Here is a 141,055-nt window from a genome sequence, read left to right as displayed (position 1 = left end):
AAGAAATTAAACCTAACTGATCTCAAAGTAATTCATGTATACTTTTATGATTTTCAACAACATACTCCATTTATAATTGGCAATTAATACTATTGTACCTTATGTTTCTCAACATTTATGGGCTTTACACATTTTGAGCCACTTTTAACCCTTTTTTCTTTTCTTTTCTTTTTTTCCCATTGTGTAGCTAAAACAATAAATAATATTAGTTCATAGAATCGTATGTACTTGTCAGGTAGGACAAACTCTGAGAAAAACAATTATGCATGTTAAGCTTTTAAATCCAACCACTTCATCTAGTTAATTAGTCGTCACTAGGTTAAAATTAATATTGAAAAATCGGTCGTTGTTATTAGACCAATACTTGCTTCGAAAAAAATAACCAAGATATGAACATAAGACCATTACAAATTAGATGGAAAGGAAATGAATTTTGAAGTTAGATTTTTGTTTCACATGCAACCGACCGATCACATACTTGATCATCCAATATTAATGAACCCACCTTCATAGTCTAACTCTTCTATATCGAAGACTTTTCATGAGAGAAGCACATATGGGCTTGTTATTCTAGCCTTGCATGTAGGAAATTGCAGAAATACTAATTGAGCATATATATAATGTTAGTTATTAATTGTCGCTTGTTTTTACAACTTAGGCTTTATCATATATATTGAAAACTCAAATCAATATATTCCAATATGATCTTTTGCTCATAAATAGAGAACTAGAGGACTCAGACTTGTACTTGAAACTCCATATATGTAGACCATTCAAATCGTCCATGCTGATAAAAATCTCTTCCTTGGACTCTAGGACGGGGAGGTGAGCCTCTGCTATTTTTTGAAATTAAGTTGTGCTATGATATATGTATATATAATATGTATCATTCTTTTTTTTTTAAAGTAAGATTATAGCATCTGATATAAGGTTAATGGTACTTATAGATTACATTAAGTGAGCCTTTAGTTGTTTGTTACCAAATGCACTAGTTCAAAATCTACTCAGACATTAAGGCTAGTTTGGGGTACAAGACAAAATACAAAAGTCTCATCTCATCTCATCATTACACAATTTTCAAATCTCCATACAAAATATAATAAATAATTCAATTTTTTTAAATCCCAAAACAATAATAATATTAAAACATAATATTTTAAACTTTCAAACAAAATACAAAATTCTCATCTTACCCCTAAACATGTCCTCATTACTAGCTAAGTGCTAATAAATTCCAATCATTAAGAAGTAAAAAACACAAACATTTGGGAGTATCATTCTCTTCAAGAAGCCTACATCACTATTCTTAAAATCTTTTTCAAATAAGATTCTCAACCTCCTAGGATCAATTTCCTAAAGTATAATATCATTTCTTTTGGTAAATTGGATGAAATAAGAAACAAAATTATTTATCCATGCTCGAATGTAGTAAGACCAACAACTAACAGCATACATATTAAAATTGAAGTGGTTGTTTAACCATGTTAATATATAATATTGTATTATAAATACTAATATTGGACTGAATGTGAGTGAATTGATTGTCTTCGGTATCTATTTTCCAGCAATATAAGTTTAGGTTTACATTTTGGTTCAAGTTCTAGAACTGTAAGAGAGAAAGACAAAATTAGTTTGGAGATACCACTTTACTACTGTAGCATTCCATCAAAGTTATGAATTTCTGGCAAGGCTAATGGTTTTGACAGACGATTTTACAATTGTCTAGACTATAAGAGGAACAATGTGAATTTATTAAATTGATTAATCTTGAAATGGAAGAAAACACTTGCTGTAAGATGACATTAGAGTTAGCTCAATGAGGGACCAACATGATATATGTTGAACGTATAATGATTAAACAAGCCAAATTTAAAGTTATTGATAAAAAGTATAAAGAAACCATGAAAATATTATTATTGTCATGGTTCTATTTTATTGTGATTTGTGCTAGAATTATTATATATCCAAGAACAATAAAGTATGTTGGCTAGTGCTAAGATATGTTTATTAGATTATTTGTATTTATCTTTTACATATCAAACCAAAACTCTTGTAATGTTGTAACGTTTAGGGCATATTTTGGACGGTTGCCTATTAATGTAATGACCATGTTTTGGAACATATTTTAGACAGCTATTTATGTTTCCTTGGTGCATGTTTTCTTCACACAAATAGAGTAGATTCGAAAGACACTCTATTTGATGGAAAGAAAAAAATATACATTCTTACTTGAATAATTAAAATTCAAATATAAAATTTGTTATAAGTACACAATTCAGAATTACAAGCCAAACATAGAAGCTCATCAAAAAAATCCAAAATTAAGAATTATATAAAACCACAAAATCCAGAATTACACAATCAATTACATCATTTACATCATTGTTTGCATCAATTACATTTAGAATTCATAATTACATAAAGCCAGAATTCAAAATGCATCCAAAATTCATAATTTCATAAACTCAGTCGTACACTATCACTTATATTCATACTTGCAATCCATAAGTAGACTTCACAAAACTTCATAAGATTATATCAGTTATCTACGAAGACCATTTACTATGCTATTTACTGTAACATAAAAATAAAATCAATTAAATTCGTGAGCAATCAAATATTTTAAAAATCTGGATTAAAATTATCATATACAACATGAAATTTTTTTAAACACTAACAATATATTTATACTAAGGATCTAGGATTTGAGATATATTATCAGTTGTATTTTTGAGATCCCTACATAAAATACAATAAACCACAAAAGGTTAAGTTCTTACATTAAAATCAATAAAACACAAATAATGTATAAGTTATTATATCTCACTGAAGGACAATTATTCTTAGCATGTCTCTCATTCTTGCAAATGCTTCAACGTATTTTTTTGCTACTTGAGTCTCTTTCGAGTCTTTTGCTCTCAAAGATTTTGATCGTCATTTTGTTGGCCTCATATAAAACTTGTACCGTTTGTGAAAAATTTGATACAATTTTACTTTTCAATATATAGGAATCATTGGTTAACATATCTTCACCTTTTTTTTTTTTTGAATATCTTTCATTGAAAGTAACTTTTTGTGGATCTTGTCTAAGGCAAGTGTGAGTGGTTGAGTCTTTGTATTGATTGTGGCCCAAGTTTTGCAATGTCATAAAATTGCATTATCAACTTGCTTTTTCTCATCATAAGATCATTTTGTATCATTACAAGCTCTTCAGAATTTGGTATGTCGAGACTAGCTCGACTCTTAATATTGACTGCTCATCTCTCTAGATTATAATATTGTGGCAATATATCTAATTTTGATTTCTTATCTAGGACACAAGATATACCTACAAAGAATTATCATAAACTTAAACATATGGCATATATATGTTGGTTTCTCTTCTTCACTCTCCAAGGTCACATAATAAATAAGGGTTTATTTGCCTTAAAGTGCCACTCCATATGTCTTACTTTCACCATCTTTTTGTATTTGGCTTATTTGTAGTGTTGGCTATTGAAAAGTTCATCTTATAAAATCATGAAAGATTTTCTTGTATAGATTGAGGCATCGTCTTCTTCAATTTTGTGACACATTTTCAATATTTTCCTTGTAGATTTTGTTTGCATGTCCTTTTCTTTTTCTTTAAGATAACATGCATTTAAGGCTTCTGCATATTGATGCACAAAGTCAATAATCATAGTGTTTGACATACTGGAACAAAATGTAATTCGTAAATAAGCCAGAACCCACTTATCCCATTAGATGTAAAGATTTTACAACTAAGTATTATCTACTAGCCCATGTCTCATCAATATTGCATTACATTCCTATTCGAACTCATCGACCGTTATTGTCTCATATACACAATGACGAAAATCTTGTTGAATGTCCAGAAAGTTGTTATATTTTTGGGCCAAATGTTCTGAAGTTTTTTGTCGAATGTACTACAAGCACAACCTATGAGTCATATTTGAGAGTACATCTGCAATGCCTTGGTCATTGCATTGTCATAATCGGAAATTATAGTTGAAGGGTCATGCCAAAACATTGCCTATTTTCATATTCTCAATAATCATTTATACGATTTGGTTGTTTCATTGACTAACAAGGAACAACCAAATATTATGATTTGGTGATGATAGTTAACTCCATGAAATGACACAAAGAGCATCTTATTAATATTTTTCAAATACATGGCATTATCTCCAAATTATTTGTATACAACTCTTGATCTTGCATTTGCCGAAAAATAACTTCACATACACTCATTCTCATCAATTTACATGGAGTACACTAACTCAATTTCTTTACATTGTTAATCAAGAAAGTAGGCATACAACATTTGTACATCTCCATTTTTAAATAATTTTCTTCTTTTATTTCCCAAATAATTAATTTTCCACATCCTTACAATACAACTAACATTAAAGTCACCCCCTAATTCTTTACTCAACATCGACAATATTTTCATTGTTGGTAGACCGGAGTCATTCAAAGTGAGAATAAGTTTTTTTGGACACGTGTCACTCCTCCTTGTCCACGGAGCAAACTAGTAATTCTTGGTGTTAGTAGCTCATGGTTATGTTCAGGCGCAAATTTGTATATTGTTCACTTTTTACCATCCTTTTTTAGTGCCATCGTTGTTTTACATCCAATCTTTATCTCAGCAGGTTTAGGAATTGTTTGTTCTTTTTGTTTGTAACTTTCACATCGAAATCATTCTCTTAAGCAAACATATTCTACTCCAATTAATTTTCTCTCATCTTTTAACAATCGAGTATGGTTGGTCCGAATTGTAAAACTTTTTCGTCTTTCATAGGCCTTGTAAAATGCCTGTGTATATTCTACATCATCAAACTTCATAGAAGCAAATGGCTCCTAATGACCACTAGAAGAGGAAATCTCATTCACTCTATCTTTCACATTTACATCACATTATTCTTTCACAATTTTAGCCTCAAGACTCGCATATTCAACTTTTGGATAGTTTCTGTGCATCATTATTTCAACTTCATCACTATCCAAACTCGAAATACGATCCTTCAATACAAAATATTTGAGAATATTACTAATTAGCAAGATATCACGCGATACAAATATTTGTTTGTGATCAATTTGTATACAAATCATGTTTTGATATAATATCAAATTACCAGTGAAACATTGGAACTTGTTTTATTATTTTCATCTTCTACTTTATGATTTTGTAGGATATAGGAAGGTGCCATTGTATTACAATAAATTCGGCAAGTGGAAAAAACAAATTATTTCTAGAAAAATATATAAATTTTAATGCTTGAAAGTAAAAATAGAGAGTAGTAAGTGTATTTCAGAACTTGTAAATATTTGATAATATTCTATTATCTGCAGTATAGCATCGACTTCCCAAACCAAACAACCTAGATGGCTATCAACAGGAATTTGTGTTCATATTTTTCACAAATCAACAGTCAACCATATTATGATTTTGCAGAATATAGGAAGGTAGCAGTTGTATAACACTAAATCCGACAAGTATTAGGAAAGATAAGAAAAAATAAATTATTTTTAGACTGGAACTTGGTCAACGATGGCGATACATAAGGGAGGATGATGGTGGGTGGGCAATGATACATAGGAACTTGGTCTGGTCGCGATAGTCTGGTAGTGGCGGTTTGGTAGCAATGGTCTGTTAATGGCTGGTGGCAAGAAGATCTCATTGGCTACCAGATGAGAGAAATGAAAGATAATTCGTTCTTCTGGTTTTTTGTTTCTAGATATGAATTCTCTGTGATGATCCCTATATCTTTAAGTCATATACTGCTAATGTGCTCTTTCTAATGGGGGTGTTAGACCCCATTTCACACCACATTCATCTTAAAGCGAAACCGATTCACAAATCCTTTTATCTTTATAACTTTTGTATACAAATCATTAGAATAAGTACCAACTGTTACTTTTCTAGTATTATTGCAAATCGTTCAATTTTTTCTCTCAACATATTTTAACTAATTATTTGATTAATAAGTGATCTATTTCTCTTTTTATTAAACTGTTTAGATGAAATTATAATTGATTTTCCTGTAATTAGTTGTCATAACTAATATCAATATTCATTCCAGTTATATCAACTAGAAATAAATCAACATATAATTTTATAAAATTCTGTCTTGCAATATTCTTGTCAACAACTAATGTCATATCATCAAATATCTAAATCTTTATATTCTTATATTGCATGTAATTTGATAATGTTTGTCAAGACAAAGAGAAATGCGTAATTATTTATTGTGCCCAACAATTAACTGTAAAATATTTTAATGGAAAGTAAGATAACATGTATATTGAATATTAGTATTTTTCATATCATTATTTCCTTCTCACATATTTATTTTGTATTTGTAATATTTTCAAATTATTATTCCATCCAAACCCACCTTGTTGTTTAAAGGTTTATATATATATAAATATATATATATGTATATATATTATTCTAAGTTGATTTTATTATTTGATGATTTTTCAAACCATGAAATCCTAAACAAGAATTGCATGAGGGATAGGAATTTGGGAATTTCAATTTAGGTATTTTTATTTGAGGAAGAAGGGATTTGACAAGAATTCAATTAATGGCCGAGTAGTCATAGAAGTTCAAGAAAGACATGTATGTGCCACATGATGTACAATTGGTTACATTTGGGCGACATGTCTTGTTTCTGCCAAACTACATATGTAAGTTGTAAAATAAATATTCTATAAAAAAATTATTTCCAATAGAGAGTTTCAAATCAAAGTAGGGCATAGGATAAGGCATGTATTATCAAAATTTCCTATTTATTATATACAACATAGAAATATGATATTTTTGTATTCTAATTATCTTAAATTATTTTCATTCACCTTTTGCTTCCACAGTATCTGTCTAACAACAATGTTTCCATTTTGCAATGAGACAAAATGTTGCTCTTTCTTTCTTTTCTTTTTGAAAGAAAACATTCATCACATTAATCAACAATGGAAACAGTTCGATCATGTACAATAGAATACAGAATTTCAGTAGGCCTTATTCAATCCAAACAATTTCCTCATTCCTCTGTAAGCCAACTTGGCTAGAATGGGAGCCACTTGATTTGCTTGCGTGGAAACATACTAGAGCTTCCTTTGCGCAGACTATCCAAAAACAACCTTTAGGTCTTCCACCTTTTGGCCATACCATGAGCAATTCTCTGCTGGATTCTGAATATCAGTAACCAAAATCAAGGAATCCCTTTCAAACACTACCTTGTTAAACCCTAGCTCAACACACAAATCAATAGCCCTTTCTAGAGCCATAGCTTCTCCATGTAAAGGAGAGGAAATAAAGTCTCTAGACCAAGCTGTTGCTACTAATAACTCCTCATTGTGATCTCTGAAAACACATCCCCCTCTCATCCTCTTACAGCTGTCATGAAAGGCTGCATCCCAATTAGCTTTTATCCAATCTTGTTCAGGTCTGCACCATTTAACCACTCTTCTACTAACAGTTTGGCGTTCACTTTGCCTTAGAGTTGAAGCTTGAGCTGCTTGGAAATCCTCCAATTAGAATCTTGCACCCTGCCACAGTTTCATAGGATTAACAAATACATCTTCAAACACCCACCTCTTTCCTCTCAGCCATAACTTCCTAAAAACACAAGTTGTAAGTTCAAGTTCAGAAATAGTTAAACTGTCAGACAACTGCTTCCAAGTAAAAACAAAATCAGTCTCAATAGTTTTAGATTTCTGCAGAAAACTTTCTGAATCAGCCCAGACATCCATCGTAGCCCCACTAGACCACAAGACATGGTTGCTTATCACAGCTTGCTGGTTACAAATAGGGCAAGCTTCAATCTCAATAACCTTCCTTCTATAAAGATTGCTTCTAGTAGGAAAAAGCCACATTAACTGCCCTCCACATAAAAACTTTAACTGAATTTGGAATCTTCAAAGCCCATACCTTCTTCCAAAGCTTAGAAAAATGTTGTTGATCAGAACACCCCCCATTAAAATTTGTTTTTTTTGGCACTACAAATTATAGGCTGATTTAACAGAAAACAACTCATTGTTGGTAGGACCCCAGTACAGCTTATCCTTAGAACCCCTTCTACTCAGTCAAACTTTTAATCACTTCAGCTTCTTCCACCAAAAAAAACCTCATCAATTAGAGAGACATTCCAAGAATCTCCAGGTATAAGCAATTTGTCAAATGTATCCTCCCAATGTAAACAATAATTAGGAGACTAAACCAAATGATTATTAGGGATTGGCAGCCACTTATCCAACCAAATTCTTATTTTTTGACCATTTCCCACTCTTTAACGTATACCATCCTTTACTAACCCAACAACATCGTTAATACTTCTCCAAATCAAAGAAGAGGTAGTACCAGTTTTTGCACTTAGAATATCCCCACTTCTATAATATTTATCTTTCATTATTCTAGCCACTAAAGAAGAAGGCTTTGTCAAAAGTCTCCAATATTGCTTTGCTAACAAAACTTAATTAAAGCTGACCATATCTCGAAACCCCATACCCCCATAATCTTTAGATAAACTGACCTTATTCCACTGTTTCCATTGAATCTTGTTCTGGTTTGTCATGTGACCCCACCAAAATCTGGCTATCAATTGAGAAATTTGTGAACACAACTTCAAAGGTAACTTGAATTGTAACGCCCCAAACCCGATCGGCCTGGAGAATTACTACTTGTCACTTAAGAACATGTTTCCCAACACAACTAAAATAAAACTCCAAAACTTTATTAGCAAAACTCAATCTCATGTACTCTAAATAACCACATTGAAAACTCTACAAAATCATTACTGCAGCAAAATAAACTAAGGAGTCCAAAATCTCCTGGTAGTCATAACAAACCAAACTAATACTTTCATAAGTCTTACTAAACCCAAGCCCAAGATATAATTAAATCTAAAAGACATTAAAACTAAAGGACAACAGAATTCCTTCTTCTAACATTCTCTCCTCAGCTTAATCATGTTCACCAATCTAATCCAGGTCCTTAGTTGGACTCTCCACATTATCTGAAAAATATTATGAAGATAGGAGGTAAGTTATCAACAACTCAGTAAGCAGAGGACATATGCTAGCGTGCAAACATGGGCATTTACAAAGTATAGCATGCAAAACAAAATATTTTCCAGAGTTATCATGCAGAACAGAACATATTTTTAAAAGTAACAGAGCGATGATTTTAAGATAAGTAAAACCCGTAATACTTTGGTATAACATAAACTAAGTATCATCATCAGATCAAAACAGAGCATCACACAGAGCAGAGACCATGTTTCACCCCCGTGGTAGGGTTGTGCTAACCCCGGTGGCCAAACCAAGCAGAGACAGAGGTGAAATCTTTCATTAATTCTTCTCGGAGCCCCGAGTGTGCACACAAGAAAGACCACAATAAAACCATTTTGTTTCCAAAGTGGGTGCACTCAGAGACAGAGAAGTTGGTACCAACCCAAACAGAGCAAAGCATAACAGAGCAGAGCAGAGCAATGCAGAGACAAAGTTAGATACAAATACCAGTACACCATGCCAAAGGTTTTCAGATGTTATATCAAAATAATATAAAGTACCAAAACAGAATCAGACAGTTTACACACACTAACAACAAAAGCCAGAACATTTTTCAAAATAAATGCACAATTTTTCATATTCTCAATATCGCTCCCTTTTTCAGATTTCAGAAACCACATGGATAAAATTTAGCTCATGTCTACACAATGCATGTTAGAACATATTTTTCCTTTTTCATAAAGATTTGATGAATAATGCAGATAAGCGACCGAGGTTGGTCTTTGTTTTTCCCAAGTTCCCATTACATCACAAAATATGCAAGTTTTCATAAAGTCAACCTCAGTCTTATTAATTTGTATAAAACCTAGCATAAGAACCTCGCTTACCTGGACAACTTAGTTTTTTAGAATTTTCCTAAAAAATGTCGAGTCGAATATAAATTGTCACCTATAAAAAATAATCACATAATTTTTGAAGTTTTCAATCAAACACGGATTTAGATATTTAAGCCTAAACTTCTAAAATAACATATTTTAATTTCTCAAAACTTAAAACTCTCATAATCCCAAAATATATCATCACTTCCTAAAAATCACTAATATCCACCATGACCAACGTCAAATTCAAAACACCAATATTTAAACCCGAAACAGCAACAAATTTCATAGCATAAACCAATCACACAAACAACTTCATCATCCAATCCAACCGACCCCCTTACTCCTCGGACTCAGTTCGGCACAACCAACCAATTCACAGTAAATATGAATTAGCGCAGAAATACATTTAAATCTAAAAAATTCTTTGGGAAAATACTTACAATGCTATAATATAATTTTTGAAAGATCACGGAAGTGCTAGAAGCGGCAACACATAAACAAAACAGTGCCAAATGCACTGTAGCCGTGGGTCTCAAAAACTCACTTTTGAATGGGTGTAAACGAAGACTCGAGAATGATAGGGTAGGGCTTAAGGATGTCGGTGAAGCTAATGGTGGTGGTGGTTGGCCGTGGGTGGCGACGTAGAGGACGGTCGAAGGCTAAAATATCCAAAACGGAAATATTGATGGTGGGGCTTCACCAGTGACAGATCGGAGGTGGGGTTGGATCCATTGGGTTGCTAGGAGGTCGAGGATGATGTGTTGAGAAGATGGTGGCCGGAGGTGGCGCAAGGAGTATCACGGCTTGGTGTGGTGCGTGGGGGCTATTGGCGACGAGTTAGGGGCTAAAATCACATGGGGGTGATCGCCGGTCGAAGAGGAGGTGAGAGTGAGGGGCGGTGTAGGTCACCGCCGGCACACGGCGGTGGGCTGGGGGACGACGCACAGACGGAGAGAAGAGAGAGGGAGAGACGTGCGCGCGGGAGAACCAAGGAGAAGGAAAGAAAGAGAAAAGAAAGAGAAAAAAAAAAAGAAAAGAAGAAAAGAAAAAAAGAGGAAAGAGAAAATGGAGAGAAAGAAATGAGGTACAATCTCCACATCTTGGGTCACAAAAATGATCCAACGGAAACGATTTCAAAACAACAAGTAAAATAAAATAATTCAAACGTAATGATTAAAATGAAAATAAATAATTAAACCCAACAATAAGTTAATTAAATATGAAAAATAATTTAAATGTATTACAATAATCAATTATAAGAAAGCATTTCAAAATAATTTTCACAAAATTAAAATCATAAAAATAAACCCACTAAAAATCCAACCAATTTTAAAACAAGTGAATAAATTTTTAAATTAATAACAAATAATCGTTCAATTAAAAATACACTAAAATACGGGGTGTTACATGAATACACTCATAGCATATGTAGGTAATGGTTGCAAAACAGATTTTATTAGAACTTCCCTACCAGCCTGAGAAAGAAACTGATTTTGCCAATTATTGATTCGCTTCTTCACTCTATCCAAGATGCTACTAAAAGCTTTACATCTAAATCTACCCACCATTGAGGGCAACCCAAGATATTTTTCAACATCTCCACAAATTTGAGCTCCAACAGTTTGAGCTAAAACCTCCTGCACCTCTCTATTTGTGTTTGACTAAAAAACAATGAAGGTTTTTTCAAGTTTAATTTCTGACCAGAAGCCATTTCATAGGTATGAAAAAGACCTTCCAAAGCTTACCATTGATCCATCTCAGCCTTGCAAAAGATCAAGCAATCATCAACAAATAACAAGTGGTTAATACTTATGCCCCTCTTACTAAGCTCCACTCCTTTTAGGACCCCTCTTGCCTCAGCCTTCTGGAACAGGGAAGATAGGCCTTCTGCACATATAAAAAGAGATAAGGGGATAGAGGATCCCCTTGCCTCAAACCTCTAGAAGGGTGAATCAAATTGTTGCTCTGCCTATTTACTAAAATTGAATACTTAACAGAAGAAACACAGGCCATGATTCTGTCACCCACTTCATGTTGAAACCCATTCTTAATATAACAGCTTTTAAACAAGACCATTCCACCCTATCATATGACTTAGACATGTCCAATTTAATAGCCACACTTCCTTCTTTCTCCTTTAATCTGGTTCTCATAGTATGAATAGCCTCATAAGCAATCATAACGTTATCTGAAATTAAACGGCCCAGAATGAAGGCACTCTGATTGTAGGAAATAATCTCTGGTAAAATCTTTTTTAACCTGTTTCTAGTGTCTTAGCCATTAGTTTATAAATCACATTACATAAACTAATCGGTCTAAAATCACTAACAGTTTTAGGTCTGTCCACCTTAGGAATCAAAACCAACTTGGTCCTATTCATTTCGTCCTAAAAAAATACCAGAATTCAAAAGATCCAGAACCACATTCACAGCTCTATCACCAACTATACTCCAATAATCCTGGTAAAAACAAGGGCCAAAACCATCAGGGCCTAGAGATTTAAAAGGATCCATTTGAGATAAAGCCAACTCAACCTCCAATCTATCAAAAGGTACATCTAGTGTATGAGACATTTCACTAGTTATTTTACAACTCAGATCAGCTAACCCTTCCTCAATTAACACATCAATGGATTAGTTGAACAGAAAATACTAGCAAAATTATTCTCAAAAGCCTTTGAAATACTAACCTGGCATGTCCTTAAAATAACATTAGAATCCCTGACCTCCATAATTCGATTCCTTCTCTTTCTCTTAGTAGCACACAAGTGGAAAAATCTAGTGTTTCTGTCACCAACCTTATACCAATTTACTTTAGCCCTTTGTTTCCACCTCAAATTTTCCTTCTCTAAAAGCAAACCAACCTCTTTCTGTAAAGCTCTGATAGCATCCACATTATCTGCCCTTTCTCTGTCTTGTAATCTCTTCAAATGAGCACTTTTCACAGCTATCAATTTCTCGACTTCTGACCTCTTGGATCTGTTCCAGTTACCCAACTCTTCACTGCACTGCCTCAAAGAAACTTGTAATTTATCTTGATTAGAACCCCTCTCAGAACTACCCCTTTAAGCTTCTGCTTTAACTCGACCACAGTCCTCTTCTTTTGACCAACAAGCCTTAAACATAAAAGGTTTGAATTTCCTTCCCATACCCCCACCTTTTGAAACCAAAGAAACCAAAAGGGGAGCATGGTCAGAACATCTGGCCACCATTGTATCCACCAGTATTCTAACATCTTTTTCCTGCCATATCTTATTGATAAAAACCCTATCTAACCTTTCCGTAGTGAAAGTCCAATCTGAATGCCTATTACTCCAGGTAAAAGGATTTCCACGACACCCCACATCTATCAAGCTATTATGATCCACAGCCACTGAAAACCTTCTCATTTGTAATTCAGATCTATCTCTACCCCCCAACCTTCTCAGAAACGAATAAAATCTCATTAAAGTCTCCAAACAAACACCAGGGATAAGGACCAGGATTCAATCTATGTAACAAATCCCAAGATTGAACCCTTCTGCTAGTCTGAGGATCCCCATAGAAGTCAGTGAGCATAACCTTCTCCATCTTATCCAACCCATTAACCCATCCACTAATATGTCTTAATGAAAATTATGAACTGTAAACCCCAAGTTCTCTTGCCATAACATAGCAATACCTCCACTTCTACCCACTAGATCTATTGAAAAGCAACAATCAAAACCCAGCTTTCTCCTAATACGTTCCATTTTAGAGGCTACAAGCAGTGTCTTCATGAGAAATACTACCTTGGGAGACTTATCTTTCACCATTAGTGAAAGGTCATGAACTGTCCGAGGGTTCCCAAGCCCTCGGCAGTTCCAATTGAACAAAATCATAATTCTTGGTGTCCGTCGATAGCACCTCAATTGAATCACTTCGATCCTCAACCACAATTTTTTGTTTTTTCCCCAAAGAGATATAATCGTTTTTCATCCTGTAAGAACAATCCAGCTATTTTCTCACGAGAAAAGGATACAAGAGACTGACCTGGAGTACCTTACTTTCAGGCCTTCCTCTTCCATTTCTTACTACACGGTATATCAGCTTGCTGAGGCGAGGGAAGCCGAACACCATCACTTACTACTACAGCCCCTTCTTCTGCAACTCCCTTTTGATTCTTCTCTACTGGGGAAATTTGTTTCGAAGTTCTGGTAGCAGGGAGCTTTCCAATATCGAACACAATTATACGGCTACATTCAACATGTTGGGCTGGATATGGGCTTGAAACCACATGCACAGGCCCAATTAAATCCATAGTCCATTTCTCTGAACTCTCGCTTATCAACGTTTCCCGTGTATTGAGCTTAGGATCAACGACAGTTGTAACTGCCACCTTCTCGTTTACCTTGTTAACTTCTACATTCGGTAACTGATCAACAGCCTCTAGAGATTTCGCAACTATCACAACATTGTCAGTTATTCCTTGAGTTTCGGAATCCTCAACCCCCATTCCAAAACCGCTACTTTCCTCACCCCACCGATCCTTGGGTGCACCAAAGGAAGACTTCGTAGAGCCTTCATGTCTATTTGTCTCAAGCCCACCTCTTTGGCCTCCATAGAACCTAGCTCGTAACCGACTTCCGAATTGAGTTCCACCTTTCTCTTTACAGTTTCTGAGGAAATACACTGTTGTTTTCCATGAAACATATGGCCACATGAGAAACAAATACGAGGAAGCTTTTCCCATTGGATAGGAACCCACAACCCCTAAGAATTATATTGAATTGTTCTTCCCCGATAGACAGTTTTACATAAATCCACCTCAACAAGAACTCAAAGAAAAGGACCGCATCTAATGCCATCATCTGGAATATCTACCTTAAGCACTCTGCCAATCGACTTACCAATTTGTTCACCAATAGCATGAGTCATACAGCCCATTGGAAGCTTGAAAAGCTGAATCCAGAAACACTCAGATGTAAGATCTATAGCATGAGGTGGAGTGCTCAGATTGACTGGTTTGAGGACTAAAATTGAATTATCAAATAACCAAGGTCGACCAAAAAAGACCCTATCTCTATCCACCATAGTGACAAAGGTAATAGAAAACAAAATGTCTCCTATTAACCTAAAGCCTACATCTTTGTCAACCTTCCACACCTTTAACATCGTAGTTTGTAGTACCTCTAAACCGACCCGTCTGTCAACACACGCCTTCCCAATTAAACTCATTTTTTCGCAGTTATGTAGTACCCCAAAATCCACATGCTCAATATCAATTGTAGAACTCTCATCTTCATTGAGATCGATTTTATTCCAATCCTCCTGCAAGTCTTCCATCACATTACATTACCCCACCCAGAAGTGAGACAATCATTCTTACTCCAACGAATAAGAATACTAGAGAACCTTCTCCTCTATCGCAGCACACAAGAGAGAGAATACTAAAAAACGTTACCCTTTCTAAATATTTGTATTTGTCTTGATCTTAAATCAAGATTTGGTCTAAAAGAGACTTTTACACTCTCTAACAAAAAATTAGCACATCAACCTTTTCATTATGAATAAAATACTCTCAACAAAAGACAATCAAAGTTCTAGATTTAATTATGTTTTAAAAAATGATTATGATTGTTGGTTGTCGAAACTCGATAGTTGAAGGACATTGAATTTCAACCCCTTTCGGTTGTCGCTTGCCTTAATTTGGTGGATTTTTGAAAATTGTGATTATTTCAACACCTTTCTATGAGACATGCAAAACAATGTGTGAAATTAGCATTTGTTCTAAAAGTTTAAGCTAATAGGAAGATGTATATTTTTTTATTTAATTTATATCTTAATACTCTCTTTCACGTGTTAGCCAAATTTTCTCTAAATTAGTCGGCCTAACACGTAGAATATTTAATTAAATGGGGTGAAGTGTAGAGTTAAGGTTTGAATTCAGGATCTTTACTCTGAGACCATGGTCCAATTTCAAGTTTGTATCTTTTCTCATGTCATGTCCCTCTCAAATATAAATCTCTCTCATTAGATTCTTCCAAGCAAATAAGAAAATAAAAAGGTGGAAGAAAGTGAAAGAGCAATGAACAAGAAGATTAGAGAGAAAGGTAATTGAGAAATCTATGACAAAGATATGAAAAATATGGATTTGAAACAAAATGAGTCAAAAATACTATTTAAATATTGAAACCCATCAAGAGAAAAGATAGAAATATGAAGCATATGAGTCATAGGGAGGAAGCAAATGGAAGATAGGAGAGAGACTTTAACAAGGGGAAGGAAAGAGATGTCAGGATTCAGAGAGTAGTTGGGGCTAGAGGGGAGATGGTGATTAAGTTTGTGTTTTGTTGAGAGGGATGAGAAATACTTATAAAAAGTTACACAAATAATATTATTTAATATAAATTTTAACATAGTGACTGAAGGTGATTTAAAAAATATTTAAGTAGTTGTTGGACTTGAAACATCCTATTTAGAGTTTTTGCAATAATCCTATATAATCTACCTTATTTAGAAAAACGTATAATCATTACGTGGAAAGTTGTTGTTGGAGTGTGTAAAATCAACAAATGCTTCTGTTGGAGGGAAATCAATAAAAATGATACAGACACAGAAAAATAGAGCCAGCACGCACGAGTATAGTTCTAGATTGTTTGATTGTTTGCCTGTGGTATTGGACGAGGAATGATAAGTCCTAGTTGAGGGTTTTAAACTATGTCCATGTTTGAGATTGTGGTGAAAAATATTATTTTTAGCTTATAGCTTAACGTAATAAGCTCTATTATTAAAAAACTATTTACTGTTTGGAATCTATATGTCTAAACCACTTTTAAATATATTAAATTTGTTTCAAACAAAATAAAAAATATATTTTTTGAAGGAGAAATGACATAAAATGGCATATCCTTGATAGAAATCAAATATCAAATATTAACGAAAATAATCTAATAGGATTTTCAGTAATTATAATGAAAAAAAATCTCTTCAACAATACATAAGTGAAAGAGCAATAAAATTACGTTCGATATTCATAGCATTTTCACTGGATATCTCTGATTGTTGCATGTTCGAGTAATCTTATGCTTATTCATAGCACTCCAACCCACTGTAAATGGAAGATTATAACTCACTTTGCACAAATAGCAATACCACCGAATGCATGTACACTTGACACTCCACACAATTTGCAATACGACTGAATGGAAGATAAGGGTTTTTTTTTTTTTGCACACTTCACACAATTTGCAATACAACCGAATGGCAATACCACTAAATGAAAGATTATAAGTAACCCATAAGTAACTAACCCATAGATTTGGCTACTTGAAGGGAGGAGGAGATCACATTGTTGAAGACTTCTGAAGGGAGGAGTGCTCAACAAAAATTTGAAGGGAAGAGGATATGAGAAGTCAAAAATTTCTGGGATGGGCAAAGCCTATCATTATGTTAAAATTATAAGGGTATTTTTGTCCATCACATATTTATTTAAAATAGGGACCATGAAATGTATTTTTCTGTTTTCCTTAGATTTAAAAGTACTTTACCATAAAACTACCAAACGGGCAAATTTTATCACTTAAGTGCTTTAGACTTTGCTATATAGGGATGTCTTGAGTGATTATTAGGTTAGAAAGAAGCAAAAACATATATCTATTTATTTACTTAAGCAATATAAAACCAAAACGAAATATAAGAAAGATGATAATTTCATATAAAAACATTATAAGAAATAGAAAAATGAAATATAAGAAATATATGTCTGTTTCTCTGTTGGGGCTATCAGTGGATGATGACTTTATAGCATTGAAGATATTAATATGTTAAGGAAGAGCTTCAGTTAGACCGTTGATTTCAAAGTTGAAAACAATGAGAGAAAATTTGATAAACAAATGTGTAAAAGCAGCAGGTGTTTCTGTTGGAAGGAGATCAAAGAAAATGATACAGACACAGAAAAAAAGAACGTGCGCACACATGGAAGAGGAATGACAAGTCCTAAATAAGGGTTGCATGAGGATAGATAGGGATTTGGGGAGTATGATTTGGGGATTTTTATTTGAGGAGAAAGAGTCATTTAAAGAGCAAGAAAGACATACGTGTATTGATGTGTGTATTTGCTACATGATGTACAACTGGTACATTTATGCAACACATCATATTTCAGTTAAATAATGGATGAAAGTTGTAATAGAAATGTCTCACAAAAAATGTTTCCAATACAAAGTGTTAACTCAAAATAGGGCATAGCATGAGGGGCGTATGGTCAAAATTTTCAATGTATTATATACAATACAAAAATATAATATTTGTGTATTCCAAATTATCTTACATTATTTCCATTCACTTTTAGCTTTCATAATAACTTGTCTAACAACGATTCTTCCATCTTACAATGAGACACAATTTTGTCTTTACAAATATATATATATATATATATATATATATGTATATATATATTTATTTTTATCTTAAATCAAGATGTAGTGTAAGAGGAGTTTTTACACTCAAACAAAAAAATATCATATCAATCTTGTAACACCCCACTTAAAAACATTGTAAGTCTTGACCTTAGTAGTCATGACCCTAACTAAGTAAAAGTTGAGATACTTAAGAAAAATGAAATTTTTAGGGCTTGATTAGTTTAATAATATTATTTTGGAGAAATTTCAGTGCTTTATTAAATTTGAGAAAAGGTGGCATGAGGCCAATGATAGAATGACAAGTGGCATATGAGAGATTTGCCACCTTAATGGCTAAGTTATTTGGTTAAGTATTAGATGGATTTGAAGAGTGCCCAAAGAATGGTTTAAATAAGGGTCCTAGTTTAATAAGATGAGATGGGCTAAGGATAGACACTAAACTTTAAGTCCAACTTGATGGACATATGACTATTGGGCCTACCTTAGTAAGATTAAAGGCTATTGGCCCAATTTAAAAAGACCTATAGTTAGGATCCAACCTAGTGGACTATTGAAGCCAAGGAAAGGCCTAATAAATATGGACATGAAGCTCATGGATAAGTCCACTCCTAGGCCCACAACAAAGGCTTGTTCATATGGCCCAAAACTGAATACCCTTGTGTCTTCAAGGATTTTCTGCACTTAAATTACCCACCTCCACACACTACCACCTCTGTCCATTTCACCCTAAGAAAGTGCTTCAAAGAACCCCACTACAAGCTTGGCCAATTCCCTTTCTATGAACCTCAAAACCGATTGGCAAATGAGAAGGTGAAGTGAAACATGTTGACAGAAACCTATGCACATCCAAGACTTTTCCTTCATTTTCTACTCAAACCAAATCACTTGGCAACCAACCCACCTTTTTACCCACCTGAGAAAGCCACTTAATAGTGATAATTATGCCCTCAAATAAAACCAAGAAGTGGGACAAAAGAATAATCAAAACTGGACAGATTTGAAGGAACCAAAACCGTCGACCATGGCTTGCTTCCTTGTGAGTTTTTGTTTCAAAACTTTTGAACCAATGCAGCTCCTGCACCTATGGACATCTTCTAGCACTTGAACATGGTGTAATTATGAAGCTTAGGCCGCTATTCAACTAACATAGCTAAGGCACAATTGGAAAATGCACTCAAGACCCCCCATCGCCCACATTCACCACTCACAACCCTCAACCTTTAGCCATGCCGTGTATTCCTCAAACCTCAACCCTCGAGGGAGTCATATAAATATCTCCTTTCACCCCTCACTTCTTCACACAATTTCATCTAGCCTTTCTCTAGTATTCTTGAGAGCAAAACACACAAAGTGTGAGAGAAAGGCTGGATCTGAGTAGCTTGAGTGAGGTTCTTGAAGTGAGTTGAGTTTGAGAGCTCAAGGGTCACTATTTTTGTAAGTAATCTTGCATATCTCTTGTTGGGTGTTAGATTGAAATTTTAAGTTTTGAATTATGGTATGAGAATGAGGATTTTGATTGAGTTGCATAAGATTTTACTTGAAGAGATGCATTCCGTTCAGATTTGAAGTTGTGCTTGAATAAATTGTTTTGGGTTGAAATTTTAGCCATGACATGTCTTGAGGTAATCTTGCATATTTTGCTAATATCTTGAATGATTGATTGGTGGTTTAAATTTGAAGAAAATAGCATGACATGATAGGTTTATAAATCAATATCTTGTATTGATCATCAAGCATGTTTCGGTTTCCACTTTTTTGAAGTTTATTTTGTGAAATCTTGGCTTAAGTTTCCAAAGCATGATTGTCAAACATCTAAAAATTCTTCATTATCAAGATTAGAGTAAGAATATACAATTTATTTAGGTTTTAAACCTTACATTGACAAAGAGAAGCTAGAATTATCATGCATGCACACGGTCTGAAGGTTTTATGATGGTTTGGTGTTATTCAATGCATAAGTGTTGGGATAAACTCGTGTGACATGAATCTAAGTTTAAAAAAAAAATCCTAGATCCTATTTATGGTTTGCTATTTGATAAAATTTGATTACTCATGCATCATAAGAAGTTGTAGGCTTGAAATCACAAAAAGGCCCACATATTGCATGCCACGGGTTGGGTGAATTTGACATAGTATTTGATTGATTCTTGAAATTATAGGGTTATATACGGATTTAGAACATAGAAAATATGGACTGTGTGAGGTTTGGTGAAATTTGGAATTAAAATGTAAATAGTAAAAATTTAGGACCTTAGTAGCAATTTCGGGAGTTATAGGTGCAATTTTGTAAATATCATCGTTTGAACCCTTTTGATTATAAACATCTTCCTTAGTCTTACAATTCCTAACTTATAATAACTTTTATTACAGCTGCACCATTTTCCTAAGTACCTAAAAAGTTTGTAAGTTAGCTTCCAACTGACCCTTAGATAATTTATTTAAAATGATACAGAATTGAGTATTTGATTACTTGCTTACATGATATGTGAAATTCTCACAATTTTAGTATATTGCATCTATAAATTTCATTTTTCATGAAGCTTACTATATATGCACATGTCATGAAATGCAAAATTCATTTTTCAAGTATAGCATGAAAATAAATCTTGTCACGATCTCAAAAGTTGGAATGAAAAATGATCCTAGTGGAACTCCTATATCCACTCTAGAGTGAGTAAAAATGGAGTGGAAACACATGGGTTGATAAAGAACCGTCAATAGGTTTCGAATGAATTCTTTTAAAGAATGTCGGAGAGAAGTTGTATATGACACCTAATGCTGGTAAGTGCATACGCTATGATGATATAATATGATGATGTTATGTTATGATGAAATGTTAATGATACCAATGCATTGAGTTATGAGTCTGTAGACAACGTACTTTCAATATGAGTTGTATTACGTACACCGGCAGGTACTCACAATGTAAAATGGAGAGCTGTGATGATACCATATGTTATGTTCTGTTAATAAAGGCTTTAATTAATAAAGAAATGAAATGTTTTGAAAAGATAAAGTACGAAATGTTTTCTCTAAGAAACAGTGTATTAAAGCTTCTTTTTTTTTTTTTGTAAAATATTGAAGAATTTCAATGGGAGATAGATACGAATTTTTCTGTATATCTAGCATGCATACGATGTTTAAAATTTATCATTCATATCTTATCTCTATACAAGTTGGTTGTTTAACTTACTGAGATTTCAATAAATTTCACTGTGGTAGTCTCATTACCATTCTCTCGAAATGATAGAAGTTATTTTAGGACCAGCATACGACGAGCAAGATAAACCATTGGCTTCAGATGGTTGAGGATGAGTCTGATCCTAAGAAGATGCTGGATTTGATCTTAGTGTTTATAGTGATGGCTCTATACACCATAGAGCGGATGAGAGATTTGATCTGACTATGTAGTATCTGTATTAAGGAGATTCTATCTCCCATTTTATGTCTGAACTTATATATACACCTCTTAAATGAGGCAGTATCTATTTATGGTTAATTAATCATTTGTGATGTTTAGTTCATGCTGGCATAAATTTTCTTTAGTCACCCTTATTTCACTGCGATTATTGCATACTACTAGTTACATACTAGGATGCATTGAATATTAATTGTCATGAACGAGAATATATAACCATGTGTTGTATGTCCCGACGCTCCAATACTCCGTTACATCCCAAGCAATGACATGGGGGCGTCACAAATCTTTTCATTATGAATAAAATATTGTTAGCAACATACAATAAAAAAAATTAATTTAATTATGTTTTTAAAAATCATGATTATGGATGCTGGTTGCTGAAATCTGGCAGTTGAAGGACATCGGATTTCGGCCACTTTCAATTGTCGCTTACCTTCATTTGGTAGATTTTCGAAAATTATGATTGTAAGTGTAGAACACCATCTACATTTACAATTATCTTTTGTGTAGTAATTCAGTCGTTCTCATGTATAAGACTTCTACTACACTCATAAAAGTTATACACATTTTTACAGTTACACACAAGCTGATAGTTGATAGGTTGTTAGATAGATTCCTTAATGAGTGAAATGCAACAATAATACAGCACAAATATATTTATTTGAAAATGAACAAGTAATAATAATCATACTAGAAAAGAGAGTTTTAAGAGCTTTTGATGAATAAGTGTTGTAAATCTTATAATTGTTGTATACTTGAATATCTCAAATGAGTTATTTACAGATATGTGATATATCTTTTTGCATTTTTATAAGAACCTCTTCAAATTTAAAAAACTTCTTACTTTTTTAGCAAATATCAAAATGAACTTTATTCATTTCTAAAGTTTTAAATAAAAGTTGCTCATTTTTGGAAATGTCAAATATAACATTTTATTTTTCAAATTTTCAAACAAGAAATTTTCCTTTTTCCATATGTGAAAAAGATCATTATTCATTTTTCAAACTTTCAAACAAAGTTTCTCATTTTGCTAAATGTCTAAGATAACTTCATTCATTTTTCAAATTTTCAAGCAATTTTTTTAAAAAATGTCAAATAGTGCATCATTCACTTTTCAAAATTTCAAACAAAAGCTTCTCATTTGTACATATTGGTAAATGTAAAATAATGTCATTCATGTTTCGAATTTTCAAACAAAGGCTTTTCTTTTTTGAAAATGTCAAAAAGTGCAACACTCACTTTTTTAAATTTTAAACAAAAGCTTCTTCTTTTTACACATGTCAAAAATAACATTATTTATTTTTCAAATCTTAAAATATATCATTACATGTGAAATATGTAATTCGATTTTTCATCTTTTTTCAAAAAGAAAAATTGAGCCCTAAAACATTTTCAAATTAGTAAGAGGTGTAGAGGAAATATTCTTAAAGCTTCATTGGTTAACTTGTTCATTTCTTGCTCATGCTTGATTTGTTAATGTCTTTGATTTTCAACAATGTATCATTTGAACAACTTATGACTCATTTTTACTTGCTCATTTGTTATCATCTAAATGCATGAGTAGGTATGGAATTATTATAATACTTGAAATCTTGGAGTCAACAATATTCAAATGTAAGAATATCACAAACCTATTAATTTTTCAAGGAACAAAAAAAGTGAAAATTCCTCATGACATAAATTTTTTTTTTTTTTTTTTTTTTTTTTTTTTTCACATTGAATGAAACATGATATGGGAAAAGATATCATTTCTACAGGTGTAATCAGTCCGATTCGATCTGGTTTTAGATAAATTTTAGAACCGAACTAGTATATACCAGTTTTGAAAATTTTAAGAATCGATATAGATCGATTCATCATTGAAATCGAAACTTTCGGTTTGGTTCGGCATTCTGGTTTACCATTTACACATGACACTATATAAGTTTAATATTATAATTTTTTTAATACTAAACTTAATTGTTAGAATTTAGTATTTACTATTAACAACTACCAATTCATTAATATTCAATTATACTAGTATGGTATAAGTAGTGTCTAACTTATTAGTGAGATTAATAAACATAAATAATAAGATTAAAAAAGTATAATTAGACACTAATTATATAAGTATATTAATTTTATATTATAAGATTAATAGAGTTGAATAATAAGATTAGAATTTCATGTTATATTAATTAGAAATTTAGCATATAATATATATAATAATATAAAAATTATATATAATATAAAAAATTAAAAATATATATCAGTTTGGTTTGATTTAAACCGGTTTTCAAAATATGAATATCGGTATCCCACCAATTTAGGACCGATTTCAGTTTTTAAAAACTGGTACTGCACCGAACCGAACCCAACGGTGTGATCCTGTTCGGTTTTTTCTTGCGCCCCTAATCACTTCTCTACAAAGGAAAAGAAAAATACATCTCACCGAAAGAAAAATGAAAAAAAAAATCAAAGCAAGACTTCAGAGAATATTGGTTTGAAGTAGGGGTAAAAAAAAAACCAGTGAACCAGTAAACTGGACCGGACCAAACAAGTGGGTTCGGTCCAGTATCGGATTTGGTTCGGTCTGGTATCGATTTCATTTTTCTTAAAATCGATAAAAGTGGATCCGGTTTCGATTTTTCTTTTTCTAACACTGGCGGTTCATATATATATTTTTTAATTTTCTATATTGTATAAAATATTTTTTATATAATTTTTTATATAATATATATAATTATATATAAAATAATTTTGTATTATATGATAAATTACTAATTAGTATAATTTTAAATTTTAAAATCTTATATCACTATAGTCTAATGTATTAATAGTTATACTAATACTATATCACTATATATTATAATATATTATAATATATCACTATAGTCTATAATATAATTATAATATATATTATAATATACTACAATATATTATCACTATATTATTATATACTATAATATACTATATTATATATATTATATAATCTATCGAAAAAACAAGATAGAAACTGGTAAAACCAGAAATACCGGTTTAGGGATGTAACCGGTGCAGTATCGATTGTTCAAATCTCAAAACCGATATATACCAATTCGGTTTTAAAATATGTCTAAAATTGGACCGAACTGGACTGATTACACCCCTAGTTCGAAGAACCGAAGCATTGTATGTATGTTTTTAACCTAAAACAAGAAAAAGCGTGAGAAAGTGATAAGAGAACAAGTTAGATTTTATAGAAAAATTATAAATAATTATTTTATAAATAGACGTAACTTAATCTAAAATGTTAGGTTGTAAATATTTTTTTCCGTAAACTAAACCTATCATATTAAGTTATAAGTTCTTTATATATATATAAATATATATATATACTTATTTTTTTTAAAAACAAAAATTGGCGTCATAAAAGTTCATACACGTAATCAATATAGTAGGGAGGCCTTTTATGCTGCTTAGTTACACGTATGGGCTAACTTCAATGAGACCAAATTCAACGTCAATCTATTCTTAGTCCTAAAAAAAAATAATAGATGCGACTTTTAGGACTATGCAAAAATTTAAAAATCTGTCTCCGCTTCTAACTCGACAAGTCAGAGTCAAAGTTTTTCTTAATCTAAAAGTTAAAGTTGGAGTCAGAGTTGAAGGTAGAGTTGGACCGATTCTGACTCCACTCCGATCAGCCTCCTACTGTCCGACTCCGACTCCGACTCCGACTTCGATATTGTACATGTAAAAAATATATGTATTTTTCTATATATTAATTATCTATATTTTATATAAATAGAACTTATATGGTTAGTTAAATTCAGTAATATACTAATAAGTAGTATGAGTTAATTATTATAAAATAATATACTTATATTATAATATAAATAGACCAAATTGAATAATAATATTTTAGTATATGTAAACAATAAACATCATAGTATTATTACCATTTAATACTAATGTATAATAACACTAATATAATAACATGCAATACTAAGCCTAGTATATAATTAAGCTAGAAATAAGTTAGACACTATCACAATAAGTTAATAACATGTAATTAAACACTATAGTAAAAGTCTATATTATATAATATATAATATAGTATATTAGAAGCGAAAAATCGGACCAAACCGGACTGGAATCGGTAAACCGGAAGTACTGGTTTATGGGGATAATTGGTGCAGAATCAATTCAATGCAAAACCGGTGCATACCGGTTTGGTCCCAAATTTTGTCCAAAACCAAACCAAACAGGACAGGTTACACCCCTACTCTAGGCTATCAGAAAGAATTTCTCCAACTCACCCTTTATTCCTCTTACTTGCACTTGCTAAGCTAAGTTCACTAGTTCTGCTGCATCCCCATCATTTGGTAGATAATCAGACTCTTTTTTCCAACAATCTCGAATTAAAGGATAGAAATATAGAGCATGTGACACAGTCTCAGCACCCTTTTGGCAAAACTTGCAACTATCCTCCCCAATCACCTTTCTGAGCTTCAAATTCTCCATAATGGGCAACCCATTTCTGCAAGCCCTCCAAGCAAAGACTCTCACTCGATTGGGAATGCTCAATTTCCAAATCTTCTTCCCTAATACTTTCATAGTAGCTGAATCTGAACTCTCCCTTGCATTCCTGTTTTTCTTCATACTATAAAACAGGCAATAAGCACTCTTCACACTAAAGACACCATTCTTTTCATGCTCCCAAATTAGCTCATCATCTATATTGCATGGACCAATTGAAGTCTTGAGAACGTCAATAGCTGCACTAGGTGGAAGGACCATTCTCACTATATCCACATTCCACCATCATGTTTCTGCATCAATAAGATTAACCACCTTCTCATAGTCTTGAATTCTAGACAGATATGTGGCTAAGGGATAAGCCTATGCTCTGGTAACCAAAAATCAGCCCATATGATAATTGACTTCCCATTGGCAACTCTCCATCTGCACCCCTTCATCAGATCTTGCTTTGACTCCCAAATTCCCTTCCATGCATATGAAGGAGTATATCCCAATTTAGCCTCCCTAAAACTTGACATTGGAAAGTATCTGGCCTTATAGATTTTATGCAGCAAAGAAGATTCTTCCTATAATACTCTTTATCTATGCTTTGCAAGCAATGCCCTATTAAAAAGTTTGCAGGTCTTTATAACAAACACCCTCATTTGACTTTGCGTCACACATCTTCTCCCAACTCACCCACCTAATTTTATTCTCCTCTTTTGTTTTTGTTCCCACCAAAACTTGGACATCATATTTTCCAGCTCAGCACAAAAATTACTTGGAAGCTTAAAGCAACTCATTGTATAGGGGGAATAGAAAGTGCCACAGCTTTGATCAACACTTCCTTACCTCCTTGAGATAACAATATCTCTTTCCAACTTTGTAGCTTCTTCCATACCTTATGCTTCAGCTCAAAAAAGGTCTTATACTTTGCTCTCCCCACCATTGGAGGAAGCCGCAAGTATTTTTCATATTGTCGATGCCTTTGCACTCCCCAAAAGTTCATGATTTGCTGCTACTATCTAGCTGCCACATTCTTGCTAAAGACCATTGAGATCTCTAGCAAATGTTGAATCTTAATGTTTGACTGCATTGTGTCCTGCAAAATAAAAAATTGTCATATGCAAATAAAAGATGATTGATCTTTGGAGCCCCTTTGTAGATCCTTATCCCTTCCACCATCATATGTTGGTTAGCTTGTTGCAGTAATGTAACTAGGCTTTCAGTACACATTAGAAACGGGTAAGGGGATAGAGGATCCCCTTGCCTCAAGCCACGAGATGGTAAGATAGGACCCTTTGGTTCACCATTAATCAACACAGAAAAAGACAGTTTTCACACACTCCATAATAAGCTGCCTCCATTTGCAATTAAACATTTTCTCTATCACAGCATCCACAACAATCACTCCACCTATAGGTCTTACTCATGTCCAGTTTTAATGACATATACCCCTTCTTCCGGTAGCTCTTCTGTCTCAGGAAATGTACTAACTCATAAGCTACAAGCACATTATCTGTTATGAGTTGACTAGGGACAAATGCACTTTGAGACAATGAAATCACATCTGGTAAAATAGTTTTAAGTCTATTAGCACAACTTATAAACTACATTACATAGACTTATAGGCCTATAATCGGCCACTAACTCAGTCTTACTCTTCTTTGGTATCAGGGCGATGAAAGTATAGTTTATGGCTCAAGGTGGCGTACCACTATTGAGAACATTAAGAATAGCAGCAATAACATCCTTTCCTACCACACCCCAATACTTTTGAAAAAATAAATGAGTCATACCATCTGAGCCAGGTGCCTTAGTAATATTCATTTGGTTAAGAGCTTGTGTTACTTCCTCAGCCTTGAATTCTTGAGTGAGGCTTACATTCATATCATTTGTTATTCTTCCAGCCAAGTCATTCATAAAATCCAAGCTTGCAATTTGATTAGAGGCAGTAAAGAGACTCTTAAATAAATCTAAGATTACTCTATCTCTCCCTTCTTCCACCTGCCAAACCCTAGCAGCATCTTTAACTACCTTTATAAGATTTTTCTTCTTTCTTAGAGTAGCTTTACTATGGAAAGATTTTGTATTCTTATCATCCTCTTTTAACCAAAGGGCCTTTGACCTTTGTCTCCACTTAATCTCATATCTTTCCAACCATTTTTGCATATCATCTCTTGCTTTTCTAATTTCCTCAGAGCTAATCCCATTTACATCAGAGTTATGTAAACATTTCTGTCTGTTTCTTACCTTTTCAATATTTCTTTTAACATTGCCAAAACTGCTTTTATTCCATACCATCAGTTTTTCACCACTACTTTGGATATTCTTCATCACAGTCTCTATATTTAGAGGCCCTATAACACCCATCCAAGTTGTCTCTATCACTTTCTTACAAGCCTCAGATTCCACCCACATAGCCTTGAATCTGAATAGTTTTTGTCCTTTCATTCTGAATTGGTCATCAACCCTTTTTAAGTTGATAGCTAAGTGATTAGAATAAGCCATTGGGATATGTTCCACACACATCATAGGGAAGGCTCCACACCAAGTCAAATTAGCCAAAAACTTGTCAAGCCTCTCACTTATACAATGACCCTCTTGTCTTCCATTACTCCTTGTAAATCTTGGATCCTTGAACCCTAAATCAATTAACATACAATCGTGTAATATTGCTCTAAACTCAGCCATCTAACATTCTGCCCTTACTCTTCCAACTTTCTTCTCACTGTTACTCAAAATTTCATTAAAGTCCACAACTAATGACCAGGCCTTATCTTGAGGTACCATTATAGACCTAATTAATGCCCACCTAGTAGCTTCCGACTGTCCATATATACTTGTCTGAAACCAAGGCTCTTCCACCACATCACCTATCTTCACATATGCATGAATGTGAGACTTTGAGAAGTGAGCAATATCTAGTTGAACATGGCTCTTCCACAATAATGCTAAACCCCCTCCCCTCCCTTCATTGCTCACAAAAAAATAGCTAGTAAATCCTAAACCATACTTTATTATTTCCATTTTTTTAGTATGTAAACGAGTTTCTTGCAAAAATAAAATGTCAGGAGCTTCTTTATTAACTAAGTCACGAAGGATTCGAATTTCCTGTGAGTTCTCCAGCCCATGAGAATTCCAACTTAACACTATCATTGCTCCCGGTAGGGCTGGAACCCAGCCTCTGTCGATGCCATAATGTCACATAAGTTCCTACTTTCTTTCTCAATCCTTTTTCCACTCATCCCTTTATCACCCCCCTCATTCATTTTGCATTTCTTTGTATCTTTCTGAAATGCTAAGCCAACTTCATTTTCTGCAAGTGTCCTTTTTTTCCCAACATAATTTTTAGTCATACTCGAGTTGCACCCCAAAGCTCGAGCTCGAGACTTCCACCTTCTCCCTTTATTTCTCAATTGTTTCTGTTTGTGATCCTACTGGGCCTTAGGTGGACTTAAGGCCTTTACATGATCTGGGCTAGATGAAGTACAGGTAAAGCCTAGCCCATCACCCTCATGAACAACTATATCCACATCACTTGATAAGTCAACAGTGGTTTCCTTACTTATCACAAAGTTACCTGCCTTAGGATCTTTTGGTCCCTGCAAATCCTCTCCCCCCAAATTATCCAAATTCAAATTTTGTAAACTAGTTGGTAACTACCTTATCTAGTTCCTTCATCAGTGCTCGGTTTCTAACGTGATCTTCCTCCCCTTTATCCTCTCCTAAAGATGCGCCCTTTCCTTTTTTCAAACCAGTTTCCTTATCTGCATTCCTCATCGGTTCTGGCCCTTGCCTCTCACTGCTTTTCCCATCCTGCTGACTAAGATGATCATCCCCTTGACTGACCTGCTCCATTGGACTGAAGTTTCTCCCTTCCTTCACCACCCTTCGACGTATGACAGATTCTGCCCTTAACTAAGGGCCAAATTGTGCTGCTTCCAGACATTGTTGCCCATACAGAGGACAGTTCATCCCTAATGGACAATTCTCCCACACTTAAAACAACATCTAGGTAGTTTCTCATACTGGATAGGGATACAATATTTTGCACCATTAATGGCCACTGTTCTACCTCTAGCCCCTTGGTTTTTTCAAGTCCAGCAGAATTTTCATACGAAGAAAGTTACCCCACCCAACATCATCATCATCCACTTTAACCACTTCCACTTCTCCCAGAGACCTACCAATCCTCTCCCCACACTCTCTGTTCATCCCCCCACCAGAGGCAAATTTTGGCATTGAATCCAAAGAGATGCCATATCAAACTTCATTTTACTCGACTATATAAAACCATCGAAAGAGTTATTCACAAACATGTTATTGTCGAAGAACCAGGGCCTCCCATCGTCAATTCTTTTCTTGTCTGCATGAGTAGCAAACGTCATTGTAAACATGTTTGATCCCACTTCTTGAAACATTGTATGCTTGCTCAGTCTCCAAACTTTTGCCATAGTAGCTTCAACCACGTTCTTGTTGATAGCACGATCCGTCCATATCTTCCCAATCAAACACTTTTCACCCTTTTTTTGCACTTCTGCCGTGGCCTTTCCTGCAAGATCAATGACTACATCTTCCTCTTCCGTCAAATTAAGATGACCCCATGATGCTTCCAAACCTTCCATAGCTTTTGTAGATCAAACCAAAGACCAAACTCTACTAACCCGAGACTAGATCACCTTCCTTTCTCACCAGACTATTTCTACCATCCCTATTTTCTCTAGAGAGAAAAAGAGATGAGACTTTTTCAATGCTCCTATATTCCAATAATAAATTTGCAATAAGTCTAGTATATAATTAAATTAGACATAAGTTAGACACTATTATAATAACATGTAATTAAACAAAACACTATAGTATAAGTCTATAACATGAATAAGTTAGACACTAGTATAGTACAAGTATAACGAGTTAATAAAATGTAATACTATTGTATAATAACAGTAGTATAATAAATTATATTTAAACACTATAGTACAAGTCGATTAAAATAGTAATTGTTAATAATCAATACTAAAAATCAAATTGAGTGATATAAAAAATTATAAGAACTATAAATCGAATGATCAATACTAACAAACTATAGTATGATAACATATAATTAGATACCTATCAAAAAAATATATAATTAGATACTAGTGAATTAATATTTACTAATAATCAATACTAACAATTATAAAAATCATAAATAAAAAAAACTTAGGGAAAAATTAGGGCTAAAACAAAAATTAAGATTAAAATTAAATTTAGGGTTTAAAAAAAAGGGTTTAGTTTAGGGTTTAGAGAGAGAAAAAAAAAAAAAGAAGAAGAAGCAAAAACTTGGGTTTAGAAGCCCAAAAATGGAGCAACCCAGCCCAAAAGGTGCTACCAGCCCAAATTCAATCAAAACAGAGTTGTTTTGACCATTGTTTCTATGCTTCTCCTCCCAAGCAAAACGATGTCATTTTTATATGAAAAACGACGATTTTTTGACTATACTGACTACATTTCTACCCAACCCACCCCCAGCGCAACCTCACCCTCATTTTCATCTGACTCAAATTCTCCTAGAAGCCCTAGGTCCTAACTCAGCTTGTTGCTTCTCTCTATCTTCTCCTGTTGTGCATTATCGATCGACTCCCCCTCGTCGTTTGACTCACTCTCTCTCTCCCTCCCTCTCTCTCTCAAAGATCTACGAAAAATCAACACCTTCTGCCTCTAGATCTATGTCTCTCAAGTCTCGATCTATGTCAATTTTTTTGGGTTTAATTTTTTTCCTTTAATCTGAGTTTACATATGCATTTTGGTTTTATTTTTAGGGTGATTTCGGTGATTGGGTGGTTGTGATATGTTATTGGGTGGTTACTAGTTGTGATATGTGATTGGTTGGTTGTGATATGTGATTGGGTAATTGTGATCTGTGATTGGGTGGTTGTGGATCCGACTTTGCTCCGATTTTGACTCCGACTTGTCGGAGCAGAGTCTACGGTGGTCGGAGTCGGAGTCCGAACTCGGACTCCAACAAAGTATGAGTCGGAGTTGGAATTATGGCATACTAACTCCTATTGAATCGCTGCTTAACTGTAGCAACTTTCACCATTTTCATTTTTACTAAATATATTATTTTTATTTAAATATATTTTATTTGTGAAAATATATATAAGATATACTAACGCATACTTTATAGGTAAATAAATAATCGAATAACTATATATGTGTTTGAGTAATATTAAATACAATTTTAAAATGTGCAAATTCCATGTACTCACTTTGAAAAAAGGTAAGATTTATCATTAAAAAATTAATTTTTTTATATAAGTCCTATATTTATTCATTTTTTTTAAAGAGAATACGCAAGACTTGTATACTCTAGGACTGCAAATATAATCTCTCTATATGCTTTAGCCACCCTCAAATAAGCTTAAATGACATTTTTTTTTTCATGAGCTTAAAGAAAATTGAACCAACGTGAGTTTAATATTTGAACTGATGTTGAAACATCTCATAAGTATATAGAGATCAAATCGAGCTAATACGAATGAGGCTTGAGCATGCAAACTTGCAAAGCTTGAATAATTCAAATGTTTGCATCATAATAAGTTTCCTTGGATCATGTGTACAAAACTCCGAGGGAACAAAACCATATCATCCTTTATTTCTCACAACTTTTTAGCTATTTGCGACCTTTTTTTTTTTTTTTTTTTTTTTTAAGCAAGAAGACTATACAGCTCGTAATGTTATTAATAACTCTCAGCAAAGAAAAATAGTGATTAATATCATTTTGTGACAATTAAAGCTTGCTTCTTTTACCATAGATTGGCAAGAGATCAAAATTTACAAGTACAGTTCACTGGGAATGATTTGCACCAAATCACATTGACGCATGCTGGAAACAAAAAGATATCAGAGGTTTGATTTCATCAATATGTATGATTTTCTTATATTTCAGGTATGCATGTAAGAAGAGTTATTTTACACCATTGTGAAAGAGTATATGACAGAATTACTCAAAATATCACACAACTACAACAGTTTCTGACAGCAACAAACTCTAATATATAGGAAACTGATTGGCATATTTTGGGCACCACAGTCAGGTTTGGAATAGATGTACTATTGAAGAATTACCCCTACTGAGCAGCTCTTGATGGAGAAGTATAGGCTTTAGCCCCTTACCAGCAGAACTTGCAGACTTTTAACATGAAAAGGCCAAACCTGCCAGAACCAGCTCCAAAAATTGAGTTATTTCACATTGAACACCTTGAAGGTGCTTACCTCCTTTGAATATATGCAGCGCGTTCCACACGGGCAGAACTAAATATGGAATCCAATAAGCATCCAACTCTTCTTTTCAACAAGTTACCATTGAATGCAGTGATATACTTCAAGAAACGGTAAGATAAGAATTTCAGTTAGGTGAGCCATCTCCATTTTCTGGAAAGACAAATTGCAGGTCCTCATTATCTCTATAGACTTGAACAAGAGCAGCAGCTTTATAGACAAACATCCCAAGCATGGCTGGTACAAGCTGCCATCAACACATAACAACTAGATATGAAAACTCTTCTAATAAAGCTTTAAGTGCATTTTAATGATCATTCAGGTTATATGATGCCAGGAATAATCCAAGGGTTCACCTGGAAATCAAAGAAGTCATTGCCAAAATACCGATGAGACAGGAGCCACAATCCATATATTGCTGCTGGGATCACAAGCCTCGGAGATGAAAGAGCAATGCCACTACCCTTAAATGACTTCTCTATCGAATCCTGAAGGTCCTCACTTCTGATTCCAATTCTGAATTGGAGAATAAATGTTCGTTTAAGCAAAAAATGGAAAAAAATAATGTTCAACTACAGAAAAAGGAGAAGATAGAGAATGAATAGGTCAAGAAAGAAGTGTTTGGCTGTACTTCTTTGATTTCTTTCGCAGGAAAACTTGAGGAATAGTTTCTCTGGATAGATTGTCTGCATGTCGGTATAAGAGCTGAAGGTACAAGCAACTGCACTGAGAATGATGTCAGTTAAAATACAAGAATAAGCGTGGGCATGGCTCTAAAACATTGCTAACAAATCAGGAAGTTTTCCTTGTGCTCTTTTTCATAAAAAAATAAACAATGTGAAAAGAAATATTAATTGGACTCAGTTCCAGATGCCAATAAGTCCATAGGAAATCTACAACTGACTAAAAAAACTCAATTACTCAATGTCTGGGCAAAAATGTTTTAAGGAAAAGAATTCATGTCCATGTTTTAAGAGATGGCTAGGTTAAACATGTCACCCAAAAAGAATGACATTTCAATCAATCTTTGCTGGAACTTTCCCTATTTGAGTCAAATTCAAATTCTAGGGAGTCTTTATATATTTGGAAAATGTAATCAAGCCGTTTAATCAATTACACAATCTAAACATATAAAGCAAAAAAGTATCAACCTGAAAAGAGCTCCTGTCGCGTAGCTAATAGCTGCCTGTGAAGTGAAGAAGCAGGTCAGTACTCTTTATGCACAAAATTATACTATTTCCAGAAATATTTTTGAAAAAAAGGATGCTTTATTTAAATGCTTGCAGGATTAAAACTAAAGATTTAAAACAAGATGATTCGGGAATGTTGTGGTAAGATTCCATATATATTTTTTTATCAGTAAGATTTCAGAAATAGTATTTACATTCCAATCATATCAGTAAATAATGCATAACAGACATAGTAAAAAAAGCTGTAAAAAAATTGGAGTTTGGTGAGTGTAGTGTGCTGAACCTCCCACTCACTAAGAAAAAAAAAAGAACCTTTGAAAGTGAAATGTAGATGTTGTTTTTCTCAAAAATCAGAGCATGTGAATTGCTTGACTTTGAAAACTAGTTTTTCTTTTTTGTTTTATTTTCTTCCCCATGGAAATATTACCTGGACTGATAAGGCTATCATACAATACCCAGTGCACGCAGTTCCGATACCAACAGATAAAAACATCATCTCCCTCTTGATCTATAAGAGAAAACCAAAAAAAAAAAAAAAATCAGTAATGTCAGCAATATCTGGAGGATTGTGATTTTATAATGCAATGGGGCATACCCAGAAATATATAATAGGAACTAGAGTGGGCCTGGTTGCCATGTGGATACTTTGTAAAAGCAACTTCACATTTAAAAGAGAAAAAAAAAAAAAAAAACTCGTAGCAACAAGGCCTTCTCCCAGCAATTCGGAGAATGTTTTCGTTTTCACACAAAGTAATAAGAGGAACAACTTAAAGTGGAAGTGCAGCTGACAACTACTCGTTATTTTATTCTGAAACTCATGATGGAAAAGTGTAACAACAGTAGCTCCGAATAGAAATATCACCTGATGTGTTTCAGAGTAATCTTCACAGCTAAACTACAGGTATCTTTTTTTGTTCATACCATCATAATTTGACATTAGACATAGTGAACAGTGAACACACATTTGAAATACTGGTGGAATCCTAGTTGACTTCAGGAAACTACAATAAGTTGACACAGAATTCTGCAGTAGAATTTTAGTCCTACGTGTCCTGCAAAGAATTTTCCACAGATCCTGAGCAGGCAAGCTGACTTGGCAGTAGAAGGCCATTCAGTTCCATGGTTAGACATGAAGAAAAAGTCATATATAATTTTCAACAAGCTACAAACAAAAAGGAAAAAAAAAATTGAAAAGGTCCAGTTGCACAGACAGTGAAGGAAAAACTCTCACGTGAACATAGTAAATCTAATCTACACACTCGATAAACTAAACAGAAAAACTCAGAAATCATTGACTTTACCAAAGTAAACTGCTTTCAAAAGAAAAAACCTCAGATGCATATACAGCAAATGTGACCATAATACAATGCATTCAGCGATGAAAAGAAAGAAAACCAGAATCACTGGCTTTGCATAAAAAATCTAGGAACCTACTGAGTCCAAAAAAGTATCATACCGCTTCATATTCGAGAAGGTTCAGTATCCTCCTCCTTTCACTGTCATCCCTTGATGCCTGTAATTGCACATATAATTTAGTTACAACTAGAAAAAAAATTGTTCTATGAAGGAACTGCTTTATATCCCTTATAAAGCAATTTTTATGGTGAAAATTTTCTTTTCTTTTAGGGTTAGGGGACAGGGTGGCGGGGTTTTATGGTGAAATAAAGAATAGTCTCAAAATAATAAAAATAAACTAAAAGCATACCTTGGCAATGGCTTTCTTATTCTCTGGTACAGAGTTGTCACCAGATACCCATTCAAGGGTACTTGACAGTTTCAAAAACCCACCGTCATTGTCGGTTTCAATGACCTAAACGAAGGACATTAAAGAGCAAGTGAATTTACGTGGTCGCAAATATAATTACGAAATACAGCTCCAGCAAGATTTTGCAATTAGAGAGAGCAATTTTTCAGAAGAATACAAGGGCAAAGAACTACCAAAGTAGGTAAGCACATTAAAAGTTTCATTAAATCTAGTCACAATCATGAGATTTAATTGAGAAAAAAAAGAAGTGAAGATAATCCTGCTGAATAGCTGAAAGTTAGGCTTATCAAGTACCAGAAAATGCAATAAATATCTGCTTTTTTGGTAGTTCTTCCAAGTGCTTCCCCTGTTTGATGGGAAACCACCTTCCCTCTGTTGAAAGTTCAGTACATTGGCAACCAATTTTAGTCACAGGCTATTCTTACGAGGTTTATGTGTAATGCCTTAAGGTAAGGTCCAAGCCCAAGCCACATTTGGGCCATAGGCCACAAAAAGGACTAGTCAATGGTACAATTGAAGTCTCATTGGAGTCATTACAAAGAGCAAGAATTTCTCTCTCCCAAGCAATGTACACCACATACACTCATCAGTCAATATAGGTATCATAATCTCTCTCCCTTAAATTCTCGATGTCCTCGTTGGGTCATTCTATCAAAGTGGCACGGCTCAATTCCCATATTTCTTGTTGATATATGCTCTGATACCATTTGTAACACTCTAAGGGAAGGCTCAAACCACATCCGAGCCATACTTCAAAAAGTCTAATCAATTGTACAATTGGAGCCCCATTGAAAAAGCAAGAACTTCTCCCTCCCAAGCAACGTTGTTTCACACATACCACCTATATAATTAGTTAGTGTAGAGCATCACAATCTCTCTCCCCATAAATTTCCGATGTCCCTTGTTGGGCCAATCCATCACAGTTGGCACGATTTAAGTTCCACACTTTTGGTTGTGAAATAGGTTCTGATACCATTTGTAACGCCCCAAGAGAAAACCCAATCCACATTTGGGTCATACTATGAAAAGGCTAGTCAATGGTACAATTGAAACCCAATTAGAATCATTATAAAAAGCATGAACTTCTCCCTCCAAAGCAATGTGGAATCTCGTATACCACCTACACTTATTATTTAGAATGGAACATTACATTATGCTTCACACTAGATGCATTTGACCACTTTTACATTATGAACTCACTAATTAAAATCTTGCCTAAAACTAATCCAGAAAGAGGGTTCCGGAGAAAATGGATAAAGACATAAGGAAATCTAGGGACTGTACTTCACCTTTTCCCCTCTTTTTTTTTTTTAAAGGTTTGAGGGTTGGGAACTGCAGTTTTTTGTTTATTCACACAATCAACAACTTGCTTACCCAAGAAAAAAAACACATTGAGTCAATACATAATGCATTCTTTCAAGTTCAATTCACTGTACCCGCTCTGCCTGTCGAGGAGTGGCAGAAGGTTCAACAGCATCAGCATTAACAAATTGCGTGACCTCACTCTGCCAAAATATATCAGAAGCTTTTGATATAAAATCTCCACTTAATTTTCTCTCCTTAAGAAACATTTGCAAAACGTCCTCTTCTACTCCTCCACTGACTGAAAATCAAGAAAAAGAAGATCAGCTTGCAATAATTATAGCAGAGAAGTTGGCTAGGGTCTAAGAGGCAGCTAGGGACAACGATCACTGACGCAAGTGCAATTCAATAAAACTAAAATTAACACGATTAAGTATGACAAACATAAATAATTCCGACCATTTAGGCCTGGTTTGGATAGCAAAATCTTCTCATCTCATCTCATCTTATTTCAATATCCAAACACCACAAATACAAACACTGTTCAATTTCAAACCTTCAACTTTTTTATATAATTATTACTTAATCATTACAATTTTCTCAAATTTCCAAACAAAACACACAAAAAAATTTAACATTTTCAAATCTCAAAAAAGAAATAATATTAAAAAATTATATTATAACAATATTTTAACTTTATAATATTTTTATTCAACTTTTTCTCTCTCATTTCTCAAAATCTCATAAAACATTTTAATTCAAACCATTTTACTACTATTCACAAACTATTTTACTACTATTCACAAATCATCTTATCTCATCTCATTGCCCAAACGGCCAGCAAAGCTGCAACACGGGTCCCAGAACTCAAAGATAACCCAACAAATGCCTACGGGATCACTGAAAAACTCATGCATAAATCTTTAATGTAAGAAGAAAGAACTCCCGATCTCTTGTACACGTTTTATCCATAAAATATATTTTCTGCATAACAAACAAACTGTTCTTATCATTGTTTCATTTTATTTTATTTTTCCTTTTTTTTCGCATCAACCATCCTAAATATAAAAAATTTGTGAATTCCAAATGCCATTCAGAACCCAGAATTTGTGGGTGACCACTCTAATATTAAACTTCGTGGAATTCTCGTGTAAAATATAGGACTAATTATTAGTCCTACCCGCAATGATTAGAAAAAAAACCCCAAGAAAGTTAGATAATTTACTGCAAAGACAAAAGCTAAAGAAACAAAAACAAAAAATCTGCACGTCGTGGCTCCACTTGCTTGCAGAGAAAACGGAGCAAAGATAAAAGGAAGAAGACATTGAATTCTGTGTTCCTTTTCCCTAGGAATAATTTGAAACAAAAGGAAAAAAGCAGAAAGGGAATTCGGTAACCTGGACGGGGGCTTGTTCGTAGGACAGAGACTGTTGGAAGTCTGGAACGAGGAATTGGAGAAGTTCTTGAAAACGGGAAGTTGGAAGTGGTGGTGAAGCATCTGATCTGTGAAAGGGTATCCATTGTGCAAACCAGATTTTCCCCAACTCAAACGGGAAAATATCTTTCAGAAAAATATAGCAATGTAGTGTGAGAGTGTCTCAGTGTCTGACTGGTGATGTTCGGGACGAGCGAGTGGAAGGGCGTTATCCGTTGAGATTGGTCTTCTCCATCGAAATATAGAAAAGAGGCGAGCGTTCCATTGAAAAATAATCTAACAAAAATGAGGAAGGTTAGATACAAATTTTAAATAGATAAATTTTATATAAATTTTTTTTTTGTAAAATAATGAGTTTTATTAAAAAATAATAATTTTTTTTTACAATAAAAAATAATTTTTTATTACATATTTTTAAAATATGATCTATTTTTTTATAAAAAATTTTATAGAATTTATCTATTTAAAATTTATACAAATCATTTCTTAATAAGAATAAATTTTATAAATGTAGGTGAGTTATTAGGAAACGTAATTTTATAATTTAATATATTGTATAAAATTTGTAAAACTTTTTATTACAAATTTTTTAAATTTTTATATAAAATAGAATAAATAATTTAATTTTTTTAAATTTTAAAATAATAATAATATTAAAAATTAATATTCTAATAATATTTTATTCAACTCATCTAAAATCATCTCAACTCATTTTAACTCATCTCTGAATCCAAACGAGATCCAATATATATTGACAAGAAAAAAATTTTACAATATTTTGGAACAAACCAAATTCTTTATGCCCTCCAATTAAGAGTTGCCACATCAGCAAATAACATCAAAAGAGAAGAATAAAATAATAAACAATTTTTTCTACTCATATCATCTTATCTAATTTCATCATTATAATTTTTTTAAAATTTTCACATAAAATAAAATAAACAATTCAATTTTTTCAAATCTCAACACAATAATAATATTTTAACAATATTTTATTCAATTTTCATCTAAAATTATATCATCTTATCTCATTATTCAAACATCACCTAAGTCCCAGTTTGGATAGAGATGCTTCCATCTCATCCCAATATCTAACACTATAAACAGAAATATTTTTCAATTTCAATTCTTTAATTTTTTTATCTAATTATTATTTAATTATTATAATTATCACAAATTTTTAAATAAAATATAAAAAATAATTCAAATTTTTTAAATTTAAAAATAAAAATTATATTAAAAAATTATATTTTAATTTTATAATATTTTATTTAACTTTTTCTCTTTTATTTTTTTAATTACTATTTACAAATTATCTCAACTCATCTTATCCATCCTCGTTACGTAGACCTAAATATTTTTATCTCAATTTCTCTATGTATGGTTCAGTCGACCAAATCAACCCGAGTCCAAGGGAACAACGTCACTAGTTCTCTATTCCATCCAAAGTTGTCCTTCTGCAGTTAAACTCTGTTGTTGAACCAATACCGGTAATCTCATCGATTTCAAAGGTACTTTCTTCCAGCTTTGTAACTTTCTTTCTAGTTCTAGTTGGTTGCCAATAAATGGAGAAAAAACTGCCATAAAGCCATATTCTGGATTAAATTTTGATAAAAAAGAGTGCTGATTTTGAATGAATTTTTCTTACTTTACGAACTCTTAACTATTTACTATATTTGTGCTTCTCTTTTGAATGGGCTCCTCAAATAGAAAGGGGATGTTGTGAGGGGGCAATCCTCGGGCCGGGCTAAGGGAAGTAGGCCTGGCCTGCAAGGCGCGAAGAGTCCTAGGGCTCAAGAGCCAGGTTGAGCTAGGGGACCTAGAAGGGAAGCGGTCGGGCAACGCATGCTGACTAGAGGACAAAAGATAGGACTGTCTAATACCACTATTAGCCAACATTCAAGAACACCATTTGTCCCTGAACCCTGGCGTCCAGACAGGTTAAAGGAATGGGCGTACTTGACCAGAACCACGCTTCATTTAATGGGAGGAAACGAGCACGTCATGATAAGGAGTCACGTCACATTTAATGCATCACGGGGCTCGACACGACATAACGTGGCTCCTAAGGTGCAAGTGACAATCGTAATTAGATCTGATGAGTCGTTGCACATCAGGGAGTTGGCAGAAACACCCGAGCCCAGTACAAAGTGGCACACCCACCACCTTCGCCTCGGGGATCGCCCTGGCAAGGTATAAATATCCCCTCCCTCAGCCAAGGGAGGGGTTTAGACTTTTTCACACTTCAGCTCAATACTCTCTCTGATTGGATACTCTCTTCTTTCACTTGTTTTGTCACTCTATTCCAACAACTGACTTAGGCATTGAAGGTACCACGGTGCCCCAAGCCCCCACTCTCTATTCCATTAGGATCCAGACCGAGCCCAACAGCATGGAGTTGTCCAAGTTGTGAAACACAACATCAACAGTAGCACCGTCTGTGAGATCTCTTTCTTTCTTATAGTAGCATGTCCTTCGCATGCTGGCAACAACGCGCTCCCAAGTTTCACGTCATGAAGAAGAATAACCCGAAACAATGGAAGCAAAAGCCAACGAACAATGTGAAATGATACAGAAGTTGATGGAGGAGGTGACGGCTCTTCGCCAGGAGAATGCCTCCTTGCGAAGGACCAACATGGAGTGGGAGGGAGGCGAGCACAACCACCACTCTGAGTCTCATCGAGCCCCTGAGGTAATGGCAGTCGAAAAAGAGCTGTGCATGATGCACCTCGAGCTCGGTGAACTCGGGGATAAATATGCCGAGATGGCCAAACGGATGGGTACGATGTCTTGGTTGACCAGCTGCTTACCAGCACGGACCTGCCATATAGCACTAAGGTTATGGCAGTCCCTCTTCCCCCAAGATTCAAAGTTCTACAGATAGATGCGTACAAAGGGTCCAGAGATCCCTTAGAACATCGGAAACATTCAAAGTGCATATGAACCTGCAAGGGTTCTCGGGAGAAGTCGCGTGTAGGGCATTTCCTCTCACTTTGAGGGGGACGATGAGAGCATAGTTCGGGCCCCTACCGCCCAGTACCATCGACTGCTTCGCCGAGCTAGTTCGACTCTTCCTGACGCAGTTCATGGAAAGCAGGAAAACCCCCACTTCATTTCGGGAGAAGTCGCGCTACCTACCTCGTGACTGTGAAGCAGCAAGACGATGAAAGTTTGAAGTCATACCTCTTTTGGTTCAATAGAGAGCGCATGACAATAGATGACCAGGATGAAAAGATCACTCTAGCAGCTCTGTTAGGGGGGTCTAGCCCCATAATCCCTTTATGGCCGAGATTATGCAGAAAACCCCCACTTCATTGAGGGAGTTCATGGATTGGGCCGACAGTTTCATTTATGCCAAAGACACGCTTTGGGCGCTGACGGCTCCCCAAAAGACCGAGCTGGAACAAGCAGCAAGAGAACTGCCACCCAGAGCAGCAATGTGAACCGAGGAGGTAATAGGAAGAAGGCACGCGAGACCAAGCGTAAGGAAGAGCAGTTGGCTTGCGGCCAGGTCAGACTGCGCACACAATCTAGCATGGTCGTGGAGGGCGAAAGAAACCTGAGACCATAGGGAGAACAGAAATCGGGCCTGACCTGCCCTAAGTATTGCACCTACCACCACACTGACAACCACCGAACAAAAGATTGCTTTACCAGAAAATAAAAAATGGAAGAATTGGAAGCCCTGCTAGACCAACGGGGTGACGAGCGACCCGGCTGATGACCTGATGGTTGCGCACGGCAACGAAGAAGTGAAAGTCCAGCAAGGTGAAGGGCGGGAGGACTGCCCAAAGTAAGCCCGCACTGATTGTGGCTCTACTCTTGCTCTTCGAATCCGACAAGTCGGAGTTAGTGTCAGAAGCGTTTTTCCTAAGAAGTCGGAGTTGGAGTCGGAGGTGGAGTTGAATCAGCTCTGACTCCAACTCCTACACCAATATTGTATATATTTTATAAATATATATGTATTTTTAATTATATTAATCATATAAATTTGATATAACTATATCTTATATAGTTAGTTAAACTCAATATTATACTAGTATGAGCTAATTATTATAAAATAATAGTTTAGTATATGTAAACATCATATTGTTACAATATTAATAGTATACTACCATGTAACATTAATTTACTAATGTATAAATATAATAACATGTAATACTAATTACTAATGGATAGTTTACTATATGTAAACATAACACTGTTACAATACTACTAGTCTACTACCATGTAACACTAATTTACTAATGGATAATTATAATAATATGTAATAATACTAATGGATAAACACTAATATATAAATTTAATAACATGTAATACTAATGTATAATACCTAAAATATAACTACATGAAAAATTTTATATAACTATATCTTATATAGTTTGTTAAATTCAATAATATACTAGCATGCGCTAATTATTATAAAATAATATATTTATACTATAATATATACAGACTAAATTGACTAATAATAGTTTAATATATGTAAGCATCATACTCTTACAATATTACTAATTTACTACCATGTAACACTAAATTATTAATGTATAAATATAATAAAATGTAATGCTAATGTATAAACACTAAAATGCATAATAACATATAATACTAATGTATAAATTTATAATAATTAAAGTATAATAACAAGTAATAGTAATGTATAATAACTAAGTATAATAACATGTAATATTAATGTATAATAACTAAAGTATAATAACATATATAATAACCAATGGTCCAATATATAATAACATGTAATACTAATATATAATAACTAATGTATAATAACATTTATACTAATGTATAATCACTAGTATAACTACATTAAATATAGAATACTGAGTCTAGTATATAATAAGTTAGAAACTAATATAATAATGTGTAATACTTTAGTAATAGCCTATTAAATACTATAGGAATAACTTATAAGTTAGAAATTAGTATAAAATATTATATTGAGTTAATAACATGTAATTAGACACTAATTAAATAATAATTGTTAATAATATATATTAGATATATAAGGTAATAAATATTAATAATAGCTTAACGATAATAACAATAGGCGGTAAAACTAGCCAAATGCTTGAGAGCAATTATTACAGGCGGTATAATAATCTAAGATTAGATGCTTTCAAATTTCAAGTTTCTTATTTTATTTCATTAATTTCTGTTGTATGTCTTGTAATATAATTTTGCAATACTATAGTATAATAACATGTAATTAGACACTAGTTAAATAATAATTGTTAATAATAAATACTAACAATTAAAATTAAGTGATAAAAGAATTTTAAAAATTATAAATAAAAAACTTACGGTTAAAACATAGATTGTGATTGATTTAGGATTTAGATTAGGCCTTTAGAGTTTGAATTATGGTTTAGAGAGAGAGAGAGAGAGAGAGAGAGAAAAAAAAAACCCAACAGCCTAGCCTAAAAGGGCAAAAATGTTAAACCACTGAGCCCAGCCCATAATCCACGTAAAAGACATCGTTTTTAGATGGTAAAATGGCGTCTTTTTACATGGTGACTTAAAGCCACGAATCTTCTAACAAATCCCTTTCTCCCCCTTCCCTGAAGCCTTCTTCAATTCTAATTTTTAACCCTAGGCGCGCCTACCCCCCAACCCCTGCACGACGTCTCTCTCAAAATCCTACCAACGACTGCACGAGTCCACGACCTCTCTCTCAGAGTCCCACCACACAGTCTCTCTCTCTTTCTCTCTCTTTTGGTAAGCCCATATCTCTCTCTTCTCCCATCGTCTTCTATCTGTCCATCTCTCTCTTCTTTTGATTTTTGATTTTCTTATAAAATTTTATAGGGTCTTGAGGCTAAAGAAGGCTACAAAGTTGCAAGAACTAAAAAAGGGTAAAAACATTTCGTGGAATGGCATCACGGTATCAAGGTAAAAATGTTGTGAATTTGTCATCAGTGTACTAATTTGATTTCAACGTGCAAATGAATCTATTTCATGAATCTATTTCGTGATGCTTTGTGAATCTGTGTAGATGGGTAGTTGCCTAGTTGTTTTAATTAAAATTAATTATAATCTGTGAATCTGTGTTGTGGGTTTATAATATTTGAATTTGCTTAACTAGAAATTGAATCTTATCATTTTATTTGAAAGAGTAATAGGGAAACGAAATTGAATCTGTGAATTTGCTTAACTAGAAATTGAATCTGTGTAGTGGGTTTATAATTTTTCCCTTTGCATTCATGATCCTATACTCATTTCTCTCACTATTCTTTGTACATGGGAAAGCAACTTATCATTTACTTCACAAATTTTACTTATGCATGATCGATCTAGTCTACGTTTATCCAATGAAAATTAATAAGCTGGCTAGCTCAATAGGCTTTTCATTTCTTTTCTTTTCTGTTTGGAAAGAATTAATAATTCAATTTCTTCAATAAATGACCAAAAAGAAAACAAAGTCAAAAAATTGCATATGCATAATTGTAGGATCTAAATTATGTCCTTCATGACTAGTAAATTCACCACAACACTCTAATTATTTCCTTTAGGGATCTACAAACCCATAAAACAAAATGCATATAGAGATATCAAGAAACTTTTTTGGGGATGTTGGTATGATTTAATTACATGTGTAGTGGATTTATGATTTGTGTTTACATTTGTGGCTGTGTTTTTTTCAATGTGTGTTTCGGTTTGTGTATGTGTATTTTATAATCTATTTGGCATGTAAATTTTGTGTTTTTGAGATTGTATTTGTGGGTATGATTTAGGGCTGTGTTGGTATGATTTAATTACATTTTGGGACTGTGTTTTTGTATGATTTTGGTAGGTCCAATTTGTGTAGGTCCAGTTTGTGAACATGTGAGTTGTCTAAACCGTACTATTTTATTTGTGTTGTGTTCTAGTTCTTATATCATGAATATAGAAGGTACAAACACTCCTACATCCACATTTGCATCTTGTCATGGCATCCTAGTACCACAACAGCCTATCGATGCTCCCATAATCGAGGAGTCTAGTGGACCAATAGACTCTTCGGCAGGCACTCATAGTACCTTTCATTCTAACCCTTGCTCTTCATCTGGTAGTAGAAATCCCAAGAACATGTCTAATTTATGAGACTACTTCACAAGAATTTTTTATTGTGATACCGAAGAATGTATAGCTACTTGTAACCATTGTAGGAGGTAATAAAAATGTCATCCCAAAAGGCAAGGCACTTTGGCCATGAGAACACATATTCAACTTTGCCTAAAAAATTGTAAGAGTAAATTGGACAAGGGACAACAATTATTGGTCTCGGAAGCAAGAAATGAAGGAGGGGAAGGGAGAAGAGTTTAGGGATAACCAAGTATAATGAGAAAAAACAATCAGGGCTACCCTTGCTAGGATGGTTATAGTGGATGAGTTACCCTTTTTAGGATTGTTGAGAACTAAGGGTTTCAGGAATACACTAAATCCCTTAATCCTAGGTTTGCTATTCCTTCTCAATTTATCGTAATGAAAGATTGTATGAGACTATTCTTGAGAGAGAATAATAACTTGAAGAAAATATTTTTGAAAACCAAACAAAGAGTGTGTCTGACTACTGATACTTGAACTTCTATCCAAAATACTAATTACATGTGTGTCACCGCTCACTTTATTGATAGTAGTTGGAAGTTACATAAGCGAATCATTACATTTATTCAGATTAGCAATCACAAGAGGGCAACAATTGAGAGGGAGTTGGAGGATTGTATGTTTGACTGGGGTATTGACAAAATCCTCATAATTACGGTGGAAAATGTACCTCTAATGACTCTGCTATTGATTGGTTGAAAACAAGGGAAATAAGAAGTGTGGAGTGTGTTGGGGATCATGAGTTTATTCACATGAGGTGTATGACACACATTTTAAACCTTATTGTGAGTGAATGTTTGAAAGATGTTGATGACTCAATCATAAGGGTTCGTAATTTGATTAAGTATGTGAAGTCGTCTCTCCAAAGACTTTCCACTTTCAAGCCTTATGTTGATAGGTCAAAAGTTTTATATTCTAGTTTCTTGAGTCTTGACATGCCTACTAGATAGAACTCGACTTATCTTATATTGGACGTGGCTAAGAAGTATAAAAAATCCTTCCAACTTCTGCTTAATGAGGATCCTTACTCACAAGTTTATTTGTCTGAGGATGCGCCTAGGAAAAAGGGTCTAAGAGCTCCTGGGGCTGATGATTGGGAGATCATAAGAAACTTTACGAAGTTTCTTAATGTATTTTATAATGTCACCTTGCATATTTCTAGTACACTATGTCACATCAAATCTGTATTTCCAAAAGCTTATTAATATTCATGCAAATTTGAATACTTTTTGTGACATTAGTAATCGAAGCTTAAGTTTAATGAGTTTTATAATAAATATAAAGTATAATAAATATTGGGGTGATTTTCAAAAGATATACTTGTTGTTGTTTATTGTTACTATTCTTGATCTACGGTACAAATTGGTTACTCAAGCATATTGGTTCAACCAAATATTGGGCGATGAGAAGGGTGTGGAATTTGTTGCACTCCTCAAGAGGGATATGAAATATTTTTATGAACAATATGTTACATTTGGTGGTGTGTGCGTAACTAGGTCTAAGTCAACTCCTCATAGTGAAGGTAGTGCATCAATTATGGGAGTAGTAGTACCTGTACAATTGATCCCTTGGTCTTTTTGAAAAACTTCCATAAAGAGCGAAAATCAACATCCTTGATGGATCGTAAGTTGAAGCTAGAACGGTATTTGTTGGAGGATGTTGAGGTTTTTTCAGAGAGTTGACATTTTAATTTGGTGGAAGGTCAACTCCATCAAATATCCAATTTTTGCTCTAATGGCAAGAGATATATTGGCCATTCCAATCACTACCGTAGCATCTGAGTCAACATTTAACATAGGAGGCCGTGTCCTGAATCCGTTTAGGAGTTCTTTGTCTCCTAGAACTGTAGAGGCCCTTGTGTACGCGCAAAACTGGTTGAAGTCCACTCGGCTCCTATATGCTTGAATCAAAATTATTCGAATACCGTTGATGATACAGAGAGCTATAAGTTAGATTCAGGTAATGTATTTAGAGATTTTTTTTAGTTGTTATATATATTGATTTTGACATTTTGTGATACTAACCTCCTATACTTTAACATCTTAATGTAGAATTAACCACCAATATGGCGAGCTTACTTCGTGAAGATGATTGAGGTTTAAGTTACTTACTTGGCAATAGAACTGATTGAGGTTGTGATGTTCTTAACCTGTTATTTTGTTATATATTGCTCATGTTGGATATGTTGCTACTAGCTGTGTTGCAGTATTATTATTGGCTATTTGCTGCTGGATGCAGAAATGTTGAGTAGTGCCATTGGATGATAGTTAATAGTTAATAGTTATAGTATTGTTGTAGTTTGATATCTGGTAATTGGAAATAATTAATATATGGTTGACAGTTGGAAATAGTTTGATATTTGGTTGCTGGGCAGTACCATTGCAGAGTTGTTGTACTATTTTAGACTTATGGTAATTTGGAAATAATGAATATCACTTCTAAAAAACGTGAACTTTGAAATGATCTAGCTAGCTAGATAGGTTTGATTTTTTGAAAAAGAAAACTACATGAAACTTTCTGCCAACTAGTATATATTAGCTTATGATTTTCTTGTATTGATATATTATATAGGTCCAAAAATATATTTTTAACTAAAATCGTTTCATTTTTTTTTAGTCACAACTTGGAAGTTGGAATGACAGTGTGGCACTTGGAACATTTAAAGTATTTTGGTTCATTTGTTGCCTTGTTGGACAATTATATTTGAACATTTAATTATGTTGGCACATAGCAAATGTTGGGTTTCTTTTTTTGTCAGAATTGAAACTTAGAAAATGTTTGTTGTAATCTTTGTAAGAAAATATTATTATGATTGATGTGGATGATGGGTGTGGATGATTTTGGATGTTGTTAATGGATGATGGGTGTGGATGTTTATTGTGATTAGTTGGATGTTGATGGTGGATAATGAGAGTGGATGTTTATTGTGGTGATTAGTTATTTTTAATTTTTTGTTTTTAACTTTTTGAAGCATGTTAGTATGTTACTTGTTTTTATTTAGTTTTTATTTTTTGTTATATTTTTAGTCAAATTGAAGCAAAAGTGAATTATTTACTTTAGATTGTAATTTTTGAAAAATTTTAAATTTAAAAGCTAACACAAAAAATTCTCTTTTAAAAAGTGTGTGTGCCAAATATGAAGTTGAAAACAACCTAAAAAAAGCCCAAAATCTGACTCTGCTCTGACAAGTCGGAGTCGGAGCGGAGGATGAACATCTTGGAGTTGGAGGTCGGATTCAACCTCTGACAAAGTCAGAATTGGAGTCGGAGGATGGGCATACTGACTTAGACTTGGTCGGTGCTCAGCCTTATATGCTACTATGTGGCTAATAAGAAGAGCATTGACAATGGATTATGCAAATACAAAGTCATAATTTGCATAATATCTTATGATTTTGTATTTTATTATTCCATTCAAAATCTATTATCACATTGGATTATTCATTTATTAGTCAAAATAATAATAAAACATTATTAATTTCATAATAATATTTTTTCTAAATTATTTTTGTTATTGACGAAAAATATTAATGTTTTATAATAGAATTCTGGTCGTTCCTTGAATAAATTTATTAGTGATGACTTTTAAACGTGGATTATTCAAGGACAAGAGACTTGGAGTATACATGAGAATGCATCATAACATGCTTTGGAGAATACATTAGTATACATCGAGGAAGAGAGAGAGTGTTCACAGCAAGAAAATATGTTTTATTCAATTTGGTCTAGCTACAATGACTATCAAATATAACCTACAATACTAATTTATTGTAATTATAAGTCATCTTTTTTTGCATTTGCATAATCTAATGCAGCATATTTTTGGGCTCTATTAGCCAAACTTCTCATTTTATTTGTATTTGCATAATTCATTGCCAATGCTCTAAGAGGGCGATTCTTAGGGTAAACTAAGCCCAATGAAATTATATAATGCCTACTACAAAATAAAAATCAAGTCAAACAAATGAGGGGAAAATGGAGAATGCAATTAAACTATAGTTGAAAGTAGAGCAAAAATATTAGAAAATCAATAACAATTCAGCCAATGTTACGAAATGAAGAGAAGCTATATATCAGAAAAGAGACAGCAGACCTATAACTATAAGGTTTGTTTGGATTAAGAAGTGATCTCAACTCATCTCATCTCATCATTATAACTTTCTCAAATTTCTAAACAAAATATAATAAACAATTTAACTTTTTCAAATCCTAAAATAATAATAATATTAAAAAATATTATTCTAACAATATTTCATTCAACTCATCTAAAACTATCTCATCTCATCTCTCAATTAAAACGGGGCCAATTTAGTATAAACAATCTCTCTTAGGGAGAGAGGAAAAAAAGATATAAACGGTTGGAAAGTTATACATTTAAGCTTAATTGTATAATAAAATAATATATATTATTTTAAAATTAAGTAAGAGTAATAATTATGCAAAAATAAGCTTGATGGTATGCTTGTGATTTTTGTAAATAGTTCAGTTCGAAGTCATAATAGGTTCCATTCTAATCACGTATAGTCATATTTCAACAGCTTTTCCCGCTCTGGAAAACGTCTTGAGGAGAAGTGATTGCGTCTTCTTCCTCTACTGAGGAAATAAGGATTTCTTTGCTTGCAAGTGCAATCATAGTAGTGTGATGGAGGAAATGGAGGAAGTGTGGAGGAGATTGAAGATGAATGATGATAAGGATTGTCCGATTGAGATTGGGAAAGAAGTTTGTGGTTCGATGGAACTGAAGGGGGAAAGAAGTTTGGTGAGGAAGGTAATCTCGGAGCGCAGGATTGGGAAGTAAATTATACGATCTATGATGGAGAAAGTTTGGAAGGTTGGCAAGCCTCTGGAATTTCAAGAAATTGGAGGTAATTGTTTTGTGATTACCTTTGTTAGTCAGTGAGATAAATTGAAAGTTCTCAATGGCTGTCCATGGCTGTTTGATAATTACTTTTTTGTGTCGCTTGATTTCGATGGTGGAATGCAACCTAGCTTGTTTGATTTTGATCATGCTTGTCTATGGGTGCAAATGTTAAATCTGTTTTTGAGTTACATGAATACGCAGATGGGGGAATTAATTGGGAGTTTGTTGGGGAAAGTTATAGAGGTTTATGTGCAGGAGGATGGCTCAGCTTGGGGGAGGTGTCTGAGGGTGAAGGTGGAATGTGATCTTAGAAGACTTGTAGCTCGAGGTAGGACTATTGTTGTGGATGGAAGGAAAAGTTGGGTACCTTTTCAGTATGAAAAGTTACCTAGGCTATGCTTTAACTGTGGAAGAATTGTCCATGAAAATGATGGTTGTAAGGAGAGTGAGGGGAATGCTGGCCAGTATGATGTTTGGCTTAGAACTTTGCCTCAAACTAGAAAAAGGAGCAGTTAAGGTTGGAGAGTAGAAAGGGAGAGGAAAAAGAGAGGAGATGGGTGGTTTTTTAGATCCTAATCATGTAGATGTAGAACAGGGAGGGGAGGTTCAAAGGGCTGAAAGGGTGGAAGAGGTAGTTAAGGAGGGGAATAGGGTGAATGATGCGAGTTTTCAACTGGTTGAAGACCAGGAGCTGATTGTGAAGCCTCAAGAACAGGTGATTCAATCTGTTCCAATCTGTGTGGAGACTGATGGCCAAGAGGTGGATGAGTTGAAAATAGGCTCCAGTATAAGTATGCTTGATGTACATACTGTTATGCTGAAGAGTAATTTGCTGATAGAAAGATTGAGCTCCAATGATGTTGGATAGATCCAGGATTGCACAAGGTCTTCACGATGGAAGAAAATGGCTAGAGCTAGGCCTGAGTTAGGTAAGTCTTCTAGCTTAAATTCTAAGGTGAAAATAGGTATTAAGTTTGTGGGGAAGATGGTGAAATGCTAGTGAAAGGGAAGAAAATGAGAGGCAATGATGTTTTGGTTTGTGATGACAGACTAGGGGTGGTGGCTGCTGCGTAGCACCACCTGGCATTATGAATCTTCTATGTTGGAACTGTCGAGGGCTTGGGAATCCTCGGACAGTTCAGGATCTTTACCTTTTGGTGAAGAATAAAAGACCCAAAATTGTGTTTCTCATTGAAACACTAATAAAAGTAGCTGCTGTTGAAAAATTAAAAAGGAGGTTGTGGATGGATGGGTGTTTGGCAATTAATCCATTGGGGAGAAGAGGTGGTTTGGCCTTGTTTTGGGAGCTGGAGGATGATGTTGTAATAGAGAGCTATTTACAGTAGCATGTCAGTACTTTTGTTAAAGGAGGGGGCCAAGGAAGCTGATTTTTTACTGGATTCTATGGACACCCTAATGCAAGTAAGAGGTGGCAGTCATGGGAGCTTCTGAAGCAATTGAATCCACCAGATAGAGGGGTATGGTGTGTAGTTGAGGATTTTAATGAGTTGCTATCACAGAATGAGAATTTTTTTTTTTGGGGTAACAGAAGAGATGAGAAGTTGATATCGGATTTTAGAGAAGCTCTAAAAGTTAACAAACTGGTGGATGTGGGAATGAGTGGCAACCCTTTCACTTGGAGTAACAAACATTCAGACCACACTTTTACAAAACAAAGGTTGGACAGAAATGTGGTTAACAATGAATAGATTAATATGTTTGGGAAAGCTAAAGTGGAAGGTCTTACAGCCAGCAGTTTAGACCATCATCCATTCATGCCATATGTGAGGAAGGATAGTAGGTTTGTCTCTAAAAGGCAGCATTCTTTCAAGTTCGAGGCAAGTTGGATAAGGGAGGATGAGTGTGAAGAGTTAATTAGAACAGCTTGGACTGATACTCCTCAGATTGGCATGGAACCTCTTGTGTGTGTTCACAATATGTTGAGAGTGTGTAGTAGTAAATTGAGCAGCACTTTCAGAAGAAGGGATGTGGAGAGATGCCATGATATTGAAAAGTTAAATAAGAGAATAAAGGAGCTACAAGATAGAGAGGGACCTAACAATTCTGCAAAACTTCACATGTTGCAACAGAAGGTGGGATTGTTATCGAAGAAGGAGGATATAAGGTGGAGACAGAGAGCAAAAAGGATTTGGTATTCCTTAGGAGATAAAAACACAATTTTTTCATGCTTTTGTTAAACAGAGAAGAAAGAATAACCAAATCACCTTAGTTGTGGATGCTAATTCATATTTGAAAGAAGGGAATGAAGAGGTTGTGGAGGCTTTTAGGCAATACTATACTGAGGTTTATAAAACAATAGCTCCTTCATGTAATCAGGTGACAAAAGGGGTGCAATCCATTAGGATTCAAGTCATTGAGCAGATGAATGAGGAATTGGAAAAGCCTTTTACAAGGAATGAAGTTTTGGCAACTCTTAAGCAAATGGGTCCATTGAAAGCCCCTGGCCCTAATGGGTTTGAGGCATGCTTTTATCAGACCTATTGGCATACAGTAGGGGATAAGGTGTGTGCTGCAATATTGAGTTTTTTGAATGGGGGTGTTCTTAAGCAGTCCATCAATTTTACTTATTAGCACTGGTACCAAAAGTTTCAGAGCCTAAGAAGGTTGGTGACTATAAACCAATTAGCTTGTGCAATATTTTGTACAAGCTAATTTCAAAGACTCTTGCAAACAGATCATTGCTAAGAATCAAAATGCCTTCATTCCTGGTAGATTGATTTTGGATAGTGTGATAGTAGCCTATGAAACATTGCACTCGATGAAGACTAGATCCAAGGGGAAAGGGGGAAGTATGGCATTGAAAATGGATATCTCGAAAGCATATGACAGTGTTGAATGAACCTATTTGAAAGCTGTCATGCAGAGAATGAGGTTTAGGGAGAGATGGATTGGGTTGATTATGGAATGTATAACATCTGTATCTTATGTTGTGTTGGTGAATGGGAGACCAAGAGATGTTATATATCCCTCACAAGGTATTAGGCAGGGGGACCCAATATCCCCTTACCTGTTTTTGTTAAGTGCTGATGGGCTTAGTAGTCTTATTAATGTAGCTAAAGTTAAGGGTGATATAAGAGGGATGACTGTTGCAAGAGGAGGTATAAAGGTCTCTCATATCCTATTTGCTGATGATTCCATTATCTTTGCAAGAGCTAAGTGGTTAGAATGGTTGAAAGTGAAGGAAATCTTAAGGGTATATGAAGTAGCTTCTGGTCAGTGCATGAATCTACAAAAAACCACTATGATGTTTAGCTCTCCAGTTAGACAGGAAGAGAAGGAAAGGATTTTGCAAGATCTAAGGGAAATGGTGCAAAGTAGTTGTGAAAAATATTTGGGATTGCCTATTATGGTTGGAAGAGCTTGTTATGACACTTTTAGGAGGATCAAAGACAGAGTTTGGCACAAGATTAACAATTGGAAAAATCAATTCTTATCCCCTGCTGGCAAAAAAATATTACTCAAAGAAGTTATTCAGTACATACCTACCTACTGTATGAGTGTGTTCAGGCTGCCTAAGAGGTAAGAGGTTGTGTAAGGAAATATCTAGTATAATGGCTAGATTCTGTTGGGGTTATAAAAATAATGAGAAGAAGGTTCAATGAGCCAGTTGGGAGAAGATGGGTTTTGCAAAGATGGTTGGGGGTCTTGGTTTTAGAGAGCTGGAAAGTTTCAATACTGCTCTTTTAGCAAAGCAGTGTTGGAGACTTGTCACTAAACCAAATTCTATTACTACTATGGTGTTAAAGGCTAAGTATTAAAAGAATTTTGAAGTGCTGAGTTCTAAGTTGGGCTATGGTCCTTCCATGATTTGGAGAAGTATTTAAGGATCTTTGAAACTGCTTAAGGAAGGGCTTGTATGGAGAGTGGGCAATGGTTTGAACATAAAAGTGTGGGAGGATAAATGGCTGCCTAGTAAACCTTCTCATCGAGTGCAATCTCCCATTAAGCATTTGAATGCTAAAGCAAAGGTGGTGGAATTGTTAGGGAATGGTGGTAATTGGGATATTGAGGTAGTGAAGGCTACATTCAATGAAGAGGAAGCTGAAGTAATATGCAATATTCGTTTCAATCACACTGGCTTGGAGGACAAGAGAATTTGGGCTTACTCTAAGAATGGGTGCTTTAATGTAAGGAGTACCTATCACCTTGAGCTAAGCAGGAAGAAGGAATTGAAAGGGGAGTCATCTGAGGGAGAAAGCTTAAAGAAGGGTGGAGAGAGTTGTGGTAGCTTAATACCTCGGGAGTGATTAAAAACTTCTTATGGAAGGCTCTTAACAATTGCCTTCCCACCAAGACCTATATAGAAGGAAAGTGGTGGAAAAATCAATATGTCCTATTTGCTTAAGGGAAGTTGAAACTGTATGCCATGCTTTATGGAGTTGTCCTGTAGCTGTGGATCTATAGGCTGAGAGAGAGAGAGTCCAGTGTAGAAGTGAGTGTCAACTAAGGTGGATATGGTTGCTGTCTAGAGGACATTATTAGCTGAGCTGGCTCTAGAAAGTGTGGAACTGGTGGTATCTGATATGAGACATATACGGCTTAGAAGGAATGGTTTTGTTTTTAAAGGGAAGTTTAGTAGTTTTGTGATGGTTTTTCATAAAGCAAAAGTAAGTCTCATTGATTTTCAACAAGCACAACAGAGGGGACACAAAGAGTTGAACCTGCTATAGTGGAGATGAGGTTGGTTAAATGGGAAACTCCAAGAGAGGCTATGTAAAAGTAAATTGGTTTGTTGCTTTCAAGGCAAACCAAAGAATAATGAGGGCAGGAGTGGTTATTAAAGATGAGGAGGGAGATGTGCATGTGTCTTTGTGTATGCCAAAAGATTGAATTCAATTTGTTGTGCTTGTTGAAGCTACTGCTTTATGGAGGATCCTCTGCTTATGTGCAGAACTTAACATACAGAAGGTAATATTTGAAAGTAATTCATTGGGGGTGATTAAAGCTGAAAATAACAAGGAGGAATGTTGGGAATGACATGGCCAGGTTATAAAAGACATTAAAAAAATTCTTTGTACACATCCAAATTGGATACTTAACCACACATATAGAGAAAGGAATAGAGTAGCTCACTATCTTGCACAATTTGTTGTAAATTCTAGTGGGGAGCTGGTCTGAATAGAGGATGGCCCTGAGGGTTTTTTTTTTTTTTTAATTTTTTTGTTGTTTTATAAGATAAGTGTTGTAATGTCTAGTTTACTAACATATGAAAGGTGATATTTTGATTGAAAAAAAAGGTTCCGTTCTAATGGAAATGACCAATTTTCCATTCCGATCGGAATGGAACATTTTTAGGGCCGGTTTGAATTGAGAGATGAAATGATTTTAGATAAAAGATAAAAGTTAAAAAAATATTGTTAGAATATTATTTTTTAATATTATTATTATTTTAGGATTTGAAAAATTGAATTGTTTATTATAATTTATGTAAAAGTTTGAAAACATTATAATGATAAGATAAAATAAAATAAAACACTTTTCGAATCCAAACTGATTTACTTCGTTTCATTCGGATCGAAATGACCATTTTTTCGTGGAGGAATAGTAATCAACATGGTGTAAGAGCATTCTCATTGGATTAGCTAAAATCTAAATCTAATGAGTATTTAGCTATTAAAGAGTAAAATATGTTCACATTGGATTAGTCAAATTCCAATGGCTACAATGACTTTCAAAAGTTTTTCAAAATTTGAAGGTTACTGTACATACATCAAATACATATTTTATTAATTATTTCTCTCTCCATTTCTTTCTATCACATATTTTATCACAATTAATATATTAATTTGACTTAGTGATATATTAATTTAATAAGAACATAATTATTAATTAACATATAATAAGTAGAATAATAAAATATGATAAAATTAAAAAAATTAAATATTTTTGAAATTATTAGTTATTCATTACTATATAATGAATAAATGTATAATCTAATGTGGAGATTTGATGTGAATAACCAAAACTAAATTCATCTTATATTATTTTATTATTATATAATGAAAAAATAGCTATTCCAATGTTTAGGAGCACTCTCATTGGATTAGTCAAAGTTAAAGGACAATTTTGATGAATGTAAGAGAAATTTGACTTTTGACTATTCCATTCACATAAATCTCTACATTGGAATAGCTATTTTTTTTATTATATAATAATAAAATAATATAAGATGAATTTAGTTTTGGTTATTTACATTAAATCTCTACATTAGATTATACATTTATTCATTATATGATAATGAATAATTAATAATTTCAAAAATATTTAATTTTTTAATTATTAATTTATTTAATTTTATCATATTTTATTATTCTACTTATTATATATTAATTAATAATCATGTTCTTATTAAATTAATATATTAATTATGATAAAATATGTGATAGAAAAAAAAAAAGAGAAATAATTATTAAAATATTTATTTGATATATGTACAGTAACCTTTAAATTTGAAAATTTTTTTAAAAGTTATTGTAACTAAATTTTAAATATTTAAAATTTGACTAATCCAATGTAAGCATATTTTATTTTTTAAGAACTAAATACTCATTAGATCTAACTTTTAACTAATCCAATAAAAGTGTTCCAACTGATTGTTTCGGCTCGAATTCGAATTTCAGAATTTCGGACGGAACACGAATTTAGATCCGAAACTAGGCTAAATGGCAGCTTGGAAATTACTTGAAAAATGAATGGGTAAAATTGTAAAATCGGAAACCCTTTTCTTCTTCCCTTCGATATTTCTCCGGTTTTCACTTTTCCTAGCCTAATTTCTCTGCCCAGCAGCCCAGCCATCTACATTCACAGACTTCCAGTTCGTGGCTTCAGGTTCAAGCTCCCGCCACAGTTCTTGGCTTCCAGTTCGTGGCTTCAAGTCCGCTCCGTTGCAGCACCTCGGTGGGTCGGTTTCTCGGTCCGTCGCAGCACCTCGGTGGCTCGGTGTCTATCAGTATCTGTTCTTTCTTTCTTCACGGACAAAACCGTAACCCTAAAAAATCTCGCGCAGTCACAGGGAGAGAGAGATAGAGAGAGAGAGACATGGATAAAGTGAGAATTGAAGAGGTTCAGTCCACGACAAAGAAGCAGCGCATTGCTACACATACTCATATCAAAGGTCTTGGCCTCGAGGTACTCACTCTCTTTCTCTCTAGTTTGCATTCCTCCATAATTTTCGTAGAAAAATGACATGTTTTTGTCAAAAAGGTCTTAAGGGGAAAAAAATTCCGAAGGGTTTAGGGTTTTAGTGTGCATTTGATGCTTATCAACCTTTTAATTTCATGGTCACTTTAGAACTATTTGAACTATTGACCGCCTTTATTTTTTTGTCACATATATCGGCATTGCTCATTCTTTGGTGGGAAGGCGGGAATTCATGCTATGTCTACCTATAAGCTCTGTTTTATAATGTTTAAACTCAGCTTATCGTTCCTAGTCCCTAAATTTCCACAAGCAATCCTCACAAGTAGTCCTTTCTTTTTGGTCCTTCCTTTTCCAGGCCAATGGAAGAGCATTACCTTTGGCTGCCGGATTTGTGGGTCAGGCAGAGGCAAGGGAAGCATCTGGTCTTGTTGTTGATATGATACGGCAGAAGAAGATGGCTGGCCGGGCACTTTTATTCGCTGGACCTCCTGGTACTGGAAAAACAGCCCTGGCCCTTGGAATAGCCCAGGAGCTTGGGAGCAAGGTACGTCTCATATTTTCTCTTGGTAATTTGCTTGAAATTTTATATTGAAGTTCACAAAATTTCAATGTTTCTCAGTGGGGGCTCTTTATCCATGTTCCATTATTTTTTTTGGGTGATGTCTTTGTTTTCATTTGATATTACACGGTTGCTGTCCTGCAAGCTTATTAAGGAGACTTTTCATTGATATTTGCAGGTCCCTTTCTGCCCAATGGTTGGATCTGAAGTATACTCATCAGAAGTAAAGAAAACTGAGGTTTTGATGGAAAATTTTCGGCGGGCCATTGGTCTACGTATCAAGGAAAATAAAGAAGTCTATGAAGGAGAGGCAAGAAGCTACTATAGTAACGCTGCTTTGATGTTTTTCTGATGTCACCATAATCTGAGTAGTTTTAAAATCTCCATCTCCCCCCTTTTTTTTTCAGTTATTGATGTATTTCTAGTCTTTTCATAGGTGACTGAACTCTCCCCAGAAGAAACTGAGAGCATGACAGGTGGCTATGGTAAGAGCATTAGCCATGTGATCATTGGATTAAAAACTGTGAAAGGAACCAAGCAACTGAAGTTGGACCCAACAATCTACGATGCCTTGATTAAAGAAAAGGTAAGGTCCTTTTATCTCTTAGCTTTCCTTGTACGACATAAAAATATACTTCTCTTTTCCTTTGATTTTCTTATTTTCTTCTTCGTATAGTCCCTTGTGAAGCTGTTGAATGCAAGTTTGTTATGATTATGTTCATATATTTTCGACAGATTGCACAATGTGCTTGAGGTTGTTTTTTTTTCCTTGTTGGCTATTATTATTTATTTATTACTGAGAAATAAATAATAATAGCACTTTCTTACTGAACCCTTAGGGGTTGGCTCAAGTGGTAAAGGCCTTGGGCTTGGGGTTATGCTCTCCTTAGGTCTAAGGTTCAATCCCCATAGGTGCAAACAATCTCTAGGGGCTATCAGACTGTGAGATTTTTCCCTTGATTACCCGAGGTGCACTTTCGGAAAACTCCTTGCCAAGGGTTTGTGTATCCCCGGGATTAGTTGGGACGCTGTTCCTGGACACCCGGTGCCAATAAAAAATATATATTTATTTCTTACCGAGGATCATTCATGCCTTGCACTCTAATTTCTTGCCACTTTGATGCCCATTCTCCCCTCTCCTTCTTGTGGGTTCAAAGTGAGAATCTAATTAAGGCCTCGTTTGTATTTGTAACTCATCTCAACCCACCTCACCTCAACTCATCTCATCTCATCATTACAACTTTCTCAAATTCCCACACAAAATATAATAAACAATTCAACTTTTTCAAATTTCAAAACAACTTTCCCAAACTTTCACACAAAATATAATAAATAATTCAACTTTTATTCTACTATTTACAAACCATCTCAACCCATCTCAACTCATCTCTGAATCCAAATCACTCCTAAATATTTGAGTATAGTTTGATCACTTTTGGTTTACCCGGTGCATGTTGCAGGTAGCTGTTGGTGATGTTATATATATTGAAGCAAATAGTGGGGCAGTGAAGAGGGTGGGAAGAAGTGATGCTTTTGCTACAGAATTTGACCTTGAGGCAGAAGAGTATGTTCCACTTCCTAAAGGAGAGGTTCACAAAAAGAAGGAGATAGTTCAGGTCTGTTTTCCTTCAGCTGCTGGTTATTTTGTGTATGTCATATGTTTTTCAGAATCATAGATGATGTGCTAATTTATCATAGTCTTGGACATTTCCTGACTGTGTTCCATACCAGATCAAGATAGTTGCACACTTCACACTTCCATTTTTGACTGCCAGTCAGATTTGGTATTCCTTAAAGTTGATGAGCAAATGCCTAGTATATGCGTGAAGCATTTGCCTCAATGTAATTAAAATCTGAGCCGCATATGCATTTAAACAATTTGGAAAAGTTGTCTCTGAAATTTTTATTGATAAAACACACCGAACCCCAGAGACTTTGTGGGTAGTCAGGCTTGAAAACTGCAGCCCACCCAAGGATGCTGGAATTTTATTCATATCACGAGCTTATCACCTTGTGACTCTTGCTGGCTTAAGTAAATTGTTGAGCTTCCAAATGGATGGTGACCTCTGGGCTATTCTGAGTGCTGAAGGGGGTAGACTGAAGTTGGATAGGTCACATTCTAGTTTTACTTAGCAAAAGGGAAAGAACAGGGGGAAAGAATAACGTAAAAAAGTTGCTTTCAGTTCCATATACTCCTTGATTCTGATAAAATTTTCTTTTGTTTACTGATGTTATTCTGATGTCATCTATTGTTATCGAACTTCCTCATTGTCAGAAGGTTTATAAAGTATTTTTCTAGATGTAGCCAGCTTTGTTTGTGTTTTTTTTTATAGATAAACAAACTTTATTTATCAAAGAATAAGGCAAAGCCGGCTTTCTATGTTGATGTTTTGTTTTTTGCTTATCTATTTTCTAACAGGATGTAACACTACATGATCTAGATGCTGCAAATGCACGACCTCAAGGGGGGCAAGATATACTATCTCTAATGGGTCAGATGATGAAACCTAGGAAAACTGAGATCACTGACAAGTTACGACAAGAAATTAATAAGGTACTTCTTCATCGATTTATGTCAAATATGAATTTCCAGATAGTATTTTCTTTGGATAGATTCCTATATTTTGGTTAGCTGGTCATATAAAGTTCCTGAAGAATTTCTTTGATTGCGTTGGGAAAGATCTTTCTCAAGTCAAAATTGGTTTCTCAATACTTCACAGATTGATATGAAAATTCCAGGGTGTTAACATGATCTATGTTTTATCTTCAAAAGAATTGATTAAACCTCTTCTAACTATGCTTGTTTTTCATCCCAGTCTGATATTTCAAGGATGACATGTTCTATGGTAGTTCCGAAATTATATCCATATCTAGCTTTGAAGATGTATTTTTTTTGTTGATCTGTACAGAAGAATTTTATTGATGAGAAAAGTAGGAATAACTAAAGTACACAGGACATACTCAAGATCAGCACCTATGCATGATTGAAGATAGATTTTAATGGTTTTTCTTTTGTAACAACAGGTTGTTAACAGGTATATTGATGAGGGTGTAGCAGAACTTGTCCCTGGAGTTCTATTTATTGATGAGGTTCTTTTGTACATCATGTTCTTTCCATCTTTTATATACATGTTCTTAATTTATTTTTGTTTATTTATAAGCCATGATTTTCAGGTACACATGCTGGATATGGAATGCTTTTCATACTTGAATCGTGCATTAGAGAGCTCACTATCCCCTATAGTAATATTTGCTACGAATAGAGGAATATGCAACGTAAGGTATAGAACTCTTGTTGACCTTGAAATTTTTTTGAGATCACTGCCTAGATCATATTGTGGACCTTAGTAAGAATATGGGAGTCACCGTTCACAAGTAAGAAAAGTTTTTGCAGAAATTGAATGCACTCAAACTGTATAATAAAAATGCTTGATATAGTTCTTGGATATGTCATCACTTCACCTTCATTCTGGCCTTAACAAATGATTTTTGCATCTGCGTTATAAAATTAACTATTGGCCTTCCTTGCTACGAAGCTAGATCTGTTGTTAAAACGTCAAACTTGGTACTACAACCCAATCAACTAAAGAAAGCATCGCAAACTCTTAGCACTATTCTGCCTTTAATATCTTGTGATGGCTTGGAGCAAATTAGGGATATTTTCTTTGGCTTTCAGTGTTGTCAGGTGCTAAGGAACTAAGAATTTAGCAACTAGGTATTGTGTGCAGTCTGCATTCATGGGTTTGTAAAACGTTTAAAATGATGAGGCCAACTGCTAGATGATATTTGCCATGGAAATCTACTATATCACAAGTACGGGATTGCATGGTTACATGTATGAAAAACACTACTATGCCCACTCCATTTGACACCTCCATTTGACCGCTTGTCCTTTTCTTTTTTTATTTTTTATTTTTACTTAGTAATTAAGGAAGTGATTTTAAATGTATTGGTGTATTTTTTTATTTTTTAAATGTATTTAAATATGTTAAAAAATTTGAAAAGAAAAAAGGAAAAAAAAAAAAAAAGAACTTTTACTGCCCAACGGTCAAGATGGGGCGGCATATTAGCCGCACCCTACATGTATTTTAATCATTTGAGTTGGTAATAATGCAGTAAGGTACTTGCAATATACCGCCCAGCGGTCAAGATGGGGCGGCATAGTAGCCGCACCCTACATGTATTTTAATTGTTTGAGTTGGTAATAATGCAGTAAGGTACTTGCAATAAAGTAATTCAGCGGTTTTGAGAACTATACAGTGCTAAATATTCTTTGTCATGTAACTATTTTGGTCTTTTTGTTCAAAATCAATAATGAACAATCAATAATGCATCGTGCGTGGGCCCTGTTGGCACTGCTTCATAATTCCCTATTCACTTGGACTTAGTTGACTGGTGTTTTAATTTCTGAACATGGATATGCTACCATGCAGAGGGACTGATATGAGTAGTCCTCATGGCATACCTGTTGACTTGTTGGACCGGTTGGTGATTATTCGAACACAGAACTATGATATTGCTGACATGATAAAGGTTATTACCTAAAATTTCTTTGCAACTCTTACCTATCAAAAAAAAATTCTTTGCAACTCTTGAGCATATTATTGTTGTCCACATGCTGATATTTCTGGTCGTATTCCCTGGTAGATTTTAGCTCTTCGTGCAAATGTGGAGGACCTGGTTGTAGATGATGAAAGTTTGGCTTACCTTGGCGACATTGGACAACGAGCATCATTAAGGTTTGGCTTAATCTTTAGATCTGCTGTTAAGAGTTTTTGAGACCTTTCCCTTGAAGGGTATTTAGTTACTCTTGTGTTATTAAATCAGGCATGCAGTTCAGTTGATGTCGCCTGCCAGTATTGTGTCAAAAATGAACGGTCGAGACAAAATTTTCAAGGTAATCACGATTTTCATCCGTAGTGTATGTGCTTGGACAGTTGATTTAAAAACTTACAGAAAATTGTTCTACAATATTTATAATAATAATAATAATAATAATAATAATAATAATAAAAACCACCTGAATTAGTTGCTTGTATCTGTTTGATATATAGGGGGATATTGAGGAAGTGAGTGCACTATATCTGGATGCAAAGTCTTCAGCAAGAATTCTTCAGGAGCAGCAGGAAAAATACATTTCATGATAGTTCAATATAACTTCCCTGAATGTCGAAGGTAGCCCTGAATTTTGAAGGAGTAGCATTTATTCTAGATCAGCTTCGGTCACGGATTTACTATGACTATGAGTGGGAGGTTTGGTTAAAAAAAAAATATGGGCTTTACATGGCTGTTGGCTTGTGTGTTTAGGCAAATTGTTTCTGAAGCCTTTGGAGAATGGGGAAATATGTAATTTTCACTTGCATTGTAAGTTATGCTGTTCCTGATTTGAATTGTGAATGTCAGCACCGATTTGAGAGACTGGTGAGAACTTGAGATGTTGAGCTATTCCTTTAGAGCAGGGGTTGCCATTGCTTTAAAATTTCGTCCTTGACCCTTACATGCTCTTCATCACAAGTTTCTTGATACATCTAGTTCGAAGAGTGCAGAATCACATGGAGTACTAATGACTGGTTTGGATAGCTCTCATTCCATTTCATTTTAATATCCAAACACTATAAAGACAAATACTTTTTAATTTTAAATATTCAAATATTTTTATCGATTTATTATCTAATTATTAGAATATTTCTATTCAATTTTTTCTCTCAGTTTTTAAAATTTCATAGACATTTTAATTTAAATAATTTTATTATTATTTATAGATCCATCTTATTTAATCTAATTATCCAAATCACAATTAACTTAAGCCCAAGAGGAACCACATGCCCCTAACTTAAGTTAAGAAGTACTATTCATCTCACATGTAATTAGTAATCTCAAATCTTGATTTTTGCATGGTTTTCTTTAAAATATTTTCTTCACATTTATGATCTGTAATTTTTTATTTTCATTATTAATATGCATTGTTCTTAGACTAACCTAGAAGGTTACGATTGACCCAACATTTGTCCATTGGAACTAAGCCATGTCAATGCACCAATAACCACCAATTGGCACATTGGTGCAGCAATAATGTGCATTTCATCAAACCAGCCCCTAACTCACGCCACTTCCACCAATGTTTCAAGAGCAATTGCACCATTTATGCCTCACAACATCACTCATGAACAAGACCTAGCAAGGGGCGAAATACTTCCAAGAAACCAAATTGAAACCCAACTATTTCCCTAGGAAGCATAGTTGGATGCAAATCGAATGACCTTAGTTCTTCAAGGATTTTTTGCTCCTTATTGAGCAACCTTCACACGCACCACCCCTTCCCTTCAATCCCTAAGAGGTCCCTCAAGTACTCATGAGATTATTGACCAATTTTCCCCACAGAAATTCCAAAACCGATTGGCATTAACAATAGAGGTCACTTGGCAACCACCCTCATTTCACCCCCTTCCATGACCTGCTCCTAAATGATCACTTGTCAGCCAATCCCTCTACCTTCAACCACCTAAAAAAGCCATCAAAAGGAGTCATCATACCTACAAGACAAAGCCATGAAGATAGGACAAATGGGTGATGAAATCTGGCCAGCCTTTGAAGACCCCTACTCGACGACATCTAGCATGACCTCACTTGCCATCCATTTCAATTTTGTTTTGATTTTCTGAACCATGGCAGCACCTACACCCTTACACACAATGCAACACTTGAACATGTAGAAATGATGGGAGTTTGAATACTATTCACTTGCACAAAGATGACACAATCTGATTTTTGGCACTCATCACTCCACTGCCCATCTCCAACAATCCCAAGCCTCACCATTGCCATGCCTCTCACCCCTCCAATGAACCCTATAAATAGCCCCCTTTACCCCTCACTTCCTCACACCACTCCTCAAAGCTTTCTCTTGAATTCTTGTGAGCCATCCCCTCTTAGTGTGAAGAAAGAGTGAAACCGAGTGTGTTTGAGAGAGTTCTTGAAGAGAGGTTGTATTGGGAGTTCAAGGGCCACGATTTTTATAAGTAACCTTACCCTATCCTTTGTTTAGTGTTAGCATAGCATGTTAGGTTTTAATTTATAGCATGGGAATTAAATTTTAATTGAGTTTTATTGAGGATTAGCATGATATATGCAAACCGGGTCAATGTGGGAATATTGAATGAATAAATTAGTTTGGGTTGACTTTTTAGCTATGGCATGTCTTAATATGATTTTATATGATTCACTAATATCTTTGATAAACTTTGAAGGGTTAAATTTGAGGTTGAAAGCATGCCATGATAGGTTATAAATTCATATCTTGTGTTAATGATCTAGCATGCATCGGTTTTACTTGATTTAAATTTAAGTTGTGAAGTTTTGCTTAAATTGCCTAGGCTTGAATAATGAGCATTTAGAAAATATTTGTAATTGAGATAAGAATGGAAATGCATGATTTAGTTAGGTTTTTAAACATTTCTTGGTTAAAAAAAAGCTAGAAACATTATGCATATGCTTAATGGACTGTTTAGCAGGTAATTTGGCCTTAATTCATGCTTAAGTGTTGGTATAAATTTGTATGACCCGAACATAAGTTTTTTAAATTTTCTCTAAGGTTATACTTATAGTTTCCACTTGATGAAATCTGAGCACACATGCATCCATAGAGGTTTTAAACTTGAAATCACATATAGGCCTTAAGAGATGCATGCCACTGGTTGGGTATGTTTGGCGTATTTGTAACTTGAATCTTGCAATTCTAAGGACATAGATGATTTTAGAACATACAAAATATGAGATTTGTGAAATTTGGTGAATTTTGAGGCTTGATTGTAAATAGTGAGAATTCAGGGCCTTAGTGGCAATTTTGGAAAGTTTAAGGGCAGTTTTGTAAATATCAATTTTTGGACCTTTTTTTATTATGGGCATCTTTCTTAGTGGTTCAAATCCTAATTTAGAATAACTTTATTTTCAGCCGACTTGACTCTCTAACTTCGGAAAGTTTGTAAATTAGCTTCTAACTTACACTTTGATAATTTATTTATGATTTATAGATAAATGTCATGTTCATTATATAAATGTCATTTTTAGCATGAACATCATGCCATATGATACATTGAATATTTGATTACTTGCTTACATGACATGTGTAATTTTCACAATTTTAGCATATCGTATGAAATCGTCATTTTCACATGAAGCATACCTTACGAGCACATGTCATGAAAAACCTTTTCAAGCATAGCATGAAAATATAAATTTTTATCATGACCTCAAAGGCTAGGAAGGGAATTATCCTAGTGGAACTCATCTATCTACTCTTGAGTGTGTAAAAATGGAGTAGTAACCATTGGGTTGACAAAGAGCCATCAATGGATTTCGAATGGATTCTTTTTAAAGAATACCGGAGTGAAGTCAATTTTATGACACCTAAGGTTAGTGGGTGCATATGTTTGATGTTATGATGAAATATTATGTTATCAATGCATTAAGAACGAGTCTGCAGACAACTTAGTTTCAAGATAAGTTATATTACGGTCACCAGCAGGTACTCACAATGCATATGGAGAGCTGTGATTATACCATACGTTATGATGTTAATGTTAATGATGGCTTTAATGATGATGAAAGATTACGTTTTTTAAAGATGAATTGAAAAATGTTCTCTATAAGAAAATATGCATCACAATATTTTTTGTATGAGTTGACAGAAGTCTTGAAAAGCTGGATGGGAAAATAATACAGATTTCCCTGCATGTATACATGTCATATTTATCATTTGTTATGCGTAATTTATTTTTTTGCATATTGTTGTTAACTTACTAAGATTTCAAAGAATCTTATTGTGGTAATCCCATTACCATCCCCCGAAATGGTAGAAGTCGTATCAGGGCCAGAAGAGACCAACCAGGATGGACCCATGGATGTGATTGGTTGAGGAGCAGGACCTGGAGCATAGATTAGATTTGATTCTGATGTTCATAGCACTAACTCTCCATACCTTAGAGCATATGGAAGTAGGACTGGTCACCTGACCTGACCCAACCCCAAACTAACTATTCTGAGCTGACCCGATTTCAGTGCACTTCCGTTTACCCGATTGGCCGATACTCGATTACCTGACCCGAAGTTGATTTCAGAATACCCGTTTATTCCGACTAGGGTCTTTTTTTTTTTTTAATGGTCTCTAAATAGAAAGTTATTTTGATTTTGAATCACTAGAAGGAAGATCTTTAAATGCTTTTCAGTTTTCTGGCCATTTTGATTTTGAACGATAATAACATTGTCTGGAAGCACCCGGTGTGATGTTTCGGCATGAACATGGGATTTGTCATGAGGTATTAGAAATCTCCCATACTTCGTTGGTCCCAAATGGGGACACTTATATCTGTATGCATTGCATGTCTCTTTAAGTTAAAAATCAATTCTCTTTGTTAATTATATGCACAAAATTCTAGATAATTGGTCAATGATTTTTATTGTTGTTCAATAATATAACCGATGAGATGAAAATAGAGTCAGATTTATAGACAAAATTAATTTGATTCATGTTTCTTCCTGGCCTGCTTTGATAGATTCCAAATCAACTATTTACATAAAAAAGAATAATCCAACCAAAGGCAACTTCTTGTTTATACCAAAAGGCAAAAAGAACAATATCCTAGTTACATCAATCCCGAAAGATCCACAAGGAAAGTCCAAAACTAAGCCCTCTCCAATTGGAGCAGCAATCAATAGAAATCCACTATCAATTATGATATATATCCAAGGGCTGATATCGCAACCGATCTTGTGCGGCAATGGTCCCTCCTACAAAGAAGTACATTATTGAGCATTCAAAATTGTAGTTGACAAAAATGAGATTCTTGATGTGCAGGTATTAATATAAAGGATTCTGAGGAGGTCAAGTTGGACATATGATACACTACCAGATTCCCTATATCATTTTGACTCTAAATTGATAAAATCCAACAACAAATTAAATTTAAGATCGTTTCTGCACCATATATTTTCCAAAGATTCTACTCTCTAGCAAGCCGCTAACCATTTGAAAAATCAAGAATAATTACTCATAAAGAAAGAGACAAATTATAAATAAAAGATTTTTATTGATTAGTTTCAACAGATGCCTCAAATTGTTTTCAAACAGTCCATTCATTTTCAAGCCCCTTTGAAAATTGAAGCCTGATATGGTAGTTGATTTGCTACAAACCAGCAAACCGTTTACCATATGATCTTCAAGCAGTCCACACAGAATTGCACCCGACGGTACCCAACCATCTTGAAATACGAGTTACTCAAACACGTGACCATGGCTATCAAGAAATAACATAACCATCAAAACTTATTCCAATTCTAATAAATAATTTCTCTTGATCACATAGAGATATCTCAAAATCCACGTACTGATTAGTATGTAACGGCAACTTGCAAGCAAAAATGACAAGCAAAGATAAACTTCAAGAGTAACTTGGGCAAGGGATAAAACAACCATTAACCAATCAACAAACAAAAATGGTCTTACTCTTGGATTAGCTAGTTTTGGTCCAAAAGTACTTTAAGTAATCTTCAATCGACCTCATTTAAAATATTCTTCAAAGTTATCTCTACATGAGAAAACAAATTATGTTAAACATACAATTAATTGAAAAGACTATATGAAAATAATTTTCAAATGTGAATCTTACCGGTTTCTAACTTGTAGCTTTCAGTATCTTCCATTACATCTTGGGAGTCATAATTAATGAAGGGAGCCATTAACCAGTTTTGTGTGCAGATAAGAGATTCAATTGTTGTTGAGGCCAATGAGTTACGAAATGAATCTAAGACATGACCTCCAACGCTAAATGCCGACTCAGAAGCAACAGTAGATATGAGAATAACTAACATATCTCGAGCCATATTGGCAAGGATCGGATATCTGATTGAGTTCACTTTCCACCATAGTAGAATATCAAAATTAGGTGTCGATCCTTCAACACTTTCCATGAAATACTTATCCAATTCTGATTTAGACTCTACAACACCTTTTGATGCTTGATATTGTTCAAACATACTTAATATATCATCCACATTATCATAAGAAGTGTTGCTTTGGGTCTCACCAACACTTGATTGGCCCTTACTTGAACCTACACTGGGTTTTGAATATTGCTTATACATCCGCTCAATCATCATCCTTAACCAATTAACAAGTTCAGATGCTCTCTCATTCCCAAGAATATTTCTAAAACAAAACTCCAAAACTTCCAACTTGAAGCGCGGATCAAGCATAGATGCAATAAACAAAATTTTGTTCAATTTCTCAAAATCCCTCCAATATTTGTCATATTTCAACAACATCCTCTCCGTCATAGTTTTCAGCATATTAGAATCACTTATAAAAATTTGTTCAAATGATTATAGATTGTAAATATTTCTCTAATGAACAAATTTGAAGTTGCATAAACTGAGCCTGAAACGCAAAGTTGTATCATAAAAAAGCTTCCAAAATTGTACAAAAACCTTGATGGTTTTCCAATCATGTAAAGTTGGTATTCCTTGTCCAACCTCACGTAAATATGGGCCAAATTTATTGTCTTCATTTTGCATCACCTCAAATGTCGCATAATATTTGAGAGCTGCACTCAACATTAGATATGTTGAGTTCTACTTAGTTGGAACATCAAGACAAAGAAGCCCACCACCCAAAATATTTTGTTTATCTGCGCATAACTTGAACTTATTAAGTTTTGCAGGGGAAGACTTCACATATTTAACTACATTTCGAATCTTGACAATTGATTTATCAACTTCTTTCAATCCATCCTGGATAATGAGATTAAAAATATGTACACAACATCTTATATGCATAAGTTCATTATCTAATACCATACAATCTCTAATCTCATGCAAGGGAGCAAGATTTTGTTTTCCAACCATCCAAAACACCCATAAACCAAACGACAAACCCACTAACCTTGATTTTGAGTTGTGATGGAGAGAGTGAGAGCTGCGAGAGTCAACTACGATGGAGAGAGCGAGTTGCGAGGGAGAGAGTGAGGCTATGAGAAGGAGGGCGGCTGCGAGTGAGAGAGTGTAGAGCGGGAAAAAGGAGAGGAGGGCTGAGTCTCAAACGTGATTAGGTGAGAAGAAAAAACATCGCGTTTTAGACTAAATCGGGTAAACAGGTATTACCCGTTTAAAAAAGAATCGGGTAATGGATATTCTGTTTCCGTTTCAAAACACAAACGGGTCGGGTAATTCGAGTCGAGTTGGGTTGAGTTTTCGGCCTTTTTGTTCACCCCTACCTGATCTTACTTTTGAGACTTGGTTTTAAGTACTTGTATTAAGGATGTTCTATCTTTTGAATTTATGATGTTTATTAATGCAATTTGAGATGTTTAGTTCATTCTAGCATGAGCTTTATTTTAGTCACCCTTATTTCGTTACGATTTTTCCATATTGCTAGTTGCATACTAAGACACATTACATATTAACTGTCATGAATAGAAATATGTAACCATGTGTTACATGTCCTGACGCTTCAAATCTTCGTTACATCCCAAACAATGACTTGGGGGCATCATAATAACCAAGATTAGGGGCATTGATTTCAACAATTTTAAAGGTACAATGAGAAGAGTCATACAAAGATAATTGCTAACCATGAGATTTAATTGTTTAATAATAGTAGTGTACTTGTTCGTCCATGGAGGAAGGTTCTTCTTTATTCGTTTAAACATGAATAGTTTATGTAATAGTCGGAGAGATTGATAAGAACCTGACACATAAATAAGATTTCTTAAAAATTTTTGTAATTTCTGTTATATTTAATTTCGTCTTAAAGTTTATTTGAAAATTTTATAGTTCTACCAATGGTTGTAAGCCTGTAATTGTACCTTGTTAAATATTATGTCAAAGAAATTTAATTCTAGTTTAGAACAATTTTTTCTTATATGTAAAAATAACTAATCTATTTTGATTAAGAGTTTTGCTACACAACTTCTATCATACTCCACACTCCATATTTTTTTTTAATTTTTTAATATTTTTTTTGAGTTTACTCTTTTTAAATTATTTCAAATTTTCTATTCATTATTCATATAATAAATATTTGATAAAAGAAAATATAAATAAAAATTAAAAAAATGTAAAATATGGAATGTGAGGAAGTTTTGAAGATTTATTCTTTGATTAATTATATGGACAAAAAAATTTAAATGTTTTAGTGTTGTTCTATAGACGAAAAGAAAATTAAAATCTCATTTATATAAACAATTGAAAAATGAGTAAACATTCAAGTAAAAGTTAAATAAACAAATTTAAACATCCAAGTCTGATTAAGATACATCAAATGTTATAAAATTAGAGTAATGCTATATCTCCTTTATCTTAAAAGCGTGTATAAAGATGAACAGGAGTGAATAGTGCCGTCCAAAACTGCAAAACCGCGTCCTCTCTCACACGGCAAAATCGCAAGACCGCGTCCTCTCTCACACGGCAAAATCGCAAAATCACACGGGAAAATCGTAAAATCACACGGGAAAATCACAAATCACAAACCGAAGCAAAACCACAGCAAATCCTCCGTAAATTCATCACAAAAATACACGGTAAAATCATAAAATCATCGTAAAATCTTCACAAAAATACCACAAATTAACAAAATCACCACAAAGCAAAATCACAAAACCGCAAATCTCGCCCCTCTCTGCATCCTCGAACGAAAACCACAGAGACAAAACAAAAATACCACAAGGAGATATGGGCGTCCGTGAGGCCGGAGGATATGGGCGTTCGTGGGAGCAAACGGCACGGAGATGGAGGCCGAGCTCGCTGGAGGGGGATGGCCGGTGGGAGACGAGACTACCATGGAGGTGGTGGCGCCGGAGGATGGCGTACGGCGGCGCAGCAGTATCAAACCCATTCGCGCTGTGCACAGCCGAGAGAGAGGAAGAGAGAGCGTGAGAGAGGGAGACCGGTGTGGGAAGACTCGCCGGAGTGAGGTGGTGCCGGTGGAAGAGGCGGTGAGGCTCACCGACGCACGGCGGCGTCGGGCTGGGCAGACGAAGATTCGGCTGGGAGGAGAGGCAGCGTACCGCGTACGCGTGAGCCGAGGGAGGAGAGAGAGAGGGGAGGGAAAAGTGTGGGAGAAAAGAAAATATATAGGAATTTATTCACTTCTTTCATTTTGGGATCTTCAAAATGATTTAACAATAAAAAATTAAAATACTGATTAAAATATACATAAATATTAATTTAATTAAAAATATTGAAATAAATTAAATAAATAATAAAATTTTATTAAATATTTTTAAGAAATTAATTTCAATTCTACATTATAAATTTTTAGATTTGATCTAACAATAGAAATTTAAACATTAATTTAAACTAATTTACTAAATAATAAAATGTAAACAATAATAAAATTTTACTAAATATTTTTAAGACATTAAAATTATGTAAATAATTAAAATTTTAACATAATTTAAATATGATAATATTCTTAATTAATTAAATTAGACAAACGTGCACGGGAAAATGTTAGTTTTTAGGTTTTAAATTACAACCCTTCATCTTTATTCTTCAGATTTAATCTAACGATAGAAGTTTAAATATTGATTTAAACTAACATAAAACAAATAACTAAAATATAAATATTTTACCATACACTTAAAATTAACTTTAATTTATAAAATATTAATTTTTCATCATTATAGGAATTTATTCACTTCTTTCATTTTGGGATCTTCAAAATGATTTAACAATAAAAAATTAAAATACTGATTAAAATATACATAAATATTAATTTAATTAAAAATATTGAAATAAATTAAAAAAATAATAAAATTTTATTAAATATTTTTAAGAAATTAGACAAACGTGCGTGGGGAAAATGTTAGTTTTTAGGTTTTAAATTACAACCCTTCATCTTTATTCTTCAGATTTAATCTAACGATAGAAGTTTAAATATTGATTTAAACTAACATAAAACAAATAACTAAAATATAAATATTTTACCATACACTTAAAATTAACTTTAATTTATAAAATATTAATTTTTCATCATTAAGTAAAAGATAAAATTTTTACTGAATATTTTTAAGAGAATAATATTATATCATACACTTAAAATCAATTTTAATTTATAAAATATTATTTTTTCATCATTAAATAAATGATAAACTTTTACTGAATATTTTTAATAGATGATGAATATAATTTAATAAATTATTGAATATAATCTAAATTCCATAATAAATGATGAATATAAATAAATAATAATTTTATTCATATATATTAAATTATTTTAATATTAAAAATTATTATTTATTTATTTTCTCAATTAAGCGGACATGGCAAACGTGCTTTGCACGTTAGTCACCGCTAGTATATCTTAAAGCGTATAAATTTTGCATACTTTTTTTTTTTTTTTTATAAAAAATAGGAATTATTATTAAAATATGATTTTTTTATTTTTTATTTTATTTTATTAAAGTCTCAAATTTATCTATTTTTATTAAAAGTAATACGCAAAACATGCAGTTTATACAAATTATTTTCCATAAAATTAATTAAGAAGCCGAACAACTTTTAAAAGGAAATGATAAATTATCCACTATTTCACAATTAATTGACAACAATGTAATAAAATAGTGGATTTTCAAATTTTTCTTTTTCACTTTTGTTTTAATTTGTTGGGTTTAAGTTTAGAAATAATATTCTTTTATGATAAAATTGTAAATGAATTGGTAGATGAGTTTTGCTACAGTTATGGAAAAAGTTCTCGAATTTGGGTTTTGAGTAGTGTATATATATATATTTTTTTATATATATTTTTAATCAATTTAAATATTTTTTAAAAAATAAAAAATTTATAATATTATTAAAAAATATTTTCTTAATCACTAATAATAATAATAATAATAATAATAATAATGCGCTTGTTCAGAACCTGAGCTGAAACTTGGGAGAGACAGAATACAGATACCTCCTTCGGCGACAGCCACCACTTGCAAGCGTTGTTGCAGACAATCTAGGGTTTTCCACGAGAGTGGAGACCGGACTTGACCAGACCCATCCATGGCTCGCTTGAGCTCCGAGCAGGTCTTGAAGGACAACGCCACCAGCGACCCCAACTCTGTTCCATCTCTTAAGCTCACTTACAGGGCTCTATCCGATGTACAGCCTCGTCCTATTCCTCACCTCAATTTCTCTCTCTCTCAACCATGGCACTATTTTTTACTGAAACCATATATTTGCAGGTGTCATGCTTGAGCGAGTTCAAGATATTGGAGAAGCTCGACCTCAGCTTCAACAATCTCAGTTCTCTCGAGGTTTACTTTATAGCCCTAATTTACATATTTTCTTGTAATATGCATGTGTATATGCGTGATGTTTAATAATAGTTTTTGAATAATGATAAATCAGGGGTTGAAGGCATGCGTCAATTTGAAGTGGTTGGCAGTTGTACAAAATAAACTGGAAAGCTTGAGAGGAATTGAAGGGCTTTCTAAGCTCACTGTAAGTAGCAACAAGACTACATTATGCTAGTTCTTTTCAATCGCTATTCCTTGGTCTTCCACTTGTGTTGTATTATCATTTAATTTGAGTGTGATAACTGCTGTTTCCAATTTATATAATCCTTTAGAAATAATTGTATATTTTATTAAAAACAATGCAAAAAACGAAGCCCAAGTACACAACTAGTATAGAAGAAGAACATTTAATTAATAATACTAAAGGATGAAAGTCATGTAAACTCAGCCCATTACAAACTATAAAAGCTACCCAAAGGAACATAGTATTAGAAAAAGAGAGTTTTAAGCTCCTTCAATGTCTGATCGCGATTCTTAAAATGTCTCTTCCGCTCCAAATATGCTACAATATACAAATAGGGACCTTCTTTCAAAGTGATGTAATTTTGGGCTGCCATATAACCCCCTCGAATTGGCGAAGAGATCTACTATCCTTTTGGGCATAACCCAACCCAATTCAGCTAGACTGAAAATGTCATCCTACAATATACTGAAAATTTCACAAATGGGATAAAAGGTGTTCTTGCGATTTGCTGCTCTCTTTGCACAGGCAGCACCAACATATCACTATGATATGCTGTTTCCTTAGCTTGTCCATGATGAGAATTTTCATTAAGAAGGCAGTCTAAGCAAAAAAGGCTGCTCTCAGAGGTGCCTTAGTCTACCAAATATTCTTCCAAGGGAATTAGTTACTATCATGAGGTATAAGGACCAAATAGAAAGGTTGGACAGTAAACTTCCCCGTCTTCTCCAAGAAAGGTAAATTCACTGTTAGATCGTTCTATCAGAATTTGACTAGCCAAGGAAGTTTTCTTTGTCTGGACAGCTTCTTTAGGGAAGATCCTTACTATAGACAACCTAAGGAAACGTTGGATCATGGTGTTGGATTGGTGTTGCATGTGTAAGAAGAATGGGGAAACAGTAGATCACTTGCTTCTGCACTGCGAGGTGGCCAGAACCATGTGGAACAATTTTTTGTGGGAATGGGTTTAACATGGGTCATGCCTAGAAGTCTGGGGGATTTCCTAGCAAGTTGGAGTGGAGTGGTCTCCAAGGCAATTCACAAGTGACTGCAATGTGGAAGATGGTTCCTATGTGTATCATGTATGTGCTGGTGTATTTGGAGGTAGAGAAACAATAGAAGTTTTGAAGACTGCGAGAGGACAGTGGACGAATTGAAAGCTTTTTTTTTTTGAAACTTTGTTCCTTTGGGCAGGGCTGATAGAGTTGGGCTTAATGTCCATCGATGTCTTTTTCGGTTGTAAATCCTAGTTAGGTATCAGGAAAAATGGAGAAAAGAACAGTTTAAATTGTTGCAGAGGTCCCTGTGATGCCTTTTGAGCGTCAAGGCAAGGATCATACCTTTAGTGCTTAAGCAAGCACCTTTGGGCTGTTTTTCATTTGTCGAGTACTTCTTTCTCTTTCCTCTGTTAACGACAAGTGGCAGCACGTTGTCTACCTGAAGTATCTTCTTTGCTGGTTTAAATCTAAATTGTTGCATTATGTTGGGTTCTGAAAGTCAATTTGCTTAATCTTTTGTAATCAGGTGCTAAATGCTGGAAAAAATAAGCTGAGATCAATGGATGAGGTCGGGTCCCTTTTAAGCTTACGTGCGCTAATCTTGAATGGTGAGCTTTGCAATATAATCTGCATTACCTAAATAGTTTTGAGATTTTATGTTTGTGCATGACGGCCTACACCTGTTGTGTGTGTAGTTGTGTTTTCCCTTTTTCCTTATCAAAAAACTAATCCTTCTTATTCTGGGTTATGCAGATAATGAAATCATCTCTATTTGCAGACTTGATCAAATAAAAGACTTGACTACTCTAGGTACAACTTATTATCTACATGTATATATTTGATTTCTATGTTCTATGATTTGTGAAATGATACTTGCGGTTATGATATAGAATATCCTAATTCACAAGAAATTAAAAAAAAGTGCTTTAACCAAAAGGGCTTCAATTTAGATCTCGGAATTTTTCATAACGCAATCATGTATGAAGGAATTATAACCGATAAAAAAAGAGAGAAACTCTATAGGCAACCGGCCTGCTACCCCGCCGCGGCATCGCAGCTGATGTGGCGTTATTTTAAAAAAAAATAAAATAAAAACAGTTCTCGAAATCCCATCCCCACGAACACAGCAGCTCTTCGTCTTTGACCCATCGAAACACCCATCCACACAAACACAGAAGCCATCGTCCTCTCCCCATTGTCTTCGTCTCCTCCCAAGTGACCCTCATCCCATTGTCTTCAAGAGCAGAACTGGTTGAATAGGGGCAGAACTGGGCAGTTGAAGCTCATCAATAAGAATTAACTTAGCTTAATGTGCTACTATGGACTGGGCAGTTGAACAGGACCACTCCTTTTCACCGTACAGAGCCATGTCTACACAAATCAACGTAAACAAAGAAATTAAACAAAAATGAAAATAGAAAGAGAAATACACAATCATTCAAGTTATGATTCAGCGACTTCCTTTCCAACCCATATGTAATATATATTTTATTTTTTGGAGAAGAAAGTTTATAATATTATCTCAAATTAAAACGAATAAACTGGTGTAAAGTTTAAAACTCATCCGTGAAATTCGCGGCATTTCTGAAGAAAGCGAAGCAAATTCTTTTAAAATCCAGCAAACTGGTTTACCCAAACCGAAAACTAAATACAATTCTTCCGTGGTTGGATTGGGAAATTCACCAGAAGGAAGAAGAAAGGTTACCCTGTTTTCTCGATTTCAGAAACTGAAAAGGGGGAAACCAGAACCCCATAGTTTTAGAAAGAAACTAAACAACCCAAAGCAAATTTAAGTGATATTAAGCTGACCCCAATTCGCAAAAGTGGACCGCAAATCAAAATCCAATAACACATGATCTTCTGTAATGAGTAAAAAGAGAAAGTAGGAAATTAAGGATTTTACCTGGGAGCTGCCATGGATCGAACTTGTAGAGGTCAATCTCCCTAATAATAGGAACAGCAAGAGGCAGCGACGCGCATTTCCTACACAAATAATGATTTACCAACTCCTCGTCGGTGGGGTGAAATCTCAACCCTGGTGGTAACTGTAGCTCACTCGTCATTCACCAAAGTCCCTTCTCTTGTTTCTTTTTCTTCTGGGAGAAGAAATTAATATCTCTAAGCTTTTTCCCCTCTCTCCCTCTCTCCTTCTCAAGTTTTCTTTGTGGGTTCTTTTTCTTCTGGATAACTTGCAATTGCAGAGCTAAGTCGAGGAAGCTGTGGCTTTCTTGAATTCGAAAAAGTAATCGTGGGGATGGAGGAAGAAGAAGATGGTGAAACTGTGGATTGGAAATGGGGTGGAGACCAAAGCCCTTCTGTTTTCAGTTTTTGCGAAACGAGGTCGTTTCCATTTTAGCCACATCGGATGCGATGTCGCGGCGAGGACACAAGCCGGTTGTCCGTAGCATTTCTGAAAAAAAGATGTATGAAGGAATCATTAAAAATCTGACAATTTTTAATTTTTTATGTAATTCAGACTTAAGAAACACAGAGAAGATGTGTACAATGTAATATCCTGCAACAAAATAAGGAAAAAGATTAAATACATAAACTAGCAAATGTATGGCAATCTCATATGTGCCTTTACCTTATGGTGGGGACAAGTGACGTACGTATCAATATGGCTTTTCATTAAATAAATCCTTTTCTCTTTGCATTTATTATGGATAAGGTACTATATTCATTTTCGAGGTCCTTTTTCAAATGGTTTCTTTGTTTTTTATATAATTAATAATAATTTTATTACCAAGAATAGGCACACTTAAGTACACAGGAACTATACAAAAGAAATACCTACTACACACTAGAAAGTAGGAAACTACGACAGAAACAGATTCAGTACATTATCATCATTCCTTACAAAGATTCTAGCCCACAATCTCAAAGTAGAAAAGAAAAAATAACAAAGATCTTCAAAAGAACGCTTTGTCTTCAAAACATCTCCCATTCGTTTCTAGCCATAAACACCACATTAAACACAAAGGAATCATTCTCCATCTAGCAGCAACACATTTTCTTGCCTCAAAACCACGCCAACATTGAAGGAGATCCACAATTTCCTTAGGTATCACCCAATATAAACATGTCCGACCAATAACCTCATTCCACAAAGACTTTGCCACCTCACAATGTGAATTACAGATTCACCATCCTTCTTGCACATGACACACCAATCAGCTATACACAAACCATCTTTTCTAAGGTTATCCGTGGTCAATACTTTCCCTAGAGCAGCCACCCAATTGAAGAACGCCACCTTAGTAGGTACCTTCACCCTCCATTTAATGGTCAAATGGTTTCTCTGGCTAGCATCTAATATGGATAAGCTGTGGTTTATGCTTCTTCAGATGATATCGGCCTCGTTTATTTTCGCAGATGAGATGAGATGAGATGAGTTGAGTTGAAATGAAAGTTGAATAAAATATTGTTAGAATATATTTTTTTAATATTTTTTTTTTGGATTTGAAAAAAGTTGAATTGTTTATTTTATTTTGTGTGGGAATTTGAAAAAGTTGTAATGATTAGATGAGATGAGAAGTTTTGTGAAAGTGAACGAGGCCATTGTGTTAGTTGATTAAACTGTCTTGGGAGTTGACTCCAAATTGGAAGTTTGGTACGGTACTTCATAAACTTGAGATTTAATGTTAATAAGGGCTAAAACCAAGAATAGGTAGTGTATATTTAGTGAAAATAGAATACAGATGGAAGAACGGTAAAACAGTAAAACTTGTTATAAGGAAAAAAAAAAAAAGAATGGAGGAATAGTAAAACTTTATGGTCAAGAGATACTCAAATTTAATCACATTCAACATTTTGGATCAATAATTAATGAGATTGGGAAGATTGAGCTTTTGACTTGGAGTCAAAATGGGGGAGATGAATTGGAAAAGTTTTTCGGGAGGCTTGCATAACTTTCAAATACCTATTAAAAATGTTATAGGAGTGCTATAAAACCAGATATGCTGTTGGGTGCTCTAGTGTTAGGAGTTTAGGCAGTGGAAATGAGGAAGTTAAGATGGATGGGTGGGAATTCTACAAAGATAAGATTAGAAATAGTCATCGTCTGTTAAATATGAAGTGGGTGATGGTAGAAAAATATGGTTTTGGCATGAACTATGGTGTGGGAATCGACCATGTATGGAGTCGTTTCCAGATTTGCTTTGTATTACTTACAGTTGGAGGCATGGGTAGTGGATACCATGTGGTATTCTAATGGAACTTTTCATTGAAATTGATCTTTTATTAGATCTGTTCAGGATTGGGAGGTCTAAGGGCAGGTTTGGGACCTCAAACAAAACACAAAATTCTCATCTCATCTCATCTCATCATTATACCTTTTTCAAATCCCCATACAAAATATAATAAACAATTCAACTTTTTAAAATCCCAATACACCTTTTTCAAATCCCAAAATAATAATAATAATAAAACTTAATATTTTAAACTTCAAAACAAAACACAAAATTCTCATCTCACCTCCCAAACCTACCCTAAATGGTAATGAAGTCTTCTGAATTTTTGTACTCCCTTAAATTGAGACAAGGTGGTGAAGATAGTATTTAGTTGGTCCCTCCCAAGACGAGGAAGTTTAAAGTTAACTTGTACTATCGAACATTGTCTATTTTGAATGATTTCCATTTTCCATAGAAGAGTATGTGGAAAGTCAATTTGTCTTTGTCCTTTGTAAATGGTCTATTCCTATTGATTTCATCAATAAAATCCTTAAGTTTCTTGGTGTTGACGGTGGCTCTTGGAAAGATTTTGACTTTTGATAACCTAAGGAAGAGAAATTTCATAGTGGTTGATTGTGCTGCATGTGCAAAAAGGAGTGGAGAATCCATAGATTACCTTCTCTATTGTGAAGTGGCAAGAGCATTATGGTCAATTATTTTAAGCTTTTTTGGAGTAGAATGGGTCATGCCTAGACGGGCGATAGAGTTGTTAGATTGTTGAAGAGGTCAATTGGAGGCTGCTCAGTTTTTCTACTTGGAGGATGGTTCCTTTGTGTTTAATGTGGAGCATATGGAGTGAATAAAATGCAAGGTGCTTTCAAGATTGTGAGATATACTTTAATATGTTTTTCCCTGGTATACTTCTTGTGTACGTGGGGTATGCATGTTTTTCTGTTAGTATGAATAAAATCTTATACTTATATAGAAGAAAAGAAAGATTGTGAGATGTTAGTTGAAGAGCTAAAGAATATGTTGGTAAAACCACTTATATACATGGATAGGGGCCTATAATCTCTCTTTTTTTTTTTTTTTTTCTTTTAACCATTGAAGAGTTTACCACTTATTCTTTTTTTTAATAAGTAAAAATATTATATATATCAATAGGGAGCAATCAAGTACACTGGACATATACAGGAAAACACCTAGCCCATACTAGAGAGCCCTTAATGACCCCAAGCCCGAATACAATGGAATACACCAAGCTCGAATTGGAAAGGAACACACCTCCCCAACCCCAACCCCAACCCCTTGTTTCCCGTAAGACTAATACTCTACCCTAAACTCCCTTTGCAAGGACGTTTTCATAATGCCCTCCCTTTAGTCTTCCCTCGACTTGAGCTATCTCCCTTAGTATCGTAGTTGATTGTCCAAGAAAGATGCTTTAACTCCCTGTTTTTCTTAAAACTTGATTTGGTTTCAAGCTAGTGGCCCACCTCAATCGCTGTGAGTAGTGCTTTAAATTGGTCTTCACATCCTCCATATGAAAGCCCCACAATATGTTGAATCCCATTAACCTTATATAGAACCCAATCTGATGGTAAAACTGCTATATTGTTTATTGGAGGAAGAGAAACCAGGGGAACAACATTATCCCCAGACACAGTTCCCAACTACACTTCCGACCCTAGATATTCCTCCTCACAAGGCACCAACGACAAACCCGCTATATTGTTTTCCACTTATTCCCACTCATAAAAGAGAGATTTATCTCTTGTATGCTTACAGTGTACTGGGGCTTAACCTTTTTGAATCCTAATAAAGGTTAACTCAAGATAAAACACACAAGATAAAATTCTGGCTATAGATACCTGAGAAAGCATGGTCTATTTATTATGGATTGGTGCTTTATGTGCAAAAGGAATGGTGAATCTGTGGATCACCTACTTCTGACTTGAGATAAAATCCTCAGAATTTTATCTTGTATACAAGATAAAACACATAACAAAAGATCAAACAAATTGTAATTAACTCAAAGTCCATTATGAATCCTCATCAGCTAATTGGGGTTAGTAACATGTATTCATTTTCTTTTTAAAAGTAAAACAAACCTTTTTTCTGTGTCTACCAAAAAGAATTTATGTAGTGTACAATAATTTCATAAGCCTTTTCGATTTAATGCTTTAAAAAGGGTCTCATATTCTTTGCAACATTTTCATGATTAAAGAGTTCACATGTCACCTTGATTGCTTATGAAAATTGTTGGGAATTATTTGATTTTGGTGAGCTGAAAAATATGCTTTGGCCTTTCTGATTATTATGCAGTTCTTTCTAGGAACCCAATCCGTGAAATTGGTGAGTCTCTAGTGAAGCTGAAATCTATCACAAAGGCACGTTCTCTATCCTTAGCAGTAAATTCACCCAATTACGGCTTAGGCTCTTAATTTGTTTGTCTGTTTGTTTGTTTGTTTGTTTTTTTCTTTTTGTGTTCCAGCTTTCTCTCTCTAATTGTCAACTTCAGACTATTGGCTCTACTCTCAAGTCCTGTGTTGAATTGAAAGAGCTTCGACTTGCTCACAATCAAATCTCGGTAAGTGATCCACTTGTTGGCTTCTCTCTTTGCATAGACTGCCTTTTTCAGCTGAAAACCATCCTTCAAGTTCTTCTCATGTTATATTTTTGTCTTGATGAATAAGAAAACTTTTTTGAGACAAGTAACAATGCAAAGCCAAGTACATAAGAAGCATACAAATGCTAAACCTAGTTACAAGTCAGGACCTAGAAAAAGAAACAAGAAAATCATGGACATTATTTCCATTAAAGACAATAGCCAAATCCCATCGAAATAAGGTGTTAAAAGAAAAAACATCTAAGTTCATCCACCGAATGTTCCTTATTTTCAAAGCATCGACTATTCCTCTTGACCCATGTACACCAGACAAGGCATAAAGGGATCAAGTTCCAAATAGCGGCAATTTGCAAATTACCCCTTAAACCTCTTCAACAAGCAAAAAGATCCACCGCCCTCTTAGGCATCACCCAAGCCATTATGCTCCTACTAAACACTTCATAGCATAACACCCTAGCCACCTTACAGTGTAGTAACAAATGATCCACTGATTCTCCAGATTTTTTACATAAGAAACACCATCCATAACAATTAAACCACACTTCCTGAGATTGTCCAAAGTCAGAATTTTCCCTAAAGAAGCAGACCAACGAAAGAACGCAACCTTTGAAGGCACCTTGCACTTCCAAATACTCTTCCAAGGAAAAGATTGTACCACATTGGCCCTAGACAGCATCATGTACAAAGAACGAAGGGAAAACTTCTTATGAGTCCAGACCATCTTATCACTCACATTGAGATTAACCAATTCTTGCTTAGGTCTATATCTGTAATTTCTTGCTTAGGTTTTACATGCTCATCGAGATTAACCAATTCTCTTCTTGGCGGAACTGGTCAGACTCTCCCAGATGACTTAGCTCGAAATAAGAAACTCCAGAATCTGGACTTGGGAAATAATGTCCTTTTAAGGTGGTCCGATCTGAAGGTTAGACATCAAGCTGAAACTGTTGGTTCTCTTCTATTTTGGTTTTTTAATTTTTAATTTTTCAAAAACACCGAAGTATCTCAGAAGATGCTAAATTGTAGGTGTTGACTTCACTAGCTAATCTGAGAAATCTCAATCTACAAGGAAACCCTGTTTCTGAACAAGAGAAACTACCAAAAAAGGTAACAATCTCAATCTAAGTACAACTTTTATTTCTTTTTCTAAATATGTTGTATATTGCCTGTACATTTGGGTTTATGCCTTTTGCATTAAATTTTTTGATATCATGTAAAACAAGTACTACTTTTCTGTCTTTAATTGCAGATAAAAAATGCACTGCCGAACTTGAAGATATTCAATGCTAAACCAACGGATAAATACACCAAGAATGAGAACAGTGAGATGGATGATAAAGTTGATTATTCAGTAAATGCTAGTAACAAGCTTGAAGTTCCAAGGGAAGAGACAAGAGATGGCATCGGGAAAATTAATTCCAAACATCATCTGATGGATGGCAAAGATGATTGTCTTGATGATGCTAAAGGTGTTGATGTGAAGAAGAAATTGAAGCGGAATATGCAGGAAACAAATGACAATGTCTCAGAAAAAGAAGTTTTAATTTGTAAGGATGAGAAAAGAGATGAAATCAGAAGAAACAATGTCAAGGATCGAAGTGAAGACAGTTCTGATAATGCTAGAGATCTTGATGTAGAAAAGAAATCAAGGAAGAAAAAGCAGAAGATTGGAATGCTGTCGCAGAAAGAAGTTGAAGTACATCAGGAGGTTGTTGGGGAGGTCAAAAAGAAACTAAAGAAGAAAACAAAGGTGGAGAAAGGTGAATTTAATGTTATTGATGATCCAGAAGTTTCTTTTGTGGAGCTTTTCGCTGCTGACAGTGCAGGAAATTCCAAATATGACTATGAAAAGAAGATAATTGACAACACTACTCAGGACACGGTGGGTGGCTTAGTTACCTTCTCTGTAAAGAAAAAGAAAGCTAAGCGCCATGGCTTGGGCCCTTCACTAGATTTATACCCTACAGTAGAAATTGGAATGGGGGGAGCATCAACATGGGGCGATGAATGATAATTCTGCGCTGGAGCCATGCAAGTGCTTTTAGACTTCTGGGCTCCCATGATTCAGTTTAGTGTTCAAATTACACCTCTTGCAAGATTTGGTTTCATATTCAATGGTGCGCTTTGATTTCATGCCTATTCTACCTTGGTTGTGGAAATGGGGTTGAGACACAAGTCTTTGGACCACTTTCTGAGGCTTCCTTTCTGTTTTGACCACCTTGCCTGCAGGCACTTGCCAATCTAACATCACACCATTCATGGATTTCACACTGCTTGGAGATTGAATAGTTGAAACAGGTTGGTTCTGCTTTCTGGTTAGCCTGGGTGATGTATGGCCGGCGGTAGATACTAGGTCCGTCGTCAAATGAGTTGCATTCGTGGGAGGAATGCATTTTCATTTTCAATTAACCTTTTTTTTCAAAACTTTTCACAAGACTTGTCAGAAGGGCTTTATTTAGCCAAGCATATGGTTGAGAATTGGTGACATTAGAGGATACAACACTAGTTTTTTGCAACTATGACTCTCCTCCGCCCTCACTCTATGTTGGAATTGGTTAATTGATTAAACACCACGAAAGAGGGAGGGTTGCAGGTCATAAGTTTTCAAATTTAGAACTGTAGACAAGAGGTGTGAACACCCACCAGCATAGATAGTTTAGTCTTAAGGCTTTAATTAGTGGAATTATTGTCACAGATTTTAGTGATATCGTGTGCTGTTGATGGAATACGTTAGATATTATGAACTGAGGTGATAATGGATGCGTACTTGCCATAAACCAAGTGAAACATTGAGAATATGTCCCCGTATGTTTGTGTTGGATATGCTTTTATTATGGACATATCTGAATGAATTGATGAAGAAGCTTTGAAATCTTGTCTGAAGTTCGGATCCTTTGGTAGGTGCAGTAAATAAATGGATTTTTACCACATGCATGCAATCCTCGCATACTTACCTAGAAATTTGATTTTTTTTTTTTTTTTTCTTTTTGCTACATTTGGAGAGGGAGGTTTCGAACTCCAGACTTTCATTTTGAAGGCTGGGGTTATGCCAATCAGGCTATAGGCTTTTTGATCAAAAAAAAAAAAAAAGAGTTAAGTCATTGTTTTTCAGTTGCCGACTTTGTATTTTTTGTAATTTTTTATTATTATTTTAAGTTAAAATTATTTAGTAGTTTCTCTTTATAATTTTCTAAAACGTAAATAAAATTAACATTTCATTGAAGACAACATAAGAAATATAGAAATATGTAGACGTAATAAGCCAATTAAATATAAAATCGTGAAAAAAAATATAAGAAATCAATTCAAAACAATTTAATTTGATTAAGATTTATTTGAAAATTTTAAGAGATGCAAATAAGGGAAACTGTTCTGTATTATACGCCAGTTCGATTCATTTAGGGCAAAATATGTTGGATTTTTTTAGCAACTCACCAACCACATAAAAATAGACCTCTTATTTTGATAGAGACAATACTATTTTTTTTTAATTATATATATGGATAATTCTATATACAGTCTTGAAATGTACAATTTTCGAGTAATTCTTCTAAAAAAAAAGTAGGGTCTACTATTAAAAAAAAATATATTTTTTTATATGTATGTCTCAAATTTACTTATTTTTTTCAAAAGATATGTGTTGGACTACACATTTTAAAATTATAAATATTATTTCTTTTATATATTTAGTTATATATTAAAATAAAAATATTTAAAATTAAATAACGATTGGGCCATGTTCCCTCACCCGCTCAGCGTTCAAGTGGCTATATTTAATGAGCGCGTTCAAGTGGCTATATTTAATGAGCAGTGCCACGCCCTCCGTACTCCGTAGCACGAGACGGGTCCTAAGGGTAAATTTATTTTATTTTTATTTTTTTATACTCTTAAATATTTAAAAATAAATTCATAATATCATTAAAAAATATTTCTTTAATTACAAAATAAAATAAAAATAAAAATAAAAATTGTGACTCAACTGTCGGTGAGAGTAGATTTTTCATATATAATACACAGATAGATATGAAAGCTGACGCGGAATAGTAGGAGTGGTCGAGTCAACTATTGTAGCAAAACGTGTTTAATCTTATCTTTCTAATTTAAGATCATGTAAAGCGTGACTTTATATATATATATATGAACAGTACTAAACTGCCTCCTAATATTGACAGTTGATGTGTCAATTCGTATAAATTTATTTTTGATTTATTTTTTTAATTTTTAATTTATATTTTTTTATCATTTTAAAATATTTTAAAAAAATATAAAAAAAATAATATATATTCTTAATTAGTTGTGCAGTATTAAATGCAATTTAGTTATGGCCTGGACCACTCACAAGAATTAGAAAAGGGGAAAAAAATCACTTCTTGTATCAATAATTGATTAGGAATAAAACCTCACTTTTGTACTAATAAATTTTTTTCAAATTTTTACTCTTTTTTTTTTTTTTTTTTTTATATTTTGACTACTAATTTTCAAAATATTATAAGGGAAATACTGCTCTGTCCTATGATTTTATTCCTTCATTTTCATTGCTCGTGTATTTTATTTTTTTATAATTTTCTTATTTAATAATTAAAAAAGTGATTATTAATAAATTAATATATTTTTTAAATGTTTCAAAAATATTTAAAAGAAAAAAGAAAAAAAAAATACAAATACATTAGGGACACACCCAACAGTACATTTTGGGCGACTGAGTAGCATTGTCCATATTGTAATACTCAAAAGATGAATACCGAGTCAAAGAACAGCTTCGCACCCATCCTTATCGATTTCAATATATATCAGAAGCAGATTCTTGGTGGCTGTCCTTGTCGATTTGGTTCTCCAAGTGGTGGATTAATGGAATGCACCAAAATTGTCATAACCACTTCTTTTCTTCCACATTCCCTTTTACTATTCTAAAATTGGTTCAAAATTGACTATAAGTTGTACATATAAAATTCTTCACAATGATTTACTTTAAAATTCAATTACTTCATTTATATTTTAATTGAATTGAAGGACGCGTCTACTCTATCATTTTAAATGTATTGTTCAAAGTTATCGTTAATGTATTTATGTATTTTTTTAAATATTAAAAAAAAAATAATAAATATATTAGCGATAATTTTTAACGATATATTTAAGAGGGCAACAAAACATTTTCCGTATATTAAAACTACTTAAAAGTAATTTGGTTTTGAAATAAAGCACAGTGACTACTCTTACGTTTTTTGACCTTTTAAATAAATTAGAATGAAAAATATATTATGATTTAGCTATAGGCACCTTGATCTGTTAGTAATGCTAAAAAAAATATCGATCTAATCCCAAGCATTTGATAATATGTAGATGTGAGTATTAGCATTGGATTATGCATCTGCATATACTTCTATATATTTGTATAATATGATTTTAAATTAGATTGCATTGAATTATGAATTTTTAAAAATTTGCATAGTTATAACAATATTTCAATAAATTTGAACATGCATTATTCATTTTTTAAATATTATTTTATTATTATTTTCTCTCTCCTCCCATCTCTCTCTCGATCCAATAGAAACAAACCCTCTTCGAAATATTTATTTCTTCTTCCTCTCTCTCGACATTAACAAAAAAAAAAAAAAAAATTCAACAAAAAAGAAATTAGAAAATAAATAAATAATATTTCATTATTATTTAGCTGCATAATTCAATATAAAAGTTTTTCTTGATATATAAAAAAAAAATTGCGATTTTATATATGTATGTAGAGAAACTAATTCTAGTGCTTAAAATAAAATTAAAATCTTGATCCTATCTGTTTATGTTCACGTTTCGAGTAACAAAAGTCATTGTCACTGCAATTTGCAGTCATTATCGGATGGACATATAATAATAGGGTGATGCTACAGCGGACAGCCCCGCTGGGGGCTCCGCCCGCTGGGGTCTGTAAGATTATTTTATATATTTTTTATTTAAATAATTTTTTATATAGATTTTTTGACATTTTTTAATATTTTTAAAAAATAATAAATTTAAAATATTATTAAGAAAATATTTTTTTAATCAGAAAGTAAAAAAATATATATTTTCTTAATTAAGAAGTAAAATAAAAAATATTTTTTTATAATTTTTTATTTTACTTCATGATTAAGAAAGTATTTTTAATAATATTATGATTTTTTTAAATATTTAAAATGGACATGCTACAGCTTCGCTGGGTTCCTATTGGGCTTAATATGTACTCTTTTATGTGTATTTTTTTAATTTATTTTTTATATAGATTTTTTTTACACTTTTAAAAAATAAAATAAATTTAAAATATCATTAAAAAATACTTTCTTAATCAGAAAGTAAAAACAAATTATTAAAAAATACTTCATTAATCACGAAGTAAAATAAATATTATTTTTTATTCTATTTCTTGATTAAAAAAATATTTTTTAATAATATTATAATTTTTATTTTATTTTTTAAAATATTTAAAATTATTAATAATATTTATATTAAAAAAACTAAAATAAATAGATAAAAAAATGTTACATGCCCAGCGGGAGCTCCCAGCGAGAGCCCCCAGCGGGGCATGTAGCATTTTCCATAATAATAATAATAATATCTCTTTTTAAATTGTCTTGCATATTCACATCGTGACTTTTATAAATAATAGATATATGATAAATGATTTGTATAAATTTTAAATAGATAAGTCTCATATAAATTCTGATAAAAAAATCGACTCCATCTTAAAAAGGTGTAAAAAAAATTATTCTTTATTAATTAGACCCATTTTTTTATAAAATACTTGTATGGGACTTGTCTATTTAAAACTTGAATCTAATATTACTCTCTATATATATATATATATATATATATATATATATATATATATATATATATATCCGAAATGATAATGCGACAACTGATTAACATCTGTTCCACAATTTATTAATAAAATAGTAATTTCTTAAAAATATTTTCTTCTAATTTTCTCTTTTATTTGAATGTGTTTCAAATTAAAAAAAAAATTATTTTATTATACAGTAGTAGAATAGTTATGATATAGTTATCATTGTATCACTATTCTATATATATATATCATTCACACGAGAGGTGAACAAAATTATTTCGCAAAATTTTTATAAATGATGAATAAATCTTTTCAATCTCCTCACACTCTATATACTGTACATTTTTTTTAATTTTTATTATTTTTTATCAAATATTTATTATATGAATAATGAATAGAAAATTTAAAATAATTTAAAAGGAATAAACTCAAAAAAATTTTTAAAAATAATATTAAAAATTTAAAAAAATATGAAGTGTAGAGTGTGATGGAGATTATGTAGCAAAACTCCTAAAGGATATATGTGACTATTTTTGTTACAACCCGAAAAATCATGGCACCACATAGTTTCAATAAAAATATTCACTCACGTAGGGAACTACTTATATATCGAGGGTAAGGAAAACTAATCCATGCATGCAATCCATTGGATACAAAACGAACTACGATCGAGTCTATTGGAAGTTTATTGCCAAGAATTAAAGGAAGAGATAATATAAGAAAGAGATAAAATTAGAATAGGTTGTCTGACATATAAAAATGTGAAAGTGACATAATATAAATAGAACTCGGTCACTTTTTTTTAAAAATAAGGAGACCTATATAAAAGAGGGGGTCACCATAACTACGAGAAAATCTAACAAATCTCTTCTCTACACTCTTGAGACTCTCTCTCTCTCTCTTCGCCCCCAAACAATCTATGAATATAGGTTTAATGTCGAACCACACAAATCTTTATATTTTTCTCTCTCTCTTTCCTTATGTTTTATATGTTTTATTGATTATTTATTTTATGTATGAATATTGGAGCACCGTATCAACTCTAAAGCCATCATTGTGGGCTATCTCACTGTATTGTTAGGCTCCGGCCATGCCGAAAAATTGTTAAACGGTTTGGTTATGGGATCGACAAATCACTCCCAAAACAAAAAGTCGCAAGACCCAACAAAAGCCAATTCAACACGAAGGAGGCATTGCACTCAATGGAGGATTACAAAGAGAGAGAAGGAATAGAGTTAAAAAGGAAACCATGCTAAGACATCTACGAAGATAAGTCCCTTATCACTCTATTTATTTTATGATTATTCAAGTGGGGAGTACTGTGGCATGCATAGTATGTCCATGCACACAACTATAGGGGCGAGCATGAAGCTCACCCTCGAGCAACACGAAGGAGGCATTGCACTCAATGGAGGATTACAAAGAGAGAAGCAATAGAGTTCTAGATTAAAAAGGAAACCACGCCAAGATATCTACGAAGATAAGTCCCTTATTACTCTATTTATTTTATGATTATTCAAGTGGTGAGCACTGTGGCATGTATACCATGCACACAACTCTAGGGGCGAGCATGAAGCTCGCCCCCGAGCAACACGAATGAGGCATTGCACTCAATGGAGGATTACAAAGAGAGAGAAGGAATATAGTTCTAGATTAAAAAGGAAACCACGCCAAGACATCTACGACGATAAGTCCCTTATCACTTTATTTATTTTATGATTATTCAAGTGGCGAGCACTGTGGCATGCATAGTACGTCCATGCACACAACTCTAGGGGCGAGCATGAAGCTCACCCCCGAGCAACACGAAGGAGGCATTGCACTCAATGGAGGATTACAAAGAGAGAGAGGGAATAGAGTTCCATATTAAAAAGGAAACCATGCCAAGACATCTATGAAGATAAGTCCCTTATCACTCTATTTATTTTATGATTATTCAAGTGGCGAGCATTGTGGCATTGTTAGGGACCCCGGTCTAGTCCCTAAACACTTGGTTCACCAATCCAATAGTAGCCTTGAAATGACCGAGTCTAGGTTCTTCTCTTGCTTGGTCCACGTCCAAAGATGGTCAATGTGACCAATATGTCAATGTGAGGTTAAGTATTTCGGCTAGTAAGAGAGTGGGATGATGGGGATGGATGATGGAAGTGTATGGTTAGAAAGGTGGCAATGATGCACGGCAATGGTGTGGGTTTAGGGTTTCCCGAAATGGATAGTGAGGTTGGCAGCTAGGGTTTGTTAAAAGTGGATATGAGTGTGGCGGCTAGGGTTGGCCCAATATGGTAAGTAGGTGTGGTGGCTAGGGTTTGTCCAAAATGGGAAAAGGATGGGGCGGCTAGGGTTAGCCCAATAAGGTAAGTAGGTGTGGCGATAGGATTTGTCCAAAATGGGATAGTGCCGAAATTAGGAAAGTTTCCTAATTGTTTGGGATGTAAATGGAAGGTATTATGGGCGGCTAGGGTTGGTCCTAAATGGAAATGAGTGGGGCAGCTAGGGTTACCAAAGTGGGATAGTGAGAGTGGCGGCTAGGGTTGCCGAAATGGGATAGGGCTGAAATTAGGAAAGTTTCCTAATTGTTTGGGATGTAAATGGAAGGTAGTATGGGCGGCTAGGCAAGTCCCAATAAGGCAAGAGATGGCCGAATGGGATTTGACTTACCAAATATTGATATTCGGCTAGGGCAACCAAAGTGATTAAATCAACTTATGGAAAGTTGACTAACACCTTTGTTGGTCGAAAATTCCTAAATGCTTGAGCTGTAAATGGAAAGTGATATGGACGGTTTAGGCAATTCCCAATATGGCAATTGATGGCCGAATGGGACTTGTCTTACCAACTAATAATATTCGGCTAGGGCAACACAAGAGTTAAATCAACTTATGGAAAGTTGAATAACACCTTAGTTGGTCGAAAATGAAGATCAAATGGATTGAATAGCCGAATATAATGAAGAACACCAAGAACAATTCGAAGACACTCAAGAACACAAGTAAGAACTCTTATGTCTTGAATAAAATAAAAGAAAGAATACTAAGATAATCCAACCTTGATTCACGAGTTGCACAAGTATTGAATAACCTCATATATTGATAAACCAACTTGGATTCATGAATTGCACCAAGTTGCATGAACAAGATAATCGAACTACACTTATTCAAAGAATTGCAAAGTGTAATCCTCTTCTTGGGATCAACGAATATCACCCAACAAGCCCAAGTGCAAGTGCACCGAAAATGACCTCAAGAACTAGTCCTACCCACTTAGGGAATTTGCCAAAGGTTCCAAAGATGTAAACTAAATGCTTAAGAGTCCTATTTATAGAGAATACAAATTGGAAACCCCCAATAGATCCCTTAGAAAATAAATAATTAAATAAAAATAACTAATTAAAAATAACATAGTTGGCATGGGTCAAGTTGACCCATGGCATGCATGAGCCCATGGATGGGCTAGGTTGGCTGCTGGGATGTGGCTGGCAGGGCCCTGGGCTGGTCTGGGCGTGGGTAGGCTGGCATGGCCCAGGCAGGCTGCCTGGGCGCTGGGCCTGCTGGGGCGCGCGCGCGCGCGCTGGGCGTGCGCGCAGGCGTGTGCGAGCTGGGCGTGCGCGCAGGTGTGGGCACTGCGCGCGGGGCTGTTACGCGCTGCGCGCTGGCGAGGCGTGTGCGCACGGGGCGTGTTGGGCGTGCTGCGTGCTGGGCGCGCTGGGCGTGCGGGCTGCATGCTGAATGGGCTGGTTTGGTCACCAGCCCCCCTTTGGGCACCCTGGGCATGTCAAGGCAGGCCCCATGGCATGCCCCTAAGGCTATTTTGGGGTTCTCTAGCCTTGTCCCCACATGGCTAGGGCCTTGGCCATGGGCCACTAAACATGGGTTTCTATCAGGCGTGCATAGTACGTCCATGCACACAACTCTAGCCCAAGCAATAGAGGCGTAAAAATAATCGACAAATTGGTTGGACTAGACCGTAACCGGTTTATTAAGAATCGAAAACAAGTCTGGTACCAGTTTTCATATTTTGAAAACCAATTTAAACCGAACTGGATCGATATATATATTTTTAATTTTAGTTTTTTATATTATATATAAAATATTACATTCTAAATTGCTAATTAATATGACATGAAATTTTAATCTTGTTATGCATGTCTATTAATCTTATAACATAAAATTAATATGACTAACATAAAACTAATCTTAAAAGTTGTAAGATAACATTTGATTTATGATATAACATAAATCTTATTTTTTTAATATAACATTTGAATTTTGATATTAACATATAAATTTTGATTTTATAACTTTTTAGCCAAAAATTATAAAATGAGGGATATGGGTCAATCATTTGCTAAAGTTTTATTCAAGTATAATTTTGTTTATCCGTAAAATCGAAAAAACCAGATAGGACCAGATTGAAACAAAAAAAATCAAATATTCCGATTTTGGTGGTTAATCGGTTCAGTATTGGTTTTAAAATTTCTAAAATTGGTGGATACAAGTTCGGCTCAACAAAATGTCCAAAACCAAACTAAATCTGACCAGATACACCCAATGTTTTGAATACCGTACCTGATGGCGTACCGGTCAAGACATTGGAACGAAATATTTCGGTACCGGTACCGTTTCGTGTACCGTTTCGGGATAGTCGATATATGAATAAATTATATATATAAATATATATAACAATTATATTCTAAAATAATAGTTTATATATGAATAAATTATATATAAATACATACATACATATAAATTATAAATAGTCTAGTCTAAATTGGAGGTCAAAAAATGAACTTAGTTTGAAAAAATGAAAAAAAAAAAAAAAAAAACACAGGCCGAAATATCGGCCGGTATCGGCCGAAATATAGGCCGGTACAGGCCGAAATTTAGGCCGAAACGGTCGGTACCGTCCGGTACGGCCGGTATTTTGGCCGGTACGGAACATATATAGTACCTGTACCGGCCGGACGACCGAAACGAAAAATTTCGGCCGTACCGGCCGGTACGGTACGAAATTAAAAACATTGGATACACCCCCTAGCGAGTAATGAAGCTTGACCTGAGCAACAAGCGTGGTCGGGCACTCAACTTGTGCATGTGCATGGAGAATTCAGTATGAGTGAGAAATCCTGCTCACGAGAGAGCAATAGCTCACCTCTAGCAACAAGGAGGCTTCAGGAGAGCAATTGTGCTAACCCTAAGTAATATGGTCAGGCACTTTGCCCGCTTGGACCTAGAACACCCAATAAGGGCAATAAAGCTCACTAGTCAAGCAACGAACCTGGGTCACGAGCAAGCATCTTGTGAGCACCATCCCCTTCCCCAAATGGGCGAGGCATATAGCTTGTCTCGAGTCACAAGCCTGGTTGACACTTTGCCCCCTAGTGCTTGGAGCACCACAGTGAGTGATGGAGCTCGCCACCGAACACAAAGTTTGGCGAGCAAAAACTCTAGTCGTGAACAATAATACTAAACACAAAGCAAGGTGAGCAATAACATTGAGCACAAAGCACAATGAACAATGGACCTTGTTCAGAGCACCATATGTGGCGAGCTATTAGCTCACCCACTCATGGTGCATCAAGTAGCGAGCAACGCACCCACCCTCGAGCAATGAGGAGACTTCATGCTAGCAATCATGTTCACCTCGAGTAATAAAGGTCGGGCTGAGCAACATGGAAAGATTGTGCTGAGCAACAATACTCACCCCCCGATAAATAAAGGACCATGCTAAGTAACAATGCTCACCCTATAACAACAAGGAAGGACTAAGCTGAGTAATAATACTCATCCCCTAAGGAATAAATAATCGCAGCAAACAAAAATGCTCATTCCCAAGCAACAAGGAAGGACTGCGTAGAGTAACAATTTGCCCCTCAAGACACAAGGAGACCTGGATGAGTAAGAATGCTCACCCAAGAGTGAAAAAGAAAAAGAAAATAAGAAAATTGCTCATTGGAATTCTACAAGGCTCCAAAAGAAAATGGACAAAAAAGTTGATAAAACACACTTTGCTAGTTGATCTTAATCAAGAAACACTCGGGCATCCTAAGCTCAAAGAGGAAACGTAAACGGGACAAATCACAACAAAGATCACTCAAAGCTAACAAACCACAATGAAGAAAAATTCATTTAGAGGAGAACAATATATGTCAAGCAAAAATTGAAAGCAACAACTAAAGGGCTTAAGTTTGCCACCTTCAAATTGGCTATTTGAGTTTTATTTTCATTAATAAATTAGATTTTTGAAATTTTTTTTCCAGAAAACTTCTCGGATCTCCACAAGATTCCCAATGAATGAATAAGTAAGAATGTAAAAAATGGACAAATGGCACACTTTGCTTGCTAATCTTAGCCAAAATCAAGTTCAGGCAATCCAGATTCTAAGCAAGATCCCCAAGTCAAGTAAATAGAACAAAGAGGACACATAATGATGATCAACCCTATCAAAACAAAAAGCATGGAAACCTGCCCACCTTACCTAGAGCGCAAGTTGCGGGGTCTCCCTTGAACATTGTTCAAGCAACTCAGCTCCCCCATCTTCACCAGAACATACCGCCAGAAAGCACTCACTTGGGTGTGCCGAATTTTCATTATCACCAAGGCAAGGCCACCCTCAAGCTCCACACTCCAGCAAAAAGAAAGAAAAGGAGGAAAAATCCAAACAGCGGGGTTGAGATATACTTGAGCACTATAGAACAAATTCTTACCAAACATAAGGCCACTTGGCTTAGGCTTGTAAGTCTCAAAATCATGGTTTGTTTTATTTACACTTCCTAGTTTGACTTTTGGTGCAAACTTATCAGAATAGTTTGGCCACCCTAGAGTCAACCACTCGGGCCACTGCAAAATAGGCAACCAAGGTTAACGCATGTGCATCCGACCAAGGTTAACACTTGCATGACAATAGTAGTCGAACAAGCCTTCTGCCACTATAGTTGTCGAACCGGTCTCTTGCTACCTCAGCGTGAAATGTTAGCACACATGCATGTGACCGAGTTTAACGCTCTTGCCATTACCGCCGCTAGAGGGTTACCTCCGGGAATGAGCCTATGAGGTCTCTAACTACCTCATGTGGATTGCATTCGTGATTGAGTCGATGAGGCTATGAGCTCCCTGACTACTTAAACACTTGTTACAATAAACAAACTCTAACTTTAATGCCAAAATAGCAACACAACCTGGAAACTACCTCAAACGACAAGAAATCCACTAGCACCAATGAAAACAAAATGATCATCGAGTACAAAATATGTGCTCTTAATGAACAATCATACGCTTGGTTATCAAATTTACACTTGCACAACAAACATCCTAGAGGCTCATCCTCAAAGGCCCTTAGAAGTATTTAAAAGTCTCATTAAGGTCCGTCCTTAGAGATTTTCATTGCATCACATGATAACGAAAAATCAATGACAACTTCTCATAATTTATTTTTCTACAGTTCTCATAGACTTTCTCTATCATTGTTGACTCTTATTGGATAAGTCGACCTTAATAATAACATGTATACGTTGGATACAAAATGAGCTGGGGTCTAGCCCATTGCCAAGAATAAAAGGAAGAGATAAGATAAGGACTAGATAAAACCAAAAGAGATGATACATACAAAAAGATGAAAGTGATATAAAATAAGTAGGACTTAACTATTCCAAAAAATGAAGGAGACCTCTATAAAAAAAGGGGATCTTTGCAAACATGAGAGAATCTAATAATTCTACAAGGACAAACTTCTCTACACTTTCTTGGGTCTCTCTCTCTCTCTCCAGATTTTTATTGGGACAGCATATTCTTCAACCTCTTTTCAAGCTTATTTTCTCTACTATATTGAGAACTATGTGAGGCCATGAGGAGCTTATGTACAATCATCAAATATAATGTATTTTTCTCCAAACAACATGTGGGCATAGATTTTATGCTGAATCACGTAAATCTCTATATCTCTTTTTATTTATATTTTATATGCTTTATTGGTTATTTATTTCTTGTAAGAACATTTAAGCACCATTTCAACGCTCAAGCCATCATCATGAGTCATTCGACCATATTATTGAGCTTTGGCCATGCTGAAAAATTGCATCAATACAAGCAATCTCAAAAAAATAGTTTTTCTGATCTCCCTTCGACCATATATCATAATAATTTTCATATGGACATTATCAGTACTCTTTTTGCGCATTGGTCCATCTAAAAACATTACGGTTCGATGAACAAATTACTACAATTAATGTTAAACTATGATGTTTAGTCAGGATGTCGATCCCATGACATCAACTAATAATAGAGACATATAATATGGTTGGCGTGTCAATAATGAGAGAATAGAAATATGCAGATCAGAAATTAATTATTATTACAATTAGAATCCCATAAAATAAAATAAAATAAAATAAAATAAATCAGAGAAATGCATGATGTATCTATCAATAAAAATATTCAGTCACATGGGAGCTGCTGCTTCCTCTCTCTGGAGATTCTCTTTTCAGTCATAGCATCAACAAGTTACAAGATAGATCACCTTCTTTTATTAATTGTGACACACGAAATTCATTACATTTCAATGCATAGAAACAAAATCTGACATCATTAATTTTAAAAATAGTAACCTTTTAAAATTTATCTTTTAAATTAAATTATGTCACGTGAATTATGTGTAGTGTAAAGATTTTGAATAGAATTATTCTAATTTTATATCAAGAGATTTTAAACTTTTTTTTTTTCTTTTTTTTTTTAGTACTTTCAGAGCTCAACAACCAAATTAAAGTGCTTGGAATCATGACGTAATCATATAAATACCACCAATAATTAGGAATTTTTTATTTTTATTTTTATTTTTATGTCACCGACTTAGACAAATGCATGCATGGTTAATTCATCTTTGAATTAATTAATTGGACTCTACCGATCACCAGCCTAAGCCGGAGTGTCCGTCGTATTGAAGCTGGATTTGCGTAAATGGCCGCATGCGTCAGATCATGAGAAAAATTCCCTCCTCCGGCTCCAACGTGTCGTCTAAGTCGTTTGTATTAGTACAAGAGATGCGATTAATTGATTTTAAAATTAAAAGTTGAATAAAATATTATTAGAATATATTTTTTTAGTATTATTTTTATTTAAAAATTTAAAAATTTTGAATTGTTTATTTGATTTTATATGGAAATTTAAAAAAATTATAATGATTAGATGAGATGAAATAAGTTATAAAAATAAACGAAGTAGAAATCACTTTTTTTTTTTTAAAAAAAATTGAATGTCAATTATAAGGTCCGTTTGTCAATATAAATGTTCTTAAATATTTTTTTAGATATTTTCAAATATTTTCTTTTCTAAACATCACTTAAATATAAAATATTTTTTAATTTTAAATATTGATTTTTTATCTAATCATTATGATTTTATCAAATTACTAGACAAAACACAAAAAACAAAACTAATTTTTCAAATTCAAAACAAAATAACATTTAAACAATTTTTTAACTTTATAATATTTTTATTTAAAATATGTTAAGTATAAACTTTAAATAAACAAGTCCTGCATACTTTGTAAAAAAGTAGGTCTCACTAAGAAATAATAGTGTTTTTCACATATTTTTAAAGTAAGATCTACTTTTTTACAAAAGCATGTACGAGACTTATCTATTTAGAATTTATGTAAATAATTTCTCTTTTATTCAACTTCTTCTCTCTATTTTTTCAAAATCCATAAAATATCTTAACTCAAATAATTTTACTATTATTCACGTATAAGTAATCAAACATAACATAAATTGTATTAAATTCATACAAAAGTAGAGTCCAGTTTGAATATGAGAAGTGTTTCATTTCATCCAATCTCATCATTACAAATTTATTATATTTTTACACAAAATATAATAAATAATTTAATTTTTTAAAATTTTAAAATAATAATAATATTAAAAAAATAATATTTTAATAATTTTTATTTAATTTTTATCTCAAACACATTTCTATCTTTTAACTTACAATCCAAACGGCACTAGAGAACAATGTGTACCCATCTATTTGCATAAGAAAGATCTGGATAAAACACCTGGTTAAAAAAAGTTGGGAAATCTCACCACGTGGCGTCACTCTTATCCATATAGGTATCGAGAACTTGATACCAACTCACGACAGCAGCCGCAATATTAGAAGTCTTCAAAATTCTTGCTAATTCTATTGCTCAATCCTTCGAAATGAAATAATTAAAGTGAATGAGAAAAAAGTAGTCCTATTTATAAATAAGAAGGAATGAAGATATAAAGATATTTTATAAAATTAAATTTATAAATTTAAGAAGCTTTTTTTTTGTAATAAATTAAATTTATTTTATAATAAAAATAATTTTATAATTTAACATATCGTATCAGTATCAAATTATGTTAATTTGTTAGTTATTTTTATAGAAGAATATTATGTATCAGTTACTATTCATTCTTATATTTTACACTTATAACTTTTCATAGAATAACATTATACTCACCGAAATTTTATCCTAAAAATATGTCTTGAAAAATACATTTCATTTTTTTTTATTTTTCTTTTTATTTTTTATGTATTTTTTAGTTATCATAAACATTAAAAGTGTTTTTTAATCATTAAATAAAACAAAAATTACTTCAAAACACACTTTCGGACACTTTTAAGTGGGTTTAGCATTTTTTTTTTTTCATAAGGTGAGGAAGTGTTTTTTATAGAATATAGAGTATGGAGTGATAGTAATTGAGAAAAATAATATTTTATTTTTGTATTCCTTTTAATAAATTTTAGGTGTCTAAATTCTAAGCATTTTTTTTCTTAAAAAAAGTAGATTTTATGAAAAAAAATTTCACATTTCTTAATAATGAGATCTATATTTTTTTAATGAAAAATACGTTCGAGACTTGTGCACAAATATTGCTTAGAACCTTGGATGTTTCAACAAGGCATTAGAAGCCGTTATTGACTCTTACGTTCAGTTTGACTCGCTCTCTCTCTCTAAAAGCCTCCATCGGCACGTCCTCTTTGTCCCGACTCAAAATAGCTCTCAACACAAACAGTAGAGCCTTTTGAAAAGAAAAATTGAGCCTATGGCGTTTTCTTCATCTTCTTCTTCCACCACCACACCTCTTAGGCCCGTCGATCATGGAGGTGGGATTGGAATCTCAGCCGTCCATCCCGACATCATCCAGACCCACATCCTGACCCGACTCGACGGCCCGAGTCTCGCCTCCGCCGCCTGTGCATCGTCCCATTTGCACGAGCTCTCCACCGAAGAGAAACTCTGGCGGGACATTTGCGCCTCTACGTGGCCTTCGATCGACCACCCTCGTGTCCGCCACGTCATCTCCTCTTTCCCGGCAGGTCACCGTTCGTTTTTCTCGGACTCATTTCCGGCTGTCCATCACAGCTCACCGCCGAAGGATACCGATCGTCCATTTCTCCCCTCGGAACTGATCTCCGCCGTTGATGTTCACTACGAGAACGAGCTTATTTTCTCTAAAGTCCAAGAAACCCGGACCGAGACGGAGACGGCCGGATGGTTCCTCTGCACGCCTTTCCGGGTCGACTTGATTGACCGGAAAGAGTCGGTTCGGACGCAGATAAGACAGGTTGGAGAGGAAAAAGCGTGGCTAAAGCAACTGGAGGAGAACTTGAAGTTAAGCTGGATCGTGATCGACCCGACCCGGAAGAGGGCGGTCAACGTGTCCAGTGGGAGGCCTGTTTCGGTTCAGCGGCACTGGTTCACCGGGGACATACAGCTCCGATACGCGACGATCATGGCCGGCGAGAAGTCGGATTTTGTGCAGTGCGCGGTGGTGGTGACGTGCGGGGGGAAGGTGGGAGGGAAGATACACTTGAGGGAGGTGAGCATGCTGTTGGAGGACATGGAAGGGAAGCATGTGAAAGGGAGGGAGAGCTTGGTAATTCTGAAGGCGGCCATGGAAAGTGGGAAGAGAAAGAAGGAGAGGAGAGGGGAAGGGAAAGAGAGATTCGAAGCGTATTTGGAGATGAAGAAAGTGAGAAGTGAGAGAAAGCAGAGGAGAGAGAGAGCAGTGGACATGGCTTTCATTCTTACTGGGATTACTATTTTCGTCGCCTTTTGCTCCTATCTTTGTTTCAGATAGGGGAACCATCGTTTTTACAGTTATTACAGTTGATCTTGATACAGAACGTACATGCACAAAGTGAAAGCAGATGAGTTGTTTCAATTGTTTCAATTAATTTCATTCACAATTCTTTTGTTCAGGAGAAAATGATTGCTATATGTATAAAGTTGTAAGATTATTTTATTTTATTTTTTAGAACAAGTTGTAAGACTTTGATGAAGTGTTCTATGGTATAATATTTTGAACAATGTCATCAGCAATTTGGGTTCTATAAGATTTTATTTAATTTACCATAATATGGATAGAGTAACGTTACATATAGTGTAAAGTGTGCAAGTGATGCAAAATCGTTTTGAAAAAGAGTGGAGATCACTAATCAAGTATTTACTTATTTTTTTCAAAAAGATTGCGCAGCGCTTACGTACTCCACGACTACAAATATTATTTCTCATATTAATTACACTTTTTCTTTTAGTTTTAATTTTTCGGTTTGCTTCTTTGTTGTATTAATGAATGGCATGCCCAATAATGTAAACCTAGTTTATCAAAAAATCAAAATACAAACCATTTTCTACTACTTTGAATGATAGTGTATCAATCATATTATAAGGGGATTTTCCCCCAACTTTGCAAGCCCATTGGGCTTCGACCCAATATTCGGTCTCAGGACTCAAACTTGTCCATAAAGTAAGTTGTCTATAAGATAAAATAAATAATGGTGGCGGATGAGACGGACGAGCCTGACGTCGCTCGAAAAACACTCTGCTCAAGGAGACTTGTACTTGGTAGAATGGGAAAGACGGATAATTTTTTATCTTCTAACATGGGGACATTGATGGACCATAGAGGGTAAAGTAAATCAGAACCATGCCGTATTAATAACACCACTACCCGAGTTACATGTCACATTAATGATGTCGTCGTAGAAGCACGCTGCATTAAAAAACTCAGACAAAATGAATAGTACAAAGGACATGGACTCCATGGAGTCAGACACGATTTGTCCCCCTAGACTCCTGGTATAAATAACAACTTCTAGATACGAGAAACTTTCTCTCTGAACCATAGACTTTTTCATTATTTACAAACTTCCAAAAGATGATACTAATTTTGGCATCGGAGACTCCCCAACCCAAAAGCCATCCTCTCATAGTTGTCTTCTTCTTTATTTTTGCAGGCCTAATTCTAAAGACTGAGTTGTTGAAACATGATCTAGAGGCGTATAAAACACGACGTTAACACATATATTTCTAAGATCTTTGTATTTTCTGTCCTTAGGAAGAAAGTGATCCAAGATTTGACCCGTTAAATATATGTGGAAAAGATTTTTCAGTTTTTGGTTGCATTGAAAATCGTGGCTGTAATTATATGATTTTCATATATTATAATTTTGATTCATTTTGATAATGTACTCTAGATATAGATAAAGTTTAATATATAATTTTTAAGATTATTCACACAACAAAACAATTCGCTATAATGAATAACACCCTATAGTACTAGTATTTTTAAAATAAAATACGTACCCAATCATAAACTGTAATATCCTGCATTTTAGTGTTTTTTAATTGAAGGATTATTTTTATTAATTAAAAATTTTATTCTCTTTTTTTAAATTTTTTAGATTTTTTAGTGGGTTTATTTTTATGATTTTTAATTTGTGAAAATTAATTTGATATGTTTCCTTAATATTAATTATTGTTATGCATTTAAATTTCTCTTTATTTTAAATTAATTTATTGTCAGATTTAATTATTTTATTTTCATTGAATCAGTATGTTTAAATTATTTTATTTAACTTGCTGTTTTGAAATTTTTTTCGTTGGATCATTTTTATGATCCAAGATGTGAAGATTGAACCTCATTTCTTTCCCTCACTTTTTCTTTTTCCCTTTTTCTTTTTCCTCTTTTTCTTTTCTTCTCCTTTTCTTTTTCCCCCCATTTCTTTTTCTCCTCTTTCTCTCTTCTCTCCCACGCACAGCCCCTCTCTTCCCCGTCCATTTCGTTGTCCACCACCCATTGCCACTGCGAGCCACCGTGGTCGACACTACCCCTCCTATTTGCTTCCCCTACGGCCGGCGACCTCACCCTCCGATTCCCAGCCCCTTTCGCGCCGCCGTTGCGCCACCTCTAGCCACCATCTCTTCACCACATATTCCTTGACCTCCTAGCAACTTAAACCATCCATCCTCAGTTCCGATCCGCCACTGGTGAAGCTCCACCATCAACATTTCCGTTTTGAACATTTTGGCCTCCAAACACCTCCCATGCCACCACCCACGGCCAACCACCACCACCATTAGGTTCACTGACATCCCTAAGACATTCCCTTGTAATCTCAAGTCTTTGTTTGTTTCCGTTCAAAATCTTGCATTTTGAGACCCACGGTCATAGTGCATTTTGCACTGTTATATTGTTGTGCCGCCACCTCTTGCACCTCTGTGATCCTTTGAAAATTATAATATAGCGCTGTAAGTATTTTTCCAAAAAACTTTTGTGATTTAAATGTATTTTTGCACTAACGCATTTTACTGTTAATTGGTTGATTATGTTGGACTAAGTCCGAGAAGTAAGGGGATTGAATGGATTGGAAGATGGAGTTGTTTGTGTAATTGGATTGTGTTGTGAGCTGTTAGTTGTTGGATATTGATGTTGTGTCTTGTACATTGCATTTGCACGCATGATCATGTTTGTAAATGAAAACTGGATTTTCGTATAATTGCATTCATGTTCATGTGTTTATTGAAAACTGAGTTTTCATGTGAGAAAAGATTTTTTGGTATGTGTGTATCACGACCCCAAGCCGAGATGGGGCATTATCTCGGTAGAGCTCTTTTGGTCACTCGGGAGCGGAATATACTGAGTGACATCCCTTGGGTTGTCGCTGGGCGACAACGGGATCGAATGGGATGGTAACGCTCTCGTGCCTACTCCATGGCCCCTCTGCTGACGGGGGTTAGAGGATGCTTGGCCACAAACGCGCTGGGTGCGGAACTGGGCATCTCTCGTTACGAAGTCACACACACGGTCATTACCCGTGGTGTGGCGAAGAGAGCTAGGGTATGCGGATGGTCCCTAGGGGAGATCATAGTGCATACAATAAAATTGGTTAATGGGCCATTTTCTGGAAAAATGACGAGTTTTGGATAAATAGATGATTGGGCTATTTTTTGAGAAAATAGAGTATGTTGGACAAAATGATTTTGTGTGGGTCATTTTCTGTGAAAATTATGGATTATTGTTTTGGGCCATTTTCAGGGAAAATGGCGGGAAATGTTTTTATTGAAATGTTTTGGGCCAAATGAGATTTTGGCGTGCGTTGAAAAATATTCATTTTCGGGAAAAATGATATTTTGGACATAATGCATATTTCATCATATGCATGCATAATTGTTGGTTGCATTAATGTATTTTTATTCTCGATGATTGTTTGGATTATATTTACCTGCGGTACCGTTTATGGTAACACTGATTTTGATGCAGATGAAGCTAAGGGTGAGCCTGAGGATTTGTCTCCACCGGAGGAGTGATATGGGATCACTTGTTATTGTATTTGGACTTGAATTATATTTTATTTTGGGATACTGTATAACTCTCTTTAAACATTTTACTTATGTAAATTTGTATTAAAAATTCTGGTACTTAGTTGACTTATTTAAATTATACGCTGTGTTGTTTTTGTAAACTGTTGCATGTACACACACTTGACACTATCGTTGGAATGCATGACTGTGTTATCATCATCCAGGCATCTCGATTCCCGAGTTTCCTTACATGGAGGTCGAGGGCGCCAAATAAACTGCCTCATGTCAATTTATTTTTTGAAAATAATTTAATTAAATGTTTCTTAAGAAGTAAGAAATATATTTTAAAGTGAAAAGCAAATTTTATATTTTTAAAAATTTATTTTATAATAAAACATTTAATTAAATACATTAAAAAAATTAAAATCGACATGTGGTGTTCTGAAGTTGGGCTACATGTTTTATTTGAGCAAAGAATGCCGTCTATCTTCAACTTGGGTGAAGAATAATGCGTGATGTAATAGTTATAACACATTCAAGAAGGGTAAATTAATTTTCAACTTAAACATATATTTTTTTTTAAAAAAAAATAAGAAATGATATTTTCAGTTTTAGAATGTGTAAATATTGCGTATTTTTTTAAAAAAATAGATAAATTTAAGATTCACATAAAAAAAATTGAGAATATCTTACCGTAGGTGCTATCGCTCTCCCCTAAAAAATGACATCCAATAAAATTGTGACATGTAGGCACTCCATTTACCAACGATGTGGTCTAACTGCAGCGGATTGTGCAAACAATATTCCATTTCTCCCATATCCCATTTTCCCTTCCTCCCACTCTCTTTCCTCTCCCTCAGGAATTGCAAAGCCCTCCCTCGAGCTTGTGCCCCACCCCCTCCTTCCCTCCTGTCGAGCCACAACCCCACCCCCTCATTCCCTCCTGTCGCGCCCTAGCCCTAGCCACACCCCCTCCTTCCTCCCTCTTTCTCTGCAGCTAAAATTTTGAAGAAAACCCAAAAACTCAAGTGAGAATCGATTTTCGTGGGTTCGTTGGGTTGTGACGGGTGAAGGGCTAGAACTGGCTACATGGTGCGACGGGCTGCGATAGGTGAAGGGTGCAACGGGTGAAGGGTGTGATGGGCTGGAGAGGTTCGTCGAGCTGTGACGGGCTGGAGAGGTTTGTCGGGCTATGACGGCTGAAGGGTTGGAACTAGCTGAAGGGTGCGACAGGTTGCGACGGGCTGGAAATGTTCGTCGGGTTGCAACGGGCTGGAGATCTCCAACTGGCTGCAATGGGCTATGGAGGTGCGGCGGTGTGGAGTGCAGAGGGGGTTGCAGCGATGTGAGTAGTGAGGACTCAAGAGGGAGTGTAGAGAGGGAAAAGAAATTTACAGTTTATTTGATTTTACTATCATGTAATGTGGCTCACGAAATTTATATGAGGATTGCTTATGAGTAGGAATTTCATTTGTTGCCGTTGAGGGCCTGATAACCGCTTACCCGTTGAGAAGTGAGATTCTAAAAAATTATCTTTTAATAATAAACTCTATTATTTAATAAAATGAATGCGTGTGATTTATACTACCTAAAACAAACAAGGCCTTGATATAGGAAATTTTGGGAAAAATATAAAAAGTCAGTTTTTAATGGTTTTTATAAGATAAATTCTATAAAAACTTAATTTGGTTAAAAAAAATGTTATTTAATGGTTTAACCTCCAAAATATAGAGCCATGCCATGCTACAACCATCGAGGTGCATCACGAGGATGGCTACTGTCAAGATTAAATAGTTTATTTTATTTTTTATTTTTCATATGCTTTAACATTTAAAAAAACAAATTTATAATATCAATAAAAAATATTTGTTTAATCATTAAATAAATAAATAAATAAATAAATTATCGAAAGAAATGCTCGGATCCCATTATAAAAAATCCCAAATATTTCTCCAAAAGATATTATTGGTGCCACCCCCAAATTGCCAAGTTGTCAACTTTCACAAGAAAAGGACATAAAAGGTCGCTGAATCGGGGGACCTAGTACATCCATGGCGGCAAGTGTCCTACAAGAACGGGTCTTTATAGGTACCGAGTGGCAAGTGAGACTGACAGAGCTGGATTATGCTTTGGATAAAGCTGGCGGATCGGCTTTGGTTGGTACGTGCTCTTTATGACGAGTAAAAAAATATCATGATTGAAAAGAATAGCATCCACATTCAGTTGCAGGCTGCTAGATCACTCAGAATCTTGACTTGAATTGGTCAGGCGTTTACATTAGAAAATGCTGATCAATGTAATTTTATCTTTTTTGGATGGTTATTCTATTATCATTAATTAGCATCTTGATCATTCATATGAGTGTATTATCTTTTTATTTTATTTTATTTATTTATTTTTAATGGTTAAAGAAGTGAGTGCATTTACAATATATGAGTGTAAAGTTTGAGTATTTACAATATATGAGTGCAATAAGGACAAGCTTTACAATAAAAGAGGGACATACACATTAAAAGGGGGCACTCAAATGTGCCCATCTTTGGTAAATACACTCAAAAGATTGGGTAATTCATGTTGTTAAGAAATATTTCTATGTGTAATTAAGGAAAACGTACAAAAAACATACAACTCCACGTGGTGTCACGTGGACACCAATTTCATTTAAAGAACATAAGGAAAAGAGAAGAAAGCAATAGAAAAGCAAAACAAACGGAAAAGCAAAACATATGAAAAAGAAAATAAGGAATAGTCTAAAAGGAATAGTCAACATTATAATTGGAGCCCTCTAAAATTAATACATGGCACACTAAGAATAGCAGCAACCTGAATCCTCAACACACAAAGTCACTCGAAAATAAGTTCAATTGTTGAGTACATGACACACTAATAATAGAAGCAACCTGCACATTTCAAAAGAGATATATCCAATATAAAACTTATCCATTTCCAAAGGAAAAAAATAAATTAAAACTTTAACTTATGTCATGACTATCCAAAGTGGGAAGCCAACTTGAAAACACATGCCATGACATATTAGATATTATAAAAGTTGGTGTGAATAATGAATATTACAAAACACATAAGATAAAATATGTACGTACCAGCCACCATTGTGGCTATCAAAATGAGCGAACCAACTTGAAAATAAGGTGCTTAACAATATTAATATTAGTCTCATGTTAATAACAAAAAAATCCACGTCTTCACATTTGACTAAAGTGTTTACTAATATTAAGATCTACATCTTCACCGCATTTACCTTGCTGATCATTTTGTGTGGTGGGAGGTCCATCAATATGTGTACTCACTTGACTCCAAATATAGTAATCCTAAAAATAAATGATAGTGGCATCTTATTAATGATCCTAAAACTCAATAACAATGACCATAAAACTAGATAATAGTGTCGATCTTAAAACATACTTTGGAAAGACTTAGCTAGTGCTGTGTCATGCACGTGCATAAGACATGCACATTTCGGGCACGATTACGTGTATAGTGTGGGTGAATTGCTCGCACAATCATGTGGTCAGGCAGGAGATCTCCCCATGTGCAAGGGTGCATTGGCTGGCATGCCCCTCAAGTGTTGACGCGCGGAAAAAGGTTAAAAGATCCGTTTGCCACGCTACCACATCCATGTCCAACTAGTGAGTGTGACCGACAGAACTTGGAGGACAAGGGTCCAAGGACCCAAACACGCTGCCACCAAGGTGCTAAGATCTATCGAGCTCGCAAAGTGCACCACCACGTCCAAAGTGCGCTGGAAAGCATGCTCCAAGTCATTTTATGTAAAATGAAAATTTTCTCATCCATAATTGTATGGATATTTACACGTTTACAACTATATGTATAGATCGTTCTTGGCAGCCCCTATTACATGAACCCATACTATAAATGGGATGATGCCATATGAGAAATGTGTGGTTGTTGGTTGACTAATATGTATGTTGTACAATTATATATTTTAAATGAATGAAAGCTAATGTAAGAAAATAAATGAAAGGAAAGATGGCATGTGGCTGTTGAGGGAATAAATGAACTGACCTTATAATAAAGACGGTACTATGAGGTTAATGGGTAGATTGCAACATCAGAATGCGTCACTGGCAGTACACCTGATGATGCCCATTCTTGAGGTTTAGGTTCTTATCCGTTAGCCCCTAGTAGATCCAAGACCACAAAGGTCACTAACCCTAACACATGAGGGGTTCAATTGTGTGTAACGATCATTAAGAATGAGGTTAAGGAGTTTATGCCTATTTGAAGTTTATTGTTATGTATTGAATTATGATAACGACGACTGAATCTATTTGATGCTTGACTAAAAACCTAGATCGAATTTTATTATATTTGTTGTATGATGTAGTTTTTATTGAATATTTGACTTATTTTTATTTTTATATGTGCCTAATCAATGTGATGATGTTTACGAGTATGCTACATGATAGGACACGACCAGGGGACGAGTCTTAGGCTTGATGATTTTGGCCTTTATTATTTGCTTTATTTTTTAGAACTAATTTTTCTTTTTTCAGTAAGCACTAGTGATAACCATGCCAGCTTCTTTAGGATGCTTTCTTTGGAGGTCCCGTTTAGATGTTGAGCTGAGTTGAGATAAGTTGAGTTATAGTAGTGAGTTAAGATGGTGGAATGAGTTTTGTAGGTACACCTAAGATGAGTTTAGATGTATTTATGAGAAGTTGAAAAATGTTGTAGGTCCCGCGTGTAAAGAGGTGTTGAGTTGAAAAAGATTGTGAGTCCCACTTGTAAAGAAGTTTTGAGTTGAGATGCGTTTAGTGATTTGAGTGTTGGATGTTAGACTGAGCTTAAAATTAGACTGAATTGAGTTGATCTCATTTTAGTCCAAATTTCAAACGGGACCCTAATAAAATATTTGGGTTTTATGACTATGATAATGAAACCTTTTATACATGGCATTAATTGAAATGCTTTTAATGTTAGTAGTACGTAGCATTAAGTTATTCTAGTTGTTATAAACTTAGAAGGGTTGGTAGTAAGCTAGGAAGAAAAATTAGGAGAGGATAATTCTATGGCTTTCCTTATAGAAAAAAGTACTATATCACTATAAGAAAACTGTTTATTTGTGACAAATTATTTTCAGTGAAAATGATTATTTTCTACCAAATTTAATATTGTTTTTGTAGCAAATAACCCGTCATAAATACTTATTTTTCTTATACTGTATTTACACAACACAACTTCTATTTGAACAATTTGAAGTTTCATATATGGCCGCTTTGTACTGCATGTATGAATTATAAGAAAATGTATTGCAAGAGAATATTCCATCTTGTTACATGTTGAAAATATATATATATATATTTTTTTTCACAAGATACAACACTTAAGGCATCAAAATGCCTCGTCCTAATGAAAGGATTATCAAGGAACCTGACATATACACGTTCCGAGGAGAAGTTTGTGAACTGACGCTACAAATTAAAACATGAGTTAAAGTCCAAATTCAATTCTAAATTTTAAATTTTTTTTGAGTTAAATCACCAGTGTTGGACTAGCCAAAAGAATATTTGTGAAATTTTAAGCTACAGTAATATAGGGCCCCTAGTCATATTTGGAGAGTCACTGTAGAATGACCAAATCGATATCTTATGATTTTTCCATCTAACTACCTCTCTCTTTTAATATTAATACAAAATATTAAATTTTAAATACAAGTGTATTTACAAAATATTAATTTTTTAAAAATATTATTAAAATATATAATATTATATTACTATTTTAACTTTAGGATAGTTAGTTCAATGTTAATTAACCTCTCTAAAAATTTTGGCTATAATCAAAACCTTAAATTCTAGTCAAAATTTAGACTTGACAATAGCATTGCGAATGCTCTTACAATGAAGAAAGAAATGATGTAGATGCACAACATTAGAATATATATCATATTACAAAGAAATTAATAGATGTGTACGAATTATATTGTTTAGGAACTTTATAAATTTATATATTTTAATTTTGATATATATAGTTCTTAAGGCTTAAGAATAAGAATGATTTTTAAAGTATATGGATTGAAATATGTAAATATAAATATTGGTAAAGTCAAAAAAGCTTCAGTTTGAAATTCCACTACTAGTGTCAATACATGACAAGACCCGTATATCAACTCAACATGAAATTAGCGGGTTTGGGTCAACTTAGATTAACCCAATAGGACACAATTAATCAATAGGTTAATTGCGGGTCAACCCGCTAAACCTGCAATTAATTCTTATAACATGAATAAACTATATTTATAAATTTTAGAAATACTTAGTTTTATATAATGATTTTTGTTGTTGTTAGGATGTAATATTAATATTAGTATTTGACTACTTAATAGGTCAAACTATTGAGTTTTTTATGTTAAAATGTATTTTTATTTTATGAAAATATTGATTTTCTTATATATTATTGGTTTGAATATTAATAATAAAATATTTTATCATGAATACATTATAATTGTGAATGATTTTATATAGTCATGATTCTTCTATTATATATGAAATTATATTAATTAAGTTAAAAAATAAATATGAGGTTAGTTTAACCCATTTATATAAACGGCTTGAATTGGGTTGAAATGGCTTGAAACATAATAAATGAGTCGTGTAAAATATTATTAAACGAATTAAGCGGGTCATGTCTCATGTTATTTAAACACATTGTGATAGAAGTTTACCCATTTAATTAAAAGGATTTTGTTCAAATTGACCTGTATAATCTAATAATCATGACTTTGACATGTGAATATACGACAGCCGAATATGAATTTCCACCCCTAAATTCCACGTCAAGCTTATTGAACTTGATTTGTAGTCACGCTCCATCTCATGGGTATTAGTAATTCCCTTGGGCTTACAGCCATGATCGGTATCCGATCAGGATAAAAGCAACCAGCCCCACTTTATCCATGCAAATCCTACGTGGCACAATATCATTGAGCTGCAGCCCATCCATGCAATCTAATCTATCTATAATCTGCCACAAAAAATGTCCATCACATTTTGACCAGAACAAAAGCGTAACCCAAACAACTCCACGCTGATCTCGAACGCCCAATAACCCTCACTCTCTCAAAAAATGGCCGCGACCTTTGCCACTTCCTCGACCATCATTGGCCTTGGAACCTCCTCATTAGCATCCCCTTCTCGGGCCTCCGTGGGAAAGAGATCATCATGCCTCACTTCAGGTGTTGCATCTGATCAAAAGCTCTCAACTTTCGATCTCCGGTCCTGAAGGGATTAAATTATACTTTCTGCTGATCTAAGCATGATTATAAAAATCTGGTTTCAGGTTTTGTCAAGTCTTCAGTGGCTGTTAGGAATCCTCTGAGCCAAGCGGGAGCTTCGGGAGGAAAGTTTACATGGTAAGTACGTATATAGTACGTAGTAGTCTTCTACTGTTTACTGATAATGGCCGCCAGGCGGCGTAGGTTTTCCTGTGGATTGATTATATATAACTGGGTGGAATTTTGTTGTTGGGTTGTGCTGATTTGTAATGGGGAAAAGCTTCGAGAGGAATTGGCTGCGCACGGATTTCAATGTGATAGGATTCGGGTTAATAGGTTGGTTAGCGCCATCCAGCATTCCTGCAATCGATGGGAAGAGTTTGACAGGACTTTTCTTCGAAAGCATTGGAGCTGAGCTCTCTCACTTTCCAACTCCTCCTGCTCTAACTTCTCAGTTCTGGTTAGTTATACCCTTCCTTCTGTTTCCTACGTAATTTTTTAAATAATACTGCATACAGTCGTCGTAGAATGCGTAAATACCATACAGTTATTTTAGAAAAAAATAGAATCTATTATTAAAAATTTAATTTCTTTTCATATAAATCTCATATTTATTCATTTTTTTCAAAACGACTACACGTCACTTATATACTCACGACTACAAGTATCATTTCTCTAATTCTTTTACCTTTTCGTTTCGAGAGTTCTGAATTATACATGCACTGTCTTGCCCTTTTTGGTGCTATATATATATATATATATATTTATTTATTTATATCTTTATATAGCACATGAACTTCCTTACTAATTTATTTTTAGGTAATATTGGAATATATGTTTATATATTTGTGGATGCTGCTAGAGGCCGCCCAGCGTACTGTTAGTTGAAATTTTTTTATTTTATTTTAAATATTTTTTTAACATCTTTAATAAAAAATAAAAAAATATGCCATTTTATTAATAGTTATTTTTTAATTATTAAATAAAATAATAAAATAAAATATATAAGCGGTAACATTAATGAGGAATTCATTTAACATTTTTCTTATATATTTATTTACATATCATGAGTTGGATATGTGTGTGGTGATGAGCAGGTTGTGGTTGGTTACCTGGCACCTGGGACTGTTCATCGTCCTTACTTTTGGGCAAATTGGATTCAAGGGAAGGACCGAGGACTACTTTTGAACTTAACTGTCTCCTGATGATCTCTATGTACCGAACATCATGCATGTACCGTTTATGATTTCGACCCACTTTAATTTCCCTTTCATCTCCTTGTTCATAAGAAAGACTGTCTATTATTCTTTCTTTAATATTCTAGCTTATATAATATTTTAAGTACCTCAATGTTGTTGTCTTTTTGTTTTTTAAGCTCTTTAGTTTGGATATGAACTGCAAATGAATTCCTTAATTTTTAAGCTCGAATAGGATGATTGATATGTAAATGAACCACAAAAATAATTAATGGGTAATGATCATAAACAAATTAGTTTTTATTTTTACAAACCTTTTACAATCCATTTCACATGATCAACCAATTCAAGTGTGCCGCTTCATTAAAATTCAATTTTAGTTTTACAAAACTATCCAATTCATGATATCCGTAGAAAATAAATAAAAATAGACTTCTATAACTATTATACAATATATGCATATGGGTGTGTGCGCTTTGTTCTATAATAATCTACATACATATTACATATTATATAGAGCCTCTCTATATATATGTGTGTATGATTTCTATTAACCGAGGTTCCTAAAATTAATAGAAATTTCACCAGTAAATTTCTAGCGGGTTGTTAAAGGAGTCACATAAATTAATAATTCTATATGTAATCGTGAAATGCGTATACATCGCGAAATCGCTTTGAACAAGTGTATGTAGAGCAAGTTAATAGAAATTCTATATATATATATATGTGTGTGTGTGTGTGTGTGTGTGTAAAGTTATATTACATCACTAGTGGAATTTCTATTAACTTTAGGAATCTCATGAAAATCTCATAAGTTTTCACGAATCGACCAATTGCACAGGTTTTAGTCTGTCAACATAGTCAGTATTATCACTTGTTATGGTGCCAATAATACAATTTTAATTATTTAAGATAGTTAGAAGTGTCAGAATGCATTATGGTCTACGTCATTAGACTCGGTTGATTATTTAAAATTTTATGGCGCAATAACTCATTTTCATAATTTCGGACGAAACGCCTGTTCGAAATTGTGAAATTATTTTTAGGGGCAATTTGGGGTTGAATTTCAGTAAACGATTTTCACGGTAGGTTAATATGAATATTTAGGATTTTTCAAGTCTAAATTTATTATGTAATTTTTTTGAGTGAATAGTAGCCTCGATAAACGCACTAAGTGCAGTGTTTTCAAAATCACAGTGTGGAATGTCCAAATTAGGTTAGAGAAGTTTTATTTGGACACTTGGTAAGATCTTAGCCACATATACTGAATAATATTAGACACTTGGCACCATAAGGAACCATTCGATGGATTTATGAATGAAAATCAAAGTGTGAGATCATGCCACCTAAGCAAAACTTTGTTTCATCTGATCAACCAAATTGTGCCAAACCAAAGAGGGAATCAATTCTAGCAAAACCCTAAATGGTTGGAAATGAATTGAAACCTCAAAAATTTGATTGAAACCGAAACCCTAAACGGTTTCCCCAAACCCTAAAGTTGGCCTCCAAACCTTTTTTTAATCTGATTTCTAGCATTGAGTTTAATCACTTGATTAAATCACTTACACATACTATTAATTAATTAAATCATTGTTATAATATCATTATCCAACCTTTTAAATCTTGAAAATATGATTGGGCCAAGAAAATTTAGATTTGGGCTTGATAACATCTAAAACCCTAACCAAAACCCCTTTAAACCCCAAATTGAATCCGACTTGGTTGAGACTCACAAAGGCCCATGAATTTGGCCACATTGGCAAAACATTTTGAAGAAATTTCCTCCCCACATGGCAGACTATCCACTGGCATTGGCTGCACCCAATAGTGCCTTGATGTGAAGGAGAAATCCACCCAATCAACCTTCATATCTCACCACTGCAGGCAGTCCTTGGCCCTCACTATTCTCCACTTTATGTCAAATAGCCACCTCCAATCAACGGTCATTCAAGCTCATAACTTCCCCCTCCAGAAGTCTAAAGTCGTGCAAGACACATTTCACTTATTTTCATCACTTCTTCATCCCGTTCTTAGAGAGAAACTCAAGAGCTCTATCGGACAGATTTTTTAATCTTTTTACATGGAGAGTTTTGACCATTTGTAAGTATTTTCGCACTATGACTTCTCATAAACATTGCTCATCTACAAGTGTAGTTTTCGTGGATATCTTATTAGTCTCATTCCATACTCAATAGATTGGTCAAAAGTATTTTTAGCCATATAAAGGTCATTCTGGACTTGAAACTGGAGAGTATGTTATGTTTTGAAATTTTTGACCAAGCTAATGGACATATCTTGGTCTGAAAATTTAATGGAATGTTGCTAGAATGTGTTTATGAATGTTCATTAAGGTTTTATTGCATGACTAAAGCTTTTGATGATGGATTTCCTTAGATCTAGAAACTTGAAAACCGAAAGTGGAAAAACAGTTTTTGTTCTGAGATAATTTGAATGTTTCGTGGTTTAATCTTATTCCAAAAGCTTTTATATTTTTATGTGATGATCCTAAGCCTCTTATATACATGTTAGGATATTATTTTGAAAATATTTAGTATTAGTCTCAAATATATGATTTTTCTACGTAAGAGGATTTCAGTTAGGACTAAGATTTGATGGTTCTGGGTTAGATCTATGTTTTATTGAGTTTTATCAATGTGATTTTAGGTTTGATGTTTGGATCTTCTTTAGGACAAATTTTTTAAACCATGTGATGTTTTAATTTAAAGATCATATGTTTTTAAGCCGTGAATCAAGAGATTGATCAAAGTTAGTTGAAATAAAAGTTTTTGTTTTAAGACTGTGTAAAACCAAAAACTCTTAAGTATTATTTTATGATTTTTGGTGACTTTTATTTGATCTTTTAATTCGTGATTGATCTTAGGATGATGTTATGAATATGTTAGAAGTAAGATTCGATTTTTGAAATTTTTGGAAATGTTTTGACTAAGGTCAAAACTTGTGATTCAAGGGTTTGCTTTTAGTTAAAAAGTTTGGATCTTTTTACTAAAAAGTTTTGGGTTGATGATTGATTAGTAAGTTCTTATTGGATGTTTTAAGTATGTTTTTAAACTTAGGATAGGAAGATCTTTGTTGCAAAATTTTGGTTAGATCATGAGTTTTGAAATTAGAAGAAGTGTTATAAAAATTAGAGGAAAAATCCTATGGATGTTTCGGCCGTAATGTGTTTTCCATAATTGTGATTTGTTTTAATTTTTTTCTGAGATGATATTTGAGTTTAAGACAAAATTTACATAAGGATTATAAATTTTAGAAATTTTTAGAGTTAGGATGTGAAATCCTTAAGTTAGGGGTAAAATGGTAATTTTACTCTAAGTTAGCTTGTTTTCATGCTTCTAATTATTAGTGATTAAATTTCTAAGTTTTAGAATCACTATTTTCAGTTCCTCGTGTTTCACCCTTTAGTCTCGTAGAACACGACAATCGAGATAAGTTAGCTCTTAACTTACTATAAGTTTACTATGTATGTGTGATGGGTAAGAAAACTACAGTTTATGTTCGTATGTTGTTATATATGCCATGTCACTACATGTTTATTTGTTACGCAATCCATTTTGTCACGTGTTGCTATAAGTTGTAAGTATGTCATGTTACGTTATACCATTTGTTATATGTATGTCATGTCACATAATATTTACTATTACATGTTATGAAATATTGTCTATCACATGTTATGTCACGCTACAAAATATTTTACGTCAACTTCGTTATGTCTTTAGACTTACGTTCATGTACTTCTTCTTACAGTTAAGTTATTGTTCAGTTCATGGTTATTATTAAATCATGATAACCCTATGAGATAAGAATACTCAATCATGGTAACCTCATGAGATAAAAATATGCAATCATGGTAGCCCCATGAGATAAAAATACGCTATCATGGTAACCCCATGAGATAAGAATGCGCAATCATGGTAACCTCATGAGATAAGATTACACAATCATGATAACTCTATGAGATAAGAATACGCAATCATAGTAATCTCATGAGATTACACTACTCTATCATAGTAACCCTATGAGACAAAAATATATTTCAATTTCATGTTATGCTCAAGTTCATATTCAAATTATGTATGTTCATGTTCATGCTATGTTCCAAGTCCATGTTATGCTTCATGTTCAAGTTCAAGTTCATGCTATGTTGCTAGTCCATGTTATATTTTAAGTTCACGTATATGTCATGTCATATCAAGCTAAGTTACAGTTTCAATTCAATTTATATCAATTATGTCATGTTATATGTCAAGTTATGCAATGCTTACTTATGACTTTGATTATGCGTTCATGTTTTTACTGCCATGCATGCATCATTAACCTATGTGGAAGTTTTCTGTTAACTTGCTAGATTTGTAATCAAATCTCACCGTGGTAGTCCCAACTATCATTCCCTCTGAATAGTAGGCGATGTGTCAGGATCAGAGCAGGGAGCAGACACTAGCAGATTGGAGAAGGTTGACTAGACGTCGTAGACGCAACACGGAGCTTGTAACCTCCATAGTTAGGTTTTTGGATAGTATTCCAGCATCATTTGTTGCGTTACACAAGTTACTGAGCGAACTAGGCTAATAGTGTATTTTGGCAATACAATTATGGAGCCAGGCCTCCGTTGTTTGAGATTACATTCTTTTGAGACCTGTGTTGGAATTGTGGATGTTTATTTCGTTAAGTATGCATGAATTATGTTTTAACTATTTGAGATATTATAAGTTTGGTGCATAGTATTGCTAAAAAAAAAAAATTATCCGTTGCGAATATTGCATAATGCTATATGCATGTTAGGAACATTGCATCTTATATGTTATGAACGGGGGCAGGTAACGTTGTATTGCATGTCCCGAGGCTTCGGATGTTCGTCTGATCCCAATCGGAATATGGGGGTGTCGCAGGGTGGTATAAGAGCAATACGTCACTGGATTGTAAATCCACATCCCCTTAGGAAATGCACCAAATATTAGGCTTGAAATTTTAGTCTTCATTAGGCTTGAATTTATTGAAGTATGAGAGATAGTACGTGGTTGTAACACGTCTACTCATGTTTTTCAGGAAGTGACACATGATTCGCAGTAGGATACCTCAGCATCCTAAGGGAGTCACAAATCAGGAGAATCAAATTCTCCCTACGGATGGAGGATTACCCAAAGCTATACGTCTGCTGGTTGACATGCTTAGACAACAACAACAACAACAGCAACAGCAACAAGCGCACGTACCTAGACCCGAAGTCAGGGGTTGTCTGTATGAGAAGTTCTTGTTCCATCCTTATCCAAACTTTTCTGGTATTGAAGAGCTACTGAAAGCTGAGAAATGGATTATAGATCTTGAAAGGACATATGAGATATGTGGTTGTATTGAGAAACAAAAGGTTCATCTACTGGATACATAGTCCAATGAGAAGCTAGAATATGGTGGGATACGTGAATATAGCTTCTAGTCAAGGATTTAGGAAGTTTGGTTGCACTGTCATGGGAGAGATTTAAGGAAAAGTTCGACAACAGATTCTTTCCAGATTCTGTCAAACAGTTGAAGACGCAGGAGTTCGTAATTTTAACTCAAGGTGGTTTGACCGTAGAGCAGTACGCCGCTAAGTTTATTGCATTAGGAAGTTTTGCACCACACTTGATTTCTACTCAAAGGATGCAGGCACAGAAGTTTCAAGTATGACTTCATACAAGGATCCGTAACCAAGTAGCTTGCTTAAAAATAGAGAATTACCAAGAGTTGGTAAACATGGCTATGATAGCAATGAAAGAGCAGAAGGGTTCGACTGCCCTGATCATTTTGGAAAGAAAGAGGACTTCATCATATGCTACTGAAGAAAGTTCAGAAAGGAAGAAGGTGTTTACTAGATCAGATAAAAGAAAATGCAATCAGACTGGGAGCTCAATGCCGATCACATTTCCACCTTGTGGAGGGTGCGATAAACACCATGGAGGCAAGTGCAAAATCGAGTTGAGAACTTGTTTCAGGTATGGCCAACTAGGTCATATAAAGACTTCCCCAATGTTGCTTTGAGAAATGAAGGAAAGGGGGTTTCTCTTAACAGCGGCTACAAACCAAAGCCGAGGCAGCACGTGCCCATAAGAGTGTATGCTATCACTCAGGTAGACACAGATGCTGACGCCCCATGAACTGAAGAAGCTGGCACTGTCACTGGTATTTTTCTAAAACCTAGATATTGTTAAGTTTATGTAAGGTTGATTTGATTGCAATTGATTGTATTGTTACATTATTGTTATTTTGGAGAATGTCAAGTCATTGAAGTTTGTAACTTGTACGCTATTGATTTAAGTGAGTCCCTATTTTTAGTGATTGTGGTATTATACGAGAGTTTAGTTTGGAAGTTGAATTGTAACTTAGGTGGTAAGAGTAATAATTCTCTTTAAGAGTATTATAATTCATATCAGTGTAGATATAGAATACCGAATATCCTTTAGCAATTGGAGGAAAGATATTGAAGGTTGATAAATTAGTATTCTGCATATTTGAAGTTGTTTTGATTTTGAGGATCCAAATGAATTTGTGTTCGGAAGAGTAAAGTGTTTGGGAGAGGTTTTGGCCGTAGTAGGATTCACTTATGATGGTAGTTTTATCCAGCTGCCATTAAGTGTTTTTTGGAAAGCATTGTGTTTGTGGCAAATGTAGATCGCTATTATATTGGAGACTTTTATATAGGTGGTAAATCTTGCTCTTGAGGATTTACGTGAACAGTAGGAACATATTCTTTTTATTAGAGTCAGAATAAAAGGCAGTTTATGATGGATAGAAGAACTATGTCAATCATAAGAGAGAAAGTCTTGAGTTGAGGTTAATAGCTAATCGTTTATCGAGGTACCACCTCGGAGGAGGAACGATAAATTCTTTCAAATTAAATTGCGTGAATACTTGAAGTTTTAGATTTAGAGAGTATGCTAGTACGACTTGACCTACTTTGTGGAAAGATTTAGTACAAATTGATATGATTTGAGAGATAGAGAGTTAAGAATGGTAGATATATATATATATATATATATATACACGTTTTGGATAATTCTTTGAATAGTAAGGAGAGTAGTGATTTTATTTAAATAAGGATTCAGTATCCTAGATAAGAATAATGTTATACCATTATGCTATAGTAGTAGTTATTTTGTGTAACCATGTGATGGTTATAGATAAGAATAGTGTTGACTACAAGAGGAAAGCGTTACCTCAAGAAGATCGATAGTTGCCCCTTGAGCTTGATGAGGCATCTAGTGAGGGATTGTAGGTTGGTAAGCAATTTCTTCTTTTGAGCGTGTTTTATGCTTGTAGTTGCATTGATTTCGAGGACGAAATCTTTTTTTTAGGAGGGAAGGATGTAACACCCGTTAGAAATTCACTGGTGGAATTTCTACTGATTTTAGAAACCTCGTGAAAATGCCATAAATTTTCACGAATCGACCAATCACATAGGTTTTAGTCTGTCAACATAATCAGTGGCATCACTCACTATGGTGCTAGAAATACGATTTTAATTATTTGAGATAGTTAAAATTGTTAAAATGCGTTATGGTCTACGCTATTAGACTTAGTCGATTATTTAGGATTTTATGCGGCAATAACCTATTTTCATAATTTCGGACCAAATGCCTGTTCAAAATTGTGAAATTATTTTTATGGGCACTTCGGGTTGAATTTCGGAAAATAATTTTCACCATAGGTTAATATGAATATTTAGGATTTTTCAATACTAAGTTTATTATGCAATGTTTTTGGAGTTAATAGTAACCTTGATAAGAGTACCCAGTGCAATGTTTTCAAAATCATAATGTCGAATGTCCAAATTAGGTTAGAAAAGTTTTATTTGGATACTTGGTAAGATCTTAGCCACACATAGTGAATAGTATTAGACATTCGGCACCATGAGGAACCATTCGATAGATTTATGAAGGAAAATCAAGTTGTGGGATTATGCCACCTAAGCAAAACTTTGTTTCATCTAACCAACAAAATTGTGTTAGACCAATGAGAGTTTCAATCCTAGCATAACCATAAACGGTTGAAATCCAATTGAAACCCCAGAAACTTGATTGAAACCGAAACCCTAAACGGGTTCCGCAAATTCTAAAATAGGCCTCCAAACCCTTTTTAATCCGATTTCTAGCATTGCGTTTAATCACTTGATTAAATCACTTCCACATGCTATTAATTAATCAAATATTTTTTATAACATCAGTATCCAACCTTTTAAACCTTAGAAATTTGAATTGGCCAAGAAAAATTAGATTTGGGCTTGATAGCATCTCAAACCCTAACCAAACCCCTTTAAACTCCAAATTGAAACCCACTTGATTGAGGCCCACCAAGGAACATGAGTTTGGCCACATTGGCAAAACTTCTTGAAGAAGTTTCCTCCCCCACATGGAAGACTTTCCATTGCCATTGGCTACACCCAATAGTGCCTTGATGTGAAGAAGAAATCCACCCCATCAACCTCCAAATCTCATAGCTGCTGCAGGCAGTCCTTGTCCCTCACTATTCTCCACTTTATGTCATATTGCCACCTTCAACCAATGGTCATTCAAGCTCATAAATTCCCCCTAGATGTATAAATTCGTGCAAGATACATTGCACTCCCTCTTATCACTTCTTCACCTCATTCTTAGAGAGAAACTCAAAAGAGCTCTCTCAGGAAAATTTCTGTGTCTTCATGCGTGGAGATGTTCTACCCATTGTATGTATTTTTGTATGATGACTCCTTCATAAATGTTGTTTTTATTTGAGTCTAGTTTTCGTGGATATCTTATTAGTCTCATTCTATACTCATTTAGTCGGTCAAAAGTATTTCCAATCATGGAAAGGTCATTCTGGGCGTGAAATTAGAGAGTATATTATGTTTTGAAAATTTTGACCAAGCTAATGGACATATCTTGCTCCGAAAATTTAATGGAGTGTTGTTATCATATGTTTATGAATGTTTATTGAAGCTTTATTGTATGACTAAACCTTTCGATGATAGATTTCCTTAGATCTAGAAACTTGAAAACTGGAAGTTAAAAAACAGTTTTTGATTTGAGAAAGTTTGAGTATTTTGTAATTTAATCATGCTCTAAAAGTTTTGATATTTTTATGTGATGATCCTAAACCTCTTATATACATGTTAGAATGTTATTTTGAAAATATTTAGTATTGGTTTTAAATATAAGAATTTTCTATGCAAGATGATTTCAGTTAGGCCTAAGATTTGATATTTTTGGGTTAGATCCATGTTTTATTGAGTTTTAGCCATGTAATTTTAAGTTTGATGGTTGGTTAGATCTAAAAACTCCAAATGTTATTTTGTGATTTTTGGTGACTTTTGTTTGATCTTTTAAAGCATGGTTGATCTTAGGATGATATTATGAATATCTTAGAAGTAATACTCGATTTTTAGAACTATTGGAGATGTTTTGAATAAGATCAAAACTTGTGATTCAAGGGTTTGTTTTTAGTTAAAAAGTTTTGATCTTTTTACTAAAAACTTTTGGGTTGATGATTAGTAAGTTCTTGTTGGATGTTTTAAGTATATTTTTAAACTTAGGATAGGAAGATCTTTGTTGCAAAACTTTGGTTTAATCGTGAGTTTTGAAATTATAAGAACTGCGACAAAAATCAGGGGAAAAATGCTATGGATGTTTTGGTCGTAGTATGTTTTCCATAGTTGTGATTTGTTTTAATTTTTTTCTGATTTGATATTTGAGTTTATGACAAAAATTAGATAAAGAATGTAAATTTTAGAAATTTTTAGAATTAAGGTGTGAAATCGTTAAATTATGGGTAAAATGGTCATTTTACTCTAAGTTAACTTGTTTCCATACTTCTAATTGTTAGTGGTTAAATATATAATTGTTAGAATCACTATTTTCAGTTCTTCGTATTTCATGCTTTAGTCTCGTAAAACACAACGATCGAGGTAAGTTAGCTCTTAACTTACTATCAGTTTATTCTGTATGTGTGATGGGTAAGAAAACTTCAGTTTACATTCGTATGTTATTATATATGCCATGCCATGTCATTACATGTTTATCTATTATACAATCTATTCTGTCACGTATTGATATAAATTGCAAGTATGTCATGTTACGTTATATCATCTGTTATATGTATGATATGTCACATAATATTCACTGCTACATGTATGCCATGTTACGTAATATTCACTCTTACATGTTATGCTATGTTATGAAATGTTGTCTATCACATATTATGTCATGTTACAAAATATTTTCTATCAAGTACGTTATGTCTTTCGACTTACGTTCATGTACGTCTTTATACAATTAAGTTAATTGTTCAGTTCATGGTTATTGTTAAATTATGGTAACCCCATGAGATAAGAATACTCAATCATGATAACCCCATGAAATAAGAATACGCAATCATAGTAACCCAATTAAATAAGAATACGCTATCATATACCCCTATGAGATAAGAATATACAATCATAGTAACTCAGGAGATAAGAATACGCAATCATAATAACCCTATAAGATAAGATTACACAATCATGATAACCTCAATATATAAGAATACGCAATTATGGTAACCTCATGAGATAAAACTACTCTATCATGTTGACCCCATGAGGCAAGAATATGTTTCAAACTCATGTTATATCATATTATGTACAAGTTAATGTTATGTTCAAGTTCACGTCTATGTTATTTATGTTCACGTTAATGCTATGTTTCAAGTCCATATTATGTTTCAAGTTCACGTTCATGTCAGGTTATGTTCATGTTCATGTTATGTTATGTTCAAGTTCACGTTATGTTTCAAGTTCATGTTATGTCATGTTCACGTTTATGTTATGTTATGTTCAAGTTCATGTTCAAATTATGTATGTTCACGTTTATGCTATGTTCCAAATCCATGTTATGTTTCAAGTTGAAGTTCATGTCCATGCTATGTTGCTAGTCCCTGTTATGTTTTAAGTTCACGTACATGTCATGTCATGTCAAGTTAAGTTTTAGTTTTAGTTCAAGTTATGTCAATTATATCATACTATATGTCAAGTTATGTAATGCTTACTTACGACTTTGATTATTCATTCATGTTTTCACTGTAGTAGCCTCAACTACTAATTCCCCCGAATGGTAGGCGATGTGTCAGGATCAGTGCATGGAGTAAACACTGGCAGACTGGAGGAGGTTGACTAGATGCTGTAGAAGCAATCCGGAGCTTGCAGCCTCTATAGTTAGGTCTTTGTATAGTATTTCGACATTGTTAGTCGAGTTATGCAATTTACTCAATGAACTAGCCCAATAATATATTTTGGCAATGTAATTATAGAGACAACTTCTCTGTTGTTTGAGATTACATTCTTCTGAGACTTGTGTGCTGTAAACGTGAATGTTTATTTCGTTAAGTATGCATAGATTATGTTTTAACTATTTGAGATATTATAAGTTTAGTGCATATTATTGCTCAAAATAAATTATCCGCTGCGAATATTGCATAATGTTAGATGCATGTTACGAACATTGCATCTTATGTGTCATGAACGGGAGCAGATAACCTTGTGTTACGTATCCCGGCGCTTTGGATGTCAGTCTGATCCTAAGTTGAATCTGGGGGCATCACAAATAGTTACCTACACTTGTTCATGACATATAACATGCAATGTCCCTAACATGCATATAGCATCATGTAATATTCACAGATGATAATTTTTTTTGTAGCAATACTATGCATCAAACTTATAATATCTCAAATAATTAAAACATAATCTATGCATACTTAATAAAATAAAAATCCACGATTACAGCACGGGTCTCAAAAGAATTTAATCTCAAAACAACGGAGATCTGGTTCCATAATTACATTGCCAAAATATACTATTTGGCTAGTTCGTTGAGTAACTCACGTAACTCGACTAATGATGCCATAATACAATCCAAAGACCTAATTATGGAGGCTTCATGCTCCACGTTGAATTTACGGCGTCTAGTCAACCTCTTCTAGTGTCTGCTCCCTACTCTGATCCTCACACATCGCTTACCATTCAGGTGTAATGGTAGTTGGGACTACCATAATGAGATTTGTCTCAGCAAGTTAATAGGAAACTTCTACACAGGTTAATGATGCATGCATGAAAGTAAAAGAATGAATGCACAATCAAAGTCGTAAGTAAGTATAACATAACTTGACATATAGCATGACATAAATGACATAACTTGAATTGAAACTGAAATTTAGCTTAACGTGACATGACTTGTATGTGAACTTAAAACATAACATGAAGTAGCAACATAATATAAACATGAACTTGAAACAAAACCTAGATTTGAAACATAGCATGAACATGAACATACATAACATGAATGTGAACTTGATCATAACATGAACCTGAACATCACATGACATAAATGTAAACTTGAAACGTATTCTTGTTTCATGGGGTCACCATGATAGAGTAGTCTTATCTTATGGGGTTACCATGATTGTGTAATCTTATCTCATGGGATTACCATTATTGAGTAATCTTATCTCTTGGGGCTACCATGATATTGTATTCTTATCTCATGGGGTTACCATGATTGCGTATTCTTATTTTATGGGGTTACCATGATAGAATATTCTTATCTTATGGGGTTATCATGATTGTATATTCTTATCTCATGAGATTACCATGATTTAACAATGAACATGAATTGAACAATAACTTAACTGTACGAATAAGTACATGAATGTAAGTCAAAATACATGACGTACTTAACAAAAAATATTTTATAGTATGACATAACATGTGACAGACAACATTTCATAATATGACATAACATGTAATAGTGAATATTACGTGGCATAGCAAATATGTAACAGTGAATATTATGTGACATGACATACATGTAACATATGGCATAACATAACATGACACACGTGCAACTTATAGCAATACGTGACATAATAGATTGTGTAACAGATAAACATGTAAAGACATGGCATGTCATGGCATATATAAACACATACGAACATAAACTGTATTTTCCTTATTCATCACACATACATAGTAAATTAATAGTTAGTTAAGAGCTAACTTACCTCGATCGTCGTGTTCTACAAGACTAAATCGTGAAACATGAGGAACTGAAAATAGTGATTCTGAATATTAGAAATTTAATCACTAACAATTAGAAGCATGAAAACAAGCTAACTTAGAGTAAAATTATCATTTTACCCCTAACTTAAGGATTTCACATCCTAACTCCAAAAATTTCTAAAATTTACAATTTTCATGTAAATTTTGTCCAAAACTCAAATATCAACTCAGAAAAAAATTAAAACAAATTGCAATTATGGAAAACACACTATGGCCAAAATATTCATAGGATTTTCCCATGATTTTTGTCGTACTTCTTCTAATTTCAAAACTTATGATCAAACAGAATTTTTGCAACAAGATGTTTCTATCCTAAGTTTAAAAACATACTTAAAACATCCAACAAAAACTTACTAATCATCAACCCAAAACTTTTTTGTAAAAAGATCCAAATGTTTTAACTAAAAATAAACCCTTGAATCACAAGTTTTGATCTAATTCAAAACATCTCCAAGAATTCTAAAAGTCGAATCTTACTTCAAACATATTCATAACATCATCCTAAGATCAACCATGTTTTAAAAAATCAAACAATAGTCACCAAAAATCTCAAAATAACACTTGGAGCTTTTGATTTTACACTTGGTCCAAAAATGGAAAATTTTCTCTCAACTAACTTTGATCAATCTCTTGATCTATGACTTAAAAACATGTGATATTCAAAGTAAAATATCACATGGTTTAAAAAATGTGTCCTAAAGAAGATCCAATCTTCAAACTTAAAATCACATGGCTAAAACTCAATAAAACATGAATCTAACCTAAAAAATCAAAATCTTAGGCTTACTGAACTCCTCTTGCATAGAAAATTCATATATTTAAAACTAATACTAAATATCTTCAAAATAACATCCTAACATGTATATAAGAGATTTATGACCATCACATAAAAATATCAAAGCCTTTGGATTAAGACTAAACCTCGAAATATTCAAACTTTCTCAAAACAAAAACTGTTTTTCCACTTCCAGTTTGCAAGTTTCTAGATCTAAGGAAATCTATCATCAAAAGCTTTAGTCATGCAATAAAACCTCAATTAACATTCATAAACACATGCTAACAACACTCCATTAAATTTTCGAATCAAGATATGTCCATTAGCTTGGTCAAAAATTCCAAAACATAAATGCTCTCCAGTTTCAAGCCTAGAATGACTTGTACAAGGTTAAAAATACTTTTGACTGACCAAATGAGTATGAAATGAGACTAATAAAATATGTACAATAACTACACTCAAAGACGAACAACTTTTTTGAGGATTCATCATACAAAAATACCTACAAAAGGTCTAAAATCTCCATGTAAAAAGACTCAAAGATCTGTCCGAGAAAGCTCTTTTGAGTTTCTCTCTAAGAACTGGGTGAAGATGTGATGAAAGAGAGTGAAATGTGTCTTGCACGACTTTATACTTTTGGAAGGAGAAGTTATGAGTTTGAATGACCCTTGATTGGAGGTGGTTATGTGACATAAAATGGAGAATAGTGAAGGGCAAGGACTGCCTGCAGCAGCTGTGAGATATTGAGGTTGATAGGGTGGATTTCTCTTTCAGTGGATTGTGTGCCATGTGGGGAAGGAAACTTCTTCAAGAAGATTTGCCAAGGTGGCCAAATTCGTGTGCCTTGGGGGGCCTCAACTAAGTGGGCTTCAATTTGGGGTTTGGTTAGGGTTTGCAATTCTATCAGGCCCAAATCCAATTTTATTGGCCTAATCAAATTTTTAAGGTTTAAAAGGTTGGATAATGATGTCATAACATGGATTTGATTAATTAATAATACGTGTATGTGATTTCATTAAGTGATTAAACACAATACTTGAAATCGGATTAAAAAGGGTTTGGAGGCCAACTTTAGGGTTTGGGAAACCGTTTAGGGTTTCGGTTTCAACCAAGTTTTTGGGTTTTCAATTGGATTCCAACCATTTAGGATTTTGCTAGGATTGAAACCCTCTTTGGTCTGACACAATTTGGTTGATTAGATGGAATAAAGTTTTACTTAGATGATATGATCTCACACCTTGATTTCCTTCACAAATTCATCTAACGGTTCCTCATGGTGCTAAGTGTCTAATACTATTCATTGTCTGGCTAAGATCTTGCCAAGTGTCCAAATAAAACTTATCTAATCTAATTTGGACATTCCACACTGTGATTTTGAAAACACTACACTTGGTGCGCTTATCGAAGTTATTATTCACTCCAAAAAAATGCATAATAAACTTAGTATTGAAAAATACTAAATATTCATATTAACCTACAACGACAATCGTTTATCGAAATTCAACTCCGAAGTGTCCGTAAAACAATTTCGCAGTTTCGATCAAGCGTAACGTCCGAAATTATAAAAATGGGTTATTACACCATAAAATCCTAAATAATCAACTGAGTCTAATGGAGTAAACCATAACGCATTAGGTTTACGCTATTAGACTCAGTTAGTTATTTAGGATTTTATCGCAATAATATTGTTAAGACAAAATTTCAGATTTTTAGTAATTGTCAACTTTCTCTCCTGCAGATGATCACAGCTAGCTCGGAAACTTGATCACCTTCTTGCTGTTAACGGTTTAATTTATACCTTGCCCCTAAGATTTATTCCTTCCCATTATCAATGTCGACCCAAGGTCACCTTAAACCCTAACAGCTAGCACTGAATTTCATCCACTCGTATCCTCCCAATTGAAAACCCACCTAGCCAAGCAACGTATGCAGATTATTCACTTTTTTTTTTTTATTTATTTCCGCAATAATATCAATGAAGTTAGAGTATAAGGAGAAGTTATATGCTTCTATTTTGTTTGAATTTGTGTATAAGTTATAGATCTGATTATTATGTTTTGCTGTTAATTTGTTGCTTTAATACTACTTACCTTCCAGTACTGGTGCAGTTTGCTTCCTATGATTCATGATTACTTTTTTCATAAGGAGGTTTGGGAGTATTCTGTTGATTTAATCCCAAAAATATTACGTAAAAGCATTAACCCTACAAAATGACAGTGATTAATGTGATATATTAAATTTATTATATAATAAATCTAAGAGATCAAATAAAAATATATTAATTAATTTATAAAATTACTTTTATGAATGTGGTACTCTTCTATCCCAAACGAGAGAGATGGGAAAAGGTCACAAAATGCCGTTGTTATGTACAAGACCTTTTCAGTCAATGATTGGGGTATGCAGTCGAAATTTAAAAGAAAGACATGGAGTCAATTGGGTTTATTCCGGCCCATCGTTGAAGTGTTAATTTCTGAGTTCCAACTAGGGCTGCAAACGGGCCGGTCCGGTCCGGTCCGGTCCGGCGATGGATCGAAAATTTTCGGTCCATTATTTTTCCGGACCGGACCGGACCGAACACCCAAAGGGACCGGACCGGACCGATAGCTTCCGGTCCGGTCCAGTCGGTCCGCCCTCTTTTTTTTTTTTTTAATAATTAATAAAAAAATTTATTTAAAATACTAAATTAAACTAAGTGACTTATTAATGTGGATTATGTAACAAACTCAATAAAAAAATATTTTATATGGTCAATGATAATAAATTAGATGAAAATTATATTATTAATTTATATAATTACTATATAATTAACTAATTGATATTATATATTTATTAATTCATAGAATATTAACAAGTGTTAATAGTATATTTAAAATTTTATATTGTTAATAGTGATAGGTTAAATGAAGATATATATAAAATATTGTTAATTTATAGAATATTAACAAGTATTAATAATATATTTAAAAATTTATATTGTTAATTGTACAATTATTATATATAAAATATATATATAAAATATATATTTTTTAATTTTTCATTCGGTCCGGTCCGGTCCGGTCCGAAAAAACTGTGGACCGTGGACCGGACCGGTCTAAGTCTCGGTCCGGTCCGGTCTGGACCGAAACGGTCGGTCCGTTCGGTCCAACCGGACCATTAATCACCCCTAGTTCCAACTTCGAACTAATTCGATCAAAATTCATCAATTATAGAATCTAAACAATCAGGTTCATAAGTTAACCCTACCATTTAGGTTAGAGATTAATTTCTTAATAATTGGTGGAATATATATATATATTTTTTTGTCTTTTAAATTATTATGCTTTCAATTAGGACAAGTAGACTCAAAGCATTCCACTTAGGCTGGAAAGTAAGATGAGTTGACTGTGAATAATAGTGAAATTATTTGAGTTAATATGTATTATGGGGTTTTTGAAAATGAGAGAAAAAAATTGAATAAAAATATCATAAAGTTAAAATATTATTAGAATATAATTATTTTTATTTTAGTATTTGAAAGTTCTTTTTTTTTTTTTTGTGTTTTGTTTAGAAATTTAAAAAAGTTGTAATGATTGAGTAATGATTAGATGAAAAAGTAGAATATTTGAAATTGAAAAATGTTTGTATTTATGGTGTTTGGATATTGAGATAAGATGATATAAGATGAAATGAAAGGCTTTTGCAATCCAAACCAGGCCTTACTTTTTCTGTTACAAATATCTTTGTTATCTCTCTCTGATTTTAATTAATTATTTAGTTTGCTATTATGTTAAGCCTTAACAAAAGATTCATCTATTGAATATTTACACGTAAATTTCAAACATCTTAGTGTTTGTTGAACCCAAAATTTCAAGTTTCATATAATTATATATTTACATATGGGTTTTGATGATAACAAATAAATTCAAACATAAAAGAGTCTAAAACTCAAGTTGTCTATACAATGGAGCTAAACACATGAAAGAATCAAGCATGAGCAAGAAATGAAATAAGCTTACAAATAAAGCTCTTAGAGCACTCTCAATGGATTAGCTAAAACCAAACCTTACTTTTAGCTAATATGAGATGAATTTGGTTTTGGTCATTCCATTCACATTAAATTCCCACATTGGATGATTTATTTTTTCATTATATAACAATAAAATAATATGAGATGAATTTGACTTAAGCTATTATATACACATCAAATCACCACATTGAATTATTTTCTTATTCATTATATAGTAATAAAATAATATTAATTTAAAAAAATAATTAATTTTTTAAATAATTAATTTATTTAATTTTATCATATTTTACCATTTTACTTATTATATGATTATATGTTAATTAGTAGTCATGTTCTAATTTATTTAGTTGGTTAATAGACATGTACTACATAGTTCATCAAAATATGGGCACTTGAAGCAGGATAGTGTGCACACACAAAAGCAATAATAAAATAAAATAAACACAAAAGTAAAAAAGAATTAAAGCATGCTCAAAAGAAGGTTCCCAGAAGAGGGAGAGTTATAAAAGAAATAATAAAATAAAGATTTAGTGGTTGTACAATATATGTAAGGCCCATGCATTGTGAGACCCAAGTCAGTGCGTAAAAAGGCCCAGCTTTTGTCTTGGTAGTCTTCCGAACGACGCCATTTTGGAGGTTAGTGTCTTCTTCCGCAGCTCCCGTTTCTTTCTCCCTCTCTTTCACATTTCGGTTTCAATTTCTGGTTTCTCCCGCATCCTCTCTCTCCCACGTTATTCTTTTCTTTCCGGTTTCATTTCTTTTTTCTTGTTGTTGGTTCTTTGAAGTGGGTTCCGATTCTCATGCCCTAAACCAACTCACTTTCGGCTTTCCCTCAAAATCAATTTCTCATCTATCGCATCTCTCCATTGCAGCAGAACACAGAGTTTCTCTCTCGCGTCTCTCTTGTGCTGTAGTTGGTGTTCTCTTTTCAAGACTCGGCTCTTCTCTCCCTCTTGCGCTGAGTTTAGTCTTCAGGTATAACTTCTTCTCCCCCTCTTTTATTCTGCAACCAAGACCCTGGTTTTCACTCTCTTAGCCGACCCTCTCTTCCTCATCACTGCAGTTTTGTTGCCTTGTGGATTGGGTATTATGTTTTGTGGGTCCTCGGGTTTGTTCCTCGTGTAACCTTTGAAGCCGCTATTGGAGAATTTTAGTTTCCGCAGGTAGGCTATTCTTGTTCTTAGTTCCTTGCACGCACACACACACTTCCACCTCAAGTCACTTCAATGAAATTTCTGGGTCATGTTTTTCAGTTTAGTGTAGTCCGTGGGCTGTTCTTTGGGCATTTTCTTTGTATAAGCGAGCATCATGTGTTGGAATGTTCTGAGTTTGGATTTATTGGAGTGGAACATGCAGTGTTTTTGATGGGTTCAAGGGTTTGTGTAGTGATATTTTATATATATTTCAGGTTTTGTACGACTGATGGAATAGAGTGTAAATTATTTGGAGTTGCACTGTTGTTATGTTGGTTGGTTTGTGAGGATAGCTTGGAATTAAAGGCCTTTGAAGTGGGGTTGATATTTTGATTTCTTGCGTTTGACGTTGATTTTAGTGGGTGTATTAGACAATTTCAAGATTAGTATATGGTATTTTGGATTGAAATGCGAGCTGTCCAGATTTATATATGGTTGTTTTAGTGAGTTGTTTTGCTGAATTATGGTCTAGAAATTGGGTCTTAAGTTGTCTTAGACCAAATTTGTGTTGTTGGACTTTAATACTTAGTTTATATATATTTTTATGAATAGGTGACGAGACGGATATAGACCGTATTCAAGGCATAGATAATACACTGCAGGAGTCTGGTAAGCGGGGTTCCTATGCTAGGTTTTATACAAGTTAAAAGACTGAGGTTGACTTTATGAAAATTTGCATATTTTGTGATGTAATGGGAACTTGGGAAAACAAAGATCAACCTCGGTCGCTTATCTGCATTATTCATCAAATCTGTGTGAAAAAAGAAAAATATGCTCTAACATGCATTGTGTAGACATGAGCTAAATTCTGTCATGTGGTTTCTGAAATCTAAAAAAGGAGCGATATTGAGAATGTGAAAAGTTGTGCATTTATTTAAAATGTTGTTCTGGCTTTTGTTTCAATGTGTGTAAACTGTCTATTCTGTTTTGGTATTCTGTATTATTTTGATATAACATCTGAAAACCTTTGGCATGGTGTACTGGTATTTGTATCTGACTCTATCTCTGCTTTGCTCTGCTCTGCTCTGTTTGGGTTGGTACCAACTTCTCTGTCTCTGAGTGCACCCACTTTGGAAACAAAGTGGTTTTATTATGGTATTTCCTGTGTACACACTCTGGGCTCCGAGAAGAATAAAGGAAAGATTTCACCTCTGTCTCTGCTTGGTTTGGCCACCGGTGTTAGCACAACCCTACCACAGGGGTGAAACATGGTCTCAGCTCTGTTTGATGCTCTGTTTTGATTTGATGATGATACTCAGTTTAACTTATGCCAAAGTATTACGAGTTTTACTTGTCTTAAAACCATCGCTCCATTACTTTTGGAAAACTTGTTTTGTTCTGTATGATAACTCTATAAAATATTTTGTTCTGCATATTGTACTTGGTAAATGCTCATATTTGCACGCTAGAATATGTCTTCTGCTTGCTGAGTTGTTGATAACTCACCCCCTATCATTATAATATTTTTTCAGATGATGTGAAGAGTCCAACTGAGGACCTGGATTAGATTGGTGAACGTGTTTAAGCTGAGGAGATGATGTTAGAAGAAGGAATTCTGATGTTTTTAGTTTTAATGTCTTTGAGATTTAATTATATCTTGGGTTTAGTAAGATTTATGAAATTATTAGTTGGTTTGTTATGACTACCGGGAGATTATGGACTCCTTAGTTTATTTTGCTACAGTAATGACTTTTTGGAGTTTTCAATGTGGTTATTTAGAATACTTGATATTGAGTTTTGCTATTAAAGTTTTGGAGTTTTATTTTAGTTGTGTTGGGAAATAAGTTCTTAAGAGACAAGTAGTAATTCTCCAGATCAACCGGGTTTGGGGCGTTACATTTTGGTATCAGAGCCAGATTTGGGGTTCTGTAGACTATAATATGTAAGATTTCAGAGTATAGATAGTGTTTAAGAAATCATTTTCAGATTTATTATGATAGTGAAGCGAACTATAGGATTGAATATTGTTGATGTGGGAAGTCTTAGAATTCACAGGCTTTAGGAATAGCTTTGAGGTGTGGTATTTCACAAGTCTATGAACTAAGTTCATGTTGATTAAGGTTTAGATTAATTGCGGAGTCTTCTTGAATAGTCAGATGGAGTAAGGTATTAGATTTTGGGAGATTGGCTATTACTACCGTTGTGTGTATTTATTTTCCCTCTTTTATAGATATTCTTATATATTTTGTTTTGAAGTATAATATATATGTTTTGTTTTACGAATCCCACTAATTATTTATGTTCATATAAACTCTATTTTTGAATTGATTATTAAAGATCCAAGTTATTTTGTCAGGATGCCACCCCGTCGTCGTGAATGAAGCATGTCGAACCTGAATGCAAACGAGAACAAAAGGGAAGCAAACCCGAGTGCTTCCGAGGTACTACGAGCAGCTGCACATCAATTAATTGATGACCTCGTGCAGAATCCTTCGGGTCGCCAGCGTAATTATAATGAATGGAGCTGTACCGTAGAGCACTTCAATCGAATGCACCATCCTTTATTTGATGGGAGAGGCGATCCAACTCTGGCGGAGGATTGGATTCAGGACATTGAGGAGATTTTGCGAGTCCTAACCTGTACAGATGAGCAAAAGGTGGCGTACGCCACATTCAAGCTTACTGGGGAAGCGAAGAGGTGGTGGATCTCTAAAAGAACTATCAGAGAAGCAGAGGGGACAAAGGTAGTCAGTTGGCTGCACTTCAAACAGATTTTTCTTGAGCGCTTCTTCCCTAGCTCGTTCCGTGAGGACAAGGCCATGGAATTTGCGACCTTGGTTCAGGGAACAATGACGGTACATCAGTATGCAGCTAGGTTTACTGAGTTATCCCGTTTTGCTACTTATCTGATTCCCGATGAGGAAAATAAGGCACGCAAATTTGAACAAGGACTGAATGAGAAACTTTATGAGCGTGTGGTAGGCTTTCAGATTCAGAACTTCTTAGAAATGATGAATAAAGCAACAGTTTTTGAAAGAACCCTTCAAAGAAGTGCTGCATTGCATGAATAGAGAAAAATGACTACTCCTACTGGGTACCATTCTAGCATGGACCTGGGACCATGGAAAAAGAGGAGTGAAGGTAGTAGTTCGGGAAAAAGGCTGGTTCAGGGTAACTAACAACCCTACCAGTGTAGGACATGCAATCAAGTGCACTCTGGAGAGTGCAGAAAAGGGGCAGGATTGTGTTTTCGTTGCGGCAAATCAGGACACTACATCAAGGACTGCCCAATGCATTTTGGTAGCAACAAGACGATCATATCGCCACCTCAGAGAAACGAAGTTCCAGCTCGGGGCAGCAACCAACGTCCTACTGCGCCTGCACGAGTTTTTGCATTGACACCTGGAGAGGTTGAGGGTAGGAATGATGTGATCACTGGTATGACTCCTTTGTTTTGCTTTAAAGATTTTTATTTACTATTACTTCTTTTGGTTGGTTTTGGTTAAGACTTTGAATATTTTTTTTTTGGTTCATGGATGAGTTTGAATGTGATCACAGGTACTCTTCTTTGTTTTCTAATAATGCTAATGTGTTAATTGACTCGGGAGCGACACATTCTTTTGTTTCCATGGCTTACTCTAGTTTTTGCACTTTAGAAACTGAAAGGTTGAAGAACAAGTTAGTGGTTGTGACCCCAACAAGAAATTCGGTAGTCTGTAGTGAGATTCTACCGGGATGCCCTCTATCAATAGATGGAAGACTGATGCCAGCAGATTTAATAGTGTTCCACATGGTTGGGTTTGATGTAATTTTGGGTATGGATTGGCTGGCTTCTTACCATGCCAGTATTGATTGTTTTAAAAAAGAAGTGGTTTTCAGACCCCTAGACGAAAGTGAATTTCGGTTGACAGGGTTGAATGTGAGGTTGGTTCCACCCATCATTTATGCCATTCAGGTTGGAAAATTGTTGCATAATGGTTGTCAGGGATTCTTAGCCTGTGTGGTTGAAGCACCAAAGGAAGAGTTGAAGTTGAAACAAATACCTGTGATGAGTGAATATCCAGAGGTTTTTCCAGAAGATTTATCTGGACTTCCCCCCGAGCGGGAGGTAGAGTTTTCTATTGAACGAGTCCCAGGCAAGGGACCCCTTTCAAAAGCACCTTACCGTATGGCGCCGTCTGAACTAGTGGAACTCAAAGAGCAGTTGCAAGATTTGTTGGATAAGGGTTTCATCAGGCCCAGTGTTTCACCTTGGGGAGCTCCAGTTCTCTTTGTGAAGAAGAATGATGAATCTATGAGAATATGTATTGATTACAGGGAACTTAATTAGGTGACCATAAAGAATAAGTACCCGCTACCCCGTATAAAAGATTTGTTTGATTAGCTTCAGGGTGTTCAGGTATTTTCAAACATTGATCTTCGATCGGGTTATCATCAATTAAAGATCAGGGCAGTAGACGTGGCTAAGACGACTTTCAGGACTCGATATGGCCATTATGAGTTTTTGGTCATGCCTTTTGGGCTGACTAACGCCCTAGTTGTATTCATGGATTTGATGAACCGGGTGTTTCATGAATTTTTAGACAAATTTGTGGCGGTTTTTATTGATGATATACTGATATACTCCAAAAGCAAGACCGAGCATGAAGAACATTTGAAGTTGGTACTTGGGACACTCAGAGATAAGCAGTTGTTTGCTAAGTTGAAGAAGTGTGAATTTTGGCTTGATTCAATCACGTTTCTGGGACATGTAGTTTCGAAAGATGGCATTTCAGTGGACCCAGGAAAAGTGGAAGCAGTGGTTAGTTGGTCGGCACCGAAGATTGTTCATGAGGTTAGAAGCTTCTTGGGATTGGCGGGTTATTACCGTCGATTCATTGATGGGTTTTCCAGGATAGCAGTTCCTCTGACTGCACTCACCAGGAAAAATAATAAGTTTGAATGGACAGCAAAGTGTGAAGAAAGCTTCCAGGAGTTGAAACAGAAATTAGTGACAGCTCCGGTATTAACAGTTCCCACAGCTAGAGGTGGATTTGTTGTCTATAGCGATGCATCTAAGCTTGGATTGGGATGTGTACTGATGCAACATGGGAAGGTTATAGCTTATGCCTTACGCCAACTGAAAGTGTATGAACAGAATTATCCCACACATGATCTGGAACTCGCGGCAGTCATTTTTGCACTCAAGCTTTGGAGACACTACTTGTATGTGGAAAAGTGCGAAATTTATACGGACCACAAGAGTTTGAAATATTTCTTTACCCAAAAAGAATTAAATATGAGGCAAAGGAGATGGCTTGAGTTGATCAAGGATTATGATTGCATCATTAATTATCACCTAGGCAAAGCTAATGTTGTAGCCGACGCCCTAAGTAGGAGTCATTGGGACCAATAGTTGCAGCCATTACCACTCAACATAGGTTGTTAATGGACTTAGAAAGAGCCAGTATTGAAGTCATTGCTAGTGATACAAATGCTTTCATGGCCAGTTTAGTAGTTCAACCTGCCTTGATAGATAGAATCAAAGCTGCTCAGAAAGTGGACTCAGGGTTGGTGAAACTAGTGGAAGAAGTAAGGAACAGGGACAGACCTGATTTTAGCGTTTCCGAGGATGGAGTTTTGAGGTTTAGAGGTAGGGTATGCATACATGCTGATGATGAACTAAAAAGGGTAATTCTTGAAGACGCACATTGTTCTTTGTACATTGTTCACCCATGGTGTACCAAGATGTATCGGGATTTGAGAGAGTCTTTTTGGTGGAATGGAATGAAAAGAGAAATTGCTAAGTTTGTAGGACAATGCCTAACTTTCCAACAAGTGAAGGCGGAGCATCAGAGACCTACAGGGTTATTACAGTCACTCCAGATTCCAGTGTGAAAGTGGGAGCATATCTCCATGGACTTCGTGACAGGTCTACCAAGGACCTTAAGCGGATAAGATGCGATATGGGTGATCGTGGATTGCTTAACGAAGACCGCCCGTTTTGTGCCCATTAAAGTTTCTTATAAACTGGAGAAACTAGCTGAGCTGTATGTGCGGGAGATAGTGAGGTTGCATGGAGTACCGGTATCCATTGTGTCAGATAGAGATTCCCGTTTTACTTATAAGTTTTGGCGAAGCCTACAAGGGGCAATGGGTACTAAGTTAAGTTTCAGTACTGCTTTTCACCCTCAGACAGATGGACAGTCAGAAAGAACTATTCAGATTTTAGAAGACATGTTGAGGGCGTGCGTGATGGATTTTAAGGGAACTTGGATGCAACATTTACCATTGGTCAAGTTTGCTTATAATAATAGTTTCCAGGCTAGCAATGGGATGGCACCCTACGAGGTTTCGTATGGCAGAAGGTGTAGATCTCCATTGTATTGGAATGAAGTAGGTGAAAGGAAACTTCTAGGGCTAGAGATTATTCAACAGACCACAGAAAAGATAGATACCATTCGGGCTGGAATGAAAGCAGCTCAAAGCCGACAGAAGAGTTATGCAGATAAATGCCGCCGCCAGTTAGAGTTTGAGGTTGGAGATAAGGTATTTTTGAGGATTGCACCAATGAAAGGAGTTATGAGATTCGGAAAGAAGGGTAAGTTGAGCGCTAGATATATTGGACCGTTTGAGATTCTTGATCAGATTGGACCAGTGGCGTAAAAGGTGGCTCTACCACCGGCATTCTCGGGAATGCATAACGTGTTCCATGTGTCTATGTTGAGAAAGTACATCCATGACCCCACTCACATTATAGATCATGAACCCCTTCAGCTTCAAGAGGATATGACCTACACTGAGGAACCACTGCGGATTTTGGACAGGAAAGAGCAAGTGTTACGGACTCGAACTATTTCTTTGGTTAAAGTATTGTGGAATAATCATGCTATCAATGAAGCATCTTGGGAATTCGAGGAAGAGATGCGAGTTAAGTATCCTCACTTGTTCGAAGAGAGATTTTATCGCTTATATCAAATTCCGAGGACGAAATTTTTGGGGGGGGGGGGGGGGGAGGATGTATGGCCCAGGCGTTGTGAGGCCTGGACCAGGCATAAAAAGGCCCAGCCTTTCTCTTGGTAGTCTTCCGAACGACGCCGTTTTGGAGGTTAGTGTCTTCTTCCTCAACTCCCGTTTCTTTCTCCCTCTCTTTCACATTTCGGTTTCAATTTCTGGTTTCTCCCGCATCCTCTCTCTCCCACGTTACTCTTTTCTTTCCGGTTTCATTTTTTTTTTCTTGTTGTTGGTTCTTTGAAGTGGGTTCCGATTCTCATGCCCTAAACCAACTCACTTTCGGCTTTCCCTCAAAATCAATTTCTCATCTGTCGCATCTCTCAATTGCAGCAGAACACAGAGTTTCTCTCTCGCGTCTCTCTTATGCTGTAGTTGGTGTTCTCTTTTCAAGACTCGGCTCTTCTCTCCCTCTTGCGCTGCGTTTAGTCTTTAGGTATAACTTCTTCTCCCTCTCTTTTATTCTGCAACCAAGACCCTGGTTTTCACTCTCTTAGCCGACCCTCTCTTCCTCATCACTGCAGTTTTGTTGTTGCCTTGTGGATTGGGTATTGCGTTTTGTGGGTCCTCGGGTTTGTTCCTCGTGTAACCTTTGAAGCCACTATTGGAGAATTTTAGTTTCCGCAGGTAGGCTATTCTTGTTCTTAGTTCCTTGCACGCACACACACACTTCCACCTCAAGTCACTTCAATGAAATTTCTGGGTCATGTTTTTCAGTTTAGTGTAGTCCGTGGGCTGTTCTTTGGGCATTTTCTTTGTATAAGCGAGCATCATGTGTTGGAATGTTTTGAGTTTGGATTTATTGGAGTGGAACATGCAGTGTTTTTAATGGGTTCAGGGGGTTGTGTAGTGATATTTTTTATATATATTTCAGGTTTTGTACGACTGATGGAATGGAGTGTAAATTATTTGGAGTTGCATTGTTGTTATTTTGGTTGGTTAGTGAGGATAGCTCGGAATTAGAGGCCTCTGAAGTGGGGTTGAAATTTTGATTTCTTGCATTTGACGTTGATTGTAGTGGGTGTATT

The 141,055-nt window shown here is 34.4% G+C and overlaps 8 protein-coding genes across 9 annotated transcripts; 6 read left to right on the top strand and 2 right to left on the bottom strand.

Annotated features, from left to right (window-relative positions):
• Nucleotides 1–33,071: 33,071 nt before the first annotated feature.
• On the bottom strand, nt 33,072–39,398 carry LOC109003685. 2 transcript variants are annotated; one of them, XM_018981935.2, is made up of 9 exons: nt 39,097–39,398; nt 37,834–38,000; nt 36,338–36,442; nt 36,089–36,145; nt 35,060–35,140; nt 34,594–34,628; nt 34,074–34,163; nt 33,799–33,958; nt 33,072–33,689 (listed from the first exon to the last, which is right to left on the bottom strand). In XM_018981935.2, the coding sequence occupies exons 1-9, from the start codon at nt 39,218–39,220 to the stop codon at nt 33,570–33,572; spliced, it is 939 nt and encodes a 312-aa protein (XP_018837480.2). In that variant the 5' UTR covers nt 39,221–39,398; the 3' UTR covers nt 33,072–33,569. The 2 variants fall into 2 exon arrangements, with proteins under 2 accessions (XP_018837480.2, XP_018837481.2); XM_018981936.2 differs by lacking the exon at nt 33,072–33,689 and having other exon boundaries at nt 33,808–33,958; nt 34,074–34,168.
• A 13,412-nt stretch (nt 39,399–52,810) lies between these two features.
• LOC109009018 lies at nt 52,811–55,363 on the top strand. Its single transcript, XM_018989341.1, has 5 exons — nt 52,811–53,188; nt 53,298–53,618; nt 53,980–54,635; nt 54,724–54,853; nt 54,962–55,363. Exons 1-5 carry the CDS (start codon nt 52,811–52,813, stop codon nt 55,361–55,363), a joined length of 1,887 nt encoding a protein of 628 aa, XP_018844886.1.
• Nucleotides 55,364–57,855: 2,492 nt separating this feature from the next.
• On the top strand, nt 57,856–64,394 carry LOC109009020 (ruvB-like protein 1). The gene is made up of 12 exons (XM_035690335.1): nt 57,856–58,244; nt 58,612–58,800; nt 58,994–59,125; nt 59,252–59,401; nt 60,276–60,431; nt 61,235–61,369; nt 61,840–61,905; nt 61,990–62,096; nt 63,249–63,348; nt 63,463–63,554; nt 63,643–63,712; nt 63,870–64,394. Exons 1-12 carry the CDS (start codon nt 58,155–58,157, stop codon nt 63,957–63,959), a joined length of 1,377 nt encoding a protein of 458 aa, XP_035546228.1. The 5' UTR covers nt 57,856–58,154; the 3' UTR covers nt 63,960–64,394.
• A 10,321-nt stretch (nt 64,395–74,715) lies between these two features.
• Nucleotides 74,716–86,012, top strand: LOC109011868 (dynein regulatory complex subunit 3). Its single transcript, XM_018993222.2, has 10 exons — nt 74,716–74,955; nt 75,039–75,110; nt 75,205–75,297; nt 76,858–76,939; nt 77,085–77,141; nt 82,826–82,890; nt 82,995–83,090; nt 83,968–84,054; nt 84,156–84,236; nt 84,379–86,012. Exons 1-10 carry the CDS (start codon nt 74,857–74,859, stop codon nt 85,138–85,140), a joined length of 1,494 nt encoding a protein of 497 aa, XP_018848767.2. The 5' UTR covers nt 74,716–74,856; the 3' UTR covers nt 85,141–86,012.
• On the bottom strand, nt 77,349–78,534 carry LOC108986579 (NAC domain-containing protein 48-like). The gene is made up of 2 exons (XM_018959231.2): nt 78,235–78,534; nt 77,349–77,702 (listed from the first exon to the last, which is right to left on the bottom strand). The coding sequence occupies exons 1-2, from the start codon at nt 78,392–78,394 to the stop codon at nt 77,638–77,640; spliced, it is 225 nt and encodes a 74-aa protein (XP_018814776.1). The 5' UTR covers nt 78,395–78,534; the 3' UTR covers nt 77,349–77,637.
• A 14,855-nt stretch (nt 86,013–100,867) lies between the features above and the next one.
• LOC109011867 (F-box protein At2g27310-like) lies at nt 100,868–102,319 on the top strand. The gene has a single exon (XM_018993219.2). The coding sequence runs from the start codon at nt 101,012–101,014 to the stop codon at nt 102,047–102,049; it is 1,038 nt and encodes a 345-aa protein (XP_018848764.1). The 5' UTR covers nt 100,868–101,011; the 3' UTR covers nt 102,050–102,319.
• A 10,261-nt stretch (nt 102,320–112,580) lies between these two features.
• Nucleotides 112,581–114,167, top strand: LOC109011866 (photosystem I subunit O). The gene is made up of 4 exons (XM_018993218.2): nt 112,581–112,768; nt 112,873–112,945; nt 113,088–113,267; nt 113,905–114,167. Exons 1-4 carry the CDS (start codon nt 112,660–112,662, stop codon nt 113,993–113,995), a joined length of 453 nt encoding a protein of 150 aa, XP_018848763.1. The 5' UTR covers nt 112,581–112,659; the 3' UTR covers nt 113,996–114,167.
• Nucleotides 114,168–119,077: 4,910 nt separating this feature from the next.
• On the top strand, nt 119,078–119,685 carry LOC108997786. The gene is made up of 2 exons (XM_018974163.1): nt 119,078–119,386; nt 119,449–119,685. The coding sequence occupies exons 1-2, from the start codon at nt 119,078–119,080 to the stop codon at nt 119,683–119,685; spliced, it is 546 nt and encodes a 181-aa protein (XP_018829708.1).
• Nucleotides 119,686–141,055: the final 21,370 nt, after the last annotated feature.

The sequence above is a fragment of the Juglans regia genome, chromosome 5, assembly GCF_001411555.2.
Source record: "Juglans regia cultivar Chandler chromosome 5, Walnut 2.0, whole genome shotgun sequence".
NCBI lineage: Eukaryota > Viridiplantae > Streptophyta > Magnoliopsida > Fagales > Juglandaceae > Juglans > Juglans regia.
This window is presented reverse-complemented; position numbering and strand designations above follow the sequence as displayed.

Coding starts and splice junctions, on each gene's coding strand:
- LOC109003685 (XM_018981935.2), bottom strand. CDS start 39,220: ATGGATACCCTTTCACAGATCAGATGCTTCACCACCACTTCCAACTTC. Junction 34,629..35,059: donor TGATAGCCTTATCAGTCCAG/GTAATATTTCCA, acceptor TTCACTTCACAG/GCAGCTATTAGCTACGCGAC. Junction 33,690..33,798: donor ATGACTTCTTTGATTTCCAG/GTGAACCCTTGG, acceptor TGTTGATGGCAG/CTTGTACCAGCCATGCTTGG.
- LOC109009018 (XM_018989341.1), top strand. CDS start 52,811: ATGTTTGGGAAAGCTAAAGTGGAAGGTCTTACAGCCAGCAGTTTAGAC. Junction 54,636..54,723: donor GTGTTCAGGCTGCCTAAGAG/GTAAGAGGTTGT, acceptor TCAATGAGCCAG/TTGGGAGAAGATGGGTTTTG. Junction 54,854..54,961: donor CAAATTCTATTACTACTATG/GTGTTAAAGGCT, acceptor AAACTGCTTAAG/GAAGGGCTTGTATGGAGAGT.
- LOC109009020 (XM_035690335.1), top strand. CDS start 58,155: ATGGATAAAGTGAGAATTGAAGAGGTTCAGTCCACGACAAAGAAGCAG. Junction 61,370..61,839: donor TACGACAAGAAATTAATAAG/GTACTTCTTCAT, acceptor TTGTAACAACAG/GTTGTTAACAGGTATATTGA. Junction 63,555..63,642: donor GGACAACGAGCATCATTAAG/GTTTGGCTTAAT, acceptor TTATTAAATCAG/GCATGCAGTTCAGTTGATGT.
- LOC109011868 (XM_018993222.2), top strand. CDS start 74,857: ATGGCTCGCTTGAGCTCCGAGCAGGTCTTGAAGGACAACGCCACCAGC. Junction 75,298..76,857: donor AAGGGCTTTCTAAGCTCACT/GTAAGTAGCAAC, acceptor TTTTGTAATCAG/GTGCTAAATGCTGGAAAAAA. Junction 84,055..84,155: donor TAAGGTGGTCCGATCTGAAG/GTTAGACATCAA, acceptor GCTAAATTGTAG/GTGTTGACTTCACTAGCTAA.
- LOC108986579 (XM_018959231.2), bottom strand. CDS start 78,394: ATGACGAGTGAGCTACAGTTACCACCAGGGTTGAGATTTCACCCCACC. Junction 77,703..78,234: donor CGATCCATGGCAGCTCCCAG/GTAAAATCCTTA, acceptor TGATTTGTGTAG/ACATGGCTCTGTACGGTGAA.
- LOC109011867 (XM_018993219.2), top strand. CDS start 101,012: ATGGCGTTTTCTTCATCTTCTTCTTCCACCACCACACCTCTTAGGCCC.
- LOC109011866 (XM_018993218.2), top strand. CDS start 112,660: ATGGCCGCGACCTTTGCCACTTCCTCGACCATCATTGGCCTTGGAACC. Junction 112,769..112,872: donor ATCATCATGCCTCACTTCAG/GTGTTGCATCTG, acceptor ATCTGGTTTCAG/GTTTTGTCAAGTCTTCAGTG. Junction 112,946..113,087: donor TCGGGAGGAAAGTTTACATG/GTAAGTACGTAT, acceptor AATGGGGAAAAG/CTTCGAGAGGAATTGGCTGC.
- LOC108997786 (XM_018974163.1), top strand. CDS start 119,078: ATGATTCGCAGTAGGATACCTCAGCATCCTAAGGGAGTCACAAATCAG. Junction 119,387..119,448: donor GTTGTATTGAGAAACAAAAG/GTTCATCTACTG, acceptor ACGTGAATATAG/CTTCTAGTCAAGGATTTAGG.